The 116,226-nt window shown below is 38.6% G+C and overlaps 3 protein-coding genes and 2 long non-coding RNA genes across 7 annotated transcripts; 2 read left to right on the top strand and 3 right to left on the bottom strand.

Moving 5' to 3' along the window:
• The first annotated feature begins 7,376 nt into the window (after nucleotides 1–7,376).
• On the top strand, nucleotides 7,377–8,663 carry LOC121955001 (uncharacterized). The gene is made up of 3 exons (XR_006106584.2): nucleotides 7,377–8,108; nucleotides 8,258–8,315; nucleotides 8,438–8,663. It is a non-coding gene; the product is annotated as an uncharacterized LOC121955001 (long non-coding RNA).
• An 860-nt stretch (nucleotides 8,664–9,523) lies between these two features.
• On the bottom strand, nucleotides 9,524–10,715 carry LOC148187671 (uncharacterized). The gene is made up of 2 exons (XR_015778449.1): nucleotides 10,146–10,715; nucleotides 9,524–9,842 (listed from the first exon to the last, which is right to left on the bottom strand). It is a non-coding gene; the product is annotated as an uncharacterized LOC148187671 (long non-coding RNA).
• Nucleotides 10,716–11,111: 396 nt separating this feature from the next.
• On the bottom strand, nucleotides 11,112–56,618 carry LOC121954632 (equilibrative nucleoside transporter 1-like). 3 transcript variants are annotated; one of them, XM_042502269.2, is made up of 13 exons: nucleotides 56,465–56,618; nucleotides 26,286–26,376; nucleotides 25,981–26,062; nucleotides 24,636–24,817; nucleotides 23,459–23,598; nucleotides 20,881–21,015; nucleotides 19,921–20,018; nucleotides 19,508–19,589; nucleotides 18,209–18,294; nucleotides 17,938–18,046; nucleotides 16,834–16,919; nucleotides 14,814–15,013; nucleotides 11,112–12,957 (listed from the first exon to the last, which is right to left on the bottom strand). In XM_042502269.2, the coding sequence occupies exons 2-13, from the start codon at nucleotides 26,312–26,314 to the stop codon at nucleotides 12,846–12,848; spliced, it is 1,341 nt and encodes a 446-aa protein (XP_042358203.1). In that variant the 5' UTR covers nucleotides 26,315–26,376; nucleotides 56,465–56,618; the 3' UTR covers nucleotides 11,112–12,845. The 3 variants fall into 3 exon arrangements, with proteins under 3 accessions (XP_042358203.1, XP_042358201.1, XP_042358202.1); XM_042502267.2 differs by lacking the exon at nucleotides 56,465–56,618 and adding an exon at nucleotides 38,107–38,232; XM_042502268.2 differs by lacking the exon at nucleotides 56,465–56,618 and adding an exon at nucleotides 26,947–27,073.
• A 5,847-nt stretch (nucleotides 56,619–62,465) lies between these two features.
• LOC121954790 (uncharacterized) lies at nucleotides 62,466–66,283 on the bottom strand. The gene is made up of 2 exons (XM_042502491.2): nucleotides 65,995–66,283; nucleotides 62,466–64,731 (listed from the first exon to the last, which is right to left on the bottom strand). The coding sequence occupies exons 1-2, from the start codon at nucleotides 66,173–66,175 to the stop codon at nucleotides 63,734–63,736; spliced, it is 1,179 nt and encodes a 392-aa protein (XP_042358425.2). The 5' UTR covers nucleotides 66,176–66,283; the 3' UTR covers nucleotides 62,466–63,733.
• Nucleotides 66,284–70,078: 3,795 nt separating this feature from the next.
• On the top strand, nucleotides 70,079–98,012 carry adss2 (adenylosuccinate synthase 2). Its single transcript, XM_042501905.2, has 13 exons — nucleotides 70,079–70,387; nucleotides 81,280–81,382; nucleotides 83,376–83,444; nucleotides 84,042–84,092; nucleotides 84,217–84,283; nucleotides 87,803–87,910; nucleotides 89,852–89,933; nucleotides 90,012–90,138; nucleotides 93,706–93,860; nucleotides 94,260–94,384; nucleotides 94,695–94,792; nucleotides 95,894–96,043; nucleotides 96,955–98,012. The coding sequence occupies exons 1-13, from the start codon at nucleotides 70,196–70,198 to the stop codon at nucleotides 97,005–97,007; spliced, it is 1,380 nt and encodes a 459-aa protein (XP_042357839.1). The 5' UTR covers nucleotides 70,079–70,195; the 3' UTR covers nucleotides 97,008–98,012.
• The last annotated feature ends 18,214 nt before the right edge of the window (nucleotides 98,013–116,226 follow it).

Raw genomic sequence — 116,226 nt, 5'->3', positions numbered from 1 at the left:
TTTGCATGTCCAAAAAATGGCCACAAAGGCAATAGTATAGTATGTCGAAAAATGTCAAAATTTGACATGTCATAAAAATGGCAGAAAACAACATATTGTAGCTTGTAGAGTCGCTACATAGTGAATAAAGTGGAAATAAAGGCCAAAACGGCCAAGAACATCATAATTTTGTATGTCCAAAAATGGCCACAAAGGCAATAGTATAGTATGTCGAAAAATGTCAAATTTTGACATGTCATAAAAATGGCAGAAAACAACATATTGTAGCTTGTAGAGTCGCTACATAGTGAATAAAGTGGAAATAAAGGCCAAAACGGCCAAGAACATCATAATTTTGTATGTCCAAAAATGGCCACAAAGGCAATAGTATAGTATGTCGAAAAATGTCAAATTTTGACATGTCATAAAAATGGCAGAAAACAACATATTGTAGCTTGTAGAGTCGCCACATAGTGAATAAAGTGGAAATAAAGGCCAAAACGGCCAAAACATCATAATTTTGCATCTCCAAAAAATGGCCACAAAGGCAATAGTATAGTATGTCGAAAAATGTCAAATTTTGACATGTCATAAAAATGGCAGAAAACAACATATTGTAGCTTGTAGAGTCGCTACATAGTGAATAAAGTGGAAATAAAGGCCAAAAACGGCCAAGAACATCATAATTTTGTATGTCCAAAAATGGCCACAAAGGCAATAGTATAGTATGTCGAAAAATGTCAAATTTTGACATGTCATATAAATGGCAGAAAACAACATATTATAGCTTGTAGAGTCGCCACATAGTGAATAAAGTGGAAATAAAGGCCAAAAACGGCCAAAACATCATAATTTTGCATGTCCAAAAATGGCCACAAAGGCAATAGTATAGTATGTCGAAAAATGTCAAAATTTGACATGTCATAAAAATGGCAGAAAACAACATATTGTAGCTTGTAGAGTCGCCACATAGTGAATAAAGTGGAAATAAAGGCCAAAAACGGCCAAAAACATCATAATTTTGCATGTCCAAAAAAATGGCCACAAAGGCAATAGAATAGTATGGCGAAAAAAGTAAAAATTTGACATGTCATAAAAATGGCAGAAAACAACATATTGTAGCTTGTAGAGTCGCTACATAGTGAATAAAGTGGAAATAAAGGCCAAAACGGCCAAGAACATCATAATTTTGTATGTCCAAAAAATGGCCACAAAGGCAATAGTATAGTATGTCGAAAAATGTCAAATTTTGACATGTCATAAAAATGGCAGAAAACAACATATTATAGCTTGTAGAGTCGCCACATAGTGAATAAAGTGGAAATAAAGGCCAAAACGGCCAAAAACATCATAATTTTGCATGTCCAAAAATGGCCACAAAGGCAATAGTATAGTATGTCGAAAAATGTCAAAATTTGACATGTCATAAAAATGGCAGAAAACAACATATTGTAGCTTGTAGAGTCGCCACATAGTGAATAAAGTGGAAATAAAGGCCAAAAACGGCAAAAAACATCATAATTTTGCATGTCCAAAAAATGGCCACAAAGGCAATAGTATAGTATGTCGAAAAATGTCAAAATTTGACATGTCATAAAAATGGCAGAAAACAACATATTGTAGCTTGTAGAGTCGCTACATAGTGAATAAAGTGGAAATAAAGGCCAAAAACGGCCAAGAACATCATAATTTTGTATGTCCAAAAAATGGCCACAAAGGCAATAGTATAGTATGTCGAAAAATGTCAAATTTTGACATGTCATAAAAATGGCAGAAAACAACATATTATAGCTTGTAGAGTCGCCACATAGTGAATAAAGTGGAAATAAAGGCCAAAACGGCCAAAAACATCATAATTTTGCATGTCCAAAAAATGGCCACAAAGGCAATAGTATAGTATGTCGAAAAATGTCAAAATTTGACATGTCATAAAAATGGCAGAAAACAACATATTGTAGCTTGTAGAGTCGCCACATAGTGAATAAAGTGGAAATAAAGGCCAAAAACGGCCAAAACATCATAATTTTGCAAGTCCAAAAAATGGCCACAAAGGCAATAGTATAGTATGTCGAAAAATGTCAAAATTTGACATGTCATAAAAATGGCAGAAAACAACATATTGTAGCTTGTAGAGTCGCCACATAGTGAATAAAGTGGAAATAAAGGCCAAAAACGGCCAAAAACATCATAATTTTGCATGTCCAAAAATGGCCACAAAGGCAATAGTATAGTATGTCGAAAAATGTCAAAATTTGACATGTCATAAAAATGGCAGAAAACAACATATTGTAGCTTGTAGAGTCGCCACATAGTGAATAAAGTGGAAATAAAGGCCAAAAACATCATAATTTTGCATGTCCAAAAAATGGCCACAAAGGCAATAGTATAGTATGTCGAAAAATGTCAAATTTTGACATGTCATAAAAATGGCAGAAAACAACATATTATAGCTTGTAGAGTCGCCACATAGTGAATAAAGTGGAAATAAAGGCCAAAACGGCCAAAAACATCATAATTTTGCATGTCCAAAAATGGCCACAAAGGCAATAGTATAGTATGTCGAAAAATGTCAAAATTTGACATGTCATAAAAATGGCAGAAAACAACATATTGTAGCTTGTAGAGTCGCTACATAGTGAATAAAGTGGAAATAAAGGCCAAAAACGGCCAAGAACATCATAATTTTGTATGTCCAAAAAATGGCCACAAAGGCAATAGTATAGTATGTCGAAAAATGTCAAATTTTGACATGTCATAAAAATGGCAGAAAACAACATATTGTAGCTTGTAGAGTCGCTACATAGTGAATAAAGTGGAAATAAAGGCCAAAAACGGCCAAGAACATCATAATTTTGTATGTCCAAAAATGGCCACAAAGGCAATAGTATAGTATGTCGAAAAATGTCAAATTTTGACATGTCATAAAAATGGCAGAAAACAACATATTATAGCTTTTAGAGTCGCCACATAGTGAATAAAGTGGAAATAAAGGCCAAAAACGGCCAAAAACATCATAATTTTGCATGTCCAAAAAATGGCCACAAAGGCAATAGTATAGTATGTCGAAAAATGTCAAAATTTGACATGTCATAAAAATGGCAGAAAACAACATATTGTAGCTTGTAGAGTCGCCACATAGTGAATAAAGTGGAAATAAAGGCCAAAACGGCCAAAAACATCATAATTTTGCATGTCCAAAAATGGCCACAAAGGCAATAGTATAGTATGTCGAAAAATGTCAAAATTTGATATGTCATAAAAATGGCAGAAAACAACATATTGTAGCTTGTAGAGTCGCTACATAGTGAATAAAGTGGAAATAAAGGCCAAAAACGGCCAAGAACATCATAATTTTGTATGTCCAAAAATGGCCACAAAGGCAATAGTATAGTATGTCGAAAAATGTCAAATTTTGACATGTCATAAAAATGGCAGAAAACAACATATTGTAGCTTGTAGAGTCGCCACATAGTGAATAAAGTGGAAATAAAGGCCAAAAGCAATGAAAAACATCATAATTTTGCATGTCCAAAAATGGCCACAAAGGCAATAGTATAGTATGTCGAAAAATGTCAAATTTTGACATGTCATAAAAATGGCAGAAAACAACATATTGTAGCTTGTAGAGTCGCCACATAGTGAATAAAGTGGAAATAAAGGCCAAAAACGGCCAAGAACATCATAATTTTGTATGTCCAAAAATGGCCACAAAGGCAATAGTATAGTATGTCGAAAAATGTCAAATTTTGACATGTCATAAAAATGGCAGAAAACAACATATTATAGCTTGTAGAGTCGCCACATAGTGAATAAAGTGGAAATAAAGGCCAAAAACGGCCAAAAACATCATAATTTTGCATGTCCAAAAAATGGCCACAAAGGCAATAGTATAGTATGTCGAAAAATGTCAAAATTTGACATGTCATAAAAATGGCAGAAAACAACATATTGTAGCTTGTAGAGTCGCCACATAGTGAATAAAGTGGAAATAAAGGCCAAAACGGCCAAAAACATCATAATTTTGCATGTCCAAAAAAATGGCCACAAAGGCAATAGTATAGTATGGCGAAAAATGTCAAAATTTGACATGTCATAAAAATGGCAGAAAACAACATATTGTAGCTTGTAGAGTCGCCACATAGTGAATAAAGTGGAAATAAAGGCCAAAAATGGCGAAAAACATCATAATTTTGTATGTCCAAAAAATGGCCACAAAGGCAATAGTATAGTATGTTGAAAAACTTCAAATTTTGACATGTCATAAAAATGGCAGAAAACAACATATTGTAGCTTGTAGAGTCGCTACATAGTGAATAAAGTGGAAATAAAGGCCAAAAACGGCCAAGAACATCATAATTTTGTATGTCCAAAAAATGGCCACAAAGGCAATAGTATAGTATGTCGAAAAATGTCAAATTTTGACATGTCATAAAAATGGCAGAAAACAACATATTATAGCTTGTAGAGTCGCCACATAGTGAATAAAGTGGAAATAAAGGCCAAAAACGGCCAAAAACATCATAATTTTGCATGTCCAAAAAATGGCCACAAAGGCAATAGTATAGTATGTCGAAAAATGTCAAAATTTGACATGTCATAAAAATGGCAGAAAACAACATATTGTAGCTTGTAGAGTCGCCACATAGTGAATAAAGTGGAAATAAAGGCCAAAACGGCCAAAAACATCATAATTTTGTATGTCCAAAAAATGGCCACAAAGGCAATAGTATAGTATGTCGAAAAATGTCAAATTTTGACATGTCATAAAAATGGCAGAAAACAACATATTATAGCTTGTAGAGTCGCCACATAGTGAATAAAGTGGAAATAAAGGCCAAAAATGGCGAAAAACATCATAATTTTGCATGTCCAAAAAATGGCCACAAAGGCAATAGTATAGTATGTCGAAAAATGTCAAAATTTGACATGTCATAAAAATGGCAGAAAACAACATATTGTAGCTTGTAGAGTCGCCACATAGTGAATAAAGTGGAAATAAAGGCCAAACGGCCAAAAACATCATAATTTTGCATGTCCAAAAATGGCCACAAAGGCAATAGTATAGTATGTCGAAAAATGTCAAATTTTGACATGTCATAAAAATGGCAGAAAACAACATATTGTAGCTTGTAGAGTCGCTACATAGTGAATAAAGTGGAAATAAAGGCCAAAAACGGCCAAGAACATCATAATTTTGTATGTCCAAAAAATGGCCACAAAGGCAATAGTATAGTATGTCGAAAAATGTCAAATTTTGACATGTCATAAAAATGGCAGAAAACAACATATTATAGCTTGTAGAGTCGCCACATAGTGAATAAAGTGGAAATAAAGGCCAAAACGGCCAAAAACATCATAATTTTGCATGTCCAAAAAATGGCCACAAAGGCAATAGTATAGTATGTCGAAAAATGTCAAAATTTGACATGTCATAAAAATGGCAGAAAACAACATATTGTAGCTTGTAGAGTCGCCACATAGTGAATAAAGTGGAAATAAAGGCCAAAAATGGCCAAGAACATCATAATTTTGTATGTCCAAAAAATGGCCACAAAGGCAATAGTATAGTATGTCGAAAAATGTCAAATTTTGACATGTCATAAAATGGCAGAAAACAACATATTATAGCTTGTAGAGTCGCCACATAGTGAATAAAGTGGAAATAAAGGCCAAAAACGTCCAAAAACATCATAATTTTGCATGTCCAAAAAATGGCCACAAAGGCAATAGTATAGTATGTCGAAAAATGTCAAAATTTGACATGTCATAAAAATGGCAGAAAACAACATATTGTAGCTTGTAGAGTCGCTACATAGTGAATAAAGTGGAAATAAAGGCCAAAACGGCCAAGAACATCATAATTTTGTATGTCCAAAAATGGCCACAAAGGCAATAGTATAGTATGTCGAAAAATGTCAAATTTTGACATGTCATAAAAATGGCAGAAAACAACATATTGTAGCTTGTAGAGTCGCTACATAGTGAATAAAGTGGAAATAAAGGCCAAAACGGCCAAGAACATCATAATTTTGTATGTCCAAAAATGGCCACAAAGGCAATAGTATAGTATGTCGAAAAATGTCAAATTTTGACATGTCATAAAAATGGCAGAAAACAACATATTATAGCTTGTAGAGTCGCCACATAGTGAATAAAGTGGAAATAAAGGCCAAAAACGGCCAAAAACATCATAATTTTGCATGTCCAAAAAATGGCCACAAAGGCAATAGTATAGTATGTCGAAAAATGTCAAAATTTGACATGTCATAAAAATGGCAGAAAACAACATATTGTAGCTTGTAGAGTCGCCACATAGTGAATAAAGTGGAAATAAAGGCCAAAAACGGCCAAAAACATCATAATTTTGCATGTCCAAAAAATGGCCACAAAGGCAATAGTATAGTATGTCGAAAAATGTCAAAATTTGATATGTCATAAAAATGGCAGAAAACAACATATTGTAGCTTGTAGAGTCGCTACATAGTGAATAAAGTGGAAATAAAGGCCAAAAACGGCCAAGAACATCATAATTTTGTATGTCCAAAAAATGGCCACAAAGGCAATAGTATAGTATGTCGAAAAATGTCAAATTTTGACATGTCATAAAAATGGCAGAAAACAACATATTGTAGCTTGTAGAGTCGCCACATAGTGAATAAAGTGGAAATAAAGGCCAAAACGAAAAACATCATAATTTTGCATGTCCAAAAAATGGCCACAAAGGCAATAGTATAGTATGTCGAAAAATGTCAAAATTTGACATGTCATAAAAATGGCAGAAAACAACATATTGTAGCTTGTAGAGTCGCCACATAGTGAATAAAGTGGAAATAAAGGCCAAAAACGGCCAAAAACATCATAATTTTGCATGTCCAAAAAAATGGCCACAAAGGCAATAGTATAGTATGGCGAAAAATGTCAAAATTTGACATGTCATAAAAATGGCAGAAAACAACATATTGTAGCTTGTAGAGTCGCCACATAGTGAATAAAGTGGAAATAAAGGCCAAAAATGGCGAAAAACATCATAATTTTGTATGTCCAAAAAATGGCCACAAAGGCAATAGTATAGTATGTTGAAAAACTTCAAATTTTGACATGTCATAAAAATGGCAGAAAACAACATATTGTAGCTTGTAGAGTCGCTACATAGTGAATAAAGTGGAAATAAAGGCCAAAAACGGCCAAGAACATCATAATTTTGTATGTCCAAAAAATGGCCACAAAGGCAATAGTATAGTATGTCGAAAAATGTCAAATTTTGACATGTCATAAAAATGGCAGAAAACAACATATTATAGCTTGTAGAGTCGCCACATAGTGAATAAAGTGGAAATAAAGGCCAAAAACGGCCAAAAACATCATAATTTTGCATGTCCAAAAAATGGCCACAAAGGCAATAGTATAGTATGTCGAAAAATGTCAAAATTTGACATGTCATAAAAATGGCAGAAAACAACATATTATAGCTTGTAGAGACGCGTCATATTATGGTATGTTCTAAGAAAATGCCAGAAATGTCATAAATGGCATCAACAAATTTTATCGGCCCCTAATAAATACAACATAGAGAGCAGCTGGATAAGAGATGAGTGATGTGTTGTCGTATTTAAAAAGACTCCCATCTAAAGTCTGACTTTTGAATCACTGATCTTATCAACGTGTTTTTAAAGTCATGTAAAGTGGAGAATTTGAGTTTTCCACTGATGTCAGATTTGCCCCTTTAAAACGTTCAGTCGCTCCGCAGTGAACGTGGTTACATCATCAATTCCTGCGCATTGATTGGCCATAGAAACCACGTTGTTCCGTCCACTGAGCCAATCAGCGAGGGCTGTGAAGGCTCCTGTGTCCCGATTGGATGACGCCTCCAGCGTCCATGTTTTTCCCGGAAATTTGAACACACGGAGGAAAAACGAGACGCAGCACGAGTGTTTGTTTACAGGAAAACATACCCAAAAAAACAGCATATTAGCAAAACAGAGCTCAGCAAAAAGCGAGAACAAGATGTGAAGATGACGGTGAACAGCTGAAGAGACGCTGCAGCTGATCCTCGTCACAAACAGCTGATGCAGCAGCAGGAGGAGGACAGGCAGGACACAGACCAGTTTGGAGACATTAGCTGATGTTTGGTGAGTGACTTATTTTTTACGGTGTACTTAAAGTGAATCTCTTTGAACGACTGTCGGGTGAATTAAATGTGCGCCACACTGACGATGCCTGCTGCTCAGCCCGGATATATTTGTTCACCAAAGTGACTGATGTGTTTTGTATTTTATAGGAAACTGCGGCGTCTCCAAAACTGAGCGAAACGACAGGCGCTGTGAGCCGCTGCAAGGGTAAGATTTAAAGAAAACAGCTGAATGCACTGTGCTGAATGGGATCAGTATGTGTATCGGCCAATATGTCTGTGCAGTATTAACACCACAGCGTAGTACTGATTGTACTTTTGTGTTTTCAGCTGCTGGAAGCGAGGAGAGCTGTCTCTGCCGAGGAAGAAAAGGATGTTTGGAGAGGGATCACATCAGACATGACATTAGATGAGGAACACACCGCAGAAGGCTGCGTTTTGGGCCACCCTGAGACAGACCGGCACCGACTGCAAACGACCCCGAAGCAACAAAGAGACATTTCAAGCATCTCATGAAATAAAAAACAATAATAAATAAAGCTTCATATTTTCAGTATTTTCCTGGCAAATGTGTCTTTTTCTCAATGAACTGATATTGTGACAGGTGTCTTCAGTAACTAAATAATAATATTAATAATAATAAATATAGTAATATATTTATATTATATTGTTATTATTATTATATGAATAATAAATATAATAATAATAATAATATATCGACATATTATTATAATATAATATGAATAATCATATAATATTGATAATAATATATTAATATATAATAATAATAATAATAATAATGATAATAAACTATTATATTATATTTAGCACGCAAAACAATATATATATATATAACTTATAAGGGTCATATAGTGTTGAAACAGAAAATTCAGTGCATTTTTGAAAAGTTGACTGATAAATGAGTCCGCCAATAATCGAACTGAAAACTTCTGATCAAAAAAATATCGGCAGCGACGTCTGTCGAAACTCGACTGATATATGTCAGGCCGATAAAGGCCACCCCCACCCCCCCATAACCCCCACACGCCCCCCTCTGTCGGAAGCGAGCAACTGCACCCTTTTTTTTTTCTCTCAAACTTTATTGAAAATGTTCAACATGTACATTTTTGATTATTTATTTTTCTTATATAAAAAAGACTATAAAACAATTTATTTATTACTTTATTAATAATAAAAAATTCAGAAAAAAGTTAAATAAAATCCAATTTCTTTCCAATTGTTCAGTTTTAAATCTTTATTAGTTATAAAATATGTATACAAAATGTATATAATATGTACATGAATGTGTATATAATAATATTTTATGTCTGTAATGTTTGATAAAAATGCAAAAAAGTTTAAAACTGGAGGAATTATTTTAGATAAATGAATTTAAAAAGGAGTGCAAGACAACAGTTTTATCAGCAAAGTACTTTATTCGTTTTTACATCAAGTGTCAGAGGAAGCACAACAAAAACCATAATATCCCACTTTCCTGGGATATAACAGCACAGGACGGTGTGGATTTTTGTCATCTGTAGATGTAAGAACTTGAGTTAAAAAGCTTTAGTTTTTAATTAAAAACTCCTTCAACTTCAACGCTCTTCCGAGTAAATACTTATCGCTCCGGTTTTGGTTGTTTTTCTTCATGGAGATCTTCTTCATGCTTCGTGCATGATGCTTCAAATAGTTTCCTCTCGTCAGTCACCCGTGGCATCAATAAAACAGACCATTACTGTGGCAGTAGGAGAATAAAATAAATCACATGACATTGTCGGTAACTCAAAAGACATTCCAACTATTTCAGCCTAAACTCTCTATATTCCTGTAAATGATCAGCGTTCAGCTTATCATTACCTGTATGCTACTTGTTAAGCTAACGTGAGGTAAAGCACCTCGTGTGTGGTTGCTCGAGGCCTGAGGTCGGGATTAAAACGCACAGGAACAGGACACTAACCTGTGCAAATAACAACGCCCCGAAAACGGTCAAAAAGCTCAATAAATCGCTTCAAAGTCTTATTTAGCTCGGTATTGTTACCTTAGCTCCGTCGTGTTCGTCGCTTCCTTGTTGTGAACGCGTGGTGACGTGTTTCCGGTGACGTGTATCCGGAAGGGCGTGTCTTCCACGTGCCGTCTTCAGCTAGAAAATGCAATTTAATCCTATTCAACTTTTCTGCATCATATCCTAACTCCTTGTCTTTCCTGCAACCTCCAGTCTCTTTATCCAGCTTCATGTTTTCAGCCTTTAAAGTGTCAGCTGAGATTTGAACCAGCGACCTCAGGATCACCAATCACCTGATTTATCCACTGAGCCAATCCTCCAGATACCATTTCATTTTTTCAACATTCAATTTAGCTCCGTGTCAGTAGTGTCATCTGTCAAAAACTTGATTGATATATGTGTCAGGCCGATAATCAGCTAAGTTCTTGGTAGGGAAAATTCAGTATATGAAAATTCAGAGAATTGAGTGTTTTTAACTCTGGATGACACACTTAATTATGATCTTTTTAGGATATTCTGGACAACGTATATCCTATGACTTTTTCATGATCTTGTCGACACCATAGTATATTATGAAGTATTATTAAGTTTTTTAACATACTATTCTGACTTTGTGAAAAAAAAAATTAAAATGTCAGTGTGGCATGCTGAAAAACTGTTAGAATTCATGGTATAGTTTGTCAAAAAAATGTATAGTATTCTATGACACAATAAGTTTTTTAGTATGTCTACTATAAAATATTATTATACTTTATACTTTATACTATAGTTAAGCATGGCGTATTATAGCGTCAGAAAAAAGGTTAAAAAACATCATATGCTACAAAAAAGTGTACAGTATAGTGTTTAAAAAAATCATTATTGTGTTTTGAAAAAACAATTTAAAAAATCAAAGTATATTATGTCAAAAGAAACTGTTAGTCGTAGCATTGTATGTCAAAATAAAGAATTAACAGGTGTCAAACTGTGTATTTCCATAAATGGCCAACAGGTGGAGCCAGATCCTTAAAAATACAGGTTTATTTCATCACTGAACTGTTGGAAGCTGAAATACAAGTATACAAGTAACATTTTAGTGGTCCACGCCTTCCATACCAACCAAAATACAAAGTGCGGAGGAACGGACCAATGTTGTGCTTTTAAACAAACAAGCAGTTACAATGTACACAGGTGGTAATTAGATCAATAATAATAATAATAATGTGTAAAACAGACTTAAAAAAAAAATGTAAAAGGCCACAACAATATAACACTGAGAGGCACAGAAGCCTTTTATCTCCTCGCCATTCATAAACAAGAAACGCACACTTAAAAACTACTTCTGATGAAAACTTAACTTCCATGAGAACATGTTTCAGTGAGAAATGTGTCCGGCTCCAGAAATCCAAACAATGACATTTAAAAAGTCGTCTAATCTCACATACAAATGGCATTTCTTCTGTCACTAATGAATTTTTCTTTTTGCTGCGTTCAAAAAAATAAATTGTGGCAAAATGTGTTTATCAGGAAGACACAGGAACGGTAAAAACTTTAACATGTGGGTTGAAAATCTAGACTGAAAACATAACTTCTGTTTCTGTCTGTTGAATTGAGAAAAACTGAAGTGATGTTTTCAGATAAAACCAAAAACACTCACGCAGGTACAACTTTATCTAAAACTACAAACAAACATCGCTCTCTAAGACAACGAAAATACAGCTGTTAGTGGCCCAGGTTACTGATTAAAACATTGTCTTTAGGATTCGGTCAGTCCTTACATTCTCTTACAATTTATCGATTTGTCATGAGGACGTTAAAATCACTATGACCCGGGTCATGACTGTAAGTAACTCGCCGGGGAGCAAATTGACTCACACACGGCACATTAATTAGCCACGTAACGGGTCGTGACCTCCCTTCAAAGTTCATAATTTTCCCATGTTGTCTTCATGTATTTGGCCTGATCAGAGTTAAAGAGCTGCAAAAGTTCAGAGTGAAGTCATTAAAAAAAACAAACAAAGTCTCATTGAGGATCAGTTTACAAACGAATGGTTAAATTTACCAGTTAATGTTGACGGTCTGAGCACCAGAATCTAAGAGCCTCATAATAAAATGTAAGACTTTATTGACACACCCCTTAATTTGCTTATGATTTCTAAGGATTGTGACTGATCTAAAGGAAGTGTGAGGACTTTACATAACATCAAAAAACATTATCGCCATCTAACACTATCATTTCTTCAAACAATTTTGTGAAAAAGAAAAAAAAGAACACTTTATGAATGAGGCTCTAAGTTGCTTTGTGTGCAGACCGTCTTCATTAAATCTGCTCGGACTCAAGATTTGTGATATCAGGGAAAATGTAAAACCTTGAAGAATGTCGTCTTCTTCATGACGCGTCCACTACAGCTGATTTTTATACACTTTTGGTTTAGTTTTGCTCGTCGAGTTGCACTCTGCTTTTCAATTCATCTCAGGGAGCAAACCTGTTTGATCGATGGCATCAAGTTCACACGGTGCTGCTGAGTTTGAAGGAAAACAAATATTCAGTAACGTTTCAGCTTACATTGCTGGCTGGATGAGACAAGTTTCTACTGTACACTGGAGAAGACTAAAGTCCTCTAGTCTTCTGTGCCGTCTCTGCTCCATCGGAGATTGTTGTGGAGAAGCAGGTTCTCCCCTGACAGGTAAAGACAGGCAGAGCGTTGGAGGGCGGGGTCGTCTAATCTACGTCTACTGAAGGTTCTGCTGGAGATTTTAGATCATGGCCGTTGTAGCAAATGAGGCTGCAGCGCCCAGCGCCAAACCGAGGGACAAGAAGAAGGCCATGATGGCCCCCGCCGTCTCTGCCTCATGCTGCGAAACCTTCCTGTGAGGAGAAAGCAGAGGGACAACATTATTTAGGAAGGAGTTTCAACATTAAATATTACGGTGTTAGATGAGGATAACAGTTCATCGTTAGGAGACACGCTTCTTCGTTTTCTTTCCAAGAGTAGGGTGAAAAGAGGTCTTCTCATCGTTTTGTGCAAGCGTGTTTTGAGTTTTATCATTTGATTTATATTTTGATCTGTTTTTACCTCCTATTACAAGGTGCATACAGATTCAACATAACAAACAAGGAAATGGTGAGTTTTACAGGTGCTGGTACGAGTGCTTTTGAGCTTGAAAGCGAGTCGGGCTTTTTCGAGTCGGCATTTTCTTTATGCTAAGCTCGGCCAGTCGCCTCCGCCTCCCAGACCACCATTTAAAACGAGTGCTACTCTGTTGGAGTAGCACTCGTTTTAAACGGTGCATCACTGCATCGCTCAAACGTTGTTGTGTTCAAGGTGGACAAACATTGATTCAGTAGAACCAAAAATAGTCATTTTTATTCCACACGTTTTTCTTTCTTGCCAAAACCCGGCGCCTACATTACCCACAATGCAACTCAACAGCCAATAATTCAGTCAGAGATTTGGGTGTGCCAGAAGAGGCTTTAAACAGCTTTTTCCACGTTACGCAGCAGAGCTCCTCAACACCTGTTAATACACTTTCATGTGTAAAATCGGTGGAGTTCCCCTTTAATGGACTTGAGAGTGGACTCAATCTTCTCGTCTCAATCTCAGAAAGACAACAAACAGGAGACTTCCACGGTCATTTGCCAAACTAATACTCATCAGTGTTCGAACTGGAAGCAAGACGTGAACAGTGACTGACCTTTCTGGCATCCGCTCCACACCGACTCTGTCGTCTGTCAGCAGCTGACTAACAGCTGACATTTACTGACCCAACATAGTTTTCACGGCGGCTCCTCGTGAGGAAAATCGAGTATTTTTATATATCGATTCAGCTATTATACTAAACCATTTAATGTAGCGAATGAGGGTAAACCGCCTGCAGTGTAACAGGCAAGCTCACAGTCTCGATCGATCAATGTAGATACGGTTCATAAGTTAAAAATTAATATGAGCAGCGAGATATTTATGTGGCTTAAACAGCTGTCTATGCAGATGCGTTGACTTAAAAATAGGGCCGTCAAACGATTCATTTTTAAAATCACAATTAATCGCTGAATTTATATTTTTAATCGCAACTAATCACATTTTTTAATCGCATGTTTGCAATAACATGATTTTGCATTTCAAAACAGTTTTGAAGTCCATGTTGATATTGAGATCACCAGGCTGCTTGACTGAGAATCAAATGACAGCAGGTCCTGAATGACGGTAAGGCGTGAGACCGGTCGACCTGAGGTCGTCCCTTTGACCCGAGTCTTTCACAAAGTTGACTGGTCTGCAGTCAGTTGCCACCAGTTTAGCTCAGCTCATAGGTGTAGTAATATCAAGACTGTTTAGGGACCCAAATATGCAGAAATTTTCAAATACTATGAGTGAAAATAACATTTATACTGCATGCAAAAAACTGGATGGTTTTTGCCCCAAACTGTGCAGGATTAGCAAAAAGAGGGCATGTCTGTGGAGGAGACTCGTGAGTACCTAAAAACCGATTTTATTCAGATATCTGAGGTCAGAGGTCAGGGGACCCCTGTGAAATGGCCATAATGTTTTTCATTTTTTGCAATATTTATCCCCCTTCCTAAGAAGCTAGCATGACAAACTCAGCCTGGCGCAGCTTCGGAAAGACAGGAATGTTGCCTGGGACAGCCCCCAATTATCACAATAAAAAAAATTAAACAATAAAACTAATTTCTTTACGGTGAACAGTGTGTCTGTGTGCAGCTCTTACTTGGGTCCGAAACACATGCAGAGACTGGCCAGGTATCCGTTGGAGAAGGAGAAGAAGATCATGAAGATGATGTACCAGGCGTCGTGGGCAAACAACACAGGGAGGTAGCGACGAGGCTGGACGTTGCACAGCATGAAGAGAGGGACGAAGATGATCCGCATGCCCACCAGGACGGGAAGCCACATACTGTCTTTACCCGGCTGGACACGGACAACACACACAACATCAGACAAAGGACACACTTCAATTTGTAATAATGACACTGTAACACACTTTTACTCACACAGACTGTAAACACACATGAGTAGAGTATTTGAGTGCCTGTACTGATCACTGTGGGTGCTTTTGTTTTAGGTTTTAGTTTAAAAACATTACGGATTAAAGGACTGGGGGTCAGTGGAAATAGTCTGGATCCTAATCAGTGTCACCTAAGGGCCTGTGTCCACCTAACATTTATTTCTCAGCCCAGGCATTTGTTCCCTATGAGGAGCGAGCATCTGGCGAGCATGCGGCCACCTCGAGAAAAAGCGCCGCGCCTGGAGTCTTTTTTCAGAGCACTCCACTTTTAAAAAAAAATCTCTTAACTCTTCAGAAGGGCGCTGGTGATGTCACCGCTTTTAGGCTGCTGTCAGAACAGCAACAGAGAAGTGTGTGTGGGAGCAGATCGGTCGGAGGACACTGGTGTATGTTGTGCCTTCATCACCGAATGGCTGTTAGCTTGTTTTGACTCATGCAGTCAAACTTCTATTAACTTAGTGTCACGTTATCTTACTAGCTCGTGCCAATGCCACCATATAGTCATAGAAACAAAACCCATGCACATAGCGTCGATTGAAAAAAAAAGAACTGGGAACGCTCTTTCACGAAGCGCTGGGATGAAGCTCTCCCCAGCGCTCCCTGCCACTACTTTTCTTCTGAGGAAAAACGCAAGGTGGACTGGACACAGGCCCTAATGATGGGAAATAAGCTCATATGATCTTGCAGCAGCTGACTGGTGTTATCTGCTCTCGTACCAGGCAGCTGCATTCCAGTGCAGGTCAGACCGGCTTAACTAACTGTACTCAGTTTGTACAGAGTGAATTGATTTGATTTGATTATTTCCTCTGGATCGCAGGAAATTAGACATTTAACAGTCAAAAGAGGAAAAAGCATTCACACTGAGGTCAAATTAGACATGAGTCCCAACTGGTGAACCACCCACCAGACCTGCTGGAGATATTATGGACCAAAAACATAATCAATTAACGCTCTTAGCAGAAAAAATATATGCCTTAATGACGACGGACACCAGCTGTGTAGCAGCGCCGCGGGCTTCTTAGCAGTTCAACAACTTTCAAACTGCATCATTTGTCCACATGTGTATATAAGAGAAGAGGGAGTAAACCTTCAAACACCACCGTCACTCTTCACTGAACCCTCAAACCACTTCCTTTACACAAAATACACACGCCTTTCTCCAAAATAAACCTCTGATCTCAGCAACAAAACTTGTCTCCTTTCTTTTTTCCCCAAAGTCTTCGCGGCTGATGTTTTTCCAGTCACGACTCAGTGATTTATTCGTGTGTAAACATTTCATGCAGCCAAAGGCTTCCATTAAAGTGTCAACAAGTGTGTCTGTTCTTTGCCTGCCAGACAACAGCAGATCGCACTAAATATTTCGATGCAATCATTTTAAAAGGCAAACGTATTTATAAACCAGAGTGCTGTGTCTCAATAGATTTGGTGATGGGTGAGGTAGCAAAGTTCAACATTGGTCACCATCTTCACTACAAACTGGTACATTTTAACACTTTTAACAAGATGTTAGTAGCAGCAAACATATAAGCCATCCTGGGACTATCAGGCACTTTTATGATTAAATTTCACCTAAATAGGTCCACTTAACCTGCAGGAACATTGACAAAAAATCAGGACCAAATGTGATCTAATGAACCCACAGAGGAAGCCCAAACCTCCACATAAGGTTAGAAAGACCGAGCTGTCTGTAAAACGTGTTATTTGTGTTTTTATCGTTACTGACCCACATACAGACGGCCGTCAGACTCCTGCCGGCCCAGTCCATCAAGTTAAAGAGGAGGAAACATGACACAGGGATGAAGTAAGTTTCTGAAAAGGGAGCAAAACAACAAGCTGTTGTTAACAACAAGACTGCAAATGTCTTTGCTGAAAACCCCCTCTGCACAAAGTCTCTGCACAAAAAGAAACAAATCATCCTTAGAAACAGCTTGAACTACTTTGGATTTTGTTTTGATGATTTCAGTATTTGTACAGGCTGCTCTCACAGCCTCTCATAAATAAAGCCTTGTGCAGTGAAATGTCAGTTCATCTACATAGATCTGCAATGACAACAGTTAAGTCTAATTTAGTACATTTACCTGATAAAAGGTAAAGTATGCAGCATTAGAATAATAATAATAATTACTTTATTTATATAGCACCCTTAAAAACAAATGTCTTAGGGAATAATTAAACATTGACAAACATGCCAAACAGAGAACGGTTCAGAGAAGTCAAACAAAAAGCCAAGAACAAAATGCGTATACAAAAGGTCAACAAGAATGAATCAAAGAAATGGAATAAAAATGATTAAACAGGCAGATCTCGAAAGGCAGTTAAAGTACTAAAATGAATAAAGTTTTAGAGAATATAGGAATAAATTCAGTGAAAGACGCTAAAAATACAAGATAAGAAAAACTAAGAACATTAGTCCACTAATGCAGAACAGAAACAAAAAAAAAATGTGATTATTTTTGCAAACAAATCTTGTCATTGCATTGAGTGGCGATTTTAGTGGTACTGGTAATTTCTTGCTTTTCATTTTTCCTAAAAAAATATTTAAAAAATGATGTAAGTTCCCTTAAATCTGTATTATTACGTGTGATCTGAGGCATCTCTTTAACACCACAACGCTTCATTTATAATTGTATGTTTTTACACATTTTACCAAGAAACTGCAGCTCCTGTAATATGGATTTTGCACTTGACTGTGTTGCATTTTTAATACGATTTTGATCAATTCTGCAGCCCTGAGGTGTTTGAACAGGGACAAAAACTTGGCAGGTCTCCCTATCAGATGTCAGATTATTAAAGTTATTGGCTTTGTACTGATAGAGACGAGACTCACCCCAGGCACCTCCATTTGCTACCATCGACTTCACCTCCACTGTTACGGCTGGGAATGTGCCAATAGTGACGGTGAAGATGAAGCACACTGACAGAGCTATCACCCAGATCTGATGAGACAGCAAAGGAATGGCATAATCAACATAATGTATCATTGTAATCGCTGTCATAAAAGCAAAAGTTGGAAAATGTATAAAGACGTCATTATAAAGTGCTTCAGTTACATTCATTCATCTGTGTTCATATGCAACAGTGAGACAAAAACATCTCACCTGTTTGAAGATGTTAAACACAGACACGGTGGGTTTTGACTCGTCCTCCATCAGACTCACCACCGGTCGCTTCTCTCCTGAACCATCTGAAATACAAAGCGCTCTCTATCATTTCGTTGGTCAGGTGACACACAGCAGTTAAGACCATCATTCCCACACTGGAGTGGGTGTACACACAAGATTTCAATTATTACGTAACATGGGGTTCCCATTACGCCTTCACACGCTAGTAATTAACAGCATGCACTCACACTGGTCGAGTTGTCTCCAAAACACAAACTGAGGCAAACAATCTCAGCGGGTTTGGCCTCTCCGGTCAGTGTGTAGTGAAACAGTAAGAGACAGTAAGGCTACACAGTGACCAGAAATAATCCAAATAAAATGTCTGGCACAAAGTGACTCATCAGACAAATGTTTTATTATGGTGATAGCTTCACCATAATAATAGCTTCCTGCTCTTTTTCTGCACAGTGTTAGTTGACTCCAGTCCAAGCACTTAAAAGGTTGAAATGGACATGAAATTCTCATCCTGCTAAAAGATTACTATTGACAGAAACTTGATAACATTCGGCAGATTAAATTCATTAAGAGCCACCAAACTAACTGAAAGAAGACATTTAAAACAAAATACAAAACCAAAGGCCCTAACATAAACTGTACGTGTTATTAATTGTCACAGCGTGACTAACTGTTTTTGTTGGTGTCATTCAAAGAAAACTACAATAACTGTTCATTTTAGTTTGTTTTTTTTGTCACTGGTTTAGGGCTGCTCCATGATGGCAGAAATAATAATCACAATTATTTTGGTCTCTATTGGTATCGTAATTATTAAGCACAATTACCAGCTGACCGGAGGCTCCCTTTCCTTCATCGACGTGAACTAAACATGTCACAGCCTGGCTGTGACCAGAGAGCTGCACGGGTCTGATCCTGAAGCACTCCTGAAGTGGAACTGCTACGTGTAATACTGCACATGGGACCAATTAGTTCCACAATCTAACCCGTCCTGCTGACACAAGACCTGCTTCTGACCCAAAACCACAAGTCCTACAATTACTGTGCACTGATCAAATAATACAGTTAGGCATGATGTTGAAAGGACACATTATGGGACATTATATACATGTAAAAAAAAAAAAAGTATAATTCGGCAAATACACCACAACGGCATCACTGCAAAAACAAAATGCAGCATAATAAGTTTTTTTGTCTCTATAATCTTGTTTTTATAATCACTGAAAGCCAGAAAGAATACTGAAAATAAATTTTATCCACTGCTCAGTCCTGTACTGTATGTACCTTTATTAAGTAAGTCCATCTTGTTCTCGGCATCAGCAGCGGGTCTGGATACATTACTCTCCATGTAGTACTGGAAAAACTCCTGTTGACAAAAACCATGATGAGGTGTTTCCACTGAGCTGAAGATAAAGGATACAGGAAGCACATCAGGCTCCCTGAGGTGCTATAAATTAACTCGTCATCCATCATGTCGCACACTGATATCAAAATATTAAAAGACTAAACTTTATTTAGCACCTGTCTAAAAGCATTCAACACTTATCTCAAGTTTACAAAGTATTTTCCATAAAGGCACAACTGGAGTAAATACACGTGAAAGGGTTTAAAACAAATACCTCATGATTTAATATACAATTCTTAAAAGAATTTAACTCTGTAAAACAATGTTTATTTTGGAGAAGATGAGGTCTTACCATCCTGGGCAGAGCGAGGTAGGACAGTATGGCCAGGAGAATAACAACACACGCTGTGATGAAGTAACCAAAAGCGCTGTCCTGCAGGGCCGACCCACCTACAAAGAAAAAACACAGAAAATTTAGTGCTCATCATAAGTATTAATTTAACTAATGAGGTTTTCACAGCCTCAGGCAAATGTACTCCTAAATTTCCTTCTTTCAGTTTTCCTCTTCTCAGATTAAGTTTTCAGTTATAGCTGTTGGATTAAATAATCTTCTCTAGAGGCTGAAAGTCAAAAATGAGGAGCCTCTTAAATCTTAGCCTTGATAAACCCCCTCATTAAAAAAGACAACTAAAACTAATGCAGAAACTAATAAAAAATAAACTACACATGTTTTAACCAAATAAAATAAAATGAAACAAGCAAATTCATACTGGATGTGTGGTTTAACTGAATTGAAAATAAAAAACTATTTAAAAAATATGACACAATAATAACTCCAGACAGCACGCAGATATATTTGACAGAAAATAATCCTGAGTGCAAAAAGAAAAAAAAATTCTTAGAGATCAAATGAAAAGAAAGAAGTTACTGTTAATCACTGAACATTTGGCTGACCTTTAACCAAAACAAAATCCTTTAACAGATGGAACAATTTTGGCTGTGAATGTGAATTTCAGACTTTCTCTTCAGCGCAGAAATAAACTTATTTGCTTCAAAGTTTCAGTCACTATTTTATTAGGAGTTGGGATCACAATATTGAGCAAGACATGGGCAGTCTTCTAGAAATGGCAACGTGGTGGACAGGGAACATGTGGTTCTGTTTAGTGCAACAAAACTTTTAACTTGTTATGCACCGGAGCCTCACCTCCTAAACAGTTACTGTACAGCACTGTGTGTTGTGCTGTGATGGTGTTTTGTCCACCTCTTATGTATCTTTATTTCTAATGATACAAGAAGTGTGTGTGAGACATACTGGCCAGAGCGCAGATCATGGAGAAAGCAGCGAAGGCGCCGGCCAATCCCTGTCCACTCATGATGGGAGTGGTGTAAGAGGCAGGCAAGATCCCTGCCAGCCCGAACAGACTGCCCTGAAGAATCGCCCCGAAAGCTGAAACCAGACAAGATCAGATCAAATATTATTTTAAAAGTCACTGTGACACAGAAAAAACACACACACTGCTCCACAGCAACAGGAAAAAAGAAAAGAGAGATGACACAGTTTCTGAAAACAACATGAGCAAATAGTTTTAGATGACTGTTATGCAACTACCATTAACTCACTTTTCACAAAATTGATGCCAACAAAACTTTTTCACATGAACTTGCATCACACAGAGGAATTGCAACAGTCCATAAAGTAACTTTCAGGCTTAACTGACTGCAGAGATCTTCAAATGTGTCCACTAAGAGGAATGTGCCAACGCCAATATCAAAGCTTCAAGGTCACGACGTCCTCCCCTCTGAATCAAACACAACGGGCTGGTTCTCATGAGGACCTGGGGGTCAGGACTGACCCGACAGGGATAAGGAGGCGGGTGAGCTTATCCCTGCTGCTCAGTGAGTTATTGTATATAAACAAACCCAGTGGGATTACAGACTGCGTTCTGAAACTCAGTGTGGTATGAGAATGTTTGTGTGTGTGTGTGTGTGTGTGTGTGTGTGTGTGTGTGTGTGTGTGTGTGTGTGTGTCCGAGAAAGGGAGTGCAGTGGATGCAGATCATGTTTCGACATGTTAAAATAATTAATTGCATGAGTTCATTGTGGAAATGACAAACAGGCAATTCTTGAACTAATGCATGTCAATACAACAGCCCTGCAATAAAAGCCATTAAGGTCAAAAGGTCATTTTGTTCTGTAACTGACTGTTGATTAGTTTTATATAGGTTTGAACTTTCTTTTTGAGTAGGAGGAAAGTCCCTCCCTGCAGTGACTAATGAAGGATGATGTAACAGTGCCCAATGTAACATTTTTCCACCACTGGCCCTTCATATATTTTCAGTGGACCTGCAGCCAAAAAAATAAAGTAACTCTTTTTTTCCATAATTCTGGTGCCTTATTATACACAATATGTACAACAGGTCACATTTAGATTTGGTTGGTTTTCCTTTAATTATTGATATGCAATTTTGATGCACAACATTAAACATTCCAGTTGCTGTTTTCCATATTTTTATTGCATTACAAATGTTGTTTCTATATATTTTAAACTGCAAAGGGTTAAGAGCTATGTGCTGAATTTTAAATAAAAGCCTTGGATTTACAAATGAAACGATTCTCTCAGAAACGCTAGAGGGTGTTGAGTTAAATATATGTATAGATTTATCTATCTTTTTATTTATTTTGATATTTATATATAACATGCAGGGGCTCACTGGATGTTTAAGGTGTTCCGCTCTTATTCCATCTTGTGAGTGGTTCATTGAGTGGAATATGGTGTCAAAATAAAATTAAAATATAAATTGGCACACTGTAGTGCTTGTACAAAATTAAAATGCATTTATGTTTTATGTTGAATTTTAATTTTGCAGATCGCCTTATGTTTTACTGACACTATAGTCTACCCATGCAATAAGCCCTTGATGAGTTGGTTTAACTGTATTATTTCTGATTAGATTATGATCATAAATGGATCATTTTCACCGTCTATGGTTGCTGAAAATCGTGCATCATGCGGAAAAAATAGGAGACATGCCGAATGTCTAGACGAGCAACATATGAGCCATGCAGCTCACGTGTGCTGCACAGCTGTTAACATGGACGCCGAAATGAAAGTAAGAGATTTCAAACATGCGCTGCTCAGATTTGCTTATTTTCTGAGTGCTGGTACTGATGGATGGATACTTCCTCTCAGGAACAGGCTAGCAGGCTGAGAGCGCATACGATAATCATAATCACATGTGTTTCAAAAAATCACAATGCATTTCATCGGCCACATGTCTTAAAAACAATGAAACTGCTTGTATTACAGACTGATCGGCTGTTAGTGGTCCACTGGCCAATTAATTTGACCCACATAAACTTCTCCTGGCATCGGGCCATTGGTTGTCGAACCCAATCCCCTACGGAACAGTGCAGGACTGAGCAGCTCATTTTCGTAGTGGCCAAATGTGGAATTACGACTTCCAGGTCTGTCATGTGACGCCCAAAAAGACTTTGTCCCATAGACATACATTAAGAAAGAGATGTCTGTTAATCAGTGGGTACATTTCTCTGGGCTTCACAGTCTTCACGAAACGATTCTTTTCAGTATCTGAATTTGATCCTCTTGGTCCAATAACATTTCGAAAGTGTAGAGGAGCCACAACATGAAATCATTTTTATCCTCATTCCAGTTTGCTTAACTGCTCAGCCACCATAAGTTTGCGCTTGCTGTTTGGGCCCAATGATGCAGAAAATCTGGGTAATTTCATATTGCAGAAGTCAATCTTTTTTTGGCCTCATGCGCCCATGAGGGACTTTCAGCAGGGCCCTGCCTTTTACACTATATCCAGCTCTCTTTATACATCCATGGTCAAATCCTTAGTTATTTAGTAAAGTATTTAGATACTCACAGTTGATGCAGATGATTTTGATCATAGTGAGGGTGAAGAAGGGCAGGGGGGCCATGTCCACCTTGACGAGCACGGCCGTCAACAGGAAAACCACCAGGATGACCCCCAGGCTGCCAGAGATTCGAAGCTTCTGAGGAATCCTGAGAGTGAAACAACACGGAGAAATTAAATTCGGACTACTTCATATCATGTCTGCTTCCCAAAACACCAGTCGAGATTATAAGCCATACACATAATGGACACTTAGGATGTTAATTCAAAAAATAAATGCAAAAGGTAAAGTCAAATCAAGAAAATGAAAGAAATCTGGTGTTAAAATTAAAATCTTAACATAAATTTAATGTGAGAAAATATCCAAACACTTCTGTTCATCATATAATAGAGATGTTTTCAAAAAAGAAGCGGAAGAATAACCGGAAAGGTTTGCAGGTCTAACTGGAGAAAGAAAGGAGGGGCATATGGTAGACTGGATTACGATTCATTGTTAAACAGAAGTAAAAACAGAAACATTTTGCAATTACAAAGGAAAAAAGGTTACTGCCTTTCAGAGGAAGTTGAGGTCCCTCTGACCCAAAGTGTCAAGTTGAAAATAGTGTGTGTTGTGTTGTGTTGTGATTAACAATGAGCAACCCTTTGCTCATAGAATAAAGGAAACACGCTTTGTGTCTTTTGGAAAGAAAAAGGACAAAAAAAAGGTCAGCAGGAATTAAGTAAGTATGATGATGAAGAGAGAGAGATGCCAGGGGAGATGGGGGGGGGGGGGGTAAAATAGCATTCCTGGATGTGTTTGTGCAGGGAAAGAGTCAGCCGCAGTCAGGGTCCACCCCAGATCTCTCTCAATCCAACTCTGATTAAAGCAAACAAACTGGAGGCACACATTCATACATTCATGTGCCAGGATCATGTTACCTATAGTGGCATGTGGTGACCACCGATAAGCAGGAGGGTGGGCAGGAAGAGAGAGAAAGTAAAAGGTGTGGCCTCAAAAGACTTCCACCTTTCAATTTATTCTCGCGCTCACAATTTCATAGTTTACGCTCTTTTGTAACCAATTTCATGTTTTAGCCTTGTAGTATTAACTCAGAGCTTCCAGTGTACATACTAGACACAAGACTGCATGTTACATAAACCTACATACTGTGTGTGTAACTGTTTGAGTATGGAGCAGGGTGTATACCTCTGGTGCAGGAAGGAGTTGAGGCAGGTGAAAATGAGCAGAGGCACCATGGCGCAGAGTGTCATCAGGCTGTTAAACTTTGCCTCCAGCACAGTGCGTGTATCTCCTCCCTCCATCGTCTTATTTATTGTCTGATTGGGCGAGAGGTCCGCAGGTGACTCCTTCAGCCGACTTGTGAAGTACTACAGAAAAAGAACGGAGGGATGCATATTTATCACGATGGTTATCAGCTTTTGAAACTCAACAGTAACAGTGAATGATAATTCAATCATTATCAAGTCACAATTTTGGGTCAAATGATGTACCTGGCAGAGACAAAATGTTTCACAATGTACAAGCTTTATTTTCTGTAACATTTTAGAATTTTTCCAATTATAGATCCCAAAAGGGTCAATACTGAGAGGTGTGTATCACGTGTGGCTGGATCAATGACATGACCGCCTTGTTTTTGCCCTGGTGAGTATGTTTGAGAATCACTGTCTTTTTATATTGCTATTTTATCTCTAAAGTAACTTTGCATGGATGGATGCAGCACTAGCATCAGGCTACGAGCTAGCTGGCTAACTGTCGCTAGTATTTTCTACCTTCCTCTGTCCAGAGGTGTTCAGGAACACCGCTGAAAACGTGACATACAAAACATAAAAGATCATTGTCTGCCTCTGTTCCTCAAGACTTCCCTCCAGAAACCACAGTTTCTCTGAGTTTTTCAAACTTCTCAGAATTTCTTATATTGTTTTTATATTGTTTATTTTGCTTTTGTTGTTATTTCCCCTTTTGAGGGGGAGAAAAAGTGTTAAAAATGTTAAAACCGAGTTTAAACAGGGTCACAGTTCAGCCACATGTCTGGTCCAGGTCTTCAAGGTACATAATCTCTCAAAGTGGATTTCTAACTTTCCTTTGTCAAAACAAACAAGCACTAAAAGCCCTCTGAGCTCCAACAAAAATTCCCCCCAAGGGTGGGTCAAAAATTAACTCCTCCAGGACAATGAAATTCCACATTTTAAGAAGTTAACTCCTTAAAGCTGAAAAAGAATAGCCAGGGATTAAAGGCTATACCACTGCCATGGAAATCCACCCGTCTGGAGTCAGGTCAGCCATCCTGACTGAAACCAGGTGGTTTTTGGAGGGAAATGTAAACAAACAATCTTTGTTTTCTCCACGTTAGGTGACCTTACTCTAAATGGAGCCCAACCTTTTAATTAACCAATTACCAACCACACGGCCACCAACAGGGCTCTTCCTTTCACGTGCATCTGCCTGCTGCTCTTAGGATTGACTGCAATTTGGCAGCAAATATTCCCACATTCAAAAGATTACAATTGTCCTAAAATGTTGCTTAACTCACCATTGTTGCCGTCATGAAGAAATTCCATGGTAAGAGGGTTCCCAAGCCCAGGATGAAGAAAATGATCCATACTGCTTTGTATCTGGGAAAGGAAAAGGAAGCAAAGGAAGTTCACATGCAAGCACATCAATGAAGTGATTCAACTGAAAATCAATCAGCTTATTTACTGGATGTCATCCAGCTTTCATTTCGACTCACATTGTAACTAAAACAGAAAATGAGAGCACTGCATTTACAGTAACAGACCGTTATCAGACTTGGAAAAAGCAACATTTTCCCCTCCTTTTGGCAATAGCTTCTCTTACTTGTCCTGAGGTGCGTTGATGGCCGTCATGTTTCTTGTTAGGCAGTTAGAGGCACGTGCTCAGTCAGGATTTGATCAGGGTGGTGCCAGGTCTGAAACACACAGATAACAAATACATGTTTCTAATGTGGTAAACATTTAGAGTTTGGCAGCACCTAAAGTTTTTATCATCAGCAGCCATACGTCTCTTCTTTCCATATTTAGATATTTTAATGAGCCAGACAGCCTGTGAGCCAACACAACATTTAAATAATGGGCTGCATAATGTAATTCATACAGTGAATAATGCAATTAAGACTAAGTTTAAAGTCAGCTCCAAATCCAGTGGCAGCATGGCAGCTGCAGTGGCAGAAAACCTCAAACGTCACAGCACAGATACAACTCAGCCTCTTAATTTTTAGTTGATGTCTGAGAAAAATCAGCCAAAAGAACAATGAGTTGTTGAACTCAAGCAAACAACGTAATCCAAAGAAATCGTGCTACTTCACAGTAAAGTTGTATAACAGTTGAGAAACTCACAAGACATCCTTCACATCGATCAGAAACACACGCTTCCTCACACAGCATTCCTCATGAATGTGCTACAACGTACAAAGTTCGTGCTGAAACATGACAATTTCTTACCCCCATTGATCTTTGAAGAAAACTTTTTATAAACTTACTTAAAGCAGAGTTCAGACTTCTCTTTTCTCTAATCAGATGCAAAGCAAAGGCAGAACAAGCTCTGGATGTTTCATTTTATACTATACAGAGGTTTAGTGGGTTGACACCCCGCTGTCTGCTGTCCATTGGACCTCCTCCTCTTTGCATCTCGGTGTCCATCCCTCCCTCTTTCCTTTGCCTCAAACTCCCCTTTCTCCTCCACCCTTCCTTCATACTTTCACATTTATATTCCTAGCATACACGAAGCTCTTTGGCATATAGACATTAACTGCTTTATTTCTTTCCTGTGAGAATTAAACAAAAGTGCTCAGAAAAGAAGCAAATGTAATAGCTCAGAAAAATATTTTTTGAATCATATTGTTCATGTATTTTGCCTCTACACTACCATCTGTTCCACTCTTTTTTTCCCAATCACCACCACCACCTACGTCTTCTTAATTTCTCCCTCCATTTCCCCCCATGTTTCCTCCTGCGTACTAATTTCTCACCTCGTTGCATCCACTGTTTCTCTGCTGCGCCTCTTTCATTATCTTCACATGATCTGTTGCTCCCCTGGCTTGCATAGTGCAACTTGTATTTTCTTGCCCTATTTTTTCATATCTTTTTGCTCACATCTCCACCCTTAACTTATCCGACACTCTCTCTCCCATGTGCTAGCATCTACTCGCCTGGACCTGATGGAAGACGTGCTCAGATAGCTGTGTGACATCTTCTCCAAACAGAATAACTTTTTTTTTTTTCAACTTCCTCCTCAAAGAAAACAGCAAATTTGGCTTCAAATCAAGCTAAACAACACAAGGCAAAGTTTGGGTGTTCTCTGTAAATACATAAATGATAAGCACTTACATGCAACAGCTTTCACTGAAATGCATTGATTGGTTGGCAACCCATTGTAACAGGCTGGTGAAGGTTGAAAGGTTCCTTATGACTGGGTTCCTGTTTCATTTGTGTTCATGCACGAGAATACACACATATGACCCTATTGCCTCCAATGGTTTCACACCATTTTTTTAATCAACAGGTGGCAATAATGTGATAAGAAATGCAGCAATATTCAGCAAAAGTAGGGAGAAGAAGACTTAAATTCAACAACAAACAAATAAACAAAAAATACAGCTTTGCAAATGTTTGAGGAAAAGAATGCATTGACCACATTTGTAAGGATACACATGATGGGTCTCAGTCATGAAACATGAGCAGAACAAATTTGCATGTAAAGTGTTAGCAGAAGGAAATGTATGTGTATTCTGGCATTTATCAATATGTAAAACACGCAAGTGAAACATGACAAAAGATTAGAAATATAACACCTTTAGATAGATTATGTGGCAATCAGCAGATGCAGTCAAAAAAAGAAAAAATCAGTGATGGCTGTCAGAATGGATAACAATTTGTGAAACCATCGCATAGCCTAAAATACTGAGCCTGAGCCCAACCAAGCCTGAATGTAATGTAATGCCCAAATTTAATATGGCTGATCACGAGAGCGCTTTCAGTTAGGACAGAGACTGCTCTATATGAAGGGGGCCACACACACTATAGCCCATTCAGTACTATGCATCTAAATTATACTGACTGAGCAAAATGCAACTCTAAGAAACAACGGTCTATGGGAAAGGTTTGTAAAGCAAGTCAGACAGGACTTGTGCCCAAAAGACAGTATATATTTGTCAAATAAGTCCATATGTGCTTGCTTGCTTATTACACAGGAATTCACAACAAGACCAGGCATACTCTGTGTGAATATAAAGAACAGATATACTAATACGGGAGCATATACTTTGGCCAAAAGGCAACAAGAGTTTCCAACACAAAAATTATGAAGACATTGTATGTTTGGGGTCATTTACAAACAGTGCACTGTCCTTAAAAAAATACTGGTTGACTGACTGTCACTTTTTAACATTTTCTTATGTCAATATCTTACTGTCTTAGGGTTGGGCTGATGGATGATGACATCATTTATTAGAAATGGCTGTCAGTAGGGCTGCACGATATGGCCTATAACCAATATCTCGATATTTTTAGGCTATATCACGATACACGATATATATCTTGATTTTTTTTATTTCTCCTGTAAATCACTATATAAATGTTAAATTCAACCCTTTGATGCATAAAATAACGTAGTATGATGATTCAAGTAGACCCTTCTATTGGAGTTTTTTAAATTTGCATGCAAAAAGGGGAAAATCACAATCAAATTAAGTTTAGCAAACCTTTTATTTCAAACCAGGGTGCTGCGCTCACAAGCTTTTAACAAATAAAAATAAATAATGACATGGTAGGCCTTTCTACTGTGGCCTAGTTCTCAAAGACCCTTAACAAAAACTCAGCTCAAAGCAAAAAAAAGTGCATTCAACAAGAATCCCCTGAGAAAGACATTTCAAAACTATATAAATTAAAGTGCACTTTTTCTGCTTGATCATGTTTATAACAACATATCATTTTAAAAAGTAAAATAAAATTAGCATTGTGAGCAAACCACAGAGGCAGAAGTCCAGGCTGTGACTGCGAAAACCACTCTGAACAGTAACAGTCACATCACAGGAGGAGTGGCAACATGTGCGTATATATGTTGTTTGTGTTTGAAACAATAACAGTTAGAAACAGTTGTTTGTTTTTTTCGCTCTCTCCGCTTTCTTCCTTCCTCACTTGATACACAAATACGCATGCACGCAGGGGAGTTTTCTGGATGGGCGGGGGAGTCGGCTGCTTGCTGTGAGAAGAGCACTAGGGAGAGAGTGAACGGAGCAAAACTCTGAAGACAACTGCATGCCGACGGCTTAAAACATTTACGTGACAATTTGTACTCGATGGTCGCGATATAGTAATTTCATACATCTCACAGAACAAGCCGCGATATATCGAGTATATTCGATATATCGCCCACCCCTAGCTGTCAGTCATCAATCAATCAATCACTGAGCTTGACATCATAATTTAAAAGATTTACAAAAGGATATGTTTTTTAGAAACCAAGTGTGTCATCACCATAATAAAGATTTACCACCATCACTAATCAATATCCACTCACATTGCTGTTGCTCCTTTGTTTTTTAAAATTACTGGCGACGTTATAAAATATCATTGATTCCTGTGTGTGGATCATAAAGTAACGAAGCAGTGGTCTGAGTAAGTTATTATCGTAAACTTACAAAAAAAAATGATGTGCAATAGTCCACCTCCCACCTTCTCCTCCTCTCTCTTTCACACTCTCTCTTAAACACACATACAGTTCGGAGGGCACTGGCACTCAGTTCTTGTCTCCGTCCTCAGCTCTGACAGTTGTGTTACTTATGCATTAAGCTGGCAGTTTGCAGGTTGAGTTTGGTTTGGTTGGTTGATTAACAAATATTTCTGTACTGTCATCCCAAACAATGTCATTGTCCATTGCAATGTTTGTTTCACTGTGGACATAACCATATGCAAATTCAGTAGACATCGTCCAACCGGGGTTAGTAAGAAAATTTAAGTAAAAACCTAAATCATGAAGTATTTAATTAAATGCATTAATTTAATTTTAGGGGAATAATATGAATCAAGTCTAAATGCTAAAGCAATATCCAGCTTATCCTGTGTGGCTTTTTTCTGCAGATTTTTGATTAGACAATACCTTGGTGAGTTTGAATGGTTGTTTGAGAAATAACTGCCAAACATTATCATAGCCTGGGAAATTACAAACACCACTACAAGTTACAGTTTAAAACACACCAGCTAAGCCATGTCCCAGATTCCTGTAAAGTATCCCTCTCTCAACCTAACGTCATCAAAACGAGCCAGCTGGCATGAGCTGCCTGTTGCTGAAATGTTGCCCACCACACACACAGTCACACAGGCACTTTGCAGTCTGTAGAGTGGTACAAAACTCCAGTTTGGCATCGGTCTGACACTTTAACTAGCCGGCCTCTCAGCTACATCCAACTCCAACAATCGGCACTCCAATGGAAAAAAGATTTAACAGGAGTGACGGCAATTTATTGTTTCCTCCTCTAATGTCATGGTAAAAAATAGAGTGCAAATCTTGCCAAGGAGGGCCAGTTCAGGCTAGTGTGCTTGCCATGGGTGCAATTGTGAGGAAAATTTTAATTATGCAAATTGAAAACCTGGTCACATATGTTATGATTGGCTGAATTTATATTTCCTGCTTGAGGCTTCTTATTAGACTCTAGGATTTCGACAAGCACCTGCTGTTGGTCAGATGATTATTTAACTCTTATCCACCCTTGAGTTATGAAAAACATCTGTGCAAAGCTCCATGTTTTAAAAAAAAAAACAAAGTTGGCACATTATATTATTATCAGGTTGGTTCGTCACATTGTGTTAATAGTAGAAAAATGTGATATTGGATTTTTCTGTAGATATGCGGATATATAACAACTCACTTCGCAGATAACGGATACTGATATCAATATATCCACAGCCGAGTGGAAGAAATGTGTCTCACTCTGAGATGAACGAGCATCAGTCCACACACACTCTTTAAAAAGCAGCCAACATTACTGGAATCATTTTGCCATTGTGTCCCGTATGACAGGAAAGAGACCCACTGCAAAGCTGTTACTGATGCAGTCACACTGCATATCACTAAGAGTAGGATATAAATGAATTCATGTAAATGTTTTGTAAAATTATTGCAGCCTTCAGCGCAAATGTAATCAACTCCCTCTCCCCTGAACCTACATAGTGAACTTTTAAAGACAAGTTTGCAGCCCTCACTTCAACCCCAAAAGCAAAATTCAGTTTACTTTATTAACAGAAGGGAAATTCAGTTTGCCTTTAATTTTTATCAATAAATTAAAAGCAAAACTTGTTTTGAGTAATTTCGTTGTCATTTGTAGTGGGTTTAAAGGAAAATTTAAAAAAAAAGATTACAATCGTAAATCGAGTTTAGTGTGAATAAAATCTGAAATTTTATTTTTAGGCCATATCACCCAGCCCTAGTGTTAGTCTTTAAAATTTTCTTGACCGTCACTTTGAAAAATCTACTGTATGCAGCATTAACAGGACAAACTAAATAAAGAATCACAATACCTTGTACTCGCCACATCAAAACACAAAGATTGTGCACTTCACCCCCCTTCAATGTTCACAAGCCATACAGGCCTGTTTTCTCAAAAGCTGTACCTGAACTTCTATAATAAACAAAGGCAGGATGCAAACAACAAACAAGAGTATGATTATCCCCCTATATGGGAAGCAATCAGTCTTTGGGTGGTGGGTTTCAGGGGCAACAAGCTACTGGGGGCCGGAATAGAAATTAACCTGACTTAACTCCGGCTTCCCATGCACAGCTCGTAAAACTGTTCACCGATGATTCATATGCCGTTCACTGACAACACAAGTTTCCAATTTCACGCTGTTCCTGCAACACATAGATGGACATACACGTGCATAAAATGCAGCTTGCTCAACAGCCTGAGAAGATCCAAGAATACATTACAGTTTTGTTGCAGCACATTGACTTTTACAGCCTTGATTTCATTTCACACTGTGCTGCCTCCTGTTCTTACTTCAAGGGCAGCAATAGTGACCTCCTCTAAAAACAGATATCCAGCTACAGACTGACTGGACCGTTTAGCCTTTTACATTCTCTAAAATATCAAACTATTGAGAAAAGCCACAGAAACTATCATGTCTCAAGATATCCATTTTGACTAGCCCAATCAAGAGAGATTAAAGAGCAACGATTAAAATATCAAGCTTTACTGGTGCCTATCTGTTGCCTTCTGGTGTAGTAATCAATTTCTGATTTAACTGCTTGTTTAACCACAGCATTTAACCACAGAGTCTCACCACCTCCCAGTGCTCACTGCAGCTGCACTGTTTCGCTTATAAATAAAACAGCGGATTATGAAAAAATCTCCAACTTTTTAGATAATCAAATAATCATTTGCATCATTCTTCAAGCAAATATGTCAAACATTTTCTATTGAAACCTCTTAAATCTGAGAATATGCTGTTTGTCATTTATGATAGGAATTGACAAGTCTTTGGGTTTTGGACTGAAAAGAAACAAATTGGATGTTTCAATTTGGGTCCTTTTTTTAAAACTTTTTACAGACTTGACAATTCATTGATTCATTGTGAATAGCCCGTTAGCCGCACCCCTAAAAAGCACACAGAATTACTGACAAATTCCCAAATATTTTTACAACAAAGATCATTCTATCGTCACTGCAATTAAATGTATATGTTTAATTAACAGCAGCAATCACCCGAAAGCACAAGTAAACATCACTAATGTACATTAAATCACAATAAGTGGTTGCCTTTTAAATGTAAGTAAGTCATGTATTGTCAATCTAACATGAGGTAGTATTTACAGCCGGTCACCATGGAAGCAGATGCAACGCTGCCTCAACATTTAACCACTTCCCATCACATGCCCAGACTGAGGGCTGGTGTGAAGCCATTCTCACAGTCAGTGGCCGTCCCTTCAAACAGTTTTTTTATACCAAAGTATTGTCTGGTTTTATAAGGGTGGCTAAATTAAATCTTATTGACTACAACATTTTTTTAAAAAACTCAACAGGTTAAACAACTTCTCAGCCCGAACCAAAGCTCACTTCAGGGAACACATGCTCTGAAAAGGGGGACTGTGACAGGTGGCAACACACAGTCACCTCATCACTTTCACATTGACAGAGAGACATTTGGGTATTCAAAGTCACACCAAGCAGACACAGCAGGCCTAGGTGACACTGTGAGATCCCCACAACTGATTGACAAAGACACATAGAGACGGATAAAATGAACTCAAACAAACCTCTAACAACACTGACTGCACCTCAGTCCAATCAAGACACAACTTTTAGCTTAACGCATGCACGCTGTTCTCAAATCAGGTCTCTACCAGATCATTCATCACCAAGAGACAACACTGCACTGATATTTCAACTCTTTACATTTAATCAGAGATTGTAAAATGAATAATCTTCTTTACCGTCAACAGGGAGTACTGTGGAACGAACACCGCTGCAAACATCTTTTTGAGGAAGAACGAACATCGAAATGTTTACAAGGGGCTGCTTTACTCCAAACAATCCAATTCCCCCCCCAAAAAAGAGAGATGACTGGTTGCTCTGTATAATCATAGATCAGAATCTTGGGTCGGGTGCTCATGGAAAACAGGAAACAATAGGATACACAGGAAGGCAATCCAAACACTCCAAAAATATATGAACAAGGAAGGAAACATTAAAAAGCCTTTAGTGGATAAATTGTTAAATAAAAGAGCCAACATATGACAACAACTGCAGGTCTTTATCAGGGCATTTAAAACAAAACTACCATTTTCCACTCATTTTTTACTGTCATGAATGCAGGGTTCCCACGCTTTCTTAAACTTCCAATTGGGAAGGACTTTTTAAGGACTTTCAAGGTCCAGTTTTCTCAAATTCAAGGACCCAACACAACAAAGTTTGAATCATGGATCAGTATTATTATGTTATAATGATGTCTAGCAGACTTTAAAGAAGCTCACAGACAGCAATCAAAAAGAAAAATCGAGGTTTGGATGTGCTGACTGGTCTATGTTACAGTGATGGCAGACATACCAAAAGAACTCAATTTATATTCTTGCACAAAACATATACATTCAAGCACTTCCAATGAGTCTGTTTAGTAGGGATGTACCATAATATTGTCATGGCGACGGTATCAGCAGATATAGGCTTTAAAATGAAATATAATCGGCCAACATGCTGATTTCTGCCAAAATCACAAAACTTTTTTTCTTTCTTATTGACAAAGTGAACATTTACAAAACATCAAACTTAAGTTGAAGTTAGGGCTGAGCATCAAAACATCAAAATTCAAAATGAATGATTATGTACATTAAATATTACGTACATTACGTACGATAAGGGGTGATAAAAAGTATATATATTATTATATATATCAGTATCAGTTATCTGCAAAATGAGCTGTGATATATCGGCTTAGCTGCAAAAAATCCAATATCGTGCATTCTTACTACTTACAAAAACTTTTTAATTCACAAACTTTCAAAGATTTCAAGGACCCCTATGAATCATTTGATTGTAACAATATGCACTTACAGTCGGTGCTTTCTGCTTGCAAACAAGTTATGTATATGATATGATTTATGTCAGTGATTTCCACCTAGACACAGGTCTGTTCAGGGGAGTGACCCTCAGCAATTGTCATTCTTTGTATAATCAGGATAATACAAATAAAAGCAGGAAACAAAGGAACAGAGACGGGAAAAGAGACTTTCGTGAGACACTAATGAGAGCAGCATAAAGATAAATCCTGGGGGAAAACTCTGCAAAGAAAACAAAATCCCATCCATGCCAGAAGCGGGAGGGAGCAGCGAGCAGAGGAGGTGTCCAAATTCATTGTCTTCATGCAGACCCGCCCCTTTACACCCCAAATCATTTCCCGCCACTCAGAGAGGAGGAACAAAGCCCATCTCCAGCTGTCTTTTTAGTTGGTTCAAGCGGTCTGGATAAATACCTGACTGATGAACTGGCACCAGCAACTCCACTTATCACCATGACTGCGCTACAGTCAGTGCCGACGGGTTTAAATGAGTAAGACTGAGGGTTTCCATTTTCTCCTCGATGAGTCAGTATATCCTAATCTTATCTTCACAGGATCAGCCAAAAGTCATGAACATATAACTCTGCCAACAGAGTCTATGATGAGTGACATTTGCTTCCTACTTTGCCATTAAACTTAGAAAAAACAGAGGGAAAAAAAAATAACACCCACTCCTATAACACAGATGCTCATGTGCACCCAGCGGTGCCGGTGGGTCGATGCTGTTGTCCCATCTGCTGTTCAGTGGAAAACAAAGCAACCATTCTGGTGCGCTTGTCTTCTTGCTTCAGGGTCAGTGAGTTACAAATAGCACAGACACGTGTGACATGGAGCCACGCCAGGAAACACTCACTCACAGTCAGAGATTCCTCGTCATTTAGAGGTGTTATAGTAATCCTGTAATACATTTTACAAGAATAAGACAAAACTTTCCCCCAAGGGACTGTTGGTTATTATGAGCGGGCAGGAGGTGGTGCAAACAGGGGCAAGGATGCCAAGTCTTTTTTTAAGCACTGGAAAATGCTTTTTACTTTGGCTTAGGAGAGGAACATTTAACTTTAAATGGCTTTATTTGTATTCATTTTGCTGCCGATTTTAAGAGCAAACATGCTGATAATCCCAACATCTCTGGGTGCATATAAGCATCTGTTATACTGATGTAGATGTTATGTTTTTAAAGAAATCATGCCTCAAAATCCACCAAAGGCATGTCTTCTTTAAAAATTGCCAAAATTACACCATTTATCATTATAGCCATAAAATATAAGAAGAAATTATCCTTGAATTTTAAAAATTTCTGACAGTCCTTTAATACATTATGGAGGAATGCTTCCTGCTGAAAAAAAACATGACCAAGTCTAAGCTCAAAATAGTAATATTTGACCTAAATCAAATTATTCTGTCTCATTTAAAATTTGGCCAAAATTAACAGTTTGCAAAAACTAACCTGCAACAAGACTGAAAAGCTCCAGGATTACATCTTCCAACTTTTCACTTTTGACATCTAACATTCACTTAATAGTGGAGGGAGGGCCATGCACCATTACCACAACGAATGCGCAAAATCTGCATGCCATTTACTGTGTATCGTAGCCACTAGATATGCCAGATTTGCTGCTAAATTTGTCACCACGACCACATGTCCAACAAAAACACAAACAAATTCAGACAGATTGATAAAACAGCAAACTGTTGAATTCTGTTACGGCTTAAATATAATCCTACTGTGACCATTACTGTCCATGCAAGCTACTATTTATCAACTAGAAAAGCTGCCATGGCTTTTGTCCTGTGGACCAACATTCGCTGTTTGTTTTGCCAGCTGACAGTTTTGGGGTGGCTGCCACTGGCTGACAGATTAAGCTCCATTTAAAACAGCTTTCCTGACCTTCGCTGTTACGTGTTGAGCAGAGCAGTAACTCACTGAAATGCAGCGGACCCACTCAGGGAGGCGCAAGGAAGAATATTTGTAGCTTCGGGGTGACACCCCGTCTACCCTTCCCCTCTAATAAATAAAGAACAGTCCCAAAGATCATTAAAATATCCAACATTAATGACAAAAATACTGAGTAGCCTAATAAAAACATATAAGTCAGTTTATAATGTAACTGAAGTTAGTATTGATGCACCACAGGCACATTTAAAGCTACTGAAAGAATTATTACAGTGACTGTATGAGTGACCTACATACAGATTTGACATAAATTCACGTTGTATTATTTACCCTCCCTGTGGCAGGATATAAGCGCCTGCTGCCAAAACCCCACTGAACATGTGTATAAAGCTGACAATGGAGTCTTTTCTTAACTTTTTCTACTGTCAGGTCCTGTGATGCAGCATCACCCACGTGGTACCACTGAAGAAGAGTTCATTAAAAGCTTCCTGCCTGTACCACACGTGCTTACCCACAAGAAGGAAATGTCACGCGCTACACAATTTAGACCAAATATATTTGGGTCTCCTTTATTTTTAGACAGAAAAGGCAATATTTCGGACTTTAAGTATTACTTATCATTCTCTGAATTGTGTTCTGTATCACATGTTGGATATAACTGAAGTTCTCTGAAGGGTGGAAATTAAACAAAATCTGATTGATAGATTTACTCAACATCTGTTTTTGATAATGAATATACAGTTAACAAACAGCATTTTTTTGTCCTTTTATATCGCCCACAACACGTTCGCTAACTGTAGTTAGGCTAATGAACTAGCTAAACGGTTTAGCTAACCCTGATTTAACCGCACAGCCCAGCCGCACGGACCATGCTTGAAGTTGGCGCTAGATTTGATTCAGTCAACAAAGGACGCACGCTGGCGCCAAGCATCAAACCACCGGCATCCTTGTCTCTAATACACAATCAAAGACGTCAAAACGAGCAATGGGATCATAAAAGTTGGCAAAACACACCCGAAAGAAGACAAAATCCCAACTGAAACGAGTAACCGTTAACGTTATTTTATCAGCCGGTTCGCCCCTAAAACGTTAGTTTTAAATCAACCAGTCGCCAATTTTTAGAGATAACGGTAACAGCAGACTTTTAGTAGCACTGGGTAAGTCAACACTGTCTTTAACTGAGCAGGAGACGTCCTACCTTATCATTTAGAGTCTGTGAAGGCTTGTTGTGTCTGATCCTCTGTGTGTCCTCACTGACAGGGGAACCGCTCAACACCCGTGCTACCTTCAGGGGCTCCTCGAAAAACTCAATTTCCAAACGCAGACTAAAACAACGAGCAGATAATAAAACACAATTTCCTCAAAAAAACAATACACACAAAAAAATATATTTATGTAGATTTATATAGGTAGATACTGTCAAAAAATACTGAAGCGTTTAACAGTTTGACTTTGTTAACAGTCGTAAAATGTACTCATGTGTCCCTTACTGTATGTCCATCTCATAAAAAGAAGATTGCTCAACAATTAGAATGCAGTATTATCCCAAACACAATAAGAGACTTCATTTTAGTACTAGTAACTGATTAAATCCATACATACGCAGTAACTTTTATTAGGTAATTCAACTGGCCTGAACTTGTAATTGTAGAATTTCCAATTTTCATTGAATCCATCTTCCCTAGAGTAGGCGGGGGGAATTTAATTTAGGTGAAATTACACTGAAATGTCCTCAGATAACCGTGTCTTTCTACTTGTTATCAGTCTGTCAAATTTAGGAAACCCTCTCTGAGTCACGTTTGGTGATGAATAATCTCTTCACTGACACACTAACAGCCTCTGCTGATGTGATAAATTAAAGCTGCAGGATGCTGTGACTTCCTGTCAGTCATTATCAGATCACAAACTGGTGATGGTACAGAGGAAGAGAGATAACAAATGGCCCAAAATCCGTATTGGGATTGTTACTTTTGAAATAGAATGGGTTATAGATAACTAGTTACCCTGCCAAAATGGATTACCTTTCTAACAAATGTTTAAAACAGGGCAATAAACCTGAAAAGACCTAATTTGGCTCAACTGGTTTGCTGACCTGTGTTGTCCAAAAACATGCCAAAAGTAGGAATTCCTGCATGGCAAAAATATGTAAAGCAACAGAATGAATTTTTTATTCAATATATAAACTTTTTACAATTTTTTTTCCTCATATTTAACCCCCTTGATAAGAAAGTGTAATTTAATTACAAATTTGCACTTAACTTGAGTTTATTGTTTGTGTACCACTTTTTACTTCTACCCCACTACATTTCAGAGGGAAGAGGGACACTTTTTATTTTACAGCATTTATCTGAAAGCTTTTGTTAATGTTTACTATTTTTGTGTGTAAATATTTTTTGCATAAATATTTTTTGTTATAAGTTAAATTTCCCAAACAGTTCATACATTTTCAGATTAAACCCTTAACTGATTAATCAATCATCCAATTGAGAGAAAATCAATAGGTAACTATTTTGATAAACAAGAGTAATTTTCTTTTGCTAAGTTTGTAGTTAAGTTACATTTTCAATGAAGGCCTTTTACTTGCCACAGATTGTTTTTATAGTGTTGTATTAGTACTTCTACTTAAGTAGAAGAGTAAGAATACTTCATACTACACCACTGCCCATTAAATAGGCCTACCACTAAATAGATGGAGAGTGATTTTATTTGCAACATTACCCACAATGACCTAATATACCCAGAGTTATTTAAGGGAAGGACACCACAGTAAAATGATATGGCAAAATATGTAATGGGAAACAACTTTATAGCATCTCACCTCATCTCATCTCATATTCCTGTTCAGTCATAATTTTGGTCACTGAAAGCATCCAGCACAAATAGTTTCTTGTTTGCTGGCTGTTCAACTTCAGCGACCAACCAGAGAAAAAGACTGCTAGAATTAATTTGCGGTTCTGAGTTAGCTTGCACAGATGAGAAGTCACTTCCTGAAGCAGCAGTACATATTTCTCGAGCAAGATAGAGGTTCAAAAAGACCACAAGTAATGCTTATTCAGCATAGCAGCTGGCATGAAATTGTCCTAAATAGCTTGTTAGAAAATGAAGAGCTGCGTTTGTTCTGTTTGTCGGGTTTTTCCCCAAAAGCACAATGGACGTTTGCATGAGACAAAAAGTGATACGTGATTGATTTACTGAAAATTAATCAGTTAAGTGCCCTTTTTTGTTTGTGAATGTATAAAAACAAAATGGTATGCAAGGAGGAAGCTGCAGCTTTCAAACAGTGCCCTGAATAGTGTCATTTGTGCATTATTCACATTTAACCACAGCAATTTCCCAAATGCAAAGACAGCACATATATCCAGGCTGAAGGTCAATGCTGACACTATACAACAGTCTGAGGCATTTAGTGAAGTACAAAACAACACAGATAAGAAAGACAGAGTGTGCCTGAGGAAGCTTGTATTCATGTGACTTTGGTAAAACTGACATGAAAGCTTAAAAGTTCCCACTCTTAAAAAGGAATTAGAAATATTGAATAATCTTACTTTAAATGAAATGGAACAAATGCATCCTTTAGAGAAAATGTGAAATAAATTGATGCTATATGCAACAAAATGTTCTGCTGTTTGAGAAGAAAAAGGAAACACGCTACATGCCCCTCTTCTATTGCTTTAAGAGCACAGTTTGTTTTCTAAAGTGTCTGCGAGAACTGACACCAGTGTATAATTTCAGCACCTGGGCCTGTCTGAGCCGCTGTGCCGAGGCGTTGTTTACGGCTGTTTTTTGCGAGTCTGGACACACTAAGCATTGGTCTCTGCTGTTTGCTCATATAGTCGTGGTAGGTACGCAGTCATCCACACCCTGTCTCCCCCCCAAGTCTAAAAAAAGCCTGCTGTGGTTATGGACAGAAACCATGTGTAAAGGAGCGCTGCTTCAACACTACCATAACCCAGCGAGGAGAAGTTGGGCTGCAGAGGACTGAAGGACCACTGTCTCTCTCTCTGACTCAAAACTTCATTGGGCATTTAAATATCTGTATTTCCTGTTAAAGTCATCTCTCACATGCTCTCTCTACAGTGTTGCTCTGATTTGTTTTCTGGCATGTGTGGCCAAATAGGGAAAGTCAGTCAGCAGCGTCTCTGAGCAGAAGGCCACAGTTTTGACTGTGTTTTTCCACAGACAGGAAAGAGACCGTGAGCAAATAAGAGAAAAAGAGGAAAGTGGTGAAACAGAGACAAGAAAAAAACTAAGAGCATGGTTTCTATCAGACACCTCCTTAATTAGACAAACACTTAACCATCGTGCAGAGTAACGTGTTCCCATCCCTGCTCGTCATATTTTGATACTTGGGCTGAACCCCCATCGTCAGTATAATACGCCACCTTAGAATTATAAGGTTTTATCTGCATTCTGAGCAGTTTTAAGATATTGCGCTTTTAAATGTTGCATTCAAAATAGACATGAACTTTTTATTTTCTAAAAAAATGTCCAGAAATGCATATAACTTTAAAAAAAAAAAAAAAAAGCCTAACATATTGTTATAAGCAGACTAAGAATATATGAAAAAATGTCAGACAAAAATGTCAGACAGAACCTTATTATTCTAAGGTGAGGACTATTAGCCTTAATTGAACTTAAAGAAAATGAGGAGCCCTGTCTTTTAAAACGCTACTCTGTTCTACCAGAATGCATATCACTGCTGCTTTCATAGACACTGAATGGTAAGCATGGAAATGACAGATCCTTTGGATACGCACCATAATGAATGACATGACATTTATCAAACAGAACACAAACACCAGCTTAGGTGAAAGTCCTGTGCTTTTTCGACCCATCCACCATCCCTCCACACTCACCCTGAACAGACTTTTGCTTTCTTTACTACACCCATTGCTCTGATTGTCTAATAATGACAAGGATGAGTCTTAAGTTGGCTGAACGCTCTGTGAGTCTCATACAGACACTAAAAGACGCCTCTCTCTGTCACTGTAATGACACCAGGGACATTGCCCAAAAAGCATATTTTGACACCCTGGCAATTGGGAACAAGCTGTGCAGAAATGAGAAATTTGATGTAAAAAGATGACTGCAAATAATTAAGAGTAAACCACCAACGGTGAAAACGGTCTCAACCACAGCTAAACAGGTGCATGTGTCGTTGAGGTCACTAACTGATTTCTATGAGGCACCTGTTTGATAATACTGTATATCTGCCAGCAACTAGTGGAGCCGTTTTCAGGCAGCAAAAGCTGAACAATAATCCAAATCAGCGTGATAAGAACTCACCAACAGCAGCTTGTGCCTGGAGGAACAATCAATGGCCCCATTTTTGATGCATAGTTGTACTCATTTCTATTGTCAAGAGAAAATATTATGTCATGAACTCCTTCACTTCCTGCTGACCCCACACAGTTCCTTCTCATGCCATTTTTAGAACACAAGTTTATGAGCAAATAAACATCGTACATGTCTAATTCAAGAATATCCTGTGAAGTCTGTGGCATGAGAGGCGAGCTTGGGGAGAGGAGGAGGGCATGACATGAATGGGCTGGAAGTGGCTTTCTGACCACATACTGAGATTCAAGAGTACAGCGGTAGAAAAAGGAATTCCAGTGGATGGCCTCTCCAACCCCTGAACGGCTCTGGAGACACAGAGGGAGTGAAGTAAATCCCATTTGGGATTAAGAACTTCGAGGCCTGGCTCCATTTTGGGAGGATTAAGGTTTGGGGCTGAAGAGACGAAGACAGGCAAACAAAGAAAAAACTCCTCAGGGAGATCTGTGAGAGCAAAATCTTCTCTACCTTCAGATTCCCATCAGAAGCTGAGTGGTCTGCAAGGGTCACGGTCTATGAAATCCCTGTCACGATGGATGGTCCACAAATCTGCAACTACTCTGACAATGAATTCCTCTTAATCCAGGGGGGCATTTAGGGACAAAAGCTATGTTTTAAACACTCATCATAGTGTAAGGCTGTCTTCTTAAAGCCTTTACTTTATAAGTTGAAATTAATTAAGGGCTGTCGGTAAGGAAAGCATAGGGACAATGTCCTCTCAGTTTCTCCATCACTTTAATGTATCCTTCATGTCCACAGGACAACAGCAACTCAACTGAACTCACAGAAAGGTGTTTTGTCACATCACATCTCTCATATCACTCCGCAATCCTTGACCTGGGAAGGTGCACCGCATTATGTAGTTCCTAATTTTAATTTAAAGGGGAGCAGACAATGTATGAATTTACCATTATGACATTAATTTATTTGTCTAAATAAATCAGAACATAATAAGGTTATCTGCCAAATACAATAAACCCTCACAAAAATAAATCTCATTTTACAATAGGATTCACCTCTTTAGTTAGAGTTTAAAACTTTTGTCTGGAAATTCAGCACCTCTGGTGGGTTGAAACCATAGAAATCATCCCAAAACATCATATCAGTTGAATTAAACCTGTTCACTCCTTCAATATTTCTTTCCTCATTTATCAAAAACTTGGTATGTGCAAAATGTTGACAGAGGTTTAGATTTTGGCACACACTAATCTAAAAAATGAAACCACATTGCCAAATACATTTTAGATATAGGGGGCTATAATCTGTAGCTGAAATGTTATTTCTCAATGAGTTTCAGATGCATCCATCACTATTTTTTAGGTTCCTGCTCAGTAAAGCTCAATAACATCTATTGTGTTTCCCCCATCTATCAAAAACATCATTATTCATCCTGGCACCGACAAACAAGTGTGATCATTCATATGATGTAAATGAGAGAAACTGAAACAGGCCTCAGAGCAAAGTAGGAGTTCCCATCAATCGTTTTGGCCAACAGTAAGTTCTTAATCGTCTTGCAATGAAAGCTCATAAAATTTGGGAATTACACAAAGTTCATATTCTGTTATGAGGAGGAGGATTGTGTGAGCGTGCATTCCTGTCATTTCTACATTCCTGTGCTTGTTGGGCTTGAATTTGACATGTGTGTTCCCCTGATGACGGGGTGGAATACAGAGAAGGTTGGTGTTAAAGGTTAAATCCACATTCACATGGGTGGAGGCCCGCTGAAGTCCATAGGGGTTGAAACTTTGAGGATGTTTATCCTCTGGGCTAATCAGTATTGTCAAATTAGGCATTTTTTAATCATTATAGTTAATTTCACTTCTTTTAATTTGTGCCTTGATGCCAATATATTGCTATATCACAAGTCTTCATGTCTGAATCACCACACCCAACTGTCACTCTATATAATACTCAGAGGAATTTGCGATAACACCACCCTTTCAGCCTGACATGTAACAGAGACGCTTGGTCACCAACAAAGGGAAGAATCCAACTGTGGTCAGGATCATCAGTTTACCATAAAGGATATGGTCAGCATGTTTTTAAGTTGGTCACTTTTTTCCCATGCTTTTGCATCTCTGTGACTAATGGAGACTACAGTTTTTTGAAAGTAGTCTTGCATTGATCAAGAGGGTTGCAGCTGGCAGCAGCGAAACTGGGTTCAGTGCAACAATAATGGGCAACTGCGCTCTAAAATTTAAAACCACTGACATGCACAGATTCTGATTATAAGTTTCTGACATTTAAAAAAAAAGAATCACTACAGACACCTTTTTTTAAAAAAATTAAGTTAACCAGAAACAGCCCTAATTTCACTTTTACCAAAGCCACCAGACTGCATTTAAATAAACAATCATTTTATCATCATAAAGCAAATCAAAGTAGACAGAAACAGAATAAAACTCACTAAACTCATCCTGGTTCGTCTTTCCGCCGTTCCAACAATTGCCAACTGTTGGCTGAAATAAACCCTTAATTTGCCCAATTAGATTTGAAAATATTCTGCCTCAATTCACCCTAAAACTACTGTTCATTTAAATGAAGTCTGGTGGGTTTGGTGATGCTGATTTCGGGGCTGTCTCTGGTTTAAAAAAAAGGATTTTACTCTTTAACAAAAAGGTCTGTCTCTGCAGGGATCCTTTCCATAATGCTGTCAGAAACTAATGACAATAATCTGAGTCTATCAGTGGCAAAACAAGCACATTTAGTGGAAGTAAATTGATGATGCAAACATGCCCTGAGTGGTTACATCGCAGCCTGTTTGTTTGCAGCCCTCTCGTACAGTACGGGACCAGTCTTATAAATTGTTGTCTCCATTGGTCACCTAGACCAAAAAACACAAGAACACAGGTTTCAAAGTACCAAATTACATTTAAATTCTAAGGCAGTTACTATTTTGGACATATAAGCTGAATCTATAATTTCATTTATCTTCAAGTTGAAAGTTTATTTTGGCGCAAACATTTGTTTCACACTGAAAATGTGAAAACATAGAGTATTTATACCCAAACTAAATTTGGGTTTTTCAAGCGCAACGTTGAGACTTTGTCACATATAGTTGCAGTTAACTAAAAAGCAGCTGCATTAAACATTTTTAAAGCTCATTTTCATTTTGTTATTTTGTTCAATGATAGGTATTTAAACTAAATTGTGAAACTGTGTCAACAGTTGTTGAAATGCACAGTGATACATTTTTTAAATCATTTTTGAAGACTGTATTGTTCATATTTTTTGTTGAGTATGTCAGTCTTGCAATTACATTTAAGTGCATTTTTAAGTACATTTTTGAATTTTCCTTTACAACCAAGGAAAATTTGTAGCAGTCTTAAATTGTAAATAAATGTATAGGAATTCCATAACATTTATTTCTTGAGTTTTTAAATATTAAATCGCACATTGTGTTTAATTTGACTAGTTCTTACGTTGTTGTTTATCACGGTACAGTCTGATGTACACATGTGCGCTGTTCAGTGGTTTCATGTGCTCATTCCTTCTCTGTACACATGATGTGTGCCCGACACATTTACCATACAGCTGCGTGTGAGCACACATGTGTGTTAAAGTGTAAGCGTATCATATCTTGTTGACTTAGGCCGAAAATGGTTCCACAGCTCCATGCAATCAGATATGTTTTCTTTGTGCATGTACAGTATGTTCCCCACATACAGTAAGTAAGATCACCTGTTAAATCTATTCAGGAAATATGAATTCCCTGCTGACAATTTCAGCTGCTGAAATACTTCTGCTCCTGTTTATGTTTTACTTCATGACCATCTATAGATCGACTCTTCTCCTCAGTGATTTCTCCCTGTTTGACTCTTTTCAAAGATCATCCTTATCAGTCCTCATCCTGGCCCATCCTTTTATCTTATCAGAGGCTATCAGCCATCCTGTCCGACTGTCCTCAAATGGTAAATAATCAAACAGAGGTAACTGAGGGCAAGGTCTTCTTATTTTTTGAGATTCTGGAGCTCTGCCATTACCATGTTTTCTATGGTGTTATAGCATCCTGTTTGCCAGTACGATATCCATTAGTCAATTGTTCTCTCTCTATTGTTGCGTGAGACGGCACCAGCTGTATTTTCCAGTCTTATTGATACCAACCCATTAAACCTGCGCTTTCCCCTTGTTTGCTTGGCCCTCTGGAGCCTGGAGGCCATCTGCTGAAGCCATCACATTCACAAAGACATACTCAAGGATATTAGTGCTGAAGAAAACTTAAAGAGAAATTTAAAGGGAAAGTAATTACATGATAACTACAATTCTCGGGAGATGGCCTTGATAAGTAACAGACGACTGTCAGCATTTTTTATAGGGACTATCTGATAAAACATGTTCTATGTGTACTATCCAGAATGAAGTTGGAATCTGTTTGTACAAAAACCTGCCAAATATTTTATGTTATTGTAACCATAGTTAATGTATACATATTTTTGGATTATTTTAGCAGTGATCATTCCATATTTAGATTTTGGATGAGGGGTTGACAGATTATCTGCCCGGCAGATTATCAGTGCTGATATTTGGCATTTTGACAATTATCTGTATTAACGTTTTATTTTAATTAGTGGTGAGAAATTATTTAATTAAAAAGGGCAAAGAAAGTGTCAGCTTCTGAGGAACTTTTTGTAAAACCTCAGGGTGCTATGTTTAATATTCATTCTTTTTTTATTTTAATTTCCACTTGACTTTTTAAAAAAAAAAGTTGCTGGGAACTTGCTGTGTATGATGTTGAACATTTCAGTTTTGATTTAATATTTGCTGAAGGTATCTCAACAAAGTTTTGTGTCAAAGTTTGTCATATTTCAAATTAATACTTTCATTTTATTGTTCATGCATATTGGTTCAAAGATGAAAATTGATGTTGTATTGCTGTATTGGTGTTAAAAAAACAAAGATTAAATCAAGAGAAATTGCAGCCCACTTTATAGTCTCACAACAGAAGGACTGAGAACGCTACCAAACAAGAAAGAAGTGTTATATTTCTAATTTTCTGAGCACCACAGCTGAAACAAAATCAACAGAAAGTAAATCTTTTGTCATATGACTGAACCGACCTATTAAAGAGTAACTTCACAGTATCTGTAACAACACCCAGCAGTAACATCACTGTGTACAAACACAGCCTGCAGTACAATTCTGCAACATTAGAAGTTAAACCACTGAGAGGTAAGCAAAAACAAGATTTTCAGTTGCTGTTAAGTAAAGGGCCATCCACGCCAGAGCAAGTGAGTGGAGTACGTGGTGAGAATTACCTCTCCTCGCTCACAGAGCTGTTTCTTCCCTTTGCTGCCCCGCTTAAAGCCGCTCCAGGCCACTCTGCTCATTATTGTCCTGCGCTCAACTCAGATTTCCCCATCTCACAGCCCCACTCAAATTGCTTGCCTCTGGCTCAGGTTTTTCAAGTTTTTTGTAAATTTCATTGTCAAGCTCACAGCAGATGATTTCCAAGGACGGGCTCAGTTGCATCCCAAATGTCTTCTTTATAATAGAGATGCACGATAATATCGGCGAGTCATATCACAAATTGATACTTTATTTTAATGACAAAATGAACATGTACTTTATGTCTCCATTGCTGGTGGGTCATCACAATAAGCGTGTGCATAATAAGATGTTAATTCTACTACGGCAAAAATTTGATGATCACTAAAATTAGGTGGGGAAAAAGTGGATATAACAGTATTGGTTATTGGCAAAATAAGTTTTTATAATCAGTATATCGATTATTGGCAAAAAATCAGATATCGTGCATCCCTACCCTAGTTTGCTTTATAGAATTATAAAGTTACACCACCAACTACTGGCCTGGCATACATACTACATCATTTTCAGTTGTTCTTCCAGATCTCACAATGTTATCATATGAACGCATATTTTTTTAAAAATGCAAAGGAAACACTTTTCCATTTTGAGTATAGGGCCATTCTCAAAATGGAAAATGGCCTTACTCTAGCCGATTAGAGCTGTGCTAGATATAACATTAGGACACCAAAGTTCACGCACTAATAAAAATGGTGCACACTCCCACACAGTCCTGAGAAGAGGTCTAATCAGCAGACATAAGTGAAAACTCCTGTGTGGGTGTGCAGAGCTTTTAAACAATTTCTCTTTTACAAATTTGGTACAAAACAGCTCTGAATGACGAGAACAAATTCGTTTTCAATGTGCCCTCATTACACCATATAGTGTTCCTGAAGGTCTGTGTGTTTTTACATGCTTAGATAAAGTAATTTCAGAAGCTGTCACCACATCCCTCAGCTGCATGTTGACAGCTGTGACACCGATATGTTTAAGTGAAATGCATCTGCCATATGTATGTACAAATGACTGCGTGTGAAATGTATCACAGGCCACAGGCCTCAATAATCATATTACTCTTAGAAGACATTTTTACTATTACATACTTTTGAATTATTGTACAAAAAAAAGTTCACAAGTAAATTTAAAGTCATATAACAGCATTTCAGACAGGGTACTTCTTACAGTGCTGTTTTATGCGCTGTGTCCTTGCTCGGCTCAGGGGGTCGTTATACAGCACAATGAAAGTGAAACCTCAGTTTACACATGGAGATCTAAAGTGTTCGGTATTTACTGATAATAAACAGGACAGCAAAATACCTTAACCTTAGGCAGCAGGAGTGCTCTTAAATGTATTTCTGTTCAGTTTACAGGACATTTCTTTGAGTGACGTTCACATACACTCTAGGAGTGGTGTGTCAACAGGCTGCATATAACATTTATCAAAGCCTGTGCAGAAAATGTAGCAGTGCAGGTAGACATACAGCAGAAAACTGATTTAACAATGCATGTGTCAGAACAGAAAAAAAAAGCTTTTAACGAATTGGTAAATTAATTCAACATGTTTGTAAGACCTTAAGGTTACACAAAAGATACACTCAAATTTTTAGTGAGACAAATAAAAACTCCACAGGGTATCTCTAAAGCTTTGGCAAACAGCTCCCTAAATGTGTCCATATGTTTGTTTGTTTTGTTTTTCTTTAAACTATCACAAAATAATTAATAATTAATAAGTTACCAAAGCCCAAAATGATGCCTTTGCATGTCTTATTTGTCTGAATATCCAAAAACTAAAAAAGTAAACATTCTATAAATGAAACAAATAATAATTATGACAAAATTGATGACGTATTGGGTTCTGATCTTCAAGATGATTAATTCATCTTCTCTCTGTGCCTGTAACTGTCTGTGACAGTTCAAGGTCATGCACAGAGCCCTGTGTAAAGCCAAACTATCTTATATGAATGTGGATGTTAATCCCTGCTGTGACACAAGAAAAAGAGTTAAAGCATCTCCTATCCCCATGTAATCGTATCCTAGCCTTGAAAATGGAGAGATATTTTCAAAAATCTGAAGCCCAACCCTCTGGTTGCTCTTTTTGGCACCACTGGAGAGGAGGATGTGCACTTGACTCCAGTTAGAGGCCGCACACTGTCCTTCATCTCTCTTTTGGACAGACATTCAGCATTAGTAAAATGGAGACATTATGTCAGGTCTAAACCTTGAAAAGAACCACTAGTCACTCTGTAACTCAAAACAAAACGTTACAAAACTTCAGTCAAACAAAGACTTATTTTCTCACTTATTTTTTGTCTTTTTGCAAATCTCTGTCAATAACACAATCTTTAGAAGTTTAACAATTTCTAATCCCTTTCTCTTATTTATTTATGTTTTTTTCTTAATTTATTTTCTACATCTAAAACACAACTTCCAGCACTTTCCTGTATGACTCCAGGGATTAAGTATAATATGCATTTTTAGTTTGTAGATGGGGCTTGTGGAGGTGAGGGATGACTGTCACAAGACTGCATGTCATGCTTCTATATCATAAGGTGAGTTTCCATTCACCCTCAAATTGGGCAAATTGAAATTGTGATTGTAAAATACACATCATGGAAATACTTTTAATTTAGAAAAAACTCCCATATATCGCAAAAAGGTTTTTATGCTCGCATGAAGTGGTATTCCAGGTGATTAGAAAAAACATCTTGCAAAACTGTAATGGAAACACCTTTTTCATTTTTATTAGTCACATGATGCTATGGCTTTGCAAGGTAGGCATGTCAGAAGAAACTGACTCCCTTAGGCATGATGCAGCCGTGCTACAAGAGGTATTATTGCATCGTTGTTATTGTGGATTCAAAATTTCCAGATCATCCTGAAGTTTTGAATCCACAACTCCTCTTTGAAATCACAGAAAAGACAATTACCTCCCAGAATTCCCTCATACGTGGCCGCTCCCTCGTATAAGGGACTTGCCTTTCCATTTTCGCTCGCACAACACGCCTAAGTCGGCTTTCGATTGGAAATACAGCTAGTGCGGTGGCTGCAATAGAAATAAACCTGCTAATGTTCTGAACATCCATCGCTTTGCTTCTTGGAATTTTATCACGAGAGGAGAAGTCACATAACCTCATGAGAGAAGTCGCATAACATCACTCAATGGAAATGCGGTCATCTTGCAATTTTTGCACAAATCTGTAGTGGAAACCCGTCTACTGATGTTCTCTGTTAAACTGACCGCTCTGTTGTGCACGCACTATATATATATTTTTTTATATATATTATAACACTTTTTAAAACTTCAATAGAAAACACGCATATGAAAAAAAATTCTGACGTCAATCATAGATTCTGTAACTAAATTGACAAAATCCTCACATATGTCATAGGATTGTCTGAATACCACAGCATAACCTGAGAATTTGGTTTGTAGCATCCTTTGGACCATTTTAAACAAAGACTAAACAAAAGTGTTAACAATAGACTTTATTTGAATAGCAAATTAAACAGAGACTGAAGCCTGCACTGTCCTCCAACCACCGAGTTAGCTGACTAAACTTTGCTGAAGTTAAGTTGTGGTCGTCTACAAATTAAAGCGTCTAGCCAGTTTGAGTAAGAATCACCCACAAGCACCTCAAAGAAAGTGTGTGAGTGTGTGCTTGTGTGTTTTTTAAATGTCTCCAAATTTAGTCTAAAGGCTTAAAGTTCATTTCCCCTCTGGGATATTCAGTAGCTCGCCCAGCAGACTCTGTATACAGCAAACAGTGCAGCAATATTCTTGAATCTGACATGAATCAGAGGAAATACAGAAGAAACCTTCAACCATGACTGGAAAATAAGTTTTGGAGAAATCTTGTAAAATCTCTGCATGGTCTTTGCTCTTTCTCACACAACACAAATTTCCCAAGTACCTCTTAATTCAAAACCACTCCTGATCTTCACAGAATCTTACGGAAAACTAGTCCAAAGTTAGCAGCATGTAGTCTGAGCTTCCCAAAAGGCAACACCACAATAGTCACAACAAACCCAGATCTTCAACTACAATCCACCAGCAAATACTCTAATGCACACTGAAAAGCACATACAACAATATCTTCACCAAACATGGTGAGCGCCAAACCTCAGCAGCACCATGACAACAATCGTAGCCAGGAGAGGGAACAAGGTGCATCATATCTTGTTGACTTTTGCCAAAAAATGTGACCACAACTCCAGCACCAGTACAAGTGCTGGGAATAGTGTGACCTTTATGTGGGGAGGTGGAAAGTGGAGCGGTGGATGTCAGGGTGGTGATGCATGGGCAGGTAGTGCGTCAGACTTCCCTGCAGTGCTTTTATTACTAACTGTAACCATGATTTTTCCCCAACCTTAACCATACTGTATGCCACACACAGATATTTTCTTTTGACATTATCTAAACCCAGTTTGGAAATTATTGAAGAGGTCTGACCCCCTGTTTGACCTCACAACCTGAAATAAAACTCCAATAACAGAAATCCCAATAGATTTATTTAGGAGGTGTAGTGCTACATATAAAGCACTGCATCCATACTGTTTGCAGACATAGAGGATCTGAAAATACATTTCATTTAACCCTTATGTCGTCATAGGGGTCAAAAATGACCCGCCAGTATGTTTAACAGCATAAAAAAACCCTAAATGATCTTTTTTTTCCCCAAACTATAAATTCATTAACTTTTCTTACAATGACCCAAACATGAGAAAAGGTGAAACATTGTCTTTCTTCATATTTCCACAAAAGCTGTACACCAACAGGGTGAACATTTTGTTTTAGGGGTCATTTTGACCCGGATGTTATAACATCGTTTTAGGACCAAAAAAAAAGACAGAAAACACACACACACATACAGAAATACATCTGCGCAATCCATGTACACAAACTTGCATACTGTCCTCTTTGTACAGTAAAATATACCATGTTGCTAAACATGTTTCCCTATGAAAAAAAGGTTTATATATCTATTTATATACTACATATGTTAACCGACAAGAGATCCTGTGTCACATATTACATAAAAACCACAGCTGAGATGTATATTTGAAATGTGCTGTGTATATATACCAAATAATATCAGCATATCTCACCTGCCTTAATCAGAAAATGCTACATTCAAATGAGGCAGTGACTACAAACCATCTACAGACACTCAACAGATACACAGTGACATAACTTTATGTCTCCTACAAACATGAGGACAGAATAAAGAGACCATTATTATCTGTGAAAGTATAAAATTATTCCTCAAAATTTGAGGGTCAGCTTTCAGTAAGAGAAAGTTTTTTAAACACTTTGGCATGTGGTCAACTTGGCAGAGATCTGGCTTGTTTTCGACTATATTTTTGCACCTACGTGTTTACTTAATTATGTGTAGGCAGATCACTTTGTGGATGTGAATAGCAACAAGCCACAGGCAGAAAATGACGATATCCCACAGTGCTACACCTTAAATGGCCAACATGTGTTTTAAATTATTTCGAGGAGTTTGCCTGAAGGAACACTGGGAGTTATGTAATATCATTTTCTGATGAAAAATGGCTTTCTAACCCTCTAAATCTTCATCCAGAAACATAATGACTCTGCCGCATTCTTTTATTGTGAAATATGAACTTCAGTACAATGTGTGAAAATGGTGCTGATAACAGTCAAACTGACCCCCAAGTCGCCTCCCCGTGTGTGTGTGTGTGAGTGTGAGTGTAAACAAGATGTTTTATTCAAGATGTGAAAACAAACCTAAGTTAATGGAAAGTTAATGAAGCCACATTCCAATGTGTTTAAACTAAACTGACCTGCAGTAAGACTTATTTTCTCAACAAATAAGCCCGAAGTATTTTATCTTAGGAATTTTTTTTAAAGCAGCATTTTCTCTCAGAGCTCTCTCAGGTCAATCATCCCTCACTCCAGCTTCTAGGCCACAAGTCTTAACATGATACTGCAAACAAACTCAGGACAGACCACACACGCATGCAAGAAACAAATGTGAAATATTAGTGTTAAAACCATTAATTTGCATGACTAAAAATAAGTAAATAAAAATAAATAAAGATAGCCAAACATTTGCTTGCTCTAGCCTCTATGATGTCACAATTTTCTACTTATTTGTCTTTTATATCATTATTAATTGCATTATTTTACATTTTTGGACTTTTGGTCAGACAAAAAAAAAACAGCTTGAAGACATCTTCTCGGACACTCTTGAGTGCATTTTTGATCATTTTGACATTTAACACAATAAACAAACATCAGATTAACAGATAAATTGATAGTCTGCGCTTGTTTACTTCGTCTTCCTTGCCTTGCCCTCAGTATATTCCCCTGACTCATCAGTATCAGTGACCTTGTGTGCCAGAGGGCAGCTGGTTTTAAACACAATGACGTTTTTGATGATTCAGTCTTGGTCACCTGGTTTCACTCGACTGCATCATATTACGCTGCGACATACTTATGTGCTGTTTCCCCTGTCTGGTTTTCAGATGGCCTTTTCTAATAATAGTCGTGCGTTGTCTCGGGACACAAGGTCCTGGTATCAGGTGATGGAGAGAGCTGCAGAAAGGTGCAACTGGTTTAATGTTAAGACTGTATCGGGGATTCAGTGCTCAAAGAAACTTTATCAAGATACACTAGTCCAACTTCTAGCCTTTGACTTTAGTCTTAGTACTAGCTACTTTAGTCTTGTAAGACTCCTTTTTCTTCTTGTGCCGTTCGAGATTATGACAAAAAGCAATCAGGGATGTCACAGGAGATTATTTTCATTGTCAGTTGATCAATCCTTTTTCTTTATCAGAAGAATTAATAAAAGGACATTTTACTATCAAAAGGGAGTACTACTCAGCCCGTTTCAGTTTTGTCGAGTCTGAGTAAATGACCCATGGTGATGTCATAGTGATGTCATCAAGATTATATACAGGTTTTGGGCTTGAAGCTTTAATTATCTTTAAAGACTTAATGTAATGATTTTGACAAAGTATATTATCTATAAATGTAGGTTAAGCAATAAAAAACCTAATATTGTTGCGTTTCTGAAGGATGTTAAACATCATATTAATCTGCTCTTTCAAGCATCATGAGACTAATCAAGTTACAAAAAGGCTATTAAGACACTTGACATCTGTATATCTTATAATATCTTTGAGTCATGTCAATTTTATTTATTAAGCCCATTATCACAAAACATAGTTTGCCTCAGAGGGCTTTACAGCATACGACATCCATCTGTCCTTAGACCCTCACATCGTCTAAGGAAAAACTCCTGTAACGGGGGAAAAAATGGTAGAAATCTCAGAAAGAGTGACTGAAGAGGGATCCCTCTTCCAGGACGAACAGATGTGCAGTCGATGTCAAAAATAACAATTAAGTTTAGTGTGATATTCTGCTATTGTTGTGTTTGTATACTTTCAACTGTATACTGGATCTTTTTTTACAGTCTGTTGTTAAACTAAAAAATGGGGGAAAACGGCTTGAAACTTTAAATTAATAACAGAAAGCCACAATAAAACTAAAATGTTGATGGAAAAGGGGCAACATTGCAGACGCAGTGCTAGTCATTGGCGTATCATTATATGCAACAATTGATTTTTTTTCTTTATCAGGCACCACTGAGCATGACAGGAATCAACGGGGCCCTGCCTCCTACACGGTATTAAGTTGTCTATATACATCGATGGTCTACCAGACAAAAAGATGCAGGTGCTGACTGCATTATGGGAAATGTAGGCTCATACAAAGGGCTTTAAGTCAGGATATCTTGGCCTCCACTGCTTTGATTTTAACCATTTGTCACCTAAGAGTCCCCTAAGTTTCTAAATCTCAAGCTTGTCTTGCAGTTGCATTTTTTGTCTTGAAAAAAGTTCAAATCCAAATTAATTCAGTTTATATAAAATAAAGAAAAGCTGCAAATTGTTACCCAGGAGAAGCTTGACCCTACAAATGTTTGCACTTTTTAAATTTTCAGTGCCAGCTTCTTTAAACTCAGTTGGGCATCTTGAACTTTCTCCTCTTTACGTGTCGGACACTGCTCAGTGCATGTGAAAACTGACATCAACAGAAGAGCTTATCACTGTGAGAATAGCGGCTTTCTCAAAGCCCCAGGAGAGTGCTGATAAGCAAACAGCTTCAAAGTTATCAAACACACTCAGCCAACATTGTATCAACCAAACTGAGTAGAGAGAGTTTTGAATATGTGTGTGTGTGTGTGTGTGCGCGCGTGTATGCACTGAAAACCTAGTACAACTTAGTACCAAGTGTTTACATGGTACAGTAGTGGTTTTTGGCTCAATGGGGTCTATTCTCGGAGCTCTTTCATGCTGCCCCCCACTGTGAGGTGTGTGTGAGTGTGTGTGTGAGGAGGATCCATATTCTCACACTGTCACCTGCTGTGATCCCTCAACTCAGACTGTGTACAAGTCTCAACCTCTGGCCCCCAACAACTTTGAGTCCAAAGCGAGGTCAGCTTTCAACTTCCTCTGCAGCTATCACAACATGCATGCTGGATTATTGACACAGAGATTTATTACAAGTCTTATTATGGAATATTAAAGCTGCAGCACACATGCATGTACACTTTCTGATATCACATATCAAGAGCAGCTATCAGCAAATGCCCTTGATCTCAGATCAGCTGGCGCACCTTCAGCACCGCGCGCTGTTGGAGACGTGATGCGCTCGTCACGTCCAAGCAGCGCACTGCGACTTTGTGACCATTTGACCTTGTCACCGTTTCAGAATCGGCTACAAAACAAACATCTGCATTAGCAATAGCAGAGAATAGCAACGTGGACATCCCAAATACTCTCCCCTCCCCGCCTCCCCCCCCGGGCTCAGTATTTTTGGCAGGCTGTGTCAGCGGTCTGAACACCGTCCTTTACTTTCTATCGCCGACGCATGACAAACGCACACTTACCGTCATGCAATCGGCCTGCGATGCCCTCACATGTGAGCAGCACGTCGCTTCATAGGCAACAACGTTCATGCATGCATTCGTCTGTTTTTGTCGTGTCTCTTTTCAGCAGCAAAACTCAACTCCGCAGTCATGCAGCTGGCACACAGAGACGGGCAGAAGGGGGGAGGCAGGGGGGTCTCTGACTGGTCCAGATTCTGACAAATGGCAGGCCAGGTGGTTGCTCTGGATTTTACAAATAAAGCACCAGATTATAATCCTTTTACAACATTCGTCAGAGTCCAGAGCCAGATACTGGGTCAGAGAGAGTTGCGTCGTCAAGCACTCACTGGCTTTGTAACACTGCCTAAACCAATGGACTGGTATTACAGCCGAAGTGCAGGAGATGTAACAAAACAGGGGTGTAGCTATAGCGGTCCTGATACAATGAAAGGGACTCTGGGTCACCACCATCTGCCATAAAAACAGCGCCACTTCTCACTCAGTAATTTATTGATCCAGCAACTAAAACTATATAAACTAAAGAGCAGTCAGAGCAACCATAGGCAGGTTTCCATTACAGAGTTGCACAAAATTTAAGCAATATTTTAAAAATGGCGAAAAAACACAATCGTGAGATGACTGCATTTCCATTGAATGCCGTTATGCAACTTTTCCCCTCGTGATAACTTTCCAAGAAGCATGGCGATGGATGTTCAAAACATTAGCAGCTTTATTTCTATTGCAGCTACCACACTGGCCGTCATTATTTCCAATCGAAAGCCGACGTAGGAGTGTTATGCGAGTGATAATGGAAAGGCAAGCCCCTTATACGAGGAAGCGGCCACGAATGAGGGATTTCTGGGAGGTGAGAGTTCATGACCTGTGATAGCCTGGTGAGCTGTCCACAGTGTACCGCACCTCTCGCCTAATGCCAGGTGGGATAGGCTCCAGCCACGACCTCAATTAGGACGAGCGGAAACAAATAATGAATGCATCATGTCTCAAGGTTTAAGTCACTGAATTGATATTTCCAATATGAACCCAACATGGTCTTTCCCTAACTTTAAAAGTCCTGAAAGTGCCTAAACATAACCATGAAAACAGTTTTTTCATGCTTTAGCTGCTACGAGCAGATACCGTCAGAAACCAAACAAGAAAACATCATCGGAGAACATATTGCAGATACACTCGCAGTGGTGTAGCGGTAGCTGATAAGGTGAGTATACAACTAGGAAGATGGGTTAGTTATTGAGGAAGAAGTGGGTATACGCTTGTGTATATACCAGCAGCTTTTTGGCTAATAGGTGGGTATACTGTAACAGCCAGAAAAGAGGTGGATATACACTGAATACATGCATACCAGCCACAAATTACTTTATATTCTCTAGTATTTTGCAATTAATTAAAGATATTTCTTCATTATGCAAACAATGTATCTGAATGGGCAATCCTGTCTCTTAAAAATTTTGTTTTAAAGTGTAGCACTATTTTTATTTCCCTCAGACAAGATACGTGGGGAAATGTTAGATTCCAAAAGTTCATTTCCATTCACATTCTTTGTTAAAATCATTTAGTGAACCACACAGTATAAATAAGGTAACAGATAACAAGTGGGGAATCACTTGATCCAGTCAGCAGATCTCTAGAGGACAAGTGCACAAGGGAGGTATGTGATGAAACAACTGTGTTGGAAATCTTCCCACAGCAACCACTGAAGCAGCAGCAGCAGCAGCGTCAGTCACTCTCAATGCTTTTAATAGCCGAGTTCCTCGATGCATGAAAGGTCTGGCATGTGATTTATAGCTACTGGGATTAGCAATAGAAGGTAAACAATAAGGCAAATGTATCACCTGGCTTTCCTCAGGGTTTTCCACAAAACAAACTGTCTGTGGATTCGCACCATGGATCTCAAACAGTTCATTAGGAACATCATCAGATGAGATGCAAAACTTGTATATAAACACTTTCTGGCCTGTACAGGACAAGATGACCGTCTCTGCATTTGTTCCTGTGCATGAATGTACTTTTCTGACCCTAAGAGAAAATATTGTTTTAGATTAAAATCAATTCCAAATTATTATGTAAATACACATTTCCCTTCAAAACTTAACAAGTATTACAGTTTTTCTCACTTACTTGAACAAACACTCAGACGAATATTACTTTTTCAAAACAGTTCACAGACAGACCGCAACTGAAAGTCTCTGTCCAAAATGACACATTTTGTTTGCAAAATGATCTTCCACTCACAAAACATCAACAACTTGCAACAAAAGTAAATATTTCCCTCGTTCAATACAACTTGTGGTCAAATGATTATATTACTTCAATCAATCAGTTCACAAGGGACAACCAAATATGAAGCACAGCTGTCGTTTTGAGCCGGCTCAGCCTTGCAATAATTTGTCTTCAACACCGCCATCTGTTGATACTGCACATAGTTATAACTATATATATAAAAAAAATGACCTTGTCTTGTTTGCAGACGTTCCTAAACTCAGAAATACTGAGTAACTGTCTGTTGCATTTTTCATATTTGATCCAAAATAGCAGCACAGAGCTCCTTTATAATAGATGGATGAGGACTGATTGCTGATTTAAGAACTGTGCAAATTTATGTTTACTTTATATCTAATCATTAAGTTTACTTGAAATGTAGTTATATTCACTTGATTATGTGAAGTTATTGGAACTTAAAAATAACAAGTTTAATTAAATCAGTCTTTCTATGTTTTGGTAACTAAACCAAGTTTACTTCTGCTGGTTGCAAACTAATCAATCATATTTATATATTTCTATCAACTGTGAACAGATATTCATTTTGTTTAAAACATTTAATCCAATATGTTTTTTGTGTCTTTCTACAAACTTCTGCTCTGCTAAGGTAATGATGAAGCATTCCATCGAGAAAAACTGTAAACTCAAAGAATTTAATCTCTGTTCATGTTCCTGCACAGCGTCTCCTCCCATCAACTCCCACATTAAACAGATGTGCAGAAAAAAAATAATAACTATAGTAACGCTCAGTGTGATCGACGGCTTATTTCCATTTCCCCATACCCTGCTTGTTTGTGTGTTTTGTGCAGTTTCCAAAAGATGTTCACCAGATGTTTCCTCTCCTTCTCCACATCAAACTCAACAAATGAGGATGATCCTGTCATAGCTCCTCCTCTGCACCAGAAACTCCTCTGCATCACCTCTATCTGCACCTGGGAGTGCATTTGGAACCCCCTCAAATACTTTGGGCTCACTGACTTCCCTGGGCGGGTCGGAGACTACTGTAACTGACCCACTTATGTAACGGCAAGGAATTCCTGATGATTGCCCATTGCCGGGGAAATTCTTCATAACAGCTCGTAGGAGCAAAATGTCATTTTTCTCTCACACACACACACACAGAAAAACTGCCAACATAACCCAGTTAGTCTGACCCACATAGTGAAAAATCCCTCCAATTCCCTTGAGTAAGTTTCCCACAATTTACCTTCACAGCAGATTAACCTCTTGCCCTCTTTTTTTCTCATAAATGTGTAGGGAAATTCTCACAAATAGCTGCAGTTTGGGTCAAATACAAACACAACATGCAGACGAAAAAAGAGAACAGCAGTCTAATGGTGAATTTGATCTTTGATTTAGCGGTAATTTATTCAGCTGATTATATCTGAGTGACTGAATTTAGATATGAGCTAACATGGTAACATGTGGGAAGCTGTTCCCAGGATGCAGGGGTGTTAGCTGGCGATCCTGTGTGTTTCGGGTGGGGGGATGGGGGGGTGGGGGTTGCATAACCAGATTAGAGGAGTTGGTTTTAGGTTTGAGGGTCACAGAGACCCGATTAGCTCTTCAGCTTTACAATCTAAAATCTGGATCGCCTGAAGCAGCTTCCCAAATGCATAGATTCCTGACTGAGCTCCTGTGAGATTTTGAGGCCACCTGGAAGCGATCCAAGCTTCTTTTTTTTTTAGGTCTTTATGTTCCTTTGATTAGTTCAAAAAGTCATGGATGAATGGTTCAAAGCGTGGTGACTGTGTGAATGTAATTTCTGCTTTTCTAATGTACCTGCTTCCTGAAGAATTCAGTGTTAAAAGAAACAAACGGACCATTGCAGGAGCAGCTTCTGTGAAATGGAAAGTTAACGAGAAGAGTTTGATTTGTAACAGTCATCACTTGGCTGCACTTGAACTCATTTGGTGTTTAGGTGGCACAAGATGTGCAAAATAATAACAATAATGTTGCACTTTGCCAGTAACTTACAAATACTTTTACTGTTTTGTTCTGTGATAAAAATATATTTTTTTAAAAGTCAAAGGGGAGCTAATCTCATGTTTCTTTTCTTTTTTTTTTTTTTTTTTAAAGTTTTTAAAGTCTGTTTACCTCAAGTATACACAGATATATATATATTTATATATATATATATATATATAGTCACTACATGATTATCGTAGCCAAACAAGTTCTTAATATGATATTAATAATAATAATAATAATAATAATAATAATAATGTTATCAGTGAAATTAATCTTTAACAGTAACTACATCTTCAGTTTAAATTAATCCTTAAACAGCGCGTTTTGTCTATTTTTTCTGCTAGTTAATTTTATTCAGAATACGAGTGTAGGGAGGTGAACAAGAATTAAAATGATTCAAGAAGCGCTGGGTTATTTACACAGTATAAGTGTATTATTAAAATTCTTTGAAAATGTGTTTTTTAAATTTCACATTGATCATTAATACCTGCACACTGTGGCTGCAGCAGTTTGTGTAAACTTTGGGGAGACCTCGCTGACTAAGTGCTTAAATAAAAGCTCCTGTTGCACCACCTACTGGTTAACTATGTTCTTCTCAGACCAGAGACGGCAAATATTAATGTTCATGCCTTTGTTATTAACCATAACCCCTCCTGAGGACATTCATGGGTGGAGTCTGGTGTATAAACAGGTAATGAATACTAAAATAGTAAAACACTACTGTAATAATATTTGTCTAAATGGAGGAACTGTTGACAAAGACTACTTAATAAAAAACGTCCATAGATGCATACGATTAAACTGTCTTAAAAAACACATTTTAAATATCTAGTTATTATAAATGCTACATAAGGGTTGTACAGTAAAGTGTTGCCTAGTGCAGTCAAAAAGGATTATTCTTATTTAAAGCCATAAATGCTGTCAGATGAGACCTAACCAGCTGCAGATTTGTATTCACTGTCTGCATTAAATTTTCAGTTCTCTTCTACGTGTTGTAAATGTGAATGGAATCAGTTTACAAACCAAAAACTTGGCCATCAGACTGCAGCAGTGCAGAAATGATGCCAAAATCTTGTTTTTCCTGGTTATCATAATATTTCACAAACCGTGATGACATGTTTTCAAAGTTTTGTTGAGAGAATTCAAACTTTAAAAAAAAGAGAATCTGGGGCCAGTTTGACCAGAATCATGTTTGCATCAACTGTAACACCTACGCTCACGCGTTTGTTTCTATCCAGAAGTTCATGTTGTGTAACCACTGCAACGCTCATGGCTTACATCAGCACTAAAATGCATTGTGGGTGATCCAGTCCCACACAGTCAGCTCTAAATACAGATGTGATTTAAGGCCAACATGAAACTGAATTTCAACACTTTCAGAGTCACAGTCAGAGCTGCGACCTCATCTGCAGCAAAACAACACGCTTACAACACGCTAACTGAAACGAACAACTGATGGTGCACATTAAAGCTCTAATATACATTTATTTTCTCATATTTCAGTAACAAAAAAATGTAAGTGTTTTTTCTAGAATTAGTACCAAATTACACAATTCTTTACATTAACTCCTCTGGAAATCATTTTAGGCACATTACTAATGTAAAAAATATATAGCATTATCAGATAGAATATAAAAATAGAGTGAAATCTGTGGTTGTCAGCACCAAGCTCTGTTTTTCTTTAAATATGTATGAAAAAGCAGCTGCTGAAGTGGATAGCGCACCTGCTTAATAAAACTTTACTTGATATAGAAGAAAAAAGTGCCCCAGTGTGTTCTTTGTAACTCACTTGGTTTTATTGTGGAAAGCAGGTCTGAAGTAAAACAACAAAACGGCACACACAGATTTAACATTCAATTTCAGTTACATAAAAAGATTAATGACAGTTTATTTTCCTGAAGTTAACAACAGTGTCATTACTGAACATGGTGACTCCTCCTGTTAGCTGCTGATGAGTACTGAGATCCCACCAGACCACAGGTCATCTCAACAGCGGAGGTAAACAAACAGTTAAACCTCTGGGCTCATATTTATCAAACTGCTCAAATGAAAGTTAGGAATACTTTACTTTTTTCTTACATTTGAACTTTTATTATGAAAACCAGCTGCAGAATTTGTTGTTGCTGCTGTCTGTTCCCGTTTGTTTTTCTCTCCTGTTTTTTCTTGCAATTATAGCCAATTATTATTTTTATATTTTAAGTTAAAAAAAAACACGTCTTTCAGTGAGAGACTTTACAATATGGCAGATGTAGAATAAACTGTTAATGAGTGGCTGCTCCTGCTCTGATAATAGCTGTGTTGGCATTTTTCTGGAAAAAGAAAAACAAAAACAAAAAAATTCAAAGCACAGGTGTGTTCCTGTAGCTCTCCCCTCTCCGTCCTGAGCTCCTCACTCCAGATGTGCACGGGTTTGTGCACGCTCTTCATACAGTTACGTGTGCTTCATGCATTCACCTGCACGAATACTTGTCACTGATTTCAATCATGCCAATCACGGCTGTGGTCCTGATAGAGTTATATAGTGGCCAGAATTACCTTTTTTTTTTTTTAACTTGTATTTACTGACCCTTTTTGATGAGTCTGTCTTCCTTTTTTGGTTTGCAATGCAGTTCAGGCAGTTGCTGCCAATAGCAACTTTCTTTGCAAGACTCTTGGTCATCAGGCTGGAACGTGCACGCCCATCTGAATTTGTAGAGCAGCCAAGAGAAATGCCGTCACCCTGAAATGACCTGTGAATGAGCAAATTCTCCCATAACGGGCAACATTTTCTAAAGCTGGAAAACAGAACCAAGAGGAAAGTCTAGTTTTCTCTCAGTTCATTTCAATTACAACATGCTGAAAGGTTATTGAGGATTTTTTTTCCCCATGATGCAAAAAAACCCCAAAAATGTGCCTACCGGAGCAGCTTTAATCATGTTATCGTTTAAGCCACTCTGAACTTTTACACTTTGCTGTAAGGAGAAGTCCCTCAATAAATGTTTCCTAATGCACACACCGAGCAAAGAACTTTTTGATAAATACGAGCCCATGCGGATGAAAAAGTCAATATTTCTGAGTGTGAGTCCCTAAGTGGTATTTCAGGTGTGCACTCTGTAGGAACCCTCTGCCGCAGATCTCACACTGGTGCGGCCGCTCTCCTGTGTGGCTCCTCATGTGCTTCCTCAGATGTCCGCTGTGGGTGAAACTTTTATGACAGAAAGAGCAGCAGAAAGGCTTCTCTCCCGTGTGAATCCTCATGTGGATCTTTAAATCTCCTTTGCGGCTGCACTCTTTCCCACAAATGTGACAGCGATGTAGTTTCACCCCGGCGTGGCCGGCCATGTGTTCAGTCAGAGCGGTGTTGCTGTTGCAGAGTTTACCACAAACGTGACAGCACTTTGAGCTCCTGTGGGATTTAAGGTGCACGTTAAGGCTTTCGGTGGACTCGAGGGTCTTTCCGCACACGGCACAGAGGACGTCTGCATCCTTTAAATGCATGCGAAAAGCATGATTTGTCAAGTGTTGACTGGAGGAAAAAAATTTATCGCACGAATAGCAACGATATTCGGGTGTGACTGCGTTTAAATGAGACAACTCAGAGGATTCTCTGGAAGTGATAAAGGAAGTCTGACTTTGTTCCGTCTGTGTTTGGTTTAAAGATAAACTTGCAGCAGGTCTTTCATTCTCCGTACCATCTCGGACCCGTTCATTGTGGATCAGAGTTTGTGAAGACGGACTCGAGCCGAGAGGTAGTGTGAACTGCACAGGTTCGTGAAACTGCTCCTCAATTTCACTGTTCTGAGTCTGAAGTTGCAGAGGCGGTTTTGTGTCCACCATCTCGTTTTCCTCCCAGACAGATGAATGAGGAATGTACGATAATCCAGCATCCTTGAACTTTTGAACCTCGTGTTCTTCTTCTTGTTGCTGACAGGCCCAGACTTCATCGTCTTCCTCTTTAATGTGTCGGGGCTCTGGGTCACTCTGACAGACGCTCGGCTCCTGCTCACTGTGGTGCTGCTCAGAGGGAGTTTCCTCTTTGGAGATGGACGACTGAGAGAAGTCTGGAAAAAAGAGAAAAAATTTAAAGTGTCTACATTGTTCACATTTTTATTAGCAAAATAGTTATTATGCTGTTTGTTCTGCCAGATAACAAGAACTAGCACTGAAACTACTAATATTTTCATTACAGTTAATCAGCCGTTTATAAGCTCCCTTAATTAATTGTCCATAAAGTTTCAGTAAATATTGAAAAATGCAAACAGTTGAAGTAACAGTTGAAGGTGACATTTTCATCTGTCTTGTTTTGTTCAACTAACAGACCAAAACTCCAAAATATTCAGTTTACTACGGTGTTGAACAAAGAAAAGCACCAAATCCTCACATTTGAGAAGCTGGGAACAGTAAACGTAAAATGACTATTTGATTTTCAAAATAGTCGCAGATTCATTTTCGATCGACTAACTGATTTGTCAACTAATCTTTGACTTTGACAACTAATCTCTGATTTCAAAATCAGTACAAGTATTCAAAATTTACATTAAAATAATCGATTCATGTTCGTTTAATAAAGACAAATGGAAAAAGACATTATAATACTAATACTAAAATTACTAATTTAACTTTACAAATTGTAATAATTGTATTAATTGGAAATTGTATTACTAGTATTATTATTAGAACTATTATTATTATCTATTTATTTACTCATTATAGGAAAAAAAGAAGACAAATTATTTATATGGCATTTTTCATTTAAAAAATGCAGCGCAAAGTGCTTTATATCAAGGGAATTATGTGCTTTGTGTGCTTTACATAAAAAGTGATGAAATAAAAATAAAACTGGCCAACAAGGCAATTCAATATGAAAAGAACTTTAAATACGGCTTAAAGCAAACAAAAACAGATGAAAATAAAAAAAAACCAGAAGGCACAGAAGATAACAACTTGTTCCCATAAGATAATAACTTGTTCCCACAAGAAAACAACTACTAATCAGTGGATATTTAACGTGTTCCCTCAAGACATTAACTTCACTTCACACAGAACAACTTGTTTGCAAAGCATTTTTACTTTTATTTAATTTTTTTTTTTACTCTAACTGATTTAGAAGTTGTTTTTTCTTTGTAAAACATAGATTATAAAATAACCGACTAATTTCAGCACAAAAGTGCAAACGTTAAACACAACAGAAAATAAACACACAAGCAAATGACACTTTGACAGACTGTGAGGCTCATGTTTATGGTCTAGTGTGACACTAACAGATGTCAATTAATAATAATAATAATAATAATAATAATAATAATAATAATGCTTCCACTAACCTGTTTTGTTGTTTGACACAAAGTCCAGCAGCAGCCCTCTGAGACGCTCAATCTCCTGTTTGGAGCTGGAAGCTTCTTCTTCATATCTTTCTATCGTTCGCTCAAAAACCTGAAATATTTCCTCGGCAGCAGCCGTCAGACGATCGTTTATGAAAGCCCTGAGAAGCAGCGGAGTCGACATTTTACTGATATCTAATTTATAAGAAGGTGAATGACCCCGAGGGCAGCTTTTACTGAGTAGATTTCCTCCAGTGTTAGCTCATAGGCTACGGAAGTAGCAGTACAAACAAACCACAGAGGAAGAGTGTTTGCGCATGACAGATAAGTGCTTCCCCCTGCTGGACAACAGAGTCATTACATCTGACTCAACAGTGCGAAGTAGAGAAGTACAACTGTGTTTAAGTGCAAATTTGAAGTACTTATACTACAATTCTACAATTCTACAATTTAATGTAGCAGATGCTTTTATCCAAAGTGACGTACAACACAAGCAAGAATTTAGACTTAAGGAAAAAACCCTTAGTAAGTGCAAAAAGTGCTTCAGGTGTGATTGGTCACAGGTATTGCTGTCTAGTGGCAGAAGTGCCTGAAAAATTACATAAAAATTACTTTAAAAAAAAGCTCCCTGAGGTTTTAAATGCTGACATTTTCTTGCACTTTTTAATTAATTAATTCTGTCAGCGATCATTAAAACAAAATGCCAGTACAGATATTAAAACTAAAACCTGTGATGACTATATGAAATATGATGCTTGACTGCCCTCAAGTATATAAAGCATTCAAAATTAATTCATCAATAATAATGGTTAGTAATTTAATGATATAACACTAACAGGGCCCATTCTGACAAAGGAATACTTTTAATATTTTGAGTATATTTTCATGATAATAAGTGAACTTTTGAATGCAGGATTTGTACTTGTAATTGAGTATATTTATAGAATGGTATCACTATATTTACCTAAGTGAACGATTGCATCTTGCACTGCTGCACAAATGTGCCTATTTATGAGCCAAAATAAAATGGAGAAATCTGGCACAAAGTGAAAAATCACAGTTGTTGGAATCAAACAACAGAAAAAGTGACACACTCTGCTGCCAACTGCCTGATAAACAAACTCACGAAATAATACGGGATTTGTAAAAGATGGAGGGAAAATAAAACAATGATGGAGATGCAAATTTGAAATCCACAAACTTACATTTCCTTTGACAATTTCACATGAGGAGTGAACAAACTCAGTTCAGAGGCAGGTTATAGGTGCTGCAATAACTGGTGTGGACTGATATCAGTATATTATTTGTTAATGATAAACTATATTCATACAAAGGCGTTTGAAAAAACTGCAGAAAAAGCCATCTTTAAGTGGAGACTGAGTCGTGACCTGTGCCCGGTGCTCTCGCTTACTCACCCACTTGACCATCTGTCCCACGCTGAGCTCAAAGGAGAAGGAAAGGGCGGCCGTGATGTGAGCTGCACCTCTGCAGCAGGCACAAACAAGAACAACAAGCCTGCAAAAAAACAAAAAAACAAAAATTAAGGATGACTGAGAATTACAAATGCATTATCAACATTTAGTTCACATAGATTTGACAAACAACATTTTGTAGTTTGCACTCATTGCTCAGATAATCATTTGGGTTACATCATTTTATGTTGCTTTTTGTTTTTTGTTACTCTCCTGTGTGGAGCAATCACTAAGGAAAGAGTGCAAGTTAAATGGGCTCAGGTTTAGGTGCAGGACCATATGGATGTATTACTCTGATGTGAGCAACAGGGTGCTTGCATAACTTTCTCATGGTCCCTACAGCTTAAGACAAGTTCAAATTAAGACTTAATGCCACCCAGAATCAAATTTAACAATTTTACAATAATGAAAATTTAGGAAGAAAAACAAACCACATCAATTACAACAACTTGTCCAAATGCTTATGGTAACATAAATGTAACTTTTTTTGTCAAGTTAAAAAGTTGGATGATCTACTTAAAATGCCCCAAATAAAAAATGTAAATCAAAGCATGTATTATTATAAAAGAATCCATTTGGGTTGCCTTGAAAAAAAACCTTTTTAATTGATCATCTGATTGGATGTGGTACATGTGTTGGCGGTTCTTCTATCCTTATATGCTTGATGGCTTTTCAACAGGGATTCTGGTAATTATTTGAGAAATTAATTAATAACAATCATTTTGAGATTGTACAACACAACATCAGAAAAAAACATGAATAAAATCCTGGGTTTTTTATATCATTTTTAAGACTTTTGACAGATCAATATAAGATATTTTCATACTAATTATGGCCATATTTTTAAAATAATGAATTCAGCACCTTTTAAGACATTTTAAGAATCTGCAAGAACCCTGCTTTCTGGTCACCATCAGAGGGAGCCAAATAATACAAAATGCAACACACCTATACAGTTAGAGCATATTAAAGTCTCAGGAAATCAGCTGAAGCAGACCCTCATTTTCAATAATGCCAAGCATGACCAAAGACATTAAAAATGATCAACAAGCAAACAAATAACTGTTAAATTAGAAATAAGATCATGCAAAACAACAAACAATGACAGCAATGCCAACAGCTAAAAATTAAAAAAATAAAATATGATGTAGAAGTTAATAAAATAAGTTAATTAAAAAATGTTTACACTGAAAAACCTGAAATAAGGCATTTGAACAGCCGTAATGGTGGAAGAGAGTCCAAGTTTAAGTTCCTTTGCAGATTATAAAATATGAAATTGACTGTGTTTTATATCTTGGCATGCAAGTGTTTGAAAATGTCAAATGCTTGAATTAATTTCATTTATTTTATGATCTTTTTTTATGTGGCTTGCTTTGCGTTTTCTTGTTTTATTGATCAATGTGATTACAGGTTGTTTTATTTTATTGTTTTATTTTTTGTGCCCTCAAAAGATTAGTGACCATTTTTGTAAGCTAATGGAAATAAAAAAATAAAAATAAAAAAAATAAATTAAATGCTGAAATGCACTTTCAGAATAAAAAAGTACTTGCTGAAAACACAGGCAACATAGGCTATTTAAGGGTGGATATTAGAGAGTATCACATTATTTGTGATAATGATTGATTGTTTCTTGGCAAAATCAAAATCAAAATGCTTGTGTGCTTCTTCATCTAAGACCACAAACCTGTTTACTCCCACTAAAAGACACAACCTCTGAGCTGAGACTGGATTTACCTGTTAAGTGACTGTAAATCTGACAAAGGCATTCTTGATGAAGATAAACAACTTCTTCTCTGTAAATATGCACGCAGAAACTATTTGTTGCAAAAATGTGACAAACTCTGGTGGAGAGACAGCAGTGACATGAAGTTCTGGGTTAAATGAACCTGTGCAGCCTCTCTTTGAAACATTTAGCAAATTGGTTGATTTCTTACGGGGGGCTTTGCATGAAATGTCTCGTAAATTGCAAAAAAAAAAAAGGTAAAAGGTGACAAGAAAATTACCTAAAAAAAGTTGCTTAGTAAAAGAGAGAATCATTGCAAAAAGTTTCAAATAACTAAGAGAAATTAACAAAAAAAACCCAACCCAATCTACAATTATCATAATTATACGACATTATTATTATTATTTATAAATATTATTTTTACTTTATTTCATAACTAGGCCATTTCCTGTTTTGGTTCTTCAGCCTTTTTTTTGGCTAATTTCTGGTAATTTTCTTGTAACTTTTTACTAATTTTTTAGTATTTTTTTGGCCATTTTTTTAAAAAAAGGTTGCTAATTGCCTGGTTCAAAGAGTTGAACCAGGTTAATTACTTTATAACATCTTTTTGGGCCTTGAACACATCTCCTTAGAAATGGGAGTGACCTCTGTGATTTTAGAAATAACCAAGATGATTCACGTGCTGTCGGATTTCAGAAAGTTATATCGAATAAAACGATAAAATTGCAATACTAATCATGTGGGGGGAATAATTTTATTTCATCTTTATTCAGACTCCATGTGAGTTACCTGACTGCGGTTAAAAGCTGCAGCAGAGTTTTTTTTCCTGCTCATAGTTATGTATGCTATGGTAATTGTAATTTCCGACACTGTGGTACGCATGTGCGAGGTGTGTTTCGGTTACCGTGAAGCTCCTCCAGTCCTCGCAGCTCTGTTTGGTGCAGCAGCGCGCAGCTCGGTCGGTGCGAGAGGGCGCACAGCAGTGTAGTCAGCCGGAGACCCAGCAGACATGTCGGAGAGTGGGAGTCAGGAAGCCGGCGGGGCCGCGGAGAACGGCGGCGGCAGCCCGACGAAGCGTGCACCCAGACCGGCCGTCGGGAACAGAGTGACCGTGGTGCTCGGGGCTCAGTGGGGCGACGAGGGGAAGGGAAAAGTTGTGGATCTGCTCGCACAAGACGCGGATATGGTGTGCAGATGTCAGGTTGGTCACCTCCTCCTCCTCCATGCTGCATTCACTTGTTATGCATCCGTAGCTAGTTAACGGAAACCCCGCAGGTAACGCAGCTCACGGGTCCACAGCGCGCGGCGTTAAGTTAGGTGTACAGATGAAGCTAACGGTTACTAGCTGCCACTGTCAGTGTGTTGTTGTCACTGTTTTGCTAATGTCACCTTGAATTCCTGCTAGCTGCTTTTAGCTGCTCTGACATCTTTGATGTGTGTGCTGAATTGATCCTGTCGCGTGCACATGACAAGGAGCTGAAGGCACCTTTGGGTAACTACAGTCACCAGGTGCATCTCTCCGCACCGGGCTTTTACGGCCACCAGCTGCGCGTTAACGCCAGTCAGTAAGCTAGCAAAGGACCGGAGTAATGTTGGCTGCAGGATTTTATTCTTTCTGGCTCAACAGTTTATTGCTAGTTTAATAATAGAGCTGGGAGGTGATGCTAATGTTACACTGCATCATACTGGATTGTGGTTATTGCAATATCCCGGTGATTTAGTGTTGTTGAAGGCTGCATTAGATCCTATAAAGTTATTTAGTATTAACTACTATGTGACTTAATCAGACTGCTGTAGCTGTGTCAAATAAGCAATGCATGTATAAACTTGTGCATTATATCCTCAGTATTAAATATCACTGATTTTTACTGGAGTCTGGTATAAATATTGCAGGGAAAAACCCAAATGTCTATGCCAAATTTGAGATTTCAGTGACACTTCGGACGATTAGTGATTGATTGATTAATTGGTTGGTTGATTCAGATTTTTTTTTAAATTTATTTATGGGGTAGTGTTTTCCTGGTCTCGCAGGCTGCACATGGACATATCCATATATTACTGATTATTGACCCGTCAGTGCATTCAGATGCTTTATTTTATTCATTAATTTTATTTATTATTTTACAGATCAGTGTTCTCCTGATCCTGCAGGTTGCACTTGACCATATCCATATACAGTATACATACACCATACACTAATGCGGCTGCAACATTAAGTGATCAGGGAATAATCGTTTGTCTTTTTTTTTTAATGCAAAAAAGCCAAAATGTTGCTAGTTTTATGCTGCCAAAATGTAAAAATTTGATGCTAAAAAGATAGAAAGTGTGTGAAATAATCAGGCTATTGTAGTTGAGAAATTAGCAATGAATGCTTGGATTTGTGTGACACAGACTCCTATGAAAACAATAATATTTGATATTAAGGGTATACTTAATATCAAATATTATTGTTTTCATAGGAGTCTGTGTTATAAATTACAGGGAAGTGAAAAATGTCAATGCCAGATTTGAGTAGTGCTGACCTATGTGATCTTGCAGGCTGCATTTGAACATATTTCAATGTACACCAGAGCAGCATTACATTAAATAACATGTCATTCCACACCAGCCAAACATTTGCTTGTGTCACGTTTTTTAAAGATACAGTTTTCAGATTTTTTCGAGTTAAAAAGTATATTCTCATACAAAATAACTCTTCTCAGTCATCAGTAAGAAGTGTGTAGTAGTGTTGTATTGTCCTGCAGAGACTCTGCCGTCTGTCTGTATTCTCTTATTAAATGTTTGTGTTTCTGTGTTGTGGGCGGTTGCAGCTGTGTACCCCACAGCACTCAGGTGAGGTTGGAGCTTTATAAAACGGTAACGAGCAGGTGCCAGAATGTAAACCACAGGCATCCAAAAGACACAGCGCCAAAAACTGAATCTGGGCTTGGCTTTTACGTTCACTTTTTATACGAGAGTGTTTACAAACAGTCACCAACAATCCTGCATAGCGTACCTTTAAAGTTGAGAATATTCTTTGTCATACATGTTTACAAACTGAATAGCATTGGATTTTTTGACTGTTCGACATGTTTCACGATTTTCTGACATTTTATTGACAAAACAATGTATCTATTAATTGAGAAAACAATAGGCAGACTGATCTATGATTACAATACAAGCTGCAGCCCTACCATTGTGCTGCTTCGGGGGGCCATATGTGCACCACCTTATCATTTCGGACAGACTGGGAGGGGACAAGGTGCTAAAAATAAGACATCATACATGTGTTGATAACATGCTTAGCATGTAAGGATGCACAAACAGATGCTGCTGTCTTGCCAATATAATATCTGGGAAATGTGTGTAGGTGCGACCTCTTAAACGTGTTTATGTATAAAGAGATGTGATGCAGCTCAAATCATTATGATTGTTGCTTCAACTCCTGGCGCTTAGTGTTGAATTTGAATCACACTAGTTTTCTCATGCAAAATTGGTGGTTTGGAGACTATGAATCGTGGTGAGTTGTTGACATGGCTGAAGCTTTCTTCTAACACATGCTGCCTTTATGTGATGTCGGAATAATCTGAATGACAACTTTCCCTCTGGGAAAATTCACATGAACAGCCTCTCAAGTTGGAAATACAACTCGGAGATAATTTTTTAACATGTCATAACACGACTTGATGTCATAAATGCTTGTTTACTCATTGGAAAGAAACTTTTTTCATTAATTCAAGTATTAAATATCAACTTTTGATCAGATGTAGTGTAATATGGTATTAATGTTACCTGCTGTCCACATGGAGATTAGTTAGTGTTTTTTTTCTTGTTTGTTTGGTTTTTTTTTTAGCATAAACCTGATAACAAGTTGGGTAAAGTTAATTGTAAGATATATTTGGTGGCTTAAAACACATATCTTTGAAATCGTGGCTCACTCACTCCGTTTACTTTGCTCTTCGTTGTCCTGAAACTGCTATCAACTTCTTGCTTAATTGCTCTTAGCATTAAAATGCAACCCATCTTCTTTTTAGCTTCCATGTTCCCACTTTACGACCTCAAAGCACGTGAACACAACAAAGTCAGAAAAAGGACTTCCCAACTCGGAAACTCTGACCTTCTGACATCACATGAAGGCAGCAACAGATCGACTCAACGCCCCTGAAGTATTGCACTCGTATAATATATGTATATACTGTATGCACATTTTTCACAATGCAACACCATGCTGCTATTATGCAGCTCTGCAAGTACTGTAAACGAAAAACATACTTTTAACGTTTTTATTTGTTTGTTGTTTTGTTGCTCCTTGCATAGATGCTGCTTAAAGTTTTGTTGTACTTTGTTTGATGACAATAAAGTCTATTTTGATTCTGTTTAGTTGGGTTAAAGCAGTTGAAGGAAAACTGAGCTCATCCACTGTGTTAACCTGGAGTCACATGCTTAAACCAAATCTACTCAAAGAAAGCTGAAGTTTGGCCAGTCTGTAGAAATCTGGTCTTATTTGGTTTACTGCTCTCTGGTGTGTGTAATTATACACAGTGTATGCAGTCAAACTGTCTCGAATCAGAAGGATCATCGCTTTATATTTTGGCAATACTTTAATCGACTGGGCAGCAAAACACGTGTGAAAACTCCGATGAGTTCAGTGTGTTAGCACAACAATGTGAAGTACTTCCTATTTTTGTTGAATAGACTTCAAACCCTCGCAGCTCTCAGCAGTGTGTGTTGACACTCAGCCTGGTATACAGACTCTGTGTGTGTGTGTGTACTGAAGCGAAAGACTCGATAAACTGAGGCAACGTCAGAAAGACAAAAAGACAACCTCCCTGTATGTTTCCAGTGTAATGTTTTTGCATATTTTGACTTTTTTTTTTGTTTTGCAACACTTTTTGCTGCATTCAAAATACATTTTCAGTCATATTAGGTCAATAGGAAGCCACTGGTTTCCATTAACTTTAACATGGTATGAAAATAACATTTTGAAGAGTAGAAACCTTATTTAGTTTGCGGATTGATTTAAAGAAGTCTAATAATTTGCCTTTCCCTTTAGGCACCATCATTAGGCAATACCAGTATTGTTTTTGGAATTTTTTCCTTTTTTGGGGGGAGTCGACAGCTAGAAAAAGAATGATGGCGGGTATATTACAATCACCTAGGGCTGCCGGGATGAAGAAATGTTCCCTACGGTGTTGCTCATTAGCACGATGTCCAGTATTGCTGCATTTTTTTTGTTGTTTTTGCAAATTACTTTGTTTATCATGGTTTTATTAATACGCATTATCATTGGGCTATATTCAGATGTAATGTTTTTTAAAAGACAAAGATTACACCATGTTAAACCGCCGGCGGTGGTGGTGGTGCGGTAAACTGCCAAACTGCGGTAATATGTCGCTCCATCACAGCAGTGACAAAAAATCCATACCAAAGTTAAGTGTTTCTCAACTCTCAACAACCAGGAAATGACCACAAAGAGCGCAGAATAAACATTCAGCGTTTTGTCAAGCTGCTTGCATTCATAGAATAAATACACAACACTCCCATGAAAAAACGAAAAAATACGAACAGAGAAATTGCAGCAGTTGCTTAACACTCCTTGCAGTTGATTTGTCAAGTGTGACATTGCAATATTGCGGTTATCACGTCAACCTCACATGCAGCAAAAGTTTGATCATGCTGTATTCATCTTTGCCTCCAAGACACCCTACTATATCAATATTTGAGAATCTGAAAATTGTCAGAATATTTATCAGTCAAATTCGTTTTTCTCAGTTAAATCCATTGAGAAGTTTAAAATGCTTCCCTTAAATTGTTTTTTCAAAGAATAGCTAACAAGATACCAACTGCCATTTTTAATTTCGTCTGTGCTCTTTGTTTTGGAGACAGCCTCTGAATAATCTTTGCCATTTCTGTACTGCAGTGTCTTGTAACTTTCTGGCTGACAGATACGCTGATACCAACATTTCTACAATAAGCCAGTATCACATCTCCCTACTTAACACCATGTTGCTCAGACTGCTTAATAATACAGACAATGTTGCTAATCTTTTGACTGCTTGCACTAAATCTGCGGACTATAAGTTGTTGCTGTTGATAACAAGTTGACATAACAAGGATTCTCCGGAGCCTTTAGGCTTCCTGGTTCCTGCAGGCCTGTCCAGGCATGTAAAAATAAACAGCTTTCTAGCAGCCGTCCTGCACAACGTCCCCTCCATACATCATGGTGTGTGTGTGTGTGTGTGTGTGTGTGTGTGTGTGTGTGTGTGTGTGTGTATGTGTATGTTTGTTGGGGTCTGCTGGAGCAGATAGTGTTGAGCTTTTTATAAAATAAGCTTTGCCAGCAGTCTTGCTTGGTGTTCCTTACAGTTCGGACCTCCAAGATCCTAGAAGTTACAGTTGGGATTACAAGAAAGGAAAGAAGAGGGCGTATACTTGGGGGGCGTTTCAAGTAAAATACGTCTCTGGAGACTGTTGGCAGGAGAGTCAGCAGTCATTTTTGTGCAATATCATATATCCATACCAGGCTTCAACAAGTAAACAGCACAGATTGTTCCTCATCAGCAATGTATTCATAAATAAATATACTGATTTCAAAGTTGAATTTAGCTGTTGTTGATCAAATAAAACAAAATCAGAGGTGTGTGCAACTATCCATTGCAATGAAAAAGTAATAAACGGTCACAAAATGTTAAGTTTGCTTAATTTATAACTTCATGAGCACTTCACTGTCTGCATAGTGAAGTAACGGGGTCTCAAGTCTGTTAGAGGCAAATCGAAAAGTCGTCTGACACATTTTGAGAATCGATTAATCATTTGTCATTTTTTAAGCAAAACTGCAAAATATTCTTTAGTTACAGCTTCTCAAATTAACATTTGTCATGTACATGTTAGTCAATTCAATATCAATTTTTTTGGCGTGTTAGTTGGACACAATAAGTAATTTGAATATGACGATTTGGGCTCTCTGAAAGTACGATGGGCATTCTTCACTACCCTCTAACATTTTAGAGTTAAAACAATAAATTGAGAAACTGAGAAAATAATCGTCAGCTTGTGACCGAAGCAAAGTTGGTGCACTATGATAATATTGGATATTCTACCAGCTAAGGCTGCATGATATGCCAACAAATATCATGATGTGATTATTTTGATATTGATCAGATTTTGCAATAAGATCCACGATTTTAGTTCGAAAGGTAATTTTTGCATTTAATTTTCTTTCGCGAAAAATCAAAAAATTATGAGAATGTGATTTTTGCTGTACCAAACAGGCATGTTTCTTTATATCTAGAATATGATTATAGGCCGGGGGCGGCGGGGTCTCTGTAGCACCATTGGTGGTGGTGGTTTTGATGATATTGAGATCAACTGTTCAGCCCTAAAACCAGCCAAAGTCTGTAGAAATGTCCCTTTTTTGAAGTAAGGTCAAGTAAATTATTAAATTAAATGCACTTAAGGTCTTGTAAAATGAAATAATCTAGAGGATGCTTCAAAAACAAAAACAATTTATAACTGCACTTACGACTGATTGTTTTGGCCTGACTCTGCTTGGAGATAACAATCATATGTTAAACAAGTTCATCAAGTTAAACAGATGACATTCTCTGTCTCTGACGAGTCCAGTCATGGGTACACTGTGGGTCTTCCTCATGTTTTGTATTTGTCTTTATTTCCCATGGACTGTGTCAGGATGATATATGGTCTCAGTTATACCGCACACAGTTAAAATGCACTCCATTTTGTTGCTAGAGAGAGGTTTACTGAAACCGCGGCCTGGTTGGCAACAAGCCGACTCTCGTTTGCTCTTTCAATGGACATTTTGGTAAATAGAGGTTGTATGCACAAGACCTTTCAACACGTAAAAGGGTTAAAGGATCACGTTATATGAAATGTAAACAAGTCAAACCGGCCCAGTGGAAATACATACTGACAGAAAATTCAACGTTTGTGTTAAACAATGCTTAAAAGTGCAGATGCCAACAATTGAAGGCTCGGACTGAGGACCTTGAACCGGTTCAGGAGGTGGTTTCTGTGCTCACCATGGCACCCTGCTGCTCAGAGACACTTTTATACACAACACAGGCATTTGATACAATATAATGAATATCTGAATATATAATAATATCAAATATCTGACCGTCACTGTCATGTCAGAACAGTGACAAGTTAAACCATTGTGCCGCTCTGTTAGTGATTTTTTCACGTCTATTTATCACGTTTTAGGTGTCCTTAGGTGTTTAGGCGCTGTTTGACAAGTTCAGCGTGAGAACGGGCTGGGATAGAGAGAGTAAATTATAGTATGAACTGTCAGGATCGCTAAATTATAGATAGATAAAACAATATGTCTCCATCTATTGTGTCTGTAAAATCAATGAGTCACAGGTGAAATTGTTTGTATCCAACCAGAGCTCATCTCCCCAGACTCGACACACACGGTCATATAATCAGCATTGTCAAAGCAGTGCACAAACCGCAGTGCAGCAGCAGGTCAGAGTTAAAAGTTCCTCGTGATGGGAATAAGAGGCCGATCACGGGACAGTAGGAGAACCAGAGTTAGGTTCTGTGGGGGATGGGATGGATCGTAAAAGTATCTAAAAAGGAGAGGCATCTGCCCCCTCCCATCTGTGCCCCCTCTCCACCTTCAGGGTACTGCTGTGGCCAGGAATAACCCCATGTAATCAAAGCACATGTTGGGCTTGATTTACATCCACAGGCTACAGCGTCAGGAACACATCCTGGTCACAGGACGGACCTAAAGTTCAATTAGCACCTCAGGTTGTGACTCAAGCTGAATGGAGCTGCTTTAATATCAGCACAGCAAAAATAAAGATACTTAAAATACTTTGATTCATTCATTCGTCCACTACTGTCTCACCCCAGTTTCATTCCTGCTTTGCTTGCGTTCTTTTCACTGCTATTATCACTTTATTTCTTTTCCATCTGTAAGTCTGTGAGCTGCAAAGTATTAACCGCTCTGACTGTGAAATGTAAAGCGGAGAGGAGCAAAGCAGGTCAGATCGGGACGCTCTCGTCCAAGGACTCAATGTTCTCCTCCTGGGCTCTACTTTTGCATTTTTGCTATCCATTGTCAGCTGCTTTAAATCATACGCAGGCCTGGATGCAGCATCCAGATTAACACCAAACACTCGTGTCACTTGAGTGGTTCAGGATGTAGGCCGTAGGTCGGCTGACTGACACACAGAAGTGTTGATTCTTTGATTTCTCTGAACTTGAGAAAGAATCGCGGTTGTTAACTTATCGCACAAGTACATGTTCATGGTTCTACACAACAAAACATTTAAATTGAATGTCTTCTTAAATGTCTAATTGTTTTAACTAAATAAAAAGTCATCTTGTCAGGTCATGATATTTGGGATGCTACCAGGTATTGGTGAACAAGCCAGGAAGTTAATATCAGCCACTCCTTGTGTCTGAGTGCATAACGTTTTAACTTGTCATTTTGAGTTGCTTGTTTACCAAAAAATGACGATGAGGGCTGATTACACTGAGATGCGTCGCGCCAGGTGCCGCTCCAAAAGCACATCTGGATAAACAGCTGGGAGCGCCTGTGGAGCGCGGCTGCATGCTCATATTACGTGCACGTGGCCAAAAGTGACATTGACAAGTGATGTGACGCCTTGAGCTAAAAAGGTAAAAATATTTTAACTGTTATGCGCGCGCAAAAACGTGATGCTCAGCAGCAAGAGAGGAGGGCCCGACAGCTGCACTGTACTAAAGGGAAATCATGGTTTTGCTGGTGACACTTTTCTTGCAGCGTGTCTTGGTGTGATTGGCCCTTTAGTCCTCATGCAAGAACCACTCTTACAAACAGATTTTATATAAGAAGGAGTGATTAAAGATCATTTTGTTTTGAAATGTTCTCAGATTTTGACACAAACAAAAACTACAGTTTTTCCAGACCTGTCATACAAGTCATATAAAGATAGTTGGCCTTTCTCTGTGGGGCAAAAAAATGACCTGAAATTATAATGCCTTGTTTTAAATGAGAGCTGCAACAACAAATCGTATTTATTTCATCACCAGCTTATCTGATAACCAATAAATTGGTTTTAGTATTTATGTTATTTATTTATTTTTGAGGAAAAAAGGCAAAAATTCCAGCTTCCTGATGTAAATATTTTCTGGTTTCTGTACTCCTCTGAGACAGTCTTTGGGATGAACAAAACAAGACATTTTAAGGTACCATTTTGGGCTTTGGAAAATACTAATCAACATTTTCTAACCATTTTCTGACAATTTTATTGACTAAAGAACTAATCAATTAATTGAGAAAATAATCAACAATGAAAATTATTATTAGTTGCAGTTGTATTTTTGGGGGGGTTAAACATTAAACACTAAAACTAAATGCAAAATTAATATTCTGTTCACTATAACTTGCTGACTCACTGAACTGTCCAGTATAATCCTCTCATTGTACCACCTACTGCAGGCTTTAATATTTATGTCACGTCCCCTTTGACGCCTTTTACAGTCATTTAGCACTTTGCTTAAAATCCTTGCTAAATGACTTCCTTTTTAATGTCTGTCACAGTGTAGTTCTGCTCGAATGACTTGTGGCTGACAGCTGTACTTCCTATAACACCACTGTACCGATGCTGATAAACGTGGTTTGTTTTTGTCTGCTGATGTCTGACAGCAGGACTTGAAGCTCTGCAGTGTGAAATTCCTTGTTTTAACTCTTAAAGGGACACTCCACCACAAACTAAAAATTATATATTTCCTCTTACCTGTAGCGCTATCTATCGATTTAGTTTTTTAAAATGTTTTTAGTGTGAGTTTCTAACTGTTTGATGTCTGCCTTTTCTCAAATAAAATGGAACTAGATGCCACTTGGCTTAAAAACAACAAAAAAACAAAACAAATTTGAAAAACTCAACAGCTATGTCTCTTCTCAGAAGTCAGAGTAGATGTACGTTTCCTTCTGTGTGGTGAAACAGTTGGCGGGTGTAGCGCAGCGCAAGCTGGATTTTTATTTTTTTCAACAGTAGTTTATTGAGTTTGAGTTGCGTGGTGGATAATTGAGGAACAAACTGATTATCATATTCAAGACTTTCTTTAATGAGTTTGGGATTGATCAGAGCTGATCAGTTGAGATCGATGGATTAGAGGAGAAGCTGCTGCAGAGACAAGTGAAAGAAAATTCTCTTGTGCTGCTGTAACGCAGGTGAGATGCAGAACTGGACCTCAGTGTGCATTTTTTCCACAGCAGTGCAGCACGTTTCATCCAAAGTCGGTTGGAAAAATGATAGACAACATCAAAACTATATGAATTAACAAACAGTCAGGTTGCATTTTTACTACGCTCTGCTGCTCTGTCTGTGTCCTACAGTACCCTCTGCTGTGAGTGCAAGAGTGAGCAAATACCATTTTTGTGAATGAAACTTGTCCACAAACAAAGCTGATCAGGTATCATTACATGGGAATTTTGTGGGCATACTAGTTTATGTTAACAATGAAACCAGGTGATTTCATCAGACTGAAACAAAATTTACAAGTTTATCCAGTCTGGTGAATTCAACTTGAACCAGTCATTTTGGACAGATTACAGAAATGTTTTTGGCCAATGGACTGTCAGAGTTTTGCCTCGTGTTTGGCTTTGGTTATCATTGGACTTCATATGTGCCAAAAACAGTAGTCTAACTTGTTGAGGGTTGCTAAAACAACACTTTATTCCTCCAGCTACATGATGGCAACTTGTGGCTTTGAGGTTTGAGGGTTGAACTGCTGTTTTTTGAGCAGCAAGTCTTGACAGGACATGGTTTTGGGTGTAGGTACCACAACATTATTTATAATGTTTAATCCATAGCGCCAACAATCCATTTGAATGGTCCTTTGCTGACACATTTGTCAGTGAGTTTACACAGGAGTGAGACCTTCACTTGAGACCTGAGTGCGTATGAGCAGGAGTCTCTAAGCAACAGCGGAGTAGCGCACACACACTGACAGACGGCGGCCAGCGGTTTGTGTGTGACTCTTGTTGCTACTTGCCAAACTATTCAGCGTGCCTTCTAGCTCGGCCAAACAAAAGTTGCAGAGCCTCATTTAGCTGTGTTTCTGTGTGTCTCATCGCTCTCTGTCTCCTCTCTGCAGGGCGGCAACAACGCAGGACACACAGTAGTGGTCGACTCGGTTGAGTATGACTTCCACCTCCTCCCCAGCGGCATCATCAACCCCAAGGCCACCGCCTTCATTGGTGTGTATCACACACAGATGCAGAAACCTTTTAATACACACAACATTTGTGCGATCCAAAGCAAGGGAACACGCACGCCATTCGCTCACACACTCTCGTTCCAAGGCCGCTATTTTCTTGATGAATTGATCAAGACTGCTTTTAGCTTTCCGCCGCTCGTCATCGCCAGCCTCCATTTTGATGACGGCTACAGTGAGTGTGATCAGTTTGACTCAGAGCCAGACTGCGGGCCACATCACATCCACTCATCTGCAGTAACTTCATTAGCTAATGCTTTCTTACTCTTTCTTTCTGGCTTCCAACCACACACACACACACACACACACACACACACACACACACACACACACACACACACACTTAAACATGTGCTGCTGTATGATCCCTCAGTACTTCTTTAAAATATTGCACATTATTGCATCTGCTGGCTCAAATACTCGGAGAGACTTTCAGTATGTATTTTATGTGACATGCACATGGATGGATGGTGTTTAGGAGCATGTTGCACTTGCCCCACCAAGAGAAACAGGACAGATATTAAACTTGATTAAGCTGAAGTCACGTGTAGTGTTTTTCTTTACATACTTATAGCTGCAGTTAAGCAGCTCGATGCCACCGTTATTTCGTTTTGTGTAAACATGCAAAAGAAAGCATAAAGGAAGGACTTCGTGGTGGCCCTATAATGCGATCTGTGTGTTAAAAGGGTTAATGATGTTGTGATGCATGCCTGGATACGCGCTTCATGGAAAACTTTCTGGATTTCTAGACGCATGCATCCATGGCACCGCATGTAACATCACTACTAAACAGTAGACCAAAAATGTCTCTGAAAACATTTAAGGCAAGAAATAATAAGAAAATAATTCAACCATTAACCCTAAAAGTAGACACAGCATTTTCATAACAATTCATTTAATCTGGTGGGAGCTGTTACCCTAATGTGCCCTACTGAGCTACAGCGGTATATTGAAGCATTGTCAGCTGATGAAACCTCCTCTCTTTGCCAATTCATGCTCTGCACACTGAGCCTTCCAGACGGCAAAATCTGTAAAAAGCACTGACTGAGCTGAGGTGATCATTTTTGTGTTCCTCTGTGGATGTGTTACGATTATTTTTAAATGAACAGCAGGCCGGTCTGTCATTCAAGGTTTACATTTTCTTCTCACAGCTGTCCGGTAAAAGCTGTGAAAGGATTTTTTTTTTTTTTTTTTGCACTGAGTGGAGACAAAAATGAAATATTTGGATTCAGCAGCTCTTTCTTGATTATGTTGTTTTTTGTGTTTGTGGATATTTATAGCAGAGGTATGGTCTGGTATTGGATTTGAAAGGCAATATTGGTTTGGTGCACCACTTTGTCCCAGACTAAAATATTCTACTAAATTACTAGTACTCCGTCAGTTTGTACTCCAAACGGCCTCCAGCATTTGGAGTAAATATGTGTTCAGGTCTTTCCTGTTACTGAGCTGGAAATAGATTTTATCTCCCATATTTATTCCCACAGTGTCACTGAAAGAGAATTTGTTGGGTTTTTTTAGCCCTATTCCACATTTCTTAAATTTAATTTGGTCAAAGTAATTACCTCACCTATTCCAGTTAATGCAACTCAATTAAAAAGATAATTAGGGGCAGCTGTTTGAATACTCTTGTGAACAGGCGTCGTTTGGGCTGTCTCTGTCTGACAGAAATACAATCTTTTAACATCTCAGCACACACCTGGGCCGGCCGTCACAACCTCAGACATTCACACATGTTTAGACCTCAGACAGATGACCAAAAGTGCGACTACGACAATCCTGTGCGTTTACTGCACGTAGCTGGCTCAGTACAAACGATGCTCTAGACATCTACATCGTCTACACATGCTGTAGGCCCAAAAACGGTCATCATTTATATGAGGCAGGTGAATCTTTGCACACGTCTGTCAAACAGTGTGTGGGTCTTTTGTCTCAGAGACTGTAAATTTGAAATGCCACCAATTTTTTTTTCACCATAGGCAACGGTGTTGTGATCCACCTGCCAGGCCTGTTTGAAGAGGCAGAGAAGAATGAACGTAAAGGAAAAGGTGAGATGTTTTAGTACGAACAGTAACAGAAAAAAATGTGTCTTTGACCTTTAGGGACTGTTTGGCGTATTTTTGCGCTTTTTATTCTTTATTCTTTTATCATTTTGGCTGTGTTTTTGGCTATCATGCATGAATTTTAACTTTTAATGTTATAAGATTGTGTATTTTTGTTTTGTTGGAGAAAGTACATCCTATTTACACTAGGTACACTGTCACAGTCAGCGTTGCTGCAAAACATTGAGATATTCCAGGCTGTGATAATCAACAAAAAAAAACTCTACTTTGCATGTAGTATATAGAAAATAATAATTTTCTTGTAGGGGGTTTCATAAAAGAAAAAGGTAGCATCATCACAAAAACCTGGCATTTAAAGAGTTAAAATTCTGAAAATTAATAAATATTTGATATTTATGATTAGGACTGATGTTAGTTCAAATATAAACTCAATGAAAGTAGAAAATCATAGTGATGTGTAATATTTATTAAAGCTTGAGTTTGAGAAGTGCATTTTGTGCGCAGAGCGAGTGTGTGTAATACTAAAGGGGGCCCTAAGGGTTAATGTGCGGAGACTCAACATGTGCTTATGTGTGTGTGTAGGTCTAAAAGAGTGGGAGAAAAGGTTGATCATCTCAGACAGAGCACATATTGGTAAGTCCTCCCATGTTCGAATGTAGGTGTGTAAAATTGTGTGTGTGTTTGTAGAAGTGTGTGAGCCCTGCTTCTTTCTCCGAGGTGTGTGAGAGTGTGTGTCCCCTCTCTTCCTCCTCTGCAGTGTTTGACTTCCATCAAGCTGTCGATGGCGTTCAGGAACAGCAGAGACAAGAGCAAGCAGGCAAGAAGTAAGAAACCTGTTGCTTTAAAAATGGCTACACACACGCACACACACACACTCACGGATGGGCGGTTTATATCAGCTGTATCTTCCTGTAAAAGGAGGTGACTCATTTCACTGAATTTGTCTTGAATGTTATGAGTCACTGCACACACAAACACACACCTTTTGACTCATGATCAACCCTTGGTTTGTGCTTGTAAACAAAACTCAGGTGATTTTGAAGCTTTCATGTTCGCAGTGAGTCATCATCTTTTCTCATGAATTTCAGTGAGGTTATGACCAGGCCATAATTCTGCTGAACATGTCCGGTTTTAGAAGCTCTTATTGTTGATTATTGTTGTTCGTTAGTTATTCTGCAGCTGCCAATACTCTGCTACATATAGCTGCATGCTAACATCAGAGAAACGTTTCACTAAAGTTTTATCAGTAATTTCTTTCACAGTAGAAATTGCCGTTACACTCACTCTACGGCTGCAATGACGGTACAGAGACGCTGAGATGTACAAGACCTAAAAGCACTGACCAATCAGAGCAGACCAGGCTTTTTCGTAAGGAGTACTTAGAAGAGTCAGGTGTTAAAACGGAGCGGTTCAGACGGAGGGTGAATACAGATGTTCCAGACAGTATGAGAAAGTGTTTTTTGACCAACTGACAGACAGTTATTGACTAGCTGGTAAAATTAAGAGCCACATATTTCCCTCGGGAGTTGGTCCAGACCAACAAAACCAAATGAGAATCAATATTGGAGTAAATAAATAACTCTTTGCTAAAAAGTTACAAAAACAAACAACTTGAAAGGTGATGATAATGTGTTTACAGCTTATTCCCACTGCTCCCACTTATTGCAGGTTTAAAACAGATTATAAAAATACTCCAGCAGAGCCGAATTACAGCATTTTAAGCATAGAAAGATGACAGATGTGTAGTTTTGCATCACTTAGAATAAACATTCCTCTGTATGATTCAGTTGTGGGTTTTAAAAGTCCTCTGATGGCTGTGGTATAGCCATTTATCTTTGTTAATTGAATGCTATGTGTAGATATACTATGAATAACAGATATACACTATAGGTAAATGTTAACATAATCATAACACACATTTTTGTCAAAGATGAAAATAAATCTAATTTTCCCTTTTCATTAATTTTAACATGCGTTTATCTTTGCTTTCAATATGTACAGAAATGTCTGTCCACAGTGACACGTATGCATATAGTCTAAACACCGCTCTGCCTGGAGGAGTCCTCAGAGGGGTCAGAGGTCAGTCAGACAGAGAAACTAGCAGCCCTGCAGCAGGTGCAGTTACAGCCTGTCAGACAGAGAAGCAGCACTTTATCAATCATCACTAAGAGACTGAATAAACCAGCAGCTTCCTGTTAAGCTGCATACTTTGAGACACAAGTATTTCATGTAATGAATCCAGGTATTCAGCAGCCTTATTCTGCACCATTTTAACACGATTGTACTCTAATACATTATTAGCCCGGGCAGTGAACCACACCGACGTATGTGAGGAATGTTAAGCTCAGTCTGTGGAGCGTTCACAATATTAAGCTCAAGAGAGATCCAGTGAATTCCTGTTCAGAGCGGCTGTCTTTACCAGCTCAGACACCAAAGCCCCAAACACCCAGCCAGCAAGTGTGTGTGTGTGTGTGTGTGAGTGTGAGAGAGTGACAGACTAAATGCATGTTCACCAGGGTGCCTAAATGGCACAGCCATTATAAGCTATCAGCAGATTGCTCTGACAGGCTGGTGGATTTTCAGCATCTCCAGGCGTCCTGTGAGTGTTGCTGCTGCTGGAAGTCAGAGTCTGATCAGAGGAGCTTTAAGTCAGAATTTAGTCTTAATCCTGGTTTCTTAAAACTAGAAACGACAATGGGAGACATGTGTTCTGTAGCGCCAGAAAGATGCTAAAAACAGGCAACAAACTCAAAATAAAAAAATATTTGGTCACTGTGCTGAAGAGCAGTTGTAACCAACTCATATAAATAGCAATAGAAGCACAAACAAAATAGGTGTATAAGGGTTGTAGTCAAGGTCATACTAACCAAGACTAAGACTTGGCAGAGTCTGCATATATATATATATATATATATATATATATATATATATATATATATATATATATATATATATATATATATATATATATATATAGCATATACAAGAGGAAAGAAATGAACAGCCCCACCCACCCTATCAACACTCGCGCTCTGTGGTTGCAGGCAGCGTTAATACCCTGCGCTGTCCTTCAAAACTTCACGCACATGTGACCGGTTTCATCCGGCCGTGTTCTCAAGTGATGCCGCCCATGCACGTTGCATGTGGACGTGCCTGGTGCCAACCAGCTGTTCGCCGTTGTATAATAACAACGCCGCTGCTTCTGTCTGAGTGCGCTCTCAGCTGACACTGTCCAGCCACATTCTGGTTAAACGCAGAAGGTGGCTTATGGCATCGAGCAGCGTCAAGAGTTCGGAGTAAGAACATGCTGCAACAGCACACTGACTAGCAAAAAAAAAAAAAATCAAAATCACTGCTCAACTTAAAGCTATCTCTGACTTCAGGGAGCAGCTCTACTTTTCAAGAGGTCAAATTATCCAGTATTTCACCAAATCATAGGAGACCAAAATTTAAAAAATCACAATGAATTAATGTAGCAGAACTACTAGACTCAACTACATAACTGTATATAAGATAGTTAAAGATAACTGTGCAACTCTAACAGTAAAACACTACTTATGCATTGAGTTTTAACAATATCATAATGTAATGTATGATAATTTATCAGTCACAGCAGCCGAGCATTTTTAACATATATACTAAAGTACATTTTAACAAGTAAACCTACTTTTGAATACAGGACATTTACTTATAATGTAGTGTTTTGCATTGTTGTGTTGTTACTTCAGTAAAGGATCAAAGTACTTTTTCCTCCACCGGCAACAAAACTCGTGATTGGATACTGCATCATGTTTAACATCGGCTGGTGCTGATGTTGAGACTCTGTAACCAAAGATGATGTTTGGTTATTTCCATTCTGTAGCTCAAGCAAATTTAGCCTTTCTTTTAATAGGACGAGTTACAAGAAGCGCTTGTATATATAAAAGTAAATGGTTAACTAGTTTTAAGTGTTATTTGAGTTGTCCCACTCTGCTTTGATGTCCGCTCAAGTTTGTAAAAAATGCAGTAAATGGCCCATTAACAGTGTTTGACGTATGCTTTTTGTCCCTCGTTAGATAACTGAGTATCAGTATTAGAACATTCACACAATGTGCACAGCTGTCTAATTCACCAGTCTATGATTTACTGTAATTTGAACCTATTTTGATGTGAATTACAGCCACTTTTTTTGATAAGTAATTTTCCTACTGCTCACTGGGTTTGGAGGTGTTAAGATTTTCACAATAATTACTCAAATGACATAATGAACTTTTAACTCATAAAAAGCTACATTGTAGAAGGAGATCACATGCTAACGCTGCTTCTATTTTCTCCCCCCTCCCTCCTCTCTCGTCCACGCCCAGCCTCGGGACCACAAAGAAGGGGATTGGTCCGGTGTACTCGGCCAAAGCAGCGCGCAGCGGTCTCAGGATATGTGACCTGTTGGCTGACTTCACTAAGTTCTCCGAAAGGTCTGTGCCAACAGCGCAGGATTATATGTCTGTCAGGAGGTTTGATGAAATTTGTATCAAAGTGTATTTGCTCTCCAGAGACTGTTTGGTAATGAGTCTGTGGGTAATGTAATATTTGTTAAATGCCTTACAGTCCCTTTGCCTTACTGAGTTTTCCTTGAACCGAAGATGTCTGTATTTCACCTACACACACCTAACTTCAGTTACAAAGTTGATAGGAATAACATATGTCTAAGCAGGCGTTAAGACTAAAAGCAGCTTTGTGTTAACACTCTAAAACCTGAAAAAAATGGCTTGATTTCTTTAAAAAAAGGCATTGAGCAACCAAAGAAATTTCCTTAAAATTAGCAAGAAATTCTTAGAGTACAGATTAAATTAAATAAAAAAGAAAGAAAAGTAGAACCACAACAAAAGCAAACGAGACTGCTTAAAAGTGCTTAAAAATATAATTTAGCAAGATAATTTTAAATATGTAATTATGATAAAACGTTTTCCTACCTTTTTTCTCTTAGCCCTAGACATTTTTACCTAGTTTTTTATAAATATTTTTTTTCAATCCACACATTTCTTAAATGTTTGGAACATCATTAACCAAGTTGCCTATTTGATATATTTATTAATATTTAGTACTTATATTTAGTACTATATTTATTTATCAAAGACATTTTTAAAAAAGCCCCATCCAAAAAGTTTTAAAGAAAAAGAAAAGTCTCTCTGCTGCCTCGCTGGACTGACCTCATTCAGATGATCGAGGAGGCTGTTTTATGTTATTCAGGGCTGAGTGCGGCCTAAATGTGGTTCCTGTGGTGCCGTTTCTGCTGCAGGGTTAATGCTCTCTGATCGCCCAGGAATAATCAGGGTGGAGCATCACTGACTGGTCAAACCAAACTCCACTTATAGTGTTCAAAAAATAGCTTTTTCCAGCATTGGTCCAGTTTGTCAGATCTACATGGTTCCTCAGATGTTCAGGAAACACAACCAGAAATGCTCATGAGGGCCATTTTGTGCATTTTCACATTGGAGGAGCTTGTAGTTTTAAGAACCCCCTTTAAATCCATCAAGGTTATTAAAGTGAACTAAATCTTAACTTTAAAAAAACCCTCAAACTAAGTGTTAAAAAACAAAATTAGACTTTAGAAAAAAATCAAACAATACTGTGTAGTTACAAAACTTACTAAAATAAAAAATGTGTAGGAAAATATTGAGGCAATATCCTCATTTTGATGCTTTGTCAGTTTGTTCATATCCATCATAGTGAGACAGAGATGTCTGCATGACTTAGTCAAATAGCCTTCACATAGTGTTTGTATTGTAATACCTATTCGGTTCTTAAATCTTGCCCCCATATTAAAAATTAAAAATTAAAGTATTCTGAAACTAATAAAAATTAAACTAAAACTAAACATTTTTAAACAATAAAAACTAAACAAAAACGAGAAACGACTGAAACGACAGAAACGACTGAAACTAAATTGAATTGAAAACAAAAACTATAAGCAAAGTATATGTAAAAACTAATGAAAGATACAAAAGATTTCTAAAGCCTTGTGAAATAAAGCTTGTAACAAAAATAAATAAATAAAGGGAAACAGTCAGATGGACCGACAGTGAAGTCCAGTCTTTACTGACTGTATATGCGACGGTGGAAATACAAATATGTAATTTTGACTCGCCATCGTGAAACATCTTCGATTGCTGGTTTACATCACTTCAGCGTTCCTATTGGCGTTGTAAATGTGTACCGAAAAAAAGCCTTTGGAGGTTTGTAGCTCTCCGGGGAGCTCCCCAGCCGGCCGTCAGTCCAAGAACACCTTTGTTCCAGAGTTTAGTTTCTGGGACTTGTGGTTGTCATGATCAATGTCAAGATCTGCCCATCACATGGTGTAATGCCAGCCCAGTGAGATAAAAATAATTAAGACTGATCAGTGTTGTCTGTTACAGGTTTAAAGTTTTGGCCCAGCAGTACAAGGCGATGTACCCGACTCTGGAGATCGACATAGAGGGAGAGCTTATCAAATTAAAGGTAATAAAAGATAAAAAAAAAGTAAAATAATTTCTAGAAACATTGAGTTATTGTTTCTGCAATGACGTGATTTTTTAGGACTATGTGGAGCGGATCAAGCCCATGGTGAGAGACGGGGTGCACTACATGTACGAGGCTCTTCACGGTCCTCCTAAGAAGATCCTGGTGGAAGGAGCCAATGCAGCGCTGCTGGACATCGACTTCGGTCAGTGCATCTCTGTGTGTGCATGTGTGAGCATGTGCACCAAAAATAAGCCCGCCTTGCTGTTAACTTGTGTATATCTTCAAATTATCCTTTCAAAAAATAAGCCGACATCTTTGTGCTAACCTTTCTCTAAAAAAAATAAAATGTCATTTCTAATTGCTAAGCGCTGTTGAGTGCATCTACAGCGCCCCAGTGATGTTGCCCTGAAACACTTAAGCTTTGTGATGCTCTTTACAAAAGCCTGCTCGGAGCTCAGACTAGGGATGATGGTAAGTTTACTAACTGCTGCCGACGTGCTCTGGCATCCAGGCTTGACGTGCACGCTCACAGCTAAACCACTTAATGCCACCTGACTGTGCATGAGCACGAAGGCGTCCTGTGTCAGCAGTCTGTCAGTCATTCGATCAGAATCACACAGTAATCATTAAATCCAAAAATACTCTCTGATTAAAGCATGAAAATTGTGTTTTTGCTTTTAGGTAATGACACCACAGACTTAACATACTAATCTCGTAGATGTCACAGGAACAGAGCAGAGCTGTGATTATTGACAGCAGTGACGCCACCGAGCAGATTAAATTACAGTCGAGGTTCAGCGCTGGTTATTATCATGCTCGTAATAACTCTGCTGGTATCGGGGCTCCGTGTCCTGCACACAACCTTTGTGACCAGCTAGAGCTGTAAGTGATTAGAGTACCTGTCAAATATCACAGGAGCATCAAAAATTAAAGGAATACTTCACCCCCCTAATGAGTATTTCTGTGTCAGTTACTCACTCCGTGTTACATCGAATTTGTGAAGAAAAACTGTTTTTCTCAAATGCCTCCAATCTGACAGATGAATCCAAAAACAGAAATGTCTTGAAGACATAAAGATCCACTTTTACAACAACAAAACTATATCAAAAAAATACTACAGAATTTGTGCGGTGTAATCCAAGTCTCATCCCCTCGTATGATCAGTACTTTCCAAACTGGGAACTGAACGTTAACTTGTTTACACTCTCTTCAAAGCCAAACTCCAATGACACAAACACAGATTTTAATTTGCTGAACACAGAAGTTGTTGCCTAAGATCAGTTGTTAGTTTGCATTATTGTGTGACTTTGAAGGATCTGAACTTTCCCTTTAGAAAGCAAACAAAAACTGATCAAACTGATCCCAGCAGCGGAGGATCAGCAGTTCCTGTGCTCAATAATTACTGTTTTTGTCAATGACGCCACTTTAAATCTACAGCCGTCACTGAACCTCCCTCAGAAACACTTCCATGGTCTTAAACTGGTCCTAAAGACAAAATGTATTTTGTTTTTGAATGCAAGAAATATTGTCTATGGGAGTTTTGAAATATGTTCTGCAGTACTACCATAATAGAGAGAGTGTAACATTATAACATCCTGGCATTTGGGTTGATGAAAAAGTCCGTATTGTCATGTAGTAGCTGCAGTCAAAGTTGAGAGCAAAGTTTGGGCTTTCTTTTAAGAAACAAACCTTGATTTCCACTATTCACCAGAAAGAGAATTACTATGTAAGAAAAACAAAGTTTTCCTCACAAATTCAATGTAACAGACTGAGCAACTGATAACCACATGGTCATTTGGATTGTGAAGTATTCCTTTAACTTTATCTGTACCATTTCACATTATGTATAACCCTAATCAACACTTATTTGGAATTTGGGCGCCTGTAGGTCATCTGTGTTTAGCCACTTTGACAGGACACAGGACTGCTGATGGACACACGAGCTGCTGAACCTGTTCTTCTCTGATTACACAACAGTCTCTCTGAGCACTGAGGTGACCTGCATGTGGGAAGCTTCCAGCATAAAGGAGTGAAAACTCAACCCCTGTTTGCTTAATCACAGTAGTTGAAAACACAGTTCCCTGAAGCACACCGTGTTTTGAATATCTGTGTCAGTGTGGAAGTGATCATTGCTTCAGGGATGCGAGTGAGGTGAGATGGGCGAGGTTCTTTTTTTTTTTTCAGGCAACTCAATTATCAAGAGGCCAATCAGCATCAAGATAAACTCAGTCACAGTTTGGTATTTAAACTTTGTTACAAATAAGTGAGCATGTCCGAAGGTGTTTGTGTTCAAGGAGGAGTCCAGGGATTGAAGGAGGGACAACTGAACTATATCAGGAGGACAGGTGATAAAATAAACACACCTGTGTGTCAACACAATGCTCTACCCAGACACCGCTCATCACCCTCACTTTGCCAAATCCACACACAAAAAAATTAAGGGATTTTAAAGATGAAAGCATAGAGAGGACAACTCAAAGTGATCTCATTATACTGAATGTGTCGCATTTCTATCAAAAAGGAGTTTTCAGACTGAGGCAACACAAAAGAGATGCTGGGGTCCGCAGAGGGACGGACGTGAGGCAAATAGGGCTTTTCCACACGCAGTTTTGAAAGCACAAAGTCAAACCTTGCCGTGTTGATTTGTGTTTTCAATACCAATTTAAACTAGCTGAGTAGAGTCCAAGATGGGCTGTTTCCAAAGCCGGCCAAACCGGCCCAACCATCAGCAGATTGCGGTGACATCAGATGTAATCATGCACATCTAAAAACAGTAAAAACGTGCTTTGTAGATATTGTAAATATAGTGTACGATGTATTAAAGGGGAGTTTATTATATTTTTTATATTTGACTATAATATGATCCAGCTTTAGTATTTAAAGACCTTTTCATATCAAACTAAGACTGAAGACGAGCATAAGCTGGAAACAACACTTATGGATGTTGATAAGTTGCACATAAGGGAGTTACAGCATGCAGACTTTTTCATGTCATCATTCAGGCACAATTAAACATGTGTAAATAACCTCTGCAGCAATTGCCAGATACTTCATCATATAGTAGATCCAGGCAAGATCACAACAACAGCCTAAAGAGATCCTTGATGATAAGTATCTGTCTACAAACACCTGCTACACAGTTAACCAGTAAACAGTGCTAAAGAGATCTCTGCTATTAAAAATCATCAACTTGGAAGCAAGCACGTCATCCATTAAAGACGCCTTCAAGCTGGGCAGCCTTGTTGTATGGAGAAATGCTTGCTGCACAAATTAACCTGAGTCAAGCCAAGCTAGCACATGTGTCTGGAAAAGGTGTAAAAAAAATACTGCATGAGGTGAAAGAGACAAGTCCAGGTGACTGTTTTGAAAACAACAGGAAGTTCATTGCTGTAGTTTGGCACCTGATTTGGCTGCTCGACAGGGTCAACAGTTCAATATATCCAATAAATCCACTTCAGAAATCAGTAAAAATACACTAAAGAACTGTATTTTAATTATTTACCAAATAGCCGAGAAGTAAATTTATAAACTTTGTCTTGTTGCTCTATAAACTCTTTTAAATGTTATCAAGGCTGTTTATGGGTGACTGACTGGGGGAGATGGGATTTCTGAGGAGGTGTGTTTTTTTAGGGGGTCCCACTGTCTTAAGCCCCTGCTCTACACAAATCTTCCACATTTTATTTTTCAGTTGCATGTTTTTTCAACCCTGTATCTACACTTCACATTAAAACTATTATTGGTTTACACTCATTCACTCGTGTCATTGCAGGAACATACCCATTTGTGACGTCGTCCAACTGCACGGTGGGCGGGGTGTGCACAGGCCTAGGCATGCCGCCTCAGAATGTCGGAGAGGTTTATGGGGTCGTCAAGGCGTACACCACCAGAGTGGGCATCGGAGCTTTCCCATCCGAGCAGAGCAATGTAAGAGGACACACGCAGTAACTCACACCAGCGATCTGTAATGAAGCACAGCATAAAAAGAGAAAGTCCTTTAAATCATGTTTTTAAAGGGTGAAGCAGCAGCTGTACAGATAAGTTTAAAGGTCCAAATTATATATATAATATATATTATATATATACGTGTTCTTCATCCACACGTGATTCTGTCAGCATGTTTATATGGTTTTCATCTTACACATATGGTCAGGAGATGTAAGGACCTGATATGTACAGTTTACAGCAGAGGAGTAGCTTTGTTTGCAAACAGCACCACCAAGAGGAGCTTTGACCTCACTGTACATTTTATTTGTCAAGGTCTGTAATGGACAAATATTTTTGACACTACTTCCCGAAACTGACGTCTCATCTTGCCGTGTTTAGGAGATCGGCGAGCTGCTTCAAACCCGAGGGAAGGAGTGGGGCGTGACCACAGGCAGGAAGAGGCGGTGTGGTTGGCTCGATCTGGTGCTCATCAAATACGCACACATGATTAACGGCTTCACCGCGTGAGTTCATTGTGAAGCGTGTGTGTGTTTGTATTGAGTTGTGCAGTTTTTGTTTGCATCAGGATGAAAAGTTTTCTGACAAAACATTTATTAAATAGTTCGATAATCGAGTTAAATGTGAAAAATTATTTTGATATATAGTATTGTTTTTTTTTACAATATATATTTCTATATATACACATATTGTAGGTACAGAATTTGATCAAATTTTAGTTTTTTTAGCTGTAAGTCCTTTAGCAGAGTGAGGTGGAATTCAGCCCGAAACACTATCTGGTGTCTGAAATCCTTCTTGTCCCCTTTGTCCTCCCAGTTTAGCACTCACCAAACTGGACATACTTGACGTGTTGTCTGAGATCAAAGTGGGCGTAGCGTACAAAGTCGACAACCAAATAATACCACACTTTCCAGGTAAGCCGGTGTGTCAGTGAGTGCTTGTTATGAAAGAAATTCATATTAAATATAGCAAATATTACAGTTTCCTCTCTATGCTTAGGCACTATTTTTAAAACTATAAGCCATTTTTCAAAAATGTAGTGTAATTTTATTTAGACAGGGACAGTGCACAATAAAACACTAACCTTATACAAAACAAGGGGAGATACATTGTACCAAAATTGCTATTTTCCACCTGTAGTCCCTGGGCAGCTAGGTGGAACAAATAAATTGACAACAGAATGTGATGTAAATAGAGTACAAAACACCGAGTCATAAAATTTTACAAAACATTTTCATCCCCATATCCCACCCACCTAATCATGATAAATCACAAATTTGTTACAGCAAGAAAATTATCAGGGCACAGTCATTCCCTCATCCTAAAACCAGTTTGCTGCACCCGAATTATTCACGTAATATGTTCAAAATCTACACACTAACCACAAAATGTTACACCAAACTAGCAGAACATTGTCTTTCTCTTGCAAAAGCAAACAAAAAACTCTTCATTGTTCTCTCAATACAGCGCACACAAAACAGCATATTGGTAGTATAAATGAAAAGCATTTGTGACTTTAGTCAGTCAGTCATTTTCTGTAACCGCTTGTCCTCGTAAGGGTCGCGGGGGGGCTGGAGCCAATCCCAGCTGTCATTGGGCGGAAGGCGGGGTACACCCTGGACAGTTCGCCAGACCATCGCAGGGCCGCATTTGTGACTTTATATAAAGTATAAAGAGTGTCAGGATAATGTGTGATCAGTCCATAGAGTTTATCCCCAGTGGAAAAATGTAAATGAAAGTGTTTTTTATTTTCCAAGTGGATCACAACGTTTTTGAATTTTGACATCAGGTCTAAACTGATATCAGTGTAACTGTGGGGTCGATGCGTCTCCGCCTTCAGCAGATTTTGTCTGACCTCGCCTCGTCCAGTCTATACTGTTATTTTTAGAGAGCTCTATTTCAAGGCAGGAACGTATTGATCTGTTGTCGTGGCTGTTTGATTGCTGTCTTCTGTAAAAGCTAATGGTGTGATAATATCTCCCCCTCATCCCCTCCTCTCATTGATTCTGTGCCAGCCAATCAGGAGGTGTTGCAGCACGTTGAGGTCCAGTACGAGACGCTACCGGGCTGGAAAAGCGACACATCGGCTGTGAGGAGCTTCGATGAGCTGCCTGAGAACGCCCAGAAATATGTGCGCTTCATTGAGGAGCATGTCGGAGTGCCTGGTATGACCCCACTCATTCATGTCAACTAAACTAAACTTGTTAAGGTGTTTTGGAGCCAAAGTCTTCACCAGACAATAACTGCTCACTTCTAAGTACAGTATGTTTGTTTGTGATTTTTTTTTTCTTGCCATTTTGTCCGATCGTGTTTAATTTCTTGTTGTCCGTCTTGGTTCTTAGACCAAAGTTGTGTACTAAACTAAAACTGAAATGACCTTTAAGTTGCTACTATAGGTCTAAATAAGTCAGTTTCCACCAAACATCTGTTGATTTGTAGGATGCACTCAAATTGTAGGTTGTCGGTAAAAGGAAATATGGAATTAATTTTCCGGGAAAAAACTAAATCATTTTCAAGATTAAAGGCATAAATTTAGGAGAAAAAAAACCTTTTTCTAAAATTAAATGAGTTCATTTAAATTAACAAGAAACCTCAAATTTACAAGAAAAAAAATAAATATTTTTTGAAAGCTCATGAAGTTATACATTTGCAAATGAAAAAACAAAAACGGGGGAATTTTTGTCAAGAAACTATATAACTTATCAAGGTTGGGTAAACCTCATCACTTATTCCTTCTCATAATTTATTTATTTATTTTTTAATATATTTTTAAATTATTTTATTTATTTATTTTTTTTAATCGTCTTATCTACAATGGCCTTAATATGCCCTCCTACCTCACACACACACAAAAAACAGGAAAAAAGTCAGGACTTGCGCAGTATCCTCTGCCACTTAGTTAAAACATAAAGCCAAAAGTGTAAGAGAGGAATCTCAATTTTTACTGACCTGCTGCATGTGTGCACAGATTATCTGTGAGTCTCTAAATACAGATTGATTGACCAAGTAGACCTAAGACCTGCTGCAATAGAAGAGGACATAATTAACACCAACCTCTGCCTCTCTGTCTCCTCAGTCAAGTGGATCGGGGTTGGAAAGTCTCGGGAGTCCATGATCCAGCTGTTCTAGACGAACGAGAAACACAAGCAAGATGATGCACAGCAGCAAATCTTCTTCCCCTCACACACACACAGCCTACCTACCTGTCTCAACTCTCCGACAGAGACATGACCATCATGTCTGTTCTTAACGCTTTATATCATCAGAATGTCCCACGTTACAGACTGGACCTCTCTGGATCAGACTCCCATCAGACTGACCTCCCTGTAAAAACGGTCTCCAGCGTCTCCATCTGGAGTTTTTTAACTTTTAGACAACAGTTCAACGGTCAAGTCCCTCTTTTAATTTGTCCCCGTTTATATCGTAGCTGTTTATCTCAGACATGCAACACACTCGGCAACACCAGCTGCCATCAGGTCTGAGAGGACATGAGGGAACTGACTCAGCACACACACACACACACACACACACACACACACACACACACACACACACACAGTAACACTCCCTGGAGGAACTAAACGTAGACGTTTGGTTGGTCAAACTTTTGTTCACATGTATTTTTGTTAATTTATGCTGTGGTTTAAATGCACTGTGCCACTCTGGTGTAAATCAAGATTTAACCTCTGCACTTTAGATGCTCTGGACTCCATCTGCTTCATGTTTTATTCTGCCAGGTGTACAACACATCCTGACACCATAAAGGGATCCTTTCATATTTTTAACGTGTCTTTTTGTGTTTGTTTTTTCGTCATCAGACACATGTTTGGGGTTCTCATATTGCCTTGTCATTCAACCAAAAAAAAAAATAAAATTAAAGTTTCTTGTAGCGAGTGACTGCTTCCACTGAATGCTGTTGAGAAGGCTCATGGTGAGTTTTTCATGGAGCAGAGATATAACTGGTGTAACAGTCCCTTCTTTCAAATGGAAATCAATATACTCGGCCGCAATATTTCCTCTCACGTTCTTGTGATTGTTTATTGCACTTTCAGTGCAGTGCTCTGTTCAAGTGTGTGAGACATCAGTAACAGCTTTGACACGAAGAAAAGTAAATATTGATTGATAAATACTGTATGAGATGGTCATCTTTTCTCTATTTTTGGTGCAGTCTTCTGCCATCAGTATACCGCACATCTTTAAAACCTAAAAAAGGTCTTGGATTTCATTTTGCCTTCAAAATAAAAGCTGGCACTCTTCAGCGTTGCACCAATGAAAAAAAGCCCCGTCCATAAAAGCCCGTCAGTGTGGCCTTCTGGTTCAAATGGTAATGTGTCTGATGCTGCGTTCACGCAATGTCGGCAGAAATCGCCTTAAATAGCTACTTCTGCAGTATTTAGAGCTATTTGTTAGCAAGAGAAATCATATAAACTCTATATCCTTTTTTAAATTGTCTGAAATCAATTATATCAGTGATTCTGGATGTTATTTTTGATGCAACTGCCAGCAATTGTGACTCTCAAGACTTTTTTCCAAAGTTTTGTTGGTGATATTTGACTCAGAATAACGAGCAGGAGACTGACATGTTTTTCTGATTTGGTTGCTGATAATTACAGTCTTAACAATATCCAGTTTTTTTTTATCCTATCCAGTTTGTGGTTTAATTCAGTTTTGTATAGAGAATGTGAATGTAATGTCATTCCATGTTCACATTTTTGGACGAAGGCACGATTTTGCAGAATCGAGCTGTCTTACTAGCAACAGTCTTTGGAAGAACTAATTGTAATAAACAACATACATTGATATGACTTTGCAGCCCAGGGCTGGATTACACCTCCGCAATCTCCTTTTTTTGACTGAGTGCAACACTGAGTAAGAGAAGTAACAGAGCTGTCCTGCTAGATATGCACTTTTAGATATTTGGGTTATGTTAAAGGGGTACTAAAGTGATTTAGTTTTCCTTCAAGAGGCAGATTTTTAAAGTAAAATGTCAAAATTGAGTCAGCAGAGGCAACAATATTCTTTTGGTTTCTAGTTTGGTGTCAAACTCCTCAAATGCTAAAATCTTTATTTTCCATAGTGTTTTTTTATCATGTTCACGCCATATAGAATGGATGGCAGAGAGGGGAAAGATTTACGAGTTTACGGCTTGTGAGTGTGTATGTGATCCGATAAATAAAAATGGTTGTCTTAGCTATATTTGCAATGGACTATGGCTAATGCCAGCTATCCATGCTTGATTTTAGGCAGTTTTCTATGAAAGTATTGTATTAGATACATCAGAGCTTTCAGAAAAGTTACAACTTAAATGCTGAAATAAACATTTACAAGCCGGAAACTCAATATGACATAAATGTGACATGAGACGAGACTTTGGAAAGCTTCTCCACAGCCACAGAGGACATTAAATTGTTCACACACTCGTCATGATGAGAAAAATTTAAAGAATGCCTCTTTAATGAACAGCTCTGATTAGAGGTGGAGAACTGGGAGCTGAAACAACAAAGATTAACAACTTTATCTTTAAAAAAATGTCCCAGATGTTTTATAGCCACACAGCTGTTTTACCAAGTATATTTTCCATTAAAAACAAAAAAAAAACATCTTGTGGAGAGAGAATTATTTGCAGCTGCAGTTAAATGTTTTGTTTTTTTATGTAAGAAATTCAACCTGTTTTGCAGATTGCACATTTTATTTTGGGGGTGTTATTCCGAAACCAGTAAGTCTAACCATGATGACATGAATGGGTTTGCCAACAGACATTTTGCATTAAGTATTTTAAAAGAAGCAGTTGGTCAAATTGTTGATCTATAACTTTGAAATATAACTCTTTGTCAGTTATGTAAAATATTATCTGATCCACCTCTTTTCTGGTGACCTTTAACGTGACTACTCAGTCTCAAACATTTTTCTCAGGACATCGTTTAAAAAGGTTTTGGGGTTGTTGTTTTTTTCAGAGAAATGTATGAATTTCATGTTGGTTTTGTCATGAGATTGTGTGTAACTGCTGAGCTGAAACAATCCCGCTGTCTGCCAGGATCATTCACTCCTTCATCTCTCTGCTCGACTGATCAGTGTATGTCTGGTATCTGTATCCTCTTGTCATCTTACAGCAGCACAATGTTTTCTGTCTCTTTTGCTGTTATAATGAATCTTTATCCCTTTACATGCTCACACTGCCAACTTCTCTCTGAATGCCATTTTTAAAACCTGAAAACCTGCAGTGTCCATTTCTGTGTCTTTACTTTTTTATTCTAGGCATTTCCTTCCTTTCCTCAAGATTCACCCCGTTGACTGTTTCTTAGAGCAGACTTTTATTTTGACATCTGGTTAAGACTAAATGAATGTGGCTACGTACGCACAAAACACACACAAACCCTCAACGCATCAGTTACTGTGTTAACGTTTTGTTTAACCCCATGTACATGCAGTTTTCACCTTTTTATTTCCAAAAGTCAATTTCAGGTTAGAAAAAAACAATCATCACATTTCCTTAAAATGTATCCTGACATGATATTTGGTGTCTTTGGAAACTTTGGGATCTCCAGAATTTAAAATAAAGTTCTGTGGCTTTGAACAATGTTTGGCTGCAGAGCATGACTTCATAATATTCGTTGGGTATAAGGGGTTAAAACACACAGAGTTCTTTTTATTTCTTTCAAAAATGGGAAGGAGGCAATGAGCAACTTATAAGAGGAGATAAACAAAAAATAAGCAAGAAATTATTGAAAAAAAAAATTGATAAATAACATTAAAACAAGAAAACTTCCTGAAAATTAGCACAAAAAGAAGTAAATTAAAAATCAACAAACAAACAATAAAATAATTATAATATAATAAAAATAATTGTTCATTGCCTTTCTTCTTATATAATAAAATAAAACATATTTGCTTGGAGTTCAAAGTTTAAATATTTGTGAATGAATTCTTAAAGCAGTACAAGAAAAATGTATGTTTATCAAGATTTCAAAGACTTAAACTTGCATTTCTTTGTGTTCTAAAAATGTCTTAAAATACAACTTTAGATGTCAAATCTGCTCTTAAATACACCTGGTGTCTAATTCCCTCAAAACACCAACCCTAAAGGTTTTCTGACCTTTCAACCCAAAATTAAAAATACATGTTTTTCCTCTTACCTGTTGTGTGGTTAATCAATCCAGGTTGTTTTGGTGTTGCAGATGTCAGCTGTAGAGATGTCTGCCTTCTTTCCAATATAATGGGACTAGATGGCACTCGACTGGTGGTGCTAAAAAAAAAAAAAAAAACCTCAATTGTAATCTCTCTTTCCAGAAATCATGAATTGATTACACAAAACAATCCACAGACTTTGTTGAGAGGAGTTTCATGTAGTAACAGCCCCTCTGCTGGTCTCCTCTGCTACTGCGGTTCGTTTTCTGAGTCTGGGGCTGCAGACTTAACGAGCACAATCAGCATCATGGGACACACCTGAGCCTGCTGAGCCCACAGAGCAGCACGCAGTCATTTCACCTTTACTGAGCACAAATAAATAAATTATTAAATTTTTCATATATCTGTTAATTGCTATAGCAAAAAAGGCCAAAGAGGTTGTGTTTTTTGTCTTATTACTTTCATATTTTGACATTGTGAGACATTTCTTACATGTCACATCAGTGGCATAAGAAAAAAGGGGCAAATAAATGAAATAAAATGACATGAAAAAAATAAGGGAGAAATACCCATGCAACACTTTCAATAAAATTTATTCTACAGGCTGCAGCCAGTGTATTATAAGTCCTTTTGTTTCGTTTAGTCATCTTATTAAGCATGAACTCATATGAGGGCATTTTTCTTTCTTTCTGTCTTTCTTTCTTTCTACTCTGGAGAGCATCCCAGTGTCTAGTTTATGGCTTTTCTGCACATTGCCGTTTTCTTTATGAGCACTAGAGGGAGGCATCTGACTGTAAATAAATGCTAAACACTTGTTATTGAACCTGACTTTTTCTCTCCTCAGGAATCCTTTATGGGAGATATAATAAAGTCACAGACAGAGAGAGGGTATGCATTATTTTATACAATAATTCACTGGAAGCCAAACAAATCATACACGGCTATAATCTCTTTCTCCTCTGTTAGTTTTCTATTAATATGCTGTGTGACCACAGGTTGGCTTTGACCACAGCCTCACCTGCAGCTCATTTCCCTGCCTTCACCGAGCTTCCTCTCTTTATTTGACTACATCTGCATGAACCAACAACCTCTAAAAAAAAACCCACAAACTCTCACAGAATCCATCCAGATGTGTCCCAGATGAGTCGAAAACCATCAGATTTTTCCATAAACTGGAAATTTACGGCCTGAAATTCCTCAGCTGTCCGAAGTGAGGTCATCTCATTAAATAAACTGTGTCACCTTGACGCACAAAAAAGCACACAGTGGTATCTGGCACGATGCCTGGCCGTCCGCACTATTGTGTGACGACGTTGATGGGAGGCTGGACGGCGTCACAGCAGGCCGAAGGGCACCGCTGTCCCACGATTTGGGTCGGGGTTGCGCTAATTTTATGACCAGCCGCCCCCTCCTCCTTCCTCGTTACCCCTCATCATCTATCACCTCCTCCCCCCTTCTTGTACCACTCATTCAAACCCTCTCAACCTCCGTACCCCGCCACCCCAACCCCTTCATGCTTTCTATGCCCTGCTCCCCCTCCTCCCTCCTTCATTTGAATCCCACAGTGAGGCCTCTTTGTCCAATGGCTGCCACTGCATTGTGCTGCAAAGGGAAGCAGAGTAAATGGACAAGCAAATGAGTTTTCTCCTTCAGCCAACTGTGGTGTTCACGCACACACACACACACACACACACACACACACACACACTGATGCACTCACCTACATGCACCCACACAAACATACACGCAAAGATGCATGCACTCATTCATTGATTAAAGCTTTCTTTCTTTTCAAAACATTTTCTTGGCCTGAACATCTTTCCTTTGTGTGTCCGTGACCTTTTGACCTGGAGACAAAGGCTTGTATAAAAAAAGGAAATGCAAAGACATACAGCAGAGTGTGCTCATATCATCACGTCCATCATGTCCTCCATCAGTCTCTGAGATGTGCTGCGGCTGAAAATGCTTCATAATGTGATCCTCCACACCCAAAGAAACTTTGTAAAATCTCAGTTGAAACCTGTATTATTTGATTTTTTTAGTCTAACTTTGTCATATTATCACTTCATGAAGTATAAATGTGTTTGCAAAGAATTATTCCATTTACACAACCGGCAGATATCAAGCAACATTCAACATTTTCTGGCCACCTGATGAATGTTTGTCCGCCAATTTTTCTATTTTGATTTAACCGAAATAGACAGATGACAGTTCATTATACAGTTACGCCCACTTGAAGCCGCTCATGAGTCGAGAATAATAAATGAGCTTCTTGTTAGAATGCCACATCTGCTTTTTTCTAATTAAGATATGACATGATCTTTTCTTTCCTTTTTCCCCTTAACATTATAAGTGATTAATTGTATGTGGGCATTTAGTTTAAAACTGGAAAGCAGATCACAAATTGTAGAAGGGAAGAGAGGGAAAGAATAGAAAACGACAAAAACAAAAGAAATAAAAACACAAATGATTTTTAGTTTTTAAATGAAATTCAGCACACTATCCTTCATCTCTCGTCTCATCAAGCACTTCCAGTATTACTAAAGAGACTGCTTTAATCCTATGGGTGTTTGACAGCTCTGCACCACTTCTCCTGTGCTCTTGAGCAACCCAGAAAACCTCTACCTGATCTGCTCTGCCGCTGACCCGTGTCTCTAACCCCTCTGTGGAATGTGTGGCTGTAAAAACCCTGTAAAGTTGTTTTTACTCACTATCTCTCTTGACCCTCCTTCACCTGCTTCAATTCTTCTCTCCTCTTCATTCCAGCTCCTCCTCCCCCCTCCTCTCCTCTCCTCAGCCCCTGAACTGTGGCCGCTCTGTAAAAGACCCCAAACGCAGCAGATGTGTGACGGCCGACGCTGTTAACAGCTGTCAGCTCTTATATCAGCTCCTGTTCAACCCCACACACCAACCTACACGATATACACCCCAAGCAGCGATCACCAACAGTTGTGGGACAAACTTCAAGGGTGAAATCTAACCTGCCCATAGGGAGAGGCAGGTTTTTTTGAGAAAATGAAAAACCAAAAATTAACCTTGATGTCTATTAAACTAAGACAAAGGTGTAATGAAGCTGATTTGAATTAAAAGCAATAAATTATTCAACAATCAATATTCTTAACATCTGCAGCTACACACATACTATAAACCCTTTTCTTTGTCCTCTCACCAGTCTTCCTTTTACATTATCAACCTAATAAGGCCTGCACACACAAAGCATCACCTAAACTTATAGTTTTTCGTCATAAAGAAATAAGGCAGGACAGGGCAAAGGCTAATATTTGATTTAAATATCATTTAAGTTAAAGTAAAACTGCTTAGTGACACTTTCCAAACTGGTGGTTAAAGGAAATCCAAGGAGAAGAGAGGATTTAAACACTCTTTCCTGCTTGAACATAGGTATTATGGTATAAAAAATGATTTGTATTTATTAATTATCATTTTTATAACAGGAATAGTACAGTATTGGGTGAGTTGTCAAGGTTATAGTGCTGAAGGCTTCTACTGTATTTGGACCAGAAAAATTGTACTTTTTACACCAAAACATTTATTTGATAGCTTAAGTTACTTAGTAAATTCAGATCAATATGACAAACTATAATTAACAATGATGCATTATTATGGATAAGTATAGGGCTATTGATTCCTGGGTGAAATTCACAAGCTACATGGCAGTAAATATGGTTTAACAACTTCCACCTTTATCAGCTGTAACATTAAAGACATTTAAAGAGTAATGCATCAATCATTATAATTCAATAATATATTGTATATAGGAGCCATTCTACAGGAGTACTTTTTACTTTTTGCACATTTAAAGTGGAAACAGACATCTCTGCAACAACTAGTATTTAACAATCTTTGTGTCAACAGGCACCCTTTAGAGACACATCAGGATTTTAACAAGTGTAATGTCACCCGTCCACTGGGATATTTGACACTTAGAGCAAGTTACGAAGTGAAAAGAGCAAGAAAGTCCATGTAGGGAGGACGTCAGGGTGGATAGATGGATCAAAGAAACACAGGACTTTCACCCTGGAGACTGCTGTTTGTGCCCTCTATGTAACTTATGTAAAATATCAAAGTAATTTTGCTGCTTAAACTGAAGTTTTCTGCAAACACAGAAGTTTATTTTTAAAAGATTGTGTGCATATAATGAGTGAAACCGACACTTCCAAAACTGATGCTAGAAGGGTATATAAAGCGTTATATTTTGAAAGGTAGGGCCACTGACTAAACTGCTGTATTTGAGCAGCTGGGAGTGAGAACTTGTTGTGGTTATATTCGAGGAGAGACTGAAAGTGTGTTCATTGGGAACAGGTTTAAACACTTTTGTCTTTAGTGTCCGGATGACACTTACTAGTTCAAGCGGCCTTAAACTCTGCTCTGTCTAACCTCATTGTTTCTCTCTGGCCTCCATCCCCTGCTCAGCATCTGGCTGCAGTCCAAGGCCTCGCTGCCTGTCTTTGGCAGCTCCGTCCCTCGCCTGTTGCCCCCACTGCTTCCATTCCCTCTGCCGAAAACTCACTAAAGTCTGGCCTTTTAACATGGCCCAAACCCCAGCTCCAGCCCCACTCCCGGTCCCAGCCTGTAAGCTTCGACCCTCGGCTCCCACCCCAGGTCCCAGCCTCTGGCCCCGAGCTTTTACCTTCTCCCCAACCCAGCTGCTGTCGCCATCCCAGCCGTCCAGCCCAGCATGAGAAGCCTAGCAGCTGTTGATCAATGGGCAGCCGGGGCCAACGCCTGCCTGTCCCCTCCCCTGACCTCCTACCCTTACACACACACACACACACACTAACACACACGGACACGCACACAGATGCACGCACACACTCCCCAGGGAGGCAACAGATGGGGGTCAGCCAGAGGAAAGGGGTGTGGTGGGCTACAGCGGGCTGGATTAGGTGTGTGCGTCTGTAGTTGTGTGTTTGTCAAACATCCTATTTCACAATTAGATAGATTCATGGATGTTTCTATGTGTGTGTGTGTGGGTGTTTGAGGGGCTGTGGCTGGACATTTGCTAGCCTCGTGTCTCCAGTATGGACAGGTGTTGGCGTCAGCAGTGTCCAGACTCGTTTCGGCAGCTGCTGCCACCCCTCTTCACCCCCGGTCCTCTCCTCTCATCTCGCCCTCCCTCCCCCCTGACAGATGTAGCCACACCACCACCACCTCTCAGCTTTTTATGGGCCCAGCCTGTTTTGACTTTAAATATTTGCCCAGGAGGCGCTTGCTCTGTTTGGAGTGAGGAGGAGGAGGGGGCGGGGGGTCTGAAGAAGAAAAGCGGGATCGGCTTACAAACTGGCACACAAACATTTTCTCTGTGTATGAATATGAGGACCTCCAGTCATGTAGACACACACCTGTATAGACAGAGGTTTTTTGTCTCAGCAGGATAAAAGCAACATTAGGCAAACTAACAGCTAACAGGAGGGAAGAGTTCACCAACCGATCTGTGGCCCCCTGACGATGAAGATCAGCTGACAGCTGGGGAAAACACCAGGAGCTGACAGCTGACGGCAAATGGATCTACAGAGAGTCGGGATTTTTTTTGACACTTCCAAGAAAAGTCACGGGTAGAAACTACAAATCTAGAACGAGCACATTTTTAAGTTATCGTCTGTCTAGTGAGGTCTATTTGTTTCATTGGCCCTCATTTACGAAACAGAAAACTTGGCGTATGGTCATTCCCATTAATCGCTACAAAACCATTTTTTATGATAGACTGATCACTATGCACGTTACCATTAACCGTCACATTGCACAAATTGAAATTGCGAATATAAACACCTAATGGAAACACATCAAATCATCAATTTCTCACGTTTTTGGTTTCAGAATTTTTTTTTTCCACCATGAGATCTTTCAGGAAATGTGGGAAAATTATAACTCAGTGCTTCCTACACACTGTATTCACCTGATTGACAGTGAGTGATGCTCAGGACAAAGCTAATGGTTAAAAATAAATAATTCATTCAAAATAATATCAGAATCAAATCAAAATTATATTTAAATTGAAATTAACCTTTTCCTACACTTATTTTGATTTTGAAAATGTTTTTGATACATTCCATTTTTTTGTAACCGCTCTGGTGAGGCACCTAGCACACTGATCTGATACTAAAAGGTGAAGCTCGTCACAAATATCCCATTGATTGAGACAAAGACTCTAAAGACTCCATCCTGAGTTTGTGTTTTTCCTGTTTCATGGCATTCTTCAGTCAGTGTTTCCTGTTTTATTTTGTTACTCATATCTCCTCTCGTCTCAGGTCACTTAACCTCCTGTTCTTGTGTTTTCCTGTCAGTTTTAATTGTCCATCGCACCCTGATTAGATTCACTTGTGCCTCACTCGTCCTGCAGTCAACTCACCTGTTCTCACTCCCCAATCAGTGTTTTCTTACTTAATTCAGTTCCTTTGTTTTTTGTCAGTTTGTCTTAATTTCTGGTTTGAGTCCTGTTGCTTTGTTTTCATGTGCCTGCCTGCTTTCACCTGCCTGTTTTTAAAACTATAAGCTCTTTGTTATAGATCTTTGAATTCGTCCTGCTGCCTCTTTCGTTGTCTGCATTTAGATCCAAGCCTGCTACCTGCTCTCTAAGGCCGTGAAACTCTCTTTTTTCGTTTTAAGAATGTCAGAATGGAAATACAGCGAAAGCTGAACAGAGCAGTGAATAACACCAACCCACCTACAATGAAGTGTTGTCTGCAATGTTAACAGACAACAGGCTTAACAGATCCATTGTTTACAATGCACCGGTGCTAAGGTTACTAAGCGACTAGCTGGTGGACATAGCAGAACATTAAACAGCTCAAGGGCCAGCAAGTGAACTGGTCCACTGAACCAGTGCTACAAATGCTGCATCTGTTCAAATACAAACACGCCATCAAAATTATTACCTGAAATAAGACAAAATTGTCAACTCATTACACTCAGTTTCCATCTTCTGTCCGACATTAAGTCCACTCCGTTATCTGTGGGCAGAGGGGGATTGGATTTACCCAAAAAAAATAGCTTGAGACCAACATATCCGCCTAAATCTAATGTCACTGTAGGTCCACACTGATGCGTAGCCATGCCAACATACCTGTTTTGTCTGGACCCAGGCAATCAAAATTAAATAACTCTCAGTAACTTATGATTATTGGTTTAGGACCAGTTAAGATGGCGTCTGGAGAGAGTTCACAGGTTAACAGGAGAGATGCATTTTGATTATTTTAACAAAGGGGATGGCGTTCCTACTTGCCCATGCTCAAATCACCTATTATTACCTACATTTCCCTCAGGAGTTGGTGGAGACCAAAACAAAGCTAAGAGGACACAAAACAGTCACCATATTAACTTTACAAGGAGATAATATGTCAATGTCGTTTACAGCTTGTTCCACCAAAAAAGTTGATTACTAATTCTGTATGAATATTTCACCTTAGTTATGTAAATGCACGAACGATATTCATGCTGCAATTGTATATTCATCAAAAATTTCTGTTTGTGTATATTTGTTAACAATTTGTTCAGATTGACCCTTCTCAAATATTTTTTCTTATTTGGCAAAATAATTTTACTGTAACACAAAGGCCACTTACGAGCTTTTTCCAAGTTGGCTCAGTTGTAATTGAGTAAATTACCACAAAAAACGGTTCCCGTTTCTGAATATAACAAGTATGAAAGTTGGCTGCATATCAGTATAGTGACAGTAACAGCCGATCAACTTTTGTGCACATTTTCACCCTCTCTGGATGCAGAAAATCAAAAAGAATTTATGATTCCCTCTGATTCTGCACAGTACTTTGCTGCAAGTATTTCCAAATCATTCCTCCTGAGTTTAAAGCAACTGTACAGCAGAGGTGGAGCAAATAGCACAACAAAAAGAAGAATCAATTAGTGGCTACACCTGTACTCGACAACAGCCGCAACACCAATAGGCAAAAACTATGCATCAACAAACACTAATCTCAAGGTGACACATGCGTGTGTGAAGTGTCTGTTTTTCCAAAAGAATCTCAGAGGAGCGACTGAAGCTCCTGCTTGTGATCCATCAGAGAGAGAGAGAGAGAGAGAGAGAAAGAAATGCAAAGAGAGAGGGAGAAGTTAGAGAGGAATGTGGATATAAAAGAATGATATGCAGTTGGGGTTTGGAGTTGAAAGATAATTAGAACAGCAGTGAAGGATTCTGCTGCTGATCCCAGAAAAAACACCTCCGCCAGCTGGGTTCAAAGTCCAGGAGGGAGAAAAGACAGAGAGTGAGAGAGAGGGCCACAGGAAGGGAGAGATTTGGGGATCTAGCAGAAGAGTGGTGGAGCGCACCTTGTTGTGCCATCTGGGCTGACTTCCCCACCACAAACACACACACACACACACACACACACACACACACACACACACACACACACACACACACACACATCTCCTTCCCGTTCTCCTCCTCCTCCTCCCAGCCCATTAGGACGGAGGATTAAGGTGGTGGCAATTACAAGACGCAGCCGACAGGAGCGTACCTGGCGATACATTTAACTGTCCTGGGAGGGAGGGTGGAGATGGAGAGGTGGATCCAGAGGGAGGTGGCAAAAGAGGAGTAACAAATGAGATAGGTGGGGAAAATCATTAGGAAAAAAAGACAACACACATCAGGATTGTTGTGATAACAGCAAAAAAAGAAACTTTCTTCATCACCAGCTCGGCCGTCTCATCTTCAAAAATGGCCGAGTGAGCAAAGAGTGCCAAACAGATGCTGGCACAATTGCTGCTATGCTTCCCCACCCCACTCCAACACCACCAACTCTACACCCTCACCCCCTCCACCCACCCAGCCAGTCAGGGGGCTGCAGTGTGTGTGTGTGTGTGTGTGTGGGGGGCTCAACTATGGATGGCGCCCATATGGCCGCAGCTGATGGGGGTGATTGTCGGTATTGTTCACTTTGTCAGCGATCCTGTGGATGCGGGAGAGAGCTAATGATAATGCAGAGTGCAGATGTGCTCCGGAGCAGCCCAGTCGTTAAGCAACAACAGCTTGTGTTTTGTGTGTGTGTGTGTGTGTGTGTGTGTGTGTGTGTGTGTGTGTGAGGAAATGAGAGTTACAACCACAGCTGCTTGCCAGCCTGTCTGCCTTCTTGAGAAGACCTTTTGGAGGATCTACTACAGTATATGCACACAAACTCACAGTCATACATGTCACATGCAGGTGTGCGTGCGCTCACACACACACACACACACACACACACACGCACGCACGCACGCACACGCACACGCACACGCACACACACTTTATTCATCCAAAGTTGAAGTTCAAACTTTAAGGTAATTTTAGGTAACATGATACTTTCCTCTTTACATCTATACAGCAAAAGCTTTTCAAACATGCTTGTCTTCTGTCCATTCAAAGCACTTAAAAGATGCATTCATCCCAAATACCAGGTCAGTATTTGGGCTGATAATGAACTTATTTAGACAATCTGGTATCAGCCCTTGACTTCAGTGATCCACAGTTATTACAGATACTTTTTCAGTGTCATAAGAATTGGTTGTTTTTGTTATTGTGGCAATTATTAAGTCAAGATAAGTTGATTTTATCGACATAATCCAAGATCATAAATCACAAATTTGCCTCTGGGGGTTAACAATCTGTACAGAATGACACCCTCTATCCTGAGATCCTCGGTTTGAATAAGAAACGCCCTGACAAAAACCCTTTTAATGGTTTAATTTAGGACAGACATGCAATCGGTGATGAATCTACAGACAGGCTGTTCCCATGCACTGTTTGCACGTGTACCTACAAAATGTAATTCACCAGAATTTGTATATAACCCAAGTAATGATGAGCCAGTAATTTATGTATAACCTCTGTTATCAGGAAGGCTGCAGTCCCGTGACCAATGGGCTGACAAGAGGGAAGAAGGAAGAAATATAACGAGAGCAAGTCTGCATGAGGAGGCAGGTTTCGGTGTGTATAGGTTAAAAAAACGGGAGTTAGGAACAGGATAGAAAAGGTTTAATCACTGCATTACTCATAGAGTCGGTATGTTCCCCTTGTGTTTCACTTTGCTGCTACAGTCCATAGCAGGCATGCAGGTTACATGAACTAGAGACCACAGGAGTGTGAATGATTGTTTGTCTGTGCGTGTCAGCTCTTTGATAGACCAGGTTGTACCCTCCTCTCACTCAGTGTGCGCGAGGAAACACTCCAGCACAGATGTGAGAAAAGCCTCATTCCCACTGCACAAAAAAACCACTAACACCTGCTAACATCTGGCTTTTTGATACAAGAATACATATGATCGACATTCACACCCAGGTCAAATGATTCTGCAGTAGACACTGGTTTTTGTCGCCTTCAGCTGTCATCAGCATCGATGAGAATACAACAGCGGGTGAACGCAGTAATTTCAGCTCTCGACCGGCGAGATGCAATGACTTGCATGAAACTTTGAAAGACAGACTGAATAAATACAAGATATATAAAGAGAACTAAACAGAGAAAGAGAACAACTAAAAAGTCAGAGACCTCTGTTCCTGCTGCTGTCTACTGTTGACCTGTTGTCCTGCCTGGGGTCGTCAGGATGATTATTTAGGTTACCACAGAAGAAACAACAAAGTGCCCTCTCTATACCGCCCCTGCATCTTTACACAGAACCAAATGATGGGGGCTTCATGCCCCTCCAGTGCATCTCTGTCCACAATCAAGGAGGCATGACAGGCGTTTAATGCTACGTTCCACTGCAAGTCGGAAGTTGATAATTCTGTGTTGATTTTGCTGATCAAAATGTGTTTCAGTGCATCTGCTCGGGAAAACACTGATGCCCGCAGGAAACTAATGTTTCTTTAGCTTGCCACTGAACATCTGAAATCAATCAATCAATCAGACTTTGTTGTATAGTACTTTTCATGCAGATGAACTGTAACATAAAAATAATAATAAATAAATAATAAACCCAAAATCTACCCCCCACCCCAAAACACATACATGCACACCCACACACAAGCAGGTAAATAAAAACACAAAAAATCGTACTCAGAAAAACTGGGAACTGAGCTAAAAAAGCTACCATAAGTGAAGAAACACCGGAGGCAGGATAAAACCAATAGATAAAAGTTGAAAAAAGGAAATAAATAAGGAAGCAGATAAAAGGATGAATAAATAATATGATAAAAGCAACTAAAATAAATAAATAGGTAGATGAGTAATTGGGTTTGCAGAAAAATACGCAAACTGTAAAAAAAAAAAAAAGAGTTAAATTAAGGATAAAAACAGAAAGTAAAATGAACTAATATGTTAAAATGATAAAAGGATAAAGCAAGTAGTAAAACTGTAAACCAGATTAAAATATCTAAATAGATAGAATAAATATCTAAATAAATAAAGTTCAATTAAAAGCCAAACTAAAAAGGTAGGTTTTGGGTTTGCTTTTGATGCAGATAAATTTCAGAGGCAGGAGGCTACTACATGCCTTCAATCAAACACAAATCAACTGAATGGAAATGACACACGAAGTTGTTATAGCATGTTTCAAAACACAAACAGCGTATAACACACGAGCGTCAGCCTCTGGCGTGACGGATAATATACGCATCGGAAGCGCTTTCTAAACAATAACAACAACAGGTCAAACACAGTCACTTACTCTGTTATGTGGCGGCTGATCTCGTCCTCTGCTGGGAGAATAAGGAGCTCCCGAACCTGACAGTTTTCCCAGTTTGCGGACATTTACCGACACTGTTGTTATTTGTGTTAGCTACTATGTTATCAGCTGTTTTTTTAAATCTCCCGCGCTGTGTCGCACACATAAATACGTCATCAAAACGTCACACCCGTACCGCCCAAAATCACAGGCCGGGTTTTCTCAACACCAAATATTTTCACAGTAATGCTAACAATAATACAAAATATGATGAAAACACAACCCTTCCTCCTTTCGTTTTCATTCATTCATCTCTTTATTCATTCATAAATAAATATGTGTGTATATGAAATCGACCATTATTATAAATAATATGTATATATTTAAATATTCTGTCCTTTATTGTCATCATCCTAAAGCCTGGCTAACTTACTGATATGATAACAAATAATGTTAGGAAGACTGCAAGTTGGCTTGGAGGCTACACATCTCCAAAAAGAAAAAAAATGTAACTTCAGGGGCATCACGCCAGGCATGACCGATCCAAAAATGCATGGAGGCGCCTCTGGGAAAACAGCTGGGAGCTTGAGTGGAAAAGTTGAAAATATTTTAACTTTTATGCACACCCGGAAAACGCCAGAAAAACGTGTTGTGCAGCCACAAGGGAGGAGGGCCCGACAGGTGCACTGTATCATTGGAAAACAATGGTTTTGCTTGCAACGCTTATCTATAGTCTCCATGTGATTGGCCACTTACAGCTGTGTGTCTTCTCTGCTTCCGCTACTGCCGCTCATTGGTGCGAGATGCATTTTTGGATACATGGCTGTCCCATGTCCACACAAGTCACGTCTTAAAGCATCCTAAAAATTTTGGTGTGCTGGTGTCGCTGGAGGAAAAGTCAGGGTATCACCAGAGTCATAGGATTCATCCTCTGATTACTGTGAATATTTGCACCAAATTTCAAGGCTATCCACTCAATAATGATTGAAATGTTTCCACCTAGACCAAAGTGGTGGACCAGCAAGGACCGACACTGCCATCCTGAAAGCCACACTAGAAAAATGTCAGGAAACATACAGTTTAATGTAGCGGACATGTTTATTTTCCAGTTTCTTGCTTACTAACCCTATCGACCATCTTACATGAAAGGGGCTGACCTGACAACATACAGTGATTTACATGTTGGATTCATTTGCGCGGACGCGAAGTAAGAAAAAAAATCAAGGATGCAAAAAGAACGACAGCAACTCTTTTTTCGTTCTTTGAGTCTCCTCTCCTCCTTCTTCATTTCTTCCCCACCACCATACAGATGGTCCCAAGCTGCCTTCAATAATCCAATGCACAGCCATGCCAGTACACCCCAGGCTATACCCCTGATGCTACACTCCTCACACACACATACGCACACATACACACACACACAGACAGTGCCAGTTCCCTAGGCAGGACCCCTGTCTCTCTAGCCCAGATTGGATCAGTTTGTTTCAGCATGGAGCAGTAACACTGGGCCTTAGGGCTCTACATGGGCCTGCAGGGTCCCACGTTGGCCTCAAGTAGCTGCGGCTACGATGGAAAAAAGCTCTTGGGCTTGATTGTGTTATCTTTTGATGATGACAATTGTTATTATTTCACAAGCTGGAGTGGCCACATGTTGTCGTTCTCATCACTTTGAGCCTGGCCGTCTAGAGGCACAGAAGAGCTGACGCAGACAATAAAAACAGAGAGAGAGAGGGAGAGGTGGAGGGAGAGCAGGGGAAGTTCTTAAGAGGAAGAAAAAGATGGAGAACAGAAACGAGGAGTTTTGCGAGGGTGAGGGAGAGCGGGTGGAGGGTGACGGAGGCGGAGAGAGGTGGAGGCAGATAGAGAAAAAGGGAGGGATGGAGAAGAAGGATGGGTACGCAGAGGGAGGGATGGATGCGGCGGATGGGGGAGGGATGGAAGAAGGGATGGAAGGAGGAATGTGACAGATGGGTCGTGCCTGGCCAGAGCTGGGAGGGAGCGGAGAGGTTGGCAACACAGGGTGAGAGAACACACACAAACACACACAACACACACGCACAACACACACCATGACTGCACGCATACATGCATGTGCGCCAGATAACTCCTCTCATGCACATTCTCCGCCGTCAGGAGTGTTTTCGATGTCTTTCCTCGTGTCAAGAAAACGTCGACCATATGATAAATAGACAAATGGATGGCGCAGCGGACATGTTTCGACATATTGTTTGCATAATTTTTTTTCTGCTCTTGCAATCAATTTTCTGCATTGGCAGGCCGAGATAATAGTTTAGTATGCTGAGTCTAATTCATGCTGTCAGAATTTATGAAATGTCCAAGTTGTGCTATAATAGAAATCAAGATCATCTTTGCAAAATTGCAGGTCAGTGCAGGCTGTTCTCGTGCACTGTTCATACCTGCAACAAGTAATGCACCAAATTTAGTATATAACCCATATAATCAGTAATTCTGAATAACCCACATAATCGGGAAAGCTGTGATCATGTGACCAATGTGCTGACAGTAGAAGAAAGTAGTTTAAACGGTGAAAGTCTCCATAAGTAGTCAAGTTGTGCTGTATGGGACATCAAACGCAGGACTTTCCCCGAGGAGGCCGGTTGTAAACTGTGTGTTGGGACCGTGTGAAACCAAGTGAACTTGAGTTAAGGAATGTCGTCACAACGTTTTTCCTCCTAAACCCAACCTACGTAGCGTTTACTTGCCTAAACCTGACCCTGGTAAGTTTACAACTCCCAACCATGCTGCTTTTTCGAAACCTAACTTACATCATTTTAACGTGTAACGTGACAACGCCATTTGTGGGATGCCTATTCGTTAGATATCATCGGAACAGTTGTATGTGCGTTTTTGTAACATATACAAACCATTTTGTAAGGATACTGAGGTATGAGTCTTTATACAATCTAGTAGCTATAGGAAATACTGACATTGTACATTTATGCAAACCACGGATAAATTACATTTTTACATTTCATACATATCATACCAACATTTCTAAAGTGACACAGTTTGTATTATAAGAGCTGACTTTGTCATTGGGAGGTAGAGGGGATGGTTGATGGTGTGACACCTTGGCGAGTTGACTGCCAAGCTGCAGACCGCTGCTCAACAAACAACAAAACCAGTTTTTGGGTTTTTTTTGCAAGACAACGCAACATTTCCAGCTGCCATTTTGCCATCCAACCAGGTGTTTTAAACCAAAACATGATCTTTTCATAACCACTGTTCGAGACCAAGAAACAACAAAACAGTTTGTTTTTTTTAGCCAGACATTGTGACATTTCTAACAATGATTGTATCAACAAAACTGGGTGCTTTTAAGCAAGACATAGTAGCATTTTCATTAGTAATTGTGGCACCAAAACTACGTCATTTTAGTGACACATTGCAGCATTTCCACCTGTGATCGTGGCACCAAAACCAGGTATTTTTAAGCCAAAGCTTGATTTCTTCCTATGTACTGTTCATGACCAACAAACAACTAAACCTATTCTTTTTAAGCAAGACATTGTGGATTCTCCAGCAGCGATTGGGTAAACTGGGTATGTTGGGCCAAAACATGATCTTATCTGAACCATATCTGAGTGTTT

Source organism: Plectropomus leopardus, chromosome 13 (assembly GCF_026936395.1).
Source record: "Plectropomus leopardus strain MGB_pleo_1.0 chromosome 13, ASM2693639v1, whole genome shotgun sequence".
In the NCBI taxonomy this organism is placed as follows: domain Eukaryota; kingdom Metazoa; phylum Chordata; class Actinopteri; order Perciformes; family Serranidae; genus Plectropomus; species Plectropomus leopardus.
Note: the sequence above shows the minus strand (reverse complement) of the source record. Positions and strands in the feature narration are given on the sequence as shown.

Coding starts and splice junctions, on each gene's coding strand:
- LOC121954632 (XM_042502269.2), bottom strand. CDS start 26,314: ATGACGGCCATCAACGCACCTCAGGACAA. Junction 20,019..20,880: donor CATGATCTGCGCTCTGGCCA/GTATGTCTCACA, acceptor TTTTCTTTGTAG/GTGGGTCGGCCCTGCAGGAC. Junction 18,047..18,208: donor TGTTTAACATCTTCAAACAG/GTGAGATGTTTT, acceptor CTGTCTCATCAG/ATCTGGGTGATAGCTCTGTC.
- LOC121954790 (XM_042502491.2), bottom strand. CDS start 66,175: ATGTCGACTCCGCTGCTTCTCAGGGCTTTCATAAACGATCGTCTGACG. Junction 64,732..65,994: donor TGTGTCAAACAACAAAACAG/GTTAGTGGAAGC, acceptor TCTTTTTTCCAG/ACTTCTCTCAGTCGTCCATC.
- adss2 (XM_042501905.2), top strand. CDS start 70,196: ATGTCGGAGAGTGGGAGTCAGGAAGCCGGCGGGGCCGCGGAGAACGGC. Junction 87,911..89,851: donor TTCACTAAGTTCTCCGAAAG/GTCTGTGCCAAC, acceptor TGTCTGTTACAG/GTTTAAAGTTTTGGCCCAGC. Junction 94,793..95,893: donor AATAATACCACACTTTCCAG/GTAAGCCGGTGT, acceptor ATTCTGTGCCAG/CCAATCAGGAGGTGTTGCAG.